The 144,179-nt window shown below is 40.4% G+C and overlaps 2 protein-coding genes and 1 pseudogene across 2 annotated transcripts; 1 reads left to right on the top strand and 2 right to left on the bottom strand.

The window, feature by feature from the left end:
• Positions 1 to 36,263: 36,263 nt before the first annotated feature.
• Positions 36,264 to 75,235, bottom strand: LOC139462285 (BRD4-interacting chromatin-remodeling complex-associated protein-like; annotated as a pseudogene).
• Positions 75,236 to 75,989: 754 nt separating this feature from the next.
• Positions 75,990 to 97,071, top strand: LOC139462286 (peroxisomal leader peptide-processing protease-like). The gene is made up of 10 exons (XM_071243901.1): positions 75,990 to 76,095; positions 82,265 to 83,073; positions 84,395 to 84,555; positions 89,795 to 89,941; positions 91,117 to 91,266; positions 92,084 to 92,205; positions 92,708 to 92,796; positions 93,515 to 93,609; positions 94,689 to 94,769; positions 96,479 to 97,071. The coding sequence occupies exons 2-10, from the start codon at positions 82,280 to 82,282 to the stop codon at positions 96,505 to 96,507; spliced, it is 1,668 nt and encodes a 555-aa protein (XP_071100002.1). The 5' UTR covers positions 75,990 to 76,095; positions 82,265 to 82,279; the 3' UTR covers positions 96,508 to 97,071.
• Positions 97,072 to 103,977: 6,906 nt separating this feature from the next.
• LOC139462284 (NAD-dependent deacetylase sir2A-like) lies at positions 103,978 to 126,681 on the bottom strand. The gene is made up of 10 exons (XM_071243900.1): positions 126,564 to 126,681; positions 121,172 to 121,364; positions 120,067 to 120,204; positions 119,278 to 119,513; positions 118,114 to 118,214; positions 117,808 to 117,858; positions 116,420 to 116,536; positions 115,232 to 115,352; positions 114,002 to 114,099; positions 103,978 to 105,320 (listed from the first exon to the last, which is right to left on the bottom strand). The coding sequence occupies exons 1-10, from the start codon at positions 126,604 to 126,606 to the stop codon at positions 104,430 to 104,432; spliced, it is 1,989 nt and encodes a 662-aa protein (XP_071100001.1). The 5' UTR covers positions 126,607 to 126,681; the 3' UTR covers positions 103,978 to 104,429.
• Positions 126,682 to 144,179: the final 17,498 nt, after the last annotated feature.

Raw genomic sequence — 144,179 nt, 5'->3', positions numbered from 1 at the left:
ACCACTGTTACGGGTGTTAGGAATGGAGCCATTTTGTGGAGTAAATCACTCGACGGAGACCGCCTCCGAGGTCTAGTGGTAGAGCGTCCGCCCGGAGAGCGGAAGGTCCGGGGTTCCATCCCCGGCCGCGTCATACCAAAAGACGTGAAAAGATGGTACTTGTTGTTACCCTGTCTGGCGCTCGGCATTAAGGGGTTAAAGCAAGGACTGGTCGGTTCGGAGTCAGTATACTGTGTCTGAGTGGGGTATTCATGTTAAACTGTGGCATGGTATCTCAGTGGGCTAGCACTATAAATCGGCATCAGTCCGGTCTAGTACAAACAGCCACACACACACACGTGCATGTACGTCACTATATAAGTGCAATAATCTTGGACGCGACGTTAAACTCAATTTCACCTCACCTCACTCGACGGAGGCTGTGTCCTTTTTGGCTTGATTTCGTGTTGTGTGTTTTTGTGTGTGCCATGTTACAGTCAATCATGGCGTAATAGAGTGCCTGTCTGTAACAACAAATCATTCTGACGTATATCCATAATTTCCTGTTTCAAATATATTTCCAAATAATCTCTTTTGATACAGGTTATAATACCACGGGGAAAAATATAACACGCCTGAAGTCTCTTGTCTAATTAAAGAGTATCACTTTATCATGTGGGGTACATTTACAGCCTAATAAATGGACCGCACGCAGTACATGTCAGGGGATTGTGTGCTGCACGTGCATTCCATGCAAAACGTGATAATTGGCAGAGCCTTAAGCAAGATTGAAAACATGCACAGGTTTGCCGTGCGTTATTTTTGTCGCAACTGTCACACGTTCTCACATGATGTGAGGGACAGGATTCGCGCATCGGCAAAAACTGACTTGGGTTGATGCAGCAATCATGTTATAACGGTCACCTGATGTTTCATTATTTCTAAATAACGTCTAAAACGATTGAGTCTTTCAAACGTGATGATATATTTCTCGTCACAGTTGGTATTTGGGAAACACGTATTTAATGTGTGTCATTACAATGTGTGAAGCCCATTTCTGGTGTCCCCCGCCGTGATATTGTTGGAATATTGCTAAAGGCGGCGTTAAACCATACTCACTCACCCACTCACTAATGTGTGTCATATACCGACCATTATTGACAGTCTATTTCCAACACTTCGGGCGAAGTGCTATCGACGATTATTATTATAGGCGTATGTCTAATGGAAAGTAGTATACAGAAACTCGTGTATTTTACTGGTAAACACTTACATTAGTTCAAATAACGTATATACATTTACAATGTAATGCATTGAATAATACATTACTGTATGTGAATCAGATCGAATACACCACGTGGGAATTCCGGGGCAGTATTGTCCCATTATACCATGTACTACCATGTAACTTAAATATAATTGGTATGATCTTCATAGATTGTTTGTTTGTTTGTTTGTTTGTTTGTTGTTTAACGCCGCACTCAGCAATATTCCAGCCATATGACGACGGTCTGTAAATAATCGTGTCTGGACCAGACAATCCACGTAATTGGGATCGATGACATGCATCAACCAAGTCAGCGAGCTTGACCACCCGATCCCGTTAGTCGCCTTTTACGACAAGCATAGTCGCCGTTTACGGCAGGTTTGGGTTGTTGAAGACCTATTCCCCCCCGGATCTTCACGGGTCGACCTTCATAGAAAAGCATACCCATGAAGATCCGTGGTAGAATAGGTCTTCAGCAGCCCATACTTGCCGTAAACGGCGACTATGCTTGTCGTAAGAGGCGACTAACGGGATCGGGTGGTCAAGCTCTCTGACTTGGTTGATGCATGTCATTGTATCCCAACTGTGTGGATCGATGCTCATGATGTCAATCACTGGATTGTCTGATCCAGACTCGAATTTTTACAGATATAGCTGAAACATTGCTGAGTGCGGCGTTAAACAACAAACAAACAAATCATAGAAACGTTATCTGTCTGTCTGTTATGTACGCTGCCGGATGCACGGATGGCCCAGTCATCTGAGGCGCCGCACTTCGCTGTGCAGAGTTGCATCCCTTCGGCACACCAGGAACCTATGAACGTGGGTTCGAATCTTGATCCGCACCGATTATGTTTCTGAACCATACCCTGCATCACTTTGGGCTTTTCTCCCACGTTAAGCTTACACGCCATGATATAACTGGAATACTGTTCAAAGCGACGTTAAGCCCAACTCGCAAATAATACATATAAGCATGACATAAAAATGTACGAAAAGTGTACCTATCTGATACACAGTGTGTGTGTGTGTGTGTTTGTGTGTGTGAGAGAGAGAGAGAGAGAGAGAGAGAGAGAGAGAGCGAGAGAGAGGGGGAGAGAGAGAGAGAAATAGTAAACATAAATCTCATACTTAAGTACAGTTCGCATTAAGCTGTGTTCATTGGTTAAAGTCACGCTTAATCTCGTAACTCACAAACATGAAGGGCAAAAACCAATATGGCGGCTTGCAGTAACCACGGACGCTTTAGCCAAGCAAGAATTTGGCGTTATCAATTGGCTTTGTCATTCCAGGGGTGAGACAATTGAGTTGATTATCTACACACAATACTTGATGACATACACCTGCTCTCTGGCTTTTGTTAGTGTTGCTGGGTATGGGAGCAATTACACACGGAGCAAGTATCCCCGTGTAATCTGGTCCGTGGGATAAAATTACACAGGGAACAATTTCCATGTCACCGCGGGTATTTTCACCTCGAGGGGATTAAAATAGGTGTCGAAAGACAGCAGAGCGCTAATCTGGTATTAAGGCCACCACTCCGGGGGTAAAATACCTGCCGAAATGGACAGGTGGGGGAAACGAGAGGACGGACGGACTGAAATTCACACCAGGTGACGGAGGTAGTTTCGACAGGTGTGTCGAGACGGGGAAAGGGTAGAACTAGTGATTAGTTGTCTAATTACAGTAAAGACGGTTCAGTTGAAACAGTAACTTGTTGATTTGACGTTGAACCCAAACAAAGCATTCACTGGTATACTATACGCCTACAGTAGTTCTTCAAAAGGTGGGACTGACCACTGTCGTCTTTGTGTACATTCATATATTTTAGTAAAAAAATGCGAATTACGGATTTCATTCTTCAACCTGTTTTGTTCGGTTTGATGAAAGAAGAAACATTAGCATTGAAGGTTCGATTAACTTATTTTCATAAATTCGTGACGAAATAATGTCGTCGTTATTGTGTTTTCAGAATTCGGGTGGCGCCATGACAATATGTTTAAAATAATGCAATAATATCCTGGTATCACTATTTGCTTTACTCGTTTATTGTTTTTTTATTTACTTATAACCCTGTGGCTTCCACAATACATGTTTTACTTGTGTAATACACATAGGGCTGTGTATATGATGATCAGTAGTGGTGGAAATAGGACAGTAGCCACTAGTAGCCACTAGTAGCCACAAGTACTAGCACATAGAAGTAGCGGTCGATGTAGGTGTGTGAGTAGTAGTAGTAGTAGTAGTAGTATAGTAGTAGATGAAGAAGAAGCAGTAGTAGTGGTAGTAGTGAAATCAGCAACATCAGTAGTAGTTTGTTGTTTAACACCGCACTCGGCAATATTCCAGCTTTATGACGGCGGTCTGTAAATAATCGAGTCTGGACCAGACAATCCAGTGATTGATATCAACATCAGTAGTAGTAGTAGTAGTGGTGTTGGTGGTGGTAGTAGTAGTAGTAGTAGTAGTAGACTAGTAGTAGTGAGTGGGTGAGTTAAAATTTAACGTCGCATCGTGATTATTTCAGCCATTATAGCGACATTAGTCGTGGTAGTGGTAGTAGTGGTGGTAGAGGTAGTAGTAGTGGTAGTGATAGTAGTGGTAGTGGTTGTAGATGTAGTGGTAGTTGTAGTAGTGGTAGTAGTAGTGGTGGTAGTGGTAGTATTGGTGGTAGTAGTAGTAGTAGTAGTAGTAATAGTGGTAGTAGTTGTAGTGATAGTAATAGTAGTGGTAGTGGTAGTGGTGGTGGTGGTGATAGTGGTAGCAGAATAGAAAATAGCATAGCCGCTATCCACCCGCCATATGCTGACAAGTGAAGTAGCCACCAGACAAATCTTAGGTCAGCATTGTGTCCAGCCACCCGCCAAACGGAAGACGAGACTAGTGACCATGCCGCCGCACGCGCGTGCTGACCAGATAGACAGTAGACGATGACCCGTGATTACAGCCAATTGAAACGCAGCACACCATTCGGTCGTGGAGAATGTTTTACAAGAACCATATGTCTCTGGCAAAAAACACATTAGGCTAAATTTAGGTGCAATAACGATCATAAAAAAGAGTATGCTTCTTTTTCTACGATAATGGTAATTCCCGTTGACTAAGTAGCTCTTTAGGCGCTTTTGGAATCAACGGAGCGTCGCAAACTAGAAGAATACACCAATTTTCTTTGTATTGTGTATAAAAGTTACTATTACAAATCCGTAATCCGCTTCGTTAGTCAGGTGGGCTTTTACAAGCAACCGTGGGCCGTGACGACCTTACTCTCAGGTGAGGGCGGCAACTTCAAAGAATGCTCGGCAGGTGGGCAAGGTGAAAGTGACAGTGTGCTTTCAAGTACCCCTCGACAATGGGGGCGGGGAAAATGGGTTTTAAGGTTGGAAGGGGGGATAATTAGTGCACGACTATGTCCACCTACTGTAATTTGGTCAGTCGGCTTTATCTCATAGGGTTGTTCGGTCACGTGTGTAGTCAATAAAAATATTGTCAAAAAAGATTTGAAAGTGGGAGATCGCGAGTCAAGTTCGTAAATGGGTCATCTATTCAGGCCACTCAGGAAGTATGCGTGGTGTGCTCGTATTCAATTTGAGTGTCAAATATTAACAATATATTTTTGGAATATTTATTCAGAAAGCAGAAATGGTGTGTCTGCGCCGTACTCATTATTCAAAGACAATTTCACCAACATAATGACCGTTGACTAAGATCTGTTTCATTATCATTCATAGCTTTCATCTGTTGTTTGGGGATACAAGGACGTGTCTCAGTAACTTCAGCTGTGAACATGTTTTAGAAACATTCAGATCGAACTCTGTCAAAGCGGACACCACATTACCCGTAACATTTTCCCGTGATTCTTTAAGCTATTGCCAACCAAATAAAACAAAGCGCTTGTTATCGGAATAATTATAAATGTGATCAACCTGGAAAATTATAAAACAAGCCAAAGATAAGTAATCAAATGCATGTAACATTTTGCCTTGATTCTTTAAGCTATTGCCAACCAAATAAAACAAAGCTCTCGTTATAAAAATGGAATTATTCTTAGCAGCCCAAAATACAAACGTATTTTAAGATAGTTATTTTTTAATTTACTTTTTGACATCCATGGCAATATGGAGGAAGTTTGATCAGCTTGAAGGGACTTAGTATCCCGTGCTTCACATCTGCATAATTTTCTGACAAGTTTAAGAAAGGTCCCGTAACGCTAATTGTGATGCGATGGTCAGTTTCATATTGAATTATCACAAGGTGATCTGATGTTAAAATTAGTTGAGGTGACATTCATCCTCAATTATCCAGAGCATTATATTTCCATTCTATTACAATAAATACCCTTCAGCCATTTGCTGTAATAGCTTCGCTTTGAGTCCGAATAGAATGGCAGGGCACTAAAATAGCCATCAAATCAAATTACTCTCATGAGCGAGAGACATTCTCTGCTGAGTTAGACACCGGAGAGATAGGAATGATGACGTCATTTTATGATGACGTCACTTCCGAAACGAAGCTTCGAATGGGCCTAGGACCCACAAAGCGACGGTAAGGCAACATCAGTCGTAAGTATGGAGTTACAATCACCTTAGCCCTAGAAAAGATATGAATACCCAATGCTATTTAGAATGTGGTCAAATGAAACAAATGTTATATTTGAGATAACACTTGGCACTCAATCCTCAAAGTTCTAGGGGGGCACGGGTGGCCCCGTCGTCTAAGGCGCCGCAATTCGCTGTGCAGAGTGGCGGCCCTTGGACACGCCAGAAACCTATGATTGTGGGTTCGAATCCCGGTTCGCCCCGATTATGTTTCTAGGTTTGTCAGCACCATACCCGTGCTCGTGAGTTTCACCGAAGTGGTAAACGTCTGAGTCCTGCATCACTTCGGGCTTTCCTCCCACATTAAGCTGACACGCCGTGATATAACTGGAATACTGTTAAAAGCGGCGTTAAACCCAACTCACTCACTCACTCACTCAAAGTTCTAGAATCTGCACTTATTACAAAGAAAGTGTTATCACCATTGTAACATTTGTTACGCTAGTTTTGTGGGACGGACCCTAGGGCATTTATTGAATTACACTCTGGATAATCTGGGATGGGGGACATTTGGAAAAACAATTTAACCGAAGCACATTTGCTTTGATTGTTTCCAGTTGCATTTGAAATGTTGATTAAACCATTAGATGACTGCCGGCTAGAAAAGGGAAACAATGGGAAATAAGTTTTTAGTGTCACGGGTACTAGGGCACATTCTGGCTCTTAAAACCCAACATGCGACAACGTACGCGTAAATTTGTTTCACACACAAAAAAATGTTTTGGTATTTTTTAGGGTAATTGTACTCTGTTGTACAACGACAAAACGACAAGCGTTCTATACCGTTGACGTTATACGCATATATTAACTTCAATTTAGTCACATATGTGTCTTTTAAAATTTGGATCATATATTTTTTTTGTGGCTTTTTGAAAATCATTTCAACCTTATTGGAATAACCTTTTTCGCGAAACAACTACTGTAGCATGAAGTTTTAAAAGAACGGGTTAGCCAAAAGCATACCATGTGTTAAAACGATCACATTTCAACGAAAGATGTCACAATCGCCAACCGTTGCATTACGGGTGTAGGACCACGAGTTCAGCTTCAAACAAATTATGTATTCAGAAAGTAAATATGACTGAAAGCTGAAGAATAATATAGTTTGGGGGCAGTGGCAAGGGTTGCGCTTGACAGCAGAGCGCTGGGGTTGGCCCAGCCGCCATTGTAGCCGTCGACATTGTTGGTAATAACGGCACGCGCGGTTTCAATAGCGGCCTCGCGTGGCTCCGTCAAAGCACGTGCCCTCTCCCAGCTCACGGGAGGACGTTTGGTACATATGAATAGCACTGCATCCTCTCAATTAGATTTGTGACAATTAGCCATGCGAGTGGGTAGCTCACCCCCACACCTTTACTTGGGCACCTGTGGCAGGACAGTTGATCACAGCACAGGTAAAACCTTTCAAGGCAGATTCGGCCGCCTGCAAGCCTCGTCCTCGCATTTTCTCATTTGACATCAGTAACCCTTGGGGGTTAGTAGTCCCATTGACAGTTCTTATTATGCATCGCTCGTGGATCTAAGGGTTAAGCAATGCTTGGTTCATAGTTGTCGGAAATTGGCCCAAATTTGATTGAAGCGAGAGCCGCACGCCCAAATGGACACTGCGCATGACGGATGGCCTTTGTGATTGTGTTGACGCGTGTCCGATTTGGGAAGCTGTCAAAACGGTGCCGTGTTGTGGAGATTTTCTGAAATGGCCATTTATGTTCATATACAATAGCTTGGGCAGATAGTTAAAGGTGGTATCTTTTGTCCACTCGCGAGGAACCGTATGATCCCACCCAAATACACCCCGCGACCTCCGCATAGACACGGTGTAAAGTAATACACTTAAATCATAAATCTAATCTAGCTCTATCTCCGTTGTGGTTGTGCATTAATGGAGTCAGTCGGCTGAATCGGCCACGTTTCAGCAGCATCGGCTTTGTCAAGTTTGACACTGATTGAAACTGGGATTTCAGAGAAGGGAGTTTTCAAATCGTAAAATAATTGTATCGTTGACAAGGATAAAGTCATTAAAAGACGCGTGTGTAAGAAGAAAATGATTTCCACAGTCAGATTGAATGGTCCCGGGAACGTGTCAGAAGTAACGATAAACACTTCTTTAAACAAAGGATGTATGTATGTATGTATGTATGTATGTATGTATGTATGTATGTATGTATGTATGTATGTATGTATGTATGTATGTAGCGATATTAATTATATAAAATATACAAAATTAATATGTATATATATTATTGTTATTATTATTATCTTTATCTCTGACTCGCACAGAGAGACAGAGAGAGAGAGAGAGAGAGAGAAAGAAAGAGAGAGAGAGAGAATATCAATGCTTATTAAATTAAATTATATGTCTTAAACATCCTTTCGAAGATGTCGCCATACCCATTTCTTCAACAAATAACGTTACGATGCAGATATCAAGATTGATATGTGCTCTTTGTTTCCCAGTATATAGATACATCGATTCGAGATGGCAGGGTTAACATGGAGCCCATATCGGTAAAAACAACAGACAGGTTAGATAAAGGTGAATTTCTTTGTCCTGCTGTTTGTTTTTAAATAAAGCTTCTTAGACCAGTTTATCGAATACTACACGAGAAAGGAATCATCGTGCTTGTCTCCCTTTCCTTTACACATGGTAGGTTGGTTGGTTTGTTGTTTTACGCCGCACTCAGCAATATTCCAACTATATGGCGGCGGTCTGTAAATAATCGAGTCTAGGCCAGACTCCAGTGATTAATATCATGAGCATCGATCCACGCAATTGGGATCGATGACATGTATAAGACTGATAATCTCTCAAGAAGACGTGCCTGTAAAGTGTTGTATGACGGTTGTATGACGGTGTCTGACTGATCCCATGTTTACAAGGGGTGTGTGTGACTGATCCCATGTAAGGTGTCTGACGGGCCCAATGTTTCCAAGAAGGTATCTGACGGGCCCAATGTTTCCAAGAAGGTGTCTGACGGGTCCCATGTTTCCAAGAAGGTGTCTGACGGGTCCCATGTTTCCAAGAAGGTATCTGACGGACCCAATGTTTCCAAGAAGGTATCTGACGGGCCCAATGTTTCCAAGAAGGTGTCTGACGCGTCCCATGTTTCCAAGAAGGTGTCTGACGGGTCCCATGTTTTCAAGAAGGTATCTGACATTCCTATGTTTCCAAGAAGGTGTCTGACGGGTCCCATGTTTACAAAAAGGGTGTCTGACTGGTCCCATGTTTAAAGAAGGTATCTGACATTCCTATGTTTACAAGAAGGTATCTGACATTCCTATGTTTACAAGAAGGTATCTGACGGGTCCCATGTTTACAAAATGGGTGTCTGACGGGTTCCATGTTTAAAGAAGGTATCTGACATTCCTATGTTTACAAGAACGTATCTGACTGGTCCCATGTTTACAAAATGGGTGTCTGACGGGTTCCATGTTTAAAGAAGGTATCTGACATTCCTATGTTTACAAGAAGGTATCTGACTGGTCCCATGTTTACAAAAAGGGTGTCTGACGGGTCCCATGTTTATAAAAAGGGTGTCTGACTGGTCCCATGTTTCCAAGAAGGTATCTGACTGGTCCCATGTTTACAAAAAGGGTGTTTCACTGGTCCCATGTTTCCAAGAAGGTATCTGACGGGCCCAATGTTTCCAAGAAGGTATCTGACGGGTCCCATGTTTCCAAGAAGGTATCTGACATTCCTATGTTTACAAGAAGGTGTTTCACTGGTCCCATGTTTCCAAGAAGGTATCTGACATTCCTATGTTTACAAGAAGGCGTTTCACTGGTCCCATGTTTACAAGAAGGTATCTGACATTCCTATGTTTCCAAGACGGTGTCTGACTGGTCCCATGTTTACAAAAAGGGTGTCTGACAGGTCCCATGTTTATAAAAAGGGTGTCTGACTGGTCCCATGTTTTCAAGAAGGTATCTGACATTCCTATGTTTCCAAGAAGGTATCTGACATTCCTATGTTTCCAAGAAGGTATCTGACATTCCTATGTTTCCGAGAAGGTGTCTGACTGGTCCCATGTTTACAAAAAGGGTGTCTGACGGGTCCCATGTTTTCAAGAAGGTATCTGACATTCCTGTGTTTCCAAGAAGGTATCTGACTGGTCCCATGTTTACAAAAAGGGTGTCTGACGGGTCCCATGTTTATAAAAAGGGTGTCTGACTGGTCCCATGTTTACAAAAAGGGTGTCTGACGGGTCCCATGTTTATAAAAAGGGTGTCTGACGGGTCCCATGTTTACAAAAAGGGTGTCTGACTGGTCCCATGTTTCCAAGAAGGTGTCTGACATTCCTATGGTTCCAAGAAGGTATCTGACTGGTTCCTTTTTAACAAAAAGGGTGTCTGACGGGTCCCATGTTTATAAAAAGGGTGTCTGACGGGTCCTATGTTTACAAGAAGGTATCTGACTGGTCCCATGTTTAAAGAAGGTATCTGACATTCCTATGTTTCCAAGAAGGTATCTGACTGGTCCCATGTTTACAAAAAGGGTGTCTGACGGGTCCCATGTTTATAAAAAGGATGTCTGACGGGTCCCATGTTTAAAGAAGGTATCTGACATTCCTATGTTTCCAAGAAGGTGTCTGACGGGTCCCATGTTTATAAAAAGGGTGTCTGACGGGTCCCATGTTTTCAAGAAGGTATCTGACATTCCTATGTTTCCAAGAAGGTGTCTGACGGGTCCCATGTTTATAAAAAGGGTGTCTGACTGGTCCCATGTTTTCAAGAAGTTATCTGACATTCCTATGTTTACAAGAAGGCATCTGACTGGTCCCATGTTTACAAAAAGGGTGTCTGACGGGTCCCATGTTTCCAAGAAGGTATCTGACTGGTCCCATGTTTTCAAGAAGGTATCTGACATTCCTATGGTTCCAAGAAGGTATCTGACTGGTTCCTTTTTAACAAAAAGGGTGTCTGACGGGTCCCATGTTTATAAAAAGGGTGTCTGACGGGTCCTATGTTTACAAGAAGGTATCTGACTGGTCCCATGTTTAAAGAAGGTATCTGACATTCCTATGTTTCCAAGAAGGTATCTGACTGGTCCCATGTTTACAAAAAGGGTGTCTGACGGGTCCCATGTTTATAAAAAGGATGTCTGACGGGTCCCATGTTTAAAGAAGGTATCTGACATTCCTATGTTTCCAAGAAGGTGTCTGACGGGTCCCATGTTTATAAAAAGGGTGTCTGACGGGTCCCATGTTTTCAAGAAGGTATCTGACATTCCTATGTTTCCAAGAAGGTGTCTGACGGGTCCCATGTTTATAAAAAGGGTGTCTGACTGGTCCCATGTTTTCAAGAAGTTATCTGACATTCCTATGTTTACAAGAAGGCATCTGACTGGTCCCATGTTTACAAAAAGGGTGTCTGACGGGTCCCATGTTTCCAAGAAGGTATCTGACTGGTCCCATGTTTTCAAGAAGGTATCTGACATTCCTATGGTTCCAAGAAGGTATCTGACTGGTTCCTTTTTAACAAAAAGGGTGTCTGACGGGTCCCATGTTTATAAAAAGGGTGTCTGACGGGTCCTATGTTTACAAGAAGGTATCTGACTGGTCCCATGTTTAAAGAAGGTATCTGACATTCCTATGTTTCCAAGAAGGTATCTGACTGGTCCCATGTTTACAAAAAGGGTGTCTGACGGGTCCCATGTTTATAAAAAGGATGTCTGACGGGTCCCATGTTTAAAGAAGGTATCTGACATTCCTATGTTTCCAAGAAGGGTGTCTGACTGGTCAACTGTTGACAAGAAGGGTGTACGACGGGTACCATGTTTACAAGAAGAGTGTATGACGGGTACCATGTTTACAAGAAGGGTGTATGACGGGTCCCATGTTTCCAAGAAGGGTGTATGACGGTTCCCATGTTTATAAAAAGGATGTCTGACGGGTCCCATGTTTTCAAGAAGGTATCTGACATTCCTATGTTTCCAAGAAGGTGTCTGACGGGTCCCATGTTTCCAAGAAGGGTGTATGACGGGTCCCATGTTTATAAAAAGGATGTCTGACGGGTCCCATGTTTTCAAGAAGGTATCTGACATTCCTATGTTTCCAAGAAGGTGTCTGACTGGTCCCATGTTTATAAAAAGGGTGTCTGACGGGTCCCATGTTTTCAAGAAGGTATCTGACATTCCTATGTTTCCGAGAAGGTGTCTGACGGGTCCCATGTTTATAAAAAGGGTGTCTGACTGGTCCCATGTTTTCAAGAAGGTATCTGACATTCCTATGTTTACAAGAAGGTGTTTCACTGGTCCCATGTTTACAAGAAGGTATCTGACATTCCTATGTTTCCAAGACGGTGTCTGACTGGTCCCATGTTTACAAAAAGGGTGTGTGACATTCCTATGTTTCCAAGAAGGTATCTGACATTCCTATGTTTCCAAGAAGGTATCTGACTGGTCCCATGTTTTCAAGAAGGTATCTGACATTCCTATGTTTCCAAGAAGGGTGTCTGACTGGTCAACTGTTGACAAGAAGGGTGTACGACGGGTACCATGTTTACAAGAAGAGTGTATGACGAGTACCATGTTTACAAGAAGGGTGTATGACGGGTCCCATGTTTCCATGAAGGGTGTTTGACGGGTACCATATTTACAAGAAGGTGTCTGACATTCTGTTTATTAGAAAGGCGCCCGTGACTATAACACGGGATGTCTGGTTCAACGTGGAAAGAAGAGTTGTCCCGTTTTTACAACAATTTGCTCATGACTGGCATCACTTGATTGTCTGGTCCAGAGTCCATTGCTTACTTACTTACTTACTTTGGAGATTTAACGTGCGCTTTCCGACTGATGCGTATTTCGCACACGGGCCCGGCCAGGCCATTTAATGTGTTTCCGAAAGGGGCGAGGGTGGTCTGTGCAACCCAAGAGGGGGCTTTAGGGGTTGCTTATATAGAATTTGGGAATTTTGAGATTTGGAATAGATGCTGATGGGGTTGGGGAGGAGAACTAAGGGAGCTGGGTATGGTGGATGATTGTTTGTTTATGTGATTTTGATTTGGTAGGTTATTATGGTTTTAGATGCGTTTTATTAGTTCCGTTTTTATTAAGAATACGCCTAAGGCCTTGAAGTTTTCTAGTTTATTTTGTGGGTTTAGTATTGCTTCTAGAGTGAGAGCCTTGTTTAGATTGAGGATGGTTTGTAATGCGGTTCGATGTGTTAGGTAGTGTGTGCAGTGGATGAGTGCGTGTTCTGGGGTTTCTGGTTGTTTGCAGTGTGGGCAGTTACCTGTAGTGTGTTTTTTAAATTTTTTTAGGTGGTTATTTAGGTTGGTGTGTCCTGTTTGGAGTTTAGTGATTACTCTGTCGATTTTTTTTGATGGATGGAGAATTTTTGGTTTGGTTAGTGGTTTGCTGAGCACTCTTTTGATTTTGCTATTTGAGTTTAGATATAGGTTATGCCATTTTTTTGTGATTTTTTGTTTGTTTACACTTTTAATTTCTGATTTTGAGATGGGTAAGTTTAAGCTTATTTCTGGGATTTTAAGGGATAGTTTAGCTGCTTTATCGGCGTTTTCATTACCGTATATTCCTACGTGGGCGGGTATCCACAAGAAGGTTATTTGTTTGCCTGCTTTTGTTAGGTCGTTGGAGCTTTTAAGTATTTGATTTATTAATTTAGGTCGGTTTTTGGTATTTTTGTTTTGGAGGGCTTGTAGTCCACTTAGGGAGTCAGTAAGTATTAGGATTTTTTGGTTGTATTAGGAGTCCATTGCTTACAGACCGCAGTCATATAGGTGGCATATTGCTCAGTACGGCGTTAAACAACAAACCAGCACATACAACAATTAGCCTGATATCCAGGTACGTTGAACCCTGATAATTCTTGGAGAAGTTTTGTTTAAGCGACGGCGTTACTGCGCCAAAGACGTCCCGCCATGATTATAATCTGTCCCTCAAAAATTTAAAATTTAACTTTACGAATGACTGAATGTATACATCTTAACTTACAGCCACAAGCCAGACAAATGCAAAAAATCAAAGCATATTATTCACTTGCAGACCCATAGAGACCACCCTTCTCTAAAACCACGCCAACACCACCCCACCCCCACCCCCACCCCTCCCCTGTCATCTACAACCCCAACACCCACACCATCCTTTTATAAACTTGAAAGTTACTGGTCGCAGTTTGTCCTTTTATTTTTTATAAGCACCATCAATACTATCAGTCTCGTTATCTACATCCTGATCATTTTCGAAAACACTACAATTTTTTACGCCTGAAAAAAACCCCACTTCAAATGACAGACACTTTAATCCTGTGCCACCTTCAATAATGTCTGTTAACCGCCTCGGAAGGAATCCTTTTCCTCCCGGCAATCGGTGTTAATTTATAGCCCCGTTAATCTTTTGCATGGAAGATTAATGCTTGTGGATTAAGGTAGTGACTTTCCGTCAAGTTGTATCTACGACTGTTCATTCAATAAACATTAGGATTCGCTAATAAGACGTGTCAATACGGCCATCGATCAGCTGATATCGCGAGACCATCACATTTCGGTTAGGAAGTGTACAAGTTTGAGGTGAGGATCAAATATGGGGTAACGGGATCGAATTTCTGCCAAACGGAACCCCTCAACATATTGCCTTATCTAATCAGCACTACTCGTGCGGGAGAATTGAAATCACTTGACAAATACTTTATCAATACAAATTACAATTACATTAACTGCTAGGCATACTCTTCGCTGACCACCTATCAATCAGACGCATAGATTATGAAGGGGGAGGGTGTTAGGGGGAAATCAGGGTATATGGGGTATAGATTATTGGCCTCAGAACGTTACACGCTCAATGGTGTCGTACCTCTTCAGGGTCAATAAAACAATGGGACTTATGACACGTTTAACCTGACGTCCACTAACACTGTGCAACATGTCGTTAAGGGCCATGATATCTGCTTCATCGGCCCATACCGAGCATTATTCTTTGAGTCTCCATAGATTCTCATTTCAAATTATTCATTTTCTTAAACAGACAAAGGACAAGGTAGGTGAAGGCACTTTTGGCCCAGGGGATCTACTTGCTTTTTTAAATTACTAAAAACGATTAGAAATTGCTGTGCCTGTTATCAGACGTGTTCACAGAAATGAGAACTGGGCGTAATTTCAGCACATGCATATTTGGGATTTATACCAACACATTAACATATATATTAAGGCTACATTGTGTCAAAAAGCCTATTTGAGTAGTTTTCATGAAGCATTAATTAATTATTTGAACATGAGCAAGTTTTTTACCTAAACTGATTTTCTCAGATGTAAATAAAGCAGTACAAACACAAGGTGAAAATTTTATGTCGGGACACAGGCCTCTCATGGTTAGGGCTTCTCCTTAAGCTGGAAAATCGCCCTTCTTCACTCAATATATCCCTTCTTGGAAACGCCAAACGTTAAAATTTGACATTTCCAGTGGTCCAACAAGAACCCTTATCCTCGTCCTTCAACGGATGAATCACGTGATTGACGCCCGTAGGAAATTCAAACACATCAAAACACGAATGATTCAAATAATGGAATGTACGTGAAACCGTTCAAGGTACAAAAATGAAATAATATTTTAAGAAGTAAATAAAAGGTGTCAAAGTGAGGTCAAAAGCATTCATCCCGCAAATGTCGGTGTTAAAATAAATTTGCTTCTGAAAGAGGCCGTAAGGCTTATTAACAAAAACGTTGAACGCACAAACATGGACACGTAGAGACCGCGCTGCGACAACATATTATGTGAGATGAAATTGTTTGGTTTAACACAAGCCTACACAATAACAGCCTAAAAATTATTATCATGCATCGACACTTACGCGGGATGCTCAAATATGAAAAGTGAAGCTGAAGGTGAATTAGCGGCGTATGTGTGCTGAAGTCGTTTCGTGCGACGTCAATGTGAAAGAATAAAAAGTGTTAGAAATAAATTACAACAAAAGATGTGTGTACCCCGGACTCCTCCCTCCTACCCCACCCAACCACGCCCTTCCACCCACGCAGAGTTGAATTCTGTGGGTGCGGGTGAAACGGTAGTTGTTGTATGAAAGCACTACTAATTAAAGATATGCTCCACGATCCCTTCAAAGACGCAATATTACAATTTTAAACCAGACCCGAGTCTCTTTTAACCGTTTGTTACGACGAAAAATCTAAATACGCGTAAAATATTTTTAAATTATAATCCCCGGCCAATTTGTAGCATATTTCAAGTATATCTAATAATTCAATTTTATTAATATATATATTTGTTTATATATTCTCTTATTGCTGTTATGTTTTGTGTGTCAGTATGACTTGTCTGTCTTTAGTATGTTGAGATATGGCTTTGAATTTTATTTTAAATGTATGTTTATTTCTATCTGAATTCTTGAATTTTGGCTCTGATAAAAATCATTTGTTTTTGTCCGAAAACGCAAAACATGTGTTTAAACCGTCAGCTAAATGGGAAAATACTGAAACCTGTTTGGCCTATACTGATACAGTAGTTTTTCATCATGTTCATTTTTAATAGTGTCGTGTTTGGATTTTTCTTTTCATATATTTGGATTAACTTCACTTCGCCTTAATCATCGTGATGCATTTGGACAAGGGTAGATAACTCTTGTTTACAGTTGTTATGCCATCTTCATGAAACATATCTGTTGCGTGGATTTGTAGGGAGAATGTCAATTTGTAATTGCATCGATATACAGTTTCAAAGAATAGAGTCACTTCGACATGGCGTTTTCATGTCTACATTGAACCATTACAATTGATGGACTGGACAAATACATATGCTGTAGATATTCAACTTTATCACAACAAAAAGTTTATGTGTATTCTTATGGATTAATCCCCAAAATAGACAAACAAACATTCTGAACGACTCATAAAAACAAAAATATTGTTTTCACAAACATTTACATTCGTGTTAAAGAATATCTATATATACTCATGAAACACTTACATTTTACTTCACAAACATGATTATTAAATAAATACTACAGGGAGTAATATAATACACAATGAAAAACATTATCCGAACTGCAAACTGAGTCGCTATCCTAAAGCTTTATGCGCAAATACTCGTTGAAGAACAGTGTTCATTTAGAAGAAAATTAATCATAAATATAACAAAACATTCATTAAACATTTGATGAATGAAACATCTATAAAAACGTATTAAGCAGGATAATAACTATTTGTCAACATGTTTTCGAGGATGCGAAATGAGAAACGAATCTCTACGAGTCATGCTGAGCACATAAGATTACAACCATATCCGGAAATTCGTTAAACATGAACTGAACCGTTATTGCTTGAAGAAATCAAAGATCGTTGTCGACCAGGAAACATTAACGATCATTTCGATATATAATTGAGGTCGTTAGAGTTAGTGTTTTTGCTTAAGGCGTCTTTAATGAACGCAGGGATATATTTATGGGGGTTGCGGACAAACTAAGATTTCTGATAAAGAAAAATAATACGAGAAAAAATCGTTGGAGCGAGTTAATGATTTGTCTAAGGGTGCAACACTCTCTCTGTACTTGAACAGATAATCATTTGTATTTGGGGAACATGTTTATGAAATAATCGCCTGAGCACAGCAAATCTTAATCACGCCGTGGGCTGTGTTTGGGGATTAATCGGATTTAATTTGCGTGGATGTCAAAAGAAGCGACCTTGCTTTTCATGAAACCGAAGAAGGCAGATTTATGGAACAATGGGGTAAGGTTTCATGAACTGCCACATGTGCCGATACAATCTTGTTGACTGATGTTAGTTAAAAAAATACAAAGTCTGAGTGTGTTAAACAACAAACAAACAAACAAAATAAGACAAAGTTAAAACAAATGTAAGACAAATGTTACACCCTCACGGTAATACGGCTGTTGGTTAAGTGAATACTTTTTTTCTTTGTTATTTAAAGGCACCATTATGTCAAGTGAGGAAAATCGTCTTTTTATGATTGTGACAATGTATTATATAAACATAAAAAATGAACGCCAGAAAAAAGATTCCATTGGGCGTATTAGGCAGAATAGCGGCGAAGGTTATATGAATGGATCACTGAAAATCACTGATGATACCGGGTGTTAGCGAAAAAGACCCCACAGCAATCATAATCAGAGAGCCAATTTGCACTCATTCATGTAATGTTGGAAATAATATGTAACATTTCGGGTTGGAATCGACTCTGATACAATACTCCACCCAATACCACCCCCACATTACCCCCCTCACCAACCAACAGACACCTAGACCACACCCTACAACCATGCACCCTACAGATTTCAACATTAGACAGACTGTGTTTAGGTATCGGACTGAGGGGTGTCCCAGCTCTGCTTGTGCAGCAGAGTCTTCTCTTTAGGACCTGAAACTTTGTTTCCTAAATGATCCCCAAATGGATTCAAATTTGTTCTTGTATGACAGTATTGTGTGATAAATCTTATACCATTGCATACAGAAAAAACCTTATAATATATAATGTAATATAAAACTTCAACGCCAGAGAGTAACCAGTCTCGATTAACTGCCCAAACTGATTCCATTAAGCGTAAAAGGCAAAATCGTGGTGAAAATTACTAAAAGGATCATGAAAATCAGTGATGTACATTACATAAGGTAAAAAAAACCTCATATCATTGCGTACAGCAAAACATGTTGAGTGGTATACTACCATTCAGAATGTATAAAGTTAAAACATCATAACATAAAATGAAATGTTAATTTTAAACTTGAATTCAAAAGGAACACGTCTATTAGCATTAAATTTTATGAAGTTAAGTTTAAACTTGAAATACGCATACAGTATATAACATATCATGAAAGTTTTAAATACAGATGGTAGAAAGTTAATCTCATTAGTGATGATCAATTTAATGTTTTAAAATTTAATTCTGAAAATACGAATTTACCATAATCACATACAATGTTATGTTTATACTTTAACTGAGATGTTCCATAGCTAATACCATAACACATTTACTTATAAGTTTTAAACTTTAATTCAGAAGAACACAATTAATGTTCATATTGATTATAACTTAAACTCAGAAGGTAACCATTTAAAATAACCACACATAATATAATGGAAGTTTTAACTACATTTCAGAAGGAACAAACTTAATATATTACTTCAGATAAAATGTTAAGCTTTAAACATAAATTCGGAAGGTACGTGTTAATTCTTGAACTATATGGTAGGGTAGGGTATTTCCTATGTGAAGTGTTGTGATGCCACACTGTACTCTGCAGTACGGGGCAATATGGGGCGTATGGATTTCCTCGCGAAGTCGGTGGAGTGTTGCCACGCCATATGTTGTTGTTCCACAAAAGGTATATTGACGTTGTATCTTTGATCGTATGCTTATGAATGTTAGCCTAGAAATTTATATATTTCCAATAATGAGATTGTGTTGCACACAGTTTGAATTCATAAACAAAAGTCGATAATTCCAGAAATCAAGCGCGTGTAACACTCTTTGTAGATAGTTTCGCAGGATAGTCAGCCTTGGAACGATTTTACATTGAGATAGCCATGTGTCCGTGAGATGTTCACTGAGTGTAAATCTCACACACACACATGTGTTGAATGAAGGTGCTTTCGTATAGAATCTTTCATTAAACTCATCCTATTAATTTGTTTAGAAGTTTCTTTTTAAAAATTGGTCTGTTTTCTTCTTATGCTTTGACAAAGTTAACGTCCAATGAAGGTTCCAAACTATCCCTTATTTCGAAAGCCAATATTTCCACAATGCTAAACTAAGGTTAGGCATTTGTCTATATACATAACAGAAATATATACAAAGTGCATGCAGAACATTTCATACGTGCAAATACATACAAACATCAGTAATAATGACAAATCGTATTCGTCAACAATATCGATCGTTCTAATCAGATAATCTCCCATTGATTAACGATGTAGTTTAAATGTAGGTCCGCAAGTAAGGACGCTCACATTTCTTCAGAGCCGCGCGATTTACGAATTGATTTCTGTAATTTCAAAATCAATCATTAATGATTGAAATAAAAGAAGCTTTTCATTACAGAAAAGCGGTATTTACAAGACTTTGTTTTTTTCGATTTATGTATATAGTGTGTATAAATTCTATTTCGATTTTCCAATTCAGCTAATAATTAAACTTGTGCTTATTCTCGTATCATCTCAAATATATTCAATTATTAATTAAACTTCACTATATATACATATGTGTTAAATAAATAAACTCAATCGTATTGTAGCATGTTCCGTGTCACTCTTGAATGGGATCTGTGCCATTTAAATGTTTACATTAAATACTGATTTCATTGTCAGGCAGGGATATTGACAGGTGATTAAAAACCAACACGAAATGTCACCCGCATATTGACAGGTTTACATTTCATTTTATGTCAAACTTGACATCAATTATTGACTAACCTTGAAATATATTCTGATATCCATATCACAAAGTGAACACAATCACACACAGTCGTGTAGACAATGAATCTCATATTTAACACAGGGTAGATATTGCTCGCTTGCACGTATCTGAAGCTCGTGCTTGTGAAATTGACAGTATAAGCTGAGAAATTAAAGAAACATTTCACGTGCGTGTGAGTGTTCGGTTGAAGGTTTGTTCCCTCAGTTGCGAGTTTAAAATAGTTTGAATGATTGTTATCTCTCACAAGTAATTTCTGGTAACTTTATTTCTATAATATACTTACACACTAAGAGAAGCATTCAAACACATCGGTATGAAACAAACAGTAAATGAATGTGACGTTGAATGATGATGTTGAGAAAAAGAAAGCGGTGAAATGGACAAAGTGTTTATCAAAATGGAATAATTTAGTAGGTTAAACGTGTCGAGATTTTGGAAATATGATATAAGAATATGCTTATTATTTAGACTTTTTCAAGACTCGAAATGCTCTTTCAATGCCGGTAGATGTTGAAATATATCCCTATCTGCTTTTTCAAAAAGAATAGTTGCAAGATGTATTCTCAAAATTTGACAAACTTTAAAAAGACACTCAAGACCCGTCTCTTCAAGAGAGCCTTGACTAGCTCAATCGTGGTCTAAGGGCATTGTATCAGCTGTTCATGTTGGAAATGCGCTATGCAAATTCTTAATTTTATTTAATCTAATTTAATATAGAAGATGACCCTGACGAAAGATAAGTGTTGCTTTTTTAATCAAACTGATTCATTACAGACACAAAGGTTATCTCAGCGCTGTTTTCCTTTGGTTTGCGATACAAATTCCTGTCATGGTGCCGTATATGATACCTAAACGACACGATGTTGAACCGTCAGTGGTTGTTGTAACAAAACAATTATTATGCTAATGCTGACCTTTAAAAATGTCATGTCTGAGTTTCATCCAATATAAACCAAAGATTGGAATTGTCTAGAATTGTCTGGGAGTGTTCGGAATTGTTTGGAAAGAGAAACATACACAGTTAAACGTTTCATTCTCCAAATATCCAATATTTTATGACACAGTTCATAGGAAGACTTTTTAAATTTTCATGATGTTGTATTGTTGAACAGTAACAAAAGTGAAATGATTTAACGACAAGAAAACTTAATATTTAAAAAAAAGTTTAAAATGTTATTACAAAGTACAGCGTGGCACACACACAATACTATATATTTAACTATGAAATATTAATTTCATAATTACATCACACTGCAATACAATGTCGAATTAAAACAAACGAAATGTAGTCATATTCAATGGACGTTTTACTTATCAAATATAGGAATTCGTGACCAAATATTAATATCAATATTGCGACAAGAAAAAAAACACCTGGCAAACAAAAGTATACATGTACACTTAAAATTTTTGACTAAAAAAATACAAACTTTATCAAAACGTTATTAGGCTGTAAAAAGCCGTCCAAAACACAACTAAGAGGCTCCTATCAAACACATCACCATCCAATTACAATTTTTTTGTGTTTCATCTTTAGCCACCATCAAACATAGGTGGTATACTTTCTTTTGCCCGACAGTTTACTATGGTTATATAAGAACACCTAAACTTTCTTGAGGTTTAATTGAATCTAAAGGATCGTACCAGAATGAACCCATTTTTGTACAGAATCTTTAACAAGTGATGCAATCAACTGTGTAGGATGTGTTAGGAGCGAACAATAAAATATCGGCGCGAGTAATGAAGGCTATCCATAGCCACGGTGGCAACAGATATAACCCGAGCCAGAACCACCACGTCGATAGATGGAAGCATATGGAATTGATTCTTAACAGGGTTTGTGGTTTGCCGATATTTGAAGGATATTCCTGCAATGATCCCCAATATGTCAAGGTCTTCTCTGTTTCAGCTTGGTGTATATTTGAAATTTTGAAAAGGCGTCATATGGACACGCTGTTGTTTATTAATGCTGTGCTGAGCACACAAACTGCGTCAAATTAATAGATGTATTTGATGACAAAATTGCTCCACCAGTAAAAATTCATGAAACGTATCTTTGTGTCTATGCGACAGCAGTATTGGTGATGAAAAACCCTCGATGTAATGGTATAGAACATATTGACGTACATTTTATATTAAAATAGGCCCATTTAATACAAAAGCGTTATTATATTAAACAGTTATTTTCTATTATAGAAAATATTCCTTGATACATCTGAACGATATAAAAAATGACAAGGTTAATCCTCTACTGTTAATCCTCCACCTCCTATATATATTCTGTACTACGTCCCTCATTCAGTCTTGCTTGACAACGGTATAAAAAAAATTAGAATTGCACTAGCACGATTTAGATGTTCCTCTCACAACCTGTATATAGAGACTGGTAGATATAATCACACTGATAGGAGAGACAGAATACGCACATTGTGTAACACAAATTCAATTGAAGATGAGTTTCACTTTCTCCTGGTATGTCAAGCTTACAAACATTTACGTGATAAATATTTGCCATCTTTCTACTCTGTACACCCGAATGTCCATAAGTTTGTAGATCTTTTAACTTCATCTAATGATACTATGGTATGTAACCTGTCAACTTATGTTTAAGCCGCGATGTCATATAGAAACGGAATTGTTACTTAACAACCACGTCACCATGTAAATACGCATTGTACTATAGGCCTGTGGCCTTTTAAGTACTGAATAAAACTGATTGACTGACAACGGTATAAGGATCTATACCGAAACGTCTCTTTTGACAGAATTAAAGAAGTGGTTATCCATAAAATTGTCTACCTTGTCATCCGTCAACTTCGAAGTAATGCCTATCAAACAAACAAAAAAATATAAAAAATAATATTTTTGAATTAAAATATATGTGAATTCTCAATGTCATTAATTTATCCGTGTTAACTAAGAAGAAAATATACACCGGTCATTTTATGCGTACAGAATATAATGACATATTTGGGGAGACATGTGACAAAGTTATATGTATTATTAAAAGTTAAATTATAAACGAAATTCTCCATTTGAATCCTACCCCGCTAAAATCAGGGAGACAATTTAAGACTTCCTGTTAAAACGTACGCTGTGTATATACGTTTAAGGTTTTTCATAAATCGAATAAAGATGCCTTCGATGAGATGCTCTACACATGCATTCTCCCACAGACATAACAATCTATAAGCATATATGTTCTAATGTGAAAAAACCTATTCAAATAGCTTGATCAGATCTTGCATCACTTGATTTAGACATGCACCCCCGTTTAATGTCCCTTTTAAACTACAATGCTATATTCCGCACCACTGGTCATCAGTGTTAGGTTGATAAACAAATTTGGAAAGAAAATCACTTAAGATTGGCGAGAAAATCGTGGAAGCAAACAGTGGTTCAAACTTAAAGAAAACATATTTATCTCCTAAAATTCGGCTCTTAATAGTGTCAATCCTAGGGCTTGTGTCGGCTTGAGGGGAATTACAAGCCGTGTTTCAGGCCTCGTCAACATCGATACCAAGAAACACCGACATTGATTTTAGATTTGAAGATTCCCTGTCGTGTCGATAACACACAGGGTAATACTAGCGTACATAGAGAGGGTCGCTGGTCGTACGTGGCAGTGGTAGCAAGACTCGTCGCAATGTGGGGATAGGGGGAGGGGGGGGGGGGGGGGGGGGGTGGTGGTGGCGGTGTCAGGCGGATGCATGATTAATAAACCATTTTATTTCTTGAGGTTGAGGTGCATTAGGTAGCGTATGGTACAGGACGATAGATTTGTGTGGGGTGAGGGTCCGAGTGAGGGTGGGGGTCTCATGACGTGTTTGCCTGGTGTTATATTAAAGGGAGTTTGACATCCCCCGACCGATTCTCTCTTAATCCTACGTCACTTTTTTGGTTAGATATTGAAAATTCTTACTTTACTCTAGTATGCAGCCTTTGTTTTCGCGCTTCTATATAACGCCGGTGTCTACCACAAACATGGTCAGACTACGTGATTCATATTGTTCTTTCTGTTTGGAAGAACACACAAAAACAAAATGAATACAATTCACGGTTTCACTCTAACGAACGGTAGTACAAGCACACAGTAGACCGGTATGGTAGAGAGGCACATTATCAAGCCGACAATGATGCCTAACCATATAGCCTCGACCCACTGATGACTGGACTGCAATGACAGCCGTCAAGTTGTAATTGTCACCGCTTCAGACTATAGCGAGAGATTGGGAAGAGGTGTAGAGCGGCGGTCAGGAGGACGTCATGATGATGATGATGATGATGATGACGAAAATGGTTCCATGATGATGATGACGACAATGGTTCCATGATGATGATGATGATGATGACAATGGTTCCATGATGATGATGATGATGATGACAATGGTTCCATGAGGATGATGATGATGATGATGATGATGATGATGACAATGGTTCCATGATGATAATGATGATGACAATGGTTCCATGATGATGATGATGATGATGACAATGGTTCCATGATGATGATGATGATGACAATGGTTCCATGATGATGATGATGATGATGATGATGATGATGATGTTTTGGAGAGGCGGGGTGCAGCATGAAATGGTGTGTAGTAATATATACAAAGGGAAGGACAATATTTCAAGGGAAGAAAGGGGATGGTAAAAGAGGTATATATTTGTCACTGGTGGGTTTTGTGATTCCACGGGCTGGGTAGGTTGGTGTAATTTGGGGCGTTTTGTATAGACTTCAGGTAAAATAAGCAGATCTCCCGACCATACAGTAAAGACATGAGGCAGCCAAAGCACGACTTGATACATTATAGCACATAGACCCTACATTGTGCCAAGGATGAAATACATGTACGTCATTTCCAAGAAGGAAATACGTCATTTCCAAGAATTAAATATGTTATTTCCAAGAAGGAAATACGTTATTTAAGCATACAAGTAAAAGAGCTTACTGAGCATATTTTATTTTACTTTACTTCATTGTTTTATACTTCAATAAATAGAAGAAAAAAACAGCAAAAGACTAAGATCGGAAAAGCAAAACTAATATAGCTTTGAATATGACCAACATACTATACAGTTATCGAATATTATATGGATACATTGCACAAATATATTATAGCCACATTATCGGGTTATGGCGACCGGCGCATCTAAAACCCCAATCAAAGTTGAATAAAATTTCCATATCACTCTGTCACATAAAATCTGACAATTTTAGGGGAACGTTGACAACACGTTTATCAACGCAGATTAACATCAATTGCGCGGAGGAGTGAAACCTGGCGATATGTTTGATAATCTCCATAACTGAAATCAATACGTCAACCCTTGATGTGTTGTCAGATCATTGATTGTGATGTTTATTTACAAATGAGCAATGATTTTAAAGTCAATAGCCACATGACTCAAGCTTAACATCTGTCTACAAGGACAGATGAAATTCTACAAACGTACATGTGGATAACAGTCGCATGCATAGTCGCTCAGTCATGGTGAACTACACACCGCTGACCACGCTTTACTGGCACGTGTGTGTATTCATCCATGAAGAAACTCAGTATGATATACGATAAACCTATGTTGTTTACCCCATCGATTCATAAACTGTGAAGGTTTACGATTTTGTTATCTAACGACAGATGGAAAATGGATATTTAGCTGTTTAAACGCGTGGAAAGGTGGATTTCGCGAAAGAAAATGAACACAGTATATCTAGTTTGCTCAACTGAAGTTCGTCATAGCAATTTGTTCAGCATTCAAGGGGGACTAAGTAAGGATAAGATATATGGATGAACAACTTCTTTATTACAATTAGGAGGGACGTTTCTGCGTAGGTTCTAACACCGTTATCAAGAAAGTGAATGCTTGATAACGGAGTACGAACCGACACCGAAACATCCCTCCTAATTGTAATAAAGAAGTTGTTCATCCATATATCTTTTCCTTACTTAGTACTCCAACTTCTAAATGCCTCTCAAAGAAGTTATTCAAGGAGAACGCTATTTAGAGAATATGAAATTCGCTTTGAGAAACAAAAATGCTTCACTACGCGATTCACACGACTCAAAATGCAACAGGTATACATATATATAAACAGGGTAGTTCTTGACAACAAGGAATGACGACATTTTGAAGATCATGGTGAACCGGAAGTGAAGTGGGTCGGATAATGTTCAAATGGACTTCTGGTTTTACGTTTCACGTCTTTGATCATGTCGACATGACACTTGGTTGAACATGTTTGTCAAACAAACAGTCTACATTGGTTGGATCCTAACCTGCCTTCTCATTACACATTCTGTTGGTAAAATCAAATGAGTGTTTAACAAATAATATGCACGACATGAAAGAAAACATTAATATTAATATAACCACATTTTTCTTTCTGTCATACCGTCTTTCTATCTTCCATGCAGTCTTCACGTCACGTGTGTTGATATTAATTTACTTCTAACCGTGGTTTGTGTATCGGAACCAGTGGAAGCAAGATATCTTACAAAAATCAAAATATCTAAGAAATAAAACTTGACGTATTCAAAATCATATTGCAGCACAGACAAATGTATTAACACTAGAAAATAATAATAATAATAATGATAATAATAATAATAAAAATAATAATAATAATAATTCCATTAAACATTGTATTAATTCTAAAAGTTGACACAACTATGCACAGGTAACACAGACACTCGCTCATTTATCACTGACGGGGGTCGCAGTCGGCGAGATGAAAGGCTCTACCTGTGTCTATATGAGTGGGAGGGGTGGGTACGCTACCTGGGAAATGGGGAAAGTAGGGGGAACGCTGAGACACAGGTGACCGTGTACAGAAACGGGGTCCCCAGTCCAACACCCTATTCACAACTACCGGCGAATCTGCTAGTGCTGTACACTAGTGTACCATAGCGAAGATACAATTTGTTAAATTAACTTGTCACTTTCAAAGTAGCTACTCAATAACTATTCGTTTTGGGATTTGATTTCCCACGTGCAAATCATGAGTCTCAGTCGAAAGGTTGGCTAAAGTCACAACCCGTCTCTGTGAATAGAAAACAGGTTTGTCAGGAGGTGCTGAAAGATTATAAAAACGCTCCCCTCAATTGATGAAAAAATATAACTATTTATATCATTACCATTAACAGTGTTATTATTATTATTGTTGTAGATGCATACACCGTTATCAAGCTGGTTGTTGTTGTTTATTCTTTCGCACGTTATTTCTTTAAAGAAGAATTTCACCTTTGTTTATTTCATTTTTAATGACTAATATCGTGTTTATCGTTATTATCATCATTATTACTGTCAAGCGGATTCCCTTTAAAAGAGGAGCGAATATAATTACTGTATTTTTAATTAGTAGCAGTATCATGTTTGTTAGCATCATCATCAACATCATCATCATCAACAACAACATCATCATCATCATCATGATCAACAACATCATCATCATCATGATCATCAACATCAGCATCAGCATCATCAACAACATCATCATCATCATCATCAACAACATCATCATCAACATCATCATCATCATCATCATCAACAACATCAACAGCAACAACATCATCATCATCAACATCATCATCATCATCATTGCTGTCACGTCATCATAAAAACTCGTTATGGGCCAGTATACATCATGTATACTCCCAACCTTGTCAAAAATGTAGTTTTATTGACGTAACCTTGGGATTAATATTACATATGGCCCTGACGTTATCGTAAAATGTAAATAAACCTCTTTCCTTTATCGCCAAAACTAAATACCGCGTGAATAAATAAAACAAGTGAAAAGGGAGTATTTGAAGCGAGTCGCGACAAGAGCAAACTCCGCTCGCCAGAACAAAATCAGATGACATGGAGTTCATAAGTTGGCGCGTGCCACAATCTTTGAAAGCTGGGTGGGGGTCGAGTATAGGGAGGGTAGGGTAGTGAGAGAAAGCAGTTTCTCTTCTTCCGAGCATGCCTGTCATTTCTGTCAGCTTTCAGTCCGATTCACCCTAAAGCGTTTAGACGTGAATCCTTTCTTTGCCCCCCTGTGTCGCCAGTTAGCCATTGTATATTTCAATGAAAGAAAACTCAGTCTTAAGTGTTTAACCAGCACTGATCTTTGAGACTTTCCTCCCGGCCCAAACTTTTCATTCGTAGAAACTGATTGAGCTCAGTGTAAATACAATTTCACCGGCCTTTCTTCGAGAATATCGCAAACATATTACAGGTGATATTAGACGAGAAGTTCTTTGTCGATGATCCTTTCCTTCAGCACGTTTATCCCGGGGAGGCAGTCTACACCTAATTCATTTTTTCACAAGTTGAGATCAGCTCGAGGGTGGATGAGGTCAGAGATATGAGATCTGCCCGAACCATTAAATGAGTTAATTGTCGGCCTTACTTCATTCTAATTGAATATTGATTGTTTGTGTTCGAGAAATTGCGCTCAAGCATGCGAAGTCTGCTGAGATATGAATGTAGTTATTAGGAAGAAAGTGTTGAAAAACCGCAGGGATCACATTTACAGCATATGCCTATTTTCGTACAACCCTCCCCGAAGTTTAGAGCGAGCGGTTCAAAGTAAAAATCCTTTTCATGTCCCTTACTCTATCTACAGTTAATTGTGTGGTAAATATTTTCTGTCGGTTAAAAATAATATAACGTCTTAATATTTAGCAAATATTATTCTCATAGTTTGATATATTTGGCCAAATAACCTAGCCAAACAATGGAGTACTTTTTTTAAGTTTTGCCATTGAAAAAGTGGGCTCCATATTTTTTATATACATATATATATAATTAAATACTGGTAACAGTTCAACTATAATTCGTCCTCATTATTTTGTGTTAGACACGTGTATGAAAATTTGTCTAATAATAAGTTTTTAAATAACGTTGTGAAGGTTTATGAATATCTTAACATATTTTAGTGCAACTATTTCATGCATCTATAGATTCACCGTTCTCTATTCTATTTCGTTTCAATTTTATTTCTATTTAAGGAATATTCTTAATATTTCTAACGCAGTTGAAATGGTATTTTTGCAGAGTGTTGATTCAAGAATAGAAATGTCCCGTAGCAAGCTGTCGCTCGGGGACAACGTGCAGATGAAATACCCCCCGGTAACATATGGAATTCAACAAACAAATTTTCGTTTCGGAATTGTTAATCCTACTTTTGTGCACTCGTAGAAAATGCTGCACGTGACTGTGAATACGCTAAGAATCGCAGGGCTCAGCCTAACCTAGTGCTCCGTGGTAACAGAACTTCAAACCAGCTGTATTAAATATCATCCATTTACGTGAAAATTTCCCAAATTATATATTTACTTTAGTTTTATCAATTTCCAATGAAGTATTTTACTGTTTGCACGAAGTTTGAATAAATATATGAACGTGCTTATTGGAATTTCTGAAAAATTATTAAATGTTAACATCGGTAATTATTTAAGTAACAAAGATTGCTTTGGGGGAAAAATGCTGTTTACATGTGGGTCTTACGTTCCAGGTATTCGTGGTATTTAATTTAATTTAATTAGTTGTAATACATATATTGTTTTCAATCTCAACCTTGTTTGTCTGATGAAAAAGCAAGGAGATCGAACGAGAATTGCGCATTCTTCAACGCTGGATACATTCGGACATATATCATAAAAACTAAAGTAAAAAAGACATATGTATCGGGCATTAATATTCGTGTCTCGTTTTGTAGTTTGTGTTAGTTAGTTAGCATATTGATATCTAACTAACGTTAGTCATCTATTAACTTTTGGGCAACAGTATAATATCACACATCACGCTTTTTAAAGCAAATCTCAGATTATATTTCACTTTCAATCTGCAATCTGATTTCGTTTCAATTCCGTGATAAAATTTGATGAAACTGACGTGTAAAGCAGGAACAACTAACTCAGCTGTCCATAGTGATAATCCGGCCCCAAACCCCCAAATCTCTCTCTATTTGTCTTCCTGGCTATCAAAATTACGCGCCTCGCACCGTCGGATAGTGAAAGTTGGGTTAGAAGCGCGCCTTCTCATCTGGGAGGACAAACGGCAAATTGAGTTGGAAACTTGATTTGATTTGATTCCGATTCTCCCAAGATTCACAGAAAAACTCCAGTCGCGTGCTGAAAGAAATTCCCGTCCGTAAGAGAAGGTGACGCGACGGGGCTCCATCTCCCTGCACGCGACGGTCACGCGCAAACCGACCGATTAATTTCGTCTTCATCGGTGAGAAATCCGTATCTTGAAATAACCTCAGATTAACTTTCAGTTTCCAACAAGGGAGAGAAAATTTTATTAAGCATGCAAACCCAAATATTTTTGTTTTCCTGGGACGATCGCCGTGCAACATCTTGGCCGACAGAGGCAACATTACAAGCGAAAAGTTTGTGTGATGTCGGCAGCGCTGGATGCAATATGTCTCTTTGTTTGAAACAGCTGGTTGAGATTAAACTCTGTTCAATAGCCTCGTCAAGGAGACTGGGCTAAGATGAAAAATCGTCTCGTAAAATAGCCACACCAATGCTTTCATCTCTTAGCTTTAATTGGATCATAAGAATTCTTACTCATTTAGCTCAGCCGACTTTATAACGGCTCGGAAAAATGAAAGACGTCGTATTTTGACAATTGTTCCCTATTTTCGACAATTAATCGGGGTGAACTTTAAAGTGTTTTCTTTCTCTCTCCGTCACTAGAATTTTCTCTCAGTCAATTACAATTTCCATATGATGGTTTTCACTAAAATGAATTAATTGACCTTTACATCGGTTAAAAGAGACACAGTTAGTGCTTACGGTTGAAAGCCCCTTTTATGCCAAATGAATTGGACTTTGTAGTCGTGAAGGAGTAACTAATTTGGTGTTTTCACCCGTTGTAAAAAATGGCGAATTGTTGGGACGCTGTGTTATTGAAGGGTCAGTGAGTTTATTTTACGGGGCAGATGAACACGGAGGTATTACAGCACACACTTTTCGGTTTAACGCTAACCCTGAAATGTGTAATATTAAAGTTGGATTTGTTCAACTCCCCTAAATCCATATGGCAAATAAAGTTGATAGGCAGATATTTAAAAAAACAAAATTTGAAATGAGTTTCGATTTCCAAATCTTTCAAAAAGCAAGGAACCCAACCACCTAACAAAAACAAAAAGTACATATTAGCAGATTTGGATAAAAACAATATGTGTACAAACAACGCATATATATATGCACGATGACGTGTACATATACACTGTTGTAACGAGTTGTTAAATTTGTGGCGAGTCTGGTTGGTATCAACTAGCATAGCGAGCGTCCAACGCAAGGCCATGATGAAAAATGCTACAGATTAATAAGTGACGTATACATAACATAAGTACATGCTTTAGGGGGACTATGGGGATATTTTAAAAAAATACCCGTGTAAAGAAGATCGTATTCCGCAGAAAAAGACGATAATGTTTGAAAGTATCTTTTCACCCAAAATGAACGAGATACTATATGAAATGAGTATATGTGAATATGAACGTACCAATAATGTGAAGATGTGCAGAATTAGCCCCCGGGGCTACATCGCCATATCGTCACGCGGGCTGTGTAATTCCAGCTTCTTTCATTTGCTCACTAAAAATGTTTGTATAGTACGGAGTCTGCCTGCGTTTGTCGCGAGCAGTCTGGTCGGGCAAATACTTTATTCGATCTCACAAGGATGGAGAATATTGAACAAGAAAAACGTCGAAGTTTCAAGCGCGACTGCCGGGCCTCCACCATACAACACATCGAATTCCCTTAACGACGAGGTGACACGAGAAATGTACGACTCAAGGGAGGAAACTCTTTTCAAATTGCAATCTGTTGCCAAGTTATTGTCAGTTAGCTCCCTTTAATGGATTTTTTTCCTTTAAAAATTTATACTGATGATTGACTCATATCGGAGCTGGAGTGGATAAGGGAATTTTTATTTGTCCTTCGAAATCTTTGTTTATTTTTTTTAAATAACTGTTTACGTGTTTATGTTTTCCCAATTATCCTTAAACAAAGAAACCGTGGAAATTAAGAAATTCTAAAAACATACTGACGCTAACAACGTCAATATTGTTTGTCAAATTTGTCAAGAGATACTTGAATGTTTAAAAAACGATTAAGCTACACGAATAAACAAAATAGAGATGTAAACAAAATAAGAGTCAACAATGTATGTTTCTTCTGGCATCCTCTAACGGTAACTTTGATATCCGCCGAATGTTTTGTCTTTAATTATGGAAACGACGAAACTTCTCACTACACGTCAACACAGCTATATATATATAGCGGTAAATAGTATCCAACCGATGGCTACCATCTAGTCCTACCGGGTACCCTTTAACTGCCGAGTGAACAGGGGCATATACAGTAGACTACGTTTATAACGAAGACGCTTATAACGAACTGGCCGATATAACGAATTTATTTTTTAGTCCCGGCCATTTGTTGCATATATGCTGTATATATGCTTATAACGAACTACGGTTATTACGAACCAGAATAAGCGCCCCCTTTGAGTTCGTTATAACCGTAGTTTACTGTATCGAACAAAGTCTCCTGCCTAAGGCGACACCACAATCACGTAAAGTGTCTTTCATTGATGGGCAGACCGTGGTCTAGTGGTAGAGTGTCGGGGTTCGATCCCCGGCCGTGTTATACCTAAAGACGTTAAACAATTGTACTTGTTGTTACCTTGCCTGGTACTCGACAGGCATTAAGGGGTCAAAACAAGGACTGGTCGGCTCGGAGTCAGAATACTGTGTTTGGGTTGGGTATTCATGTCTAACTGCGGAATGGTATCTCAGGGCTAGCACTAGAAAATCGGCATTAAACCAGACTAGTACAAGCAGCCACACACACAGGTACATGAAGATCGCTATAAAAGTGAAATAATCTTGAATCCGACGTTTTACCCCATTTCACTATTATGGGACAGGACCGAAGCCCTTGACACTCTGAGGAGTCACTCATCCACATGCAATCCCCGACCTTCGTTACTTAACTTCTATGACTCAGTTAAAAGGTGTGTGTGTGCCTGCGTGCGTGCGTGCGTGCAATAGCAAATACATACGTAGTACAGAATATTCAGAAATAAAATAAGAAATATTTTATGTAAAAGAATTAAATACAGAATATTTTTACTTTAACGATATTCTGAATTGAAAATAATAACACCTGGAACACTGCGACCTGAGATCCTGGCAAAACTAAGGGAGGAAACTCTATGGTGACTGTCGTGTAGTGACATTGGTAATAATATGTTAGCATATATATCGAAGTAATGCTACCTGGAGCGCTTGCTATGGCCTTCACAATCTGCACCTACATCCGAACCCCTATGTATCGAATGCGTCGAATTCCCGGTTGTGTGGAACTCACAGTCCGGTCCTTGCTGTCAGATAGTAATTAGATCGAGTTGGATTCGTCGAAACACGGATAAGATGAACTATTTCTCTCGTCCCCAAGTAGTTCGAGACAACAGGGTTCGATGTGTATGGATAATAACCTGGCTGTTTCGTGTGACGAGCCATTCAGGCGTGTGGTAGCTTTTTCTATCACCTTTAATTTTGCACTTTCATTGTTTGTAATAGTCGTTATCCAGTTTTTACAGTTTCATAAAAGCATCCAGTCATTGTTACAAAGGCATAAACAATATGTTTTTCACCTGTTAATCACATTGACAACACACCGTTGGGTGCGGTGGGGTAGTCTAGTGATTAAAGCGTTCGCTCGTCATGCCGAAGACCCGGGTTTGATTCCCGACTTGGGTACAATGAGTGAAGCTCATATCTGGTGTTCCCCGCTGTGATATTGTTGGAAAAGTGCTGAAAGCGGCATAAAACAATACTCATTCACTCAGAGTGTTGGTTTATGTTCAAGTCTGACAGCCTTCGAATCTGGAGACCCTTTTTATAATGAGGTTGTACAGTTGTGGAGGTTTCTCCATGTTGAAGAGTAAGGGTGAATGCATAGCTGTCAACTCCTGGATGTCTAAATGAGTGAGAAGCCAGGGTGCAGGGGCTGCAGGCCACGCTGGGTCCAGCCCTAAGCCCTGGAGATGGGAGCAAAGAGCCCCCCCCCCCCCCCCCCCCCCCCCCCGGCCGTAAACTGGTTTTGAATGACCATTTTAATGCCCTTAGAGAGCATGTATTCTGAAATAACAACAAGTAATTGCGCGAAAGGGGAAAGAATGAACCCAGTCTCGCCGTGTTGCTTGCAATCGAAAGATAAAATATTTTTATCTACATTTTATATGAATGCGTGTGCGCGTGACATAGGTGATAAATGCGCGAGACTCACGCGAGATGCGTGAGAGTTGACAGGTATGTGAGTGTGAACTTTGCTGTATCAGTTTATCTTACATTCTTTTCTTCTCTTCACATCCGAGGGGACATGGATGGCCCAGTCTCATAAAGCCCCGCAATTCGCCAGAAACCTATGATTTTTAGGTTCGAATCCCGATTCGCCTCGATTATGTTTCTAGGTTTGTCAGGACCATACCCGTGCTCGTGGGTTTCATCAAAGTGGCAAACGTCTGAGACCTGCATCACTTCGGGCTTTCCTCCTAACACGCCGCGATCTGAATGGAGATAACTCTACACTGGATAACCGAGGATAGCCAGACTCCCGAATTCAAAGATTTTCTGAAATATGTGGTGAATCATTACAGAGTGGTAAATAACTTGTTGTAATATTTAGTTAAGGTGAACTTAGAATTGTTTTTCAGCAACCCATGCTTGCAGTAACAGGCGACAAGCAATATTCCAGCTATATGACGGTGGTCTGAAAATAATCGAGTCTGGACCACACAATCCAGTGATTGATATCATGAGCAACGATCTACGTATTGGGATACGATGGCATGTATCAACCAAGTCAACCAAGGTCTCAGAGCTGACTAGTAATTGTTTCATCCCTTTATGCAGAGTAACAAGTACCATGACGCGGTCATGTTTTCGAACCACCAACCTCCCGCTCTCTGGACAAACGCTTTACCTACAAGACCAAGAAGGCAGTCAATTTTTACTCTGAAGCGCTCGTAAAATATATCGAAAAGTGGATGCACTTGTTGGGGGTTGTTTTTATTGTTTCGCTAATGTAGTCAGCTTTCGGTTTCTGTATTGTTTTTTAAGTCCACTTTACGAAAGAATAAACTACTGCTTCAACGAGATCAACAAGGAGGTTAGATCATTGTGCAATTAATCATTAATTGTTAGAAAATTGTAAACTTTCATTTTTTTTATTGAGAATGCAAACATGTTTTCAAATCTGAGCGAGTCAAGATCATCCCACTTTGAACAGTATTTCAGTTATATCACAACTGAAACTATTGTACTGGTGAATTAGTAATCGTGAACATCGGGCAATTTTGACTTGTTGGTGATACTTCTGTTTGGTAAAAGTGATAGTCTGAAGACACTGCTGCCTTGAAAACATACAACCAGGATTCGAATCCTTGGGCGTGAGAGTTGGGTTGGGTTGAAGGGGGGGGGGGTGGGGGGGGGGGGGGGGGGGGGGGGGGGTGAAATGGGGTTTAACGTCGCGTCCAAGATTATTGCACTTTATAGTAACCACGTGTGAGAATGTGGCTGCTTGTACTTGTGCGGACTGATGCCGATTTTATAGCGCTAGCTCACTAAGAAACTATGCCGCAGTATACTGACTGACATGCCAACCAGTCCTTGTTTTATCCCTAATGCCGAACGCCAGGCAGGGTAACAAGTACCTTATTTCAACGTCGTTTGGTATGACGCGTCCGGGGATCGAACCCCGACATTCCGCACTCCGTGTGGACGCTCTACTACTCGACCACAGAGCCGGTCATGTTGGTTTAAGGCTACTTTGGACTGTATTACAGATATATTGGTTACCAAACACTTGTATGGTGTTTACAATGCCATGACCATAATAAGCACAAATCTTGGATCCTTGCATGACAAAGGGAGGAAACTCTGGACAGCAAAACGGGTGACGACCAACAGGGACAACTTAAAATAATCACAAACACAACATCTACTGTCATAGATATTTTAGTTGTACAAATAAGGCTTACACAAAATATAAATACATGTATGAACATTGTCATCATCGTATGAGCTGGACGCTACTTTACAAGTACATGCATTAAACCTGCCAATAGTGGGAGTCATCACAACATAGAATCATTTACAATGTTCCCTAGAGGGAGTTAAAAATTTATACTCTACACAAATGTATACCTCTCATCACTACACAAATGACACAGATGCTATCAAATCAAAGGCAGAAATAAATATACAAAATGATATGCAAACGCAAAAAATGTTTCCTCATGAAAACCGAACTCTCGCATTGATGAACTGTCAAGTGAACACGTTTTGGCCACTCACACGGGCTACCTCGCGGAATGAGAATAAAATAGATACTGAGGCCTACTACTGCACAGTACTTACACCCAGACAGCTTCGGTGTCTTCCCCAGTCTGAGCCAAGAAGATCCGAGTCTCGAGCAGAGCTAAGAAGATCTGAGTCTCAATAACATCCGAATCTCGGGACGATGAGAGTCTCAAGAAGACCCAAGAAGATCCGAATCTCAGGGAGACCCGAATGTAGGGAGGGTGATCATGATGAGAAGGGTACAGCTTGTGTTTCCTGTTCAAGTTTAGTCAGTGACTACCATATCCTATGTAACTCCTCTGACCATGGTTTAAGCTATCACTGTAGAAAGACAAATATCCAGATACAAATAGTTCAGCCTAAATAATCACCATGGCTAAATAAAGGACCGTACGGTTACTTAGCTTATCCTTGAAAACCTAGCCACAAGATTCACAAACACAGAGGAACAGTTTCATCTGAAAAAACAAAGTGGAACAGTGGAACATCTGTTTCACCTCGTCAGTAACCAGCTGTCCCAAGTACACTTCAGAGTGTATGTCAAGCCACTTTTTTTCTGATGCAATGGAATACAGTAATCAGATGTTCTTCCATCACCAAACCATTATGGCTATGGTAAAAGGGGGCTGTGGTGCCTAGTGGTTAAAGTGTTGACTCGTGGACCGAAGACCAGGGTTCGATTCTCCACATGGGTAGAATGTGTGAAGCCCATTTCTGGTGTCTCCACTGTGATAATGCTGGAATACTGCTAAAAGCAGCATAAAACCCTAATCACTCATGCTATGGTAAACCAAAACGCTCATGTTTCCTATCTTGGAGTTAATAGAACCTCATATTTCTTTTTCACATGGGAATAATGCCTCAAAAACCATCAATGAAAAAACACCATCAAAGGAGAGTTGCATTGAAAACTGTCTACCATGACACTTCTTGGAAAAGAATTTTAAATTTTCAAAATCATTTCTTTCCCACACACAATAACAATCTCTTAATGCAGACAATCAATTTCATTGTGACACTGATATTTAACAGAGCTAATGAAAAATAAACTATATGACAAATATTATTGCATCATTAAAGATAGAGATTGGAGCGTTTTTGCTGAAAAAATATACAACCATCTTTAGATACATATAATAGGAAGTGATGTTGAAAAAATAGCCATATCAGGTAAATTTCATCTTCTGTCAAAACCTGTCAAACCCTCCCTGCATAGGTATTTCCAAGCCCTACATAACACAGCATGGTTTCTGTTAACACCAGGACCTCAATAGGCATCAACAAAGGGAACAAGTGAGTGAGTTGGGTTTAACGTCGCTTTAAACAGTATTCCAGTTATGTCACAGCCTGTCAGCTTAATGTGGGAGGAAAGCCTGAAGTGATGCAGGTTTCAGATGTTCACCACTTTGGTGAAACCCAAGAGCACGGGTATGGTGCTGCCAAACCATGAAATAGTGCAATACAGTGCATCATATAAATCACTCAAAAGAAGTTAAAGAACACGGAATCTTTCCTATTACATATTAACTATAGTCATATGAAAAAATCTGTTCTTTAACTTCTTTTGAGTTTTATATATCATCACTCAAAATTGGTTCCTGTCAAACTTTTTCTTCCTCTTCTATTTCTTCCTACAATGGTCAGTGTTCTTAAACACTTGTTCATCCAAACTGTAGATGGGACGTAATTCAAGCAAAGAAAACTATTTTCACCGGAGATTTGACCATTAAAGTACTAGATCTTGGCTTATAGACACAACGTTCATCAACTCCTTTATTCGTATACATGTCCTTAAATAATCAGCGACTAAGAGAAATTTATTTTCATTCACAGGCAGTGGAGTGCTCTTCATGATAGCATACTATTTCTGCTTTTAGTTGAAAAAACAGCTTCCTTGTTAATAAACTTCTTAAAACATAATAGGCTGCCTGCCTACTTGCAGCTATGTTCCAACTTCAAGACGAATTGCTTTTGAAGCAATTGTTTTTATTTTTCTGCCTAATTTGCAAACTAAAGGGAGATAACTCAACACAGCTTGAACACACAGCTACAAATGACATTTCTCACAAAGAAACAAAATGAGCATTTCAAGTAAAAGGTTTCATGTGTCAATTTCATGTTTCATGAGACAATATCTTCACAATTTGACTAATTAGCAATAACTAAGGTCATGTGTTCTATCAAATACTAACATTATACTCGCCCCTCGTCTACATCTTCCCAAGGCAAGCCTGTCAAATAGCATACATCAAAAGCCTGGTTTCTACCCTTGACACATCAAGGCCACTTTTCTTGGCTCGACCACCCTGGCACCACCTTGCATATATCATGAGTTGTGCCCCTTGTAATGAAAACGTGGTATTCAATCAGACCGATGTTCTAATCTCGTATAGCTTTATAAAGATGGTGACTACCATAGGTGACAACCCAAGCCGATCAGACAATGAAAACATCGCGATTTCATCCCGGACACAAACACATAGGCAATTGTTGGGGGTTTAAAAGATGAAAAAAATATATTCCAGCGGTAAATCACTTTCATACAAAGCTGTGGATGTTGATTTTGTGAAATGTTCTCTGATTAGACTATCGATATGTGCGATAGTCCAATCATATTTAGCACAGGAAAGTGGGCTTGATGTGGCTAGAGTGGAAACAAGACTTTGATCAAAAGGCGAGAGGATGCTCTTGCCTCGGGAAGATGCCGCCTCCAGTGAAAATTGATGTCTTATTGCACATGGTTGCCAGCGTTAGTTAAATAAACTAAATGAAATATGATGACTGAGACGAAGATTGGTTTCCAATCAAATTTAAAAAACTCAAATGCAAACCAAACCTACAGTTGGATTCAACTTATATGGTGAACCGTGATCTCATAATTAAGTCTAGTTTGTAGCATCTAGAAACGAAACATTGTTGAATAACAAGTGGTTCTTTTCTTTTCAAAGAAACTAAATTAATTTATTTTATTTCAGAAAAGTAACAGAATAGAAGGTAACCATGGTAACATATCTAAAACTTAGAATGAAATATTTCCTAAACTTACTAACAAAACTATGCCATGAAATTTCTCTAAGTATGGTAAGTCTCTCGTTTGGGATCTGTATAAACACGTTTTATGTGCTCATGGCACATAAATTTGAATGAAATGGAATATTTTCTCTTGGTTTAAGTAGCTAGGATTGTGTTTTGGTGGCAGGGTGTCTGAATACCATCATCTTGGGAATTACTGCTTCATGAATGCCCATAATCAGTGTTAATACTCACTAATTCATGTTTTACTGTAACCTTCGACCAAATAAAAAAAATAGGGGTTAGTCTAATATCAGTGTCTAATGTTTTGTTTCATTTGTTCAACATCGCACCTGGCAATATTTCAGCAATATGACGACAGTTGGTTGTAGACCCTAAGTTCAGGGATAATAAGCAAAACCCTCTAGTGATATATGTACCTCCAAACGAAACATTCAGTGTATTATTTAACTCGAGTAAATCAGACTGAAACGCTTTGGGACATAAAATAATGTTTTCAAATAATCTGAAATACCATTCGATCACATTATTTTATAACATTACGGCTTCAGATACCTTCATTTTCTAGGACACTGACCGATTGTCACCCAAAATGTTCAAGGACCGAAAGAGGTATTTTATTCAAATTTGGTCGTGATGCAAAAAAATATTTTATCAAGACTTTACAAAAGCGCGAACATGTCCGGCTGCCATTTGTCTCAATCATTGCAAATTATTTCTTACGTCCTATTCAATTTCTTCAGCCATTTTAGTCTTTAATTTTAATTCTGGTATTAATTCTGGTATTAATTCTGGTTTTAATTCTAGTATTAATTCTCATGAAGCTGCAATTCCTGTGATGCTTCAGACGAAATACCCCTGCCGCCCATGTCCGACACAGAGCTCTAGAAGGTAGCACCGCTTCACATTAATATACTCTGCACAGCAGCATCAAGATCATCCTCCATGGAAGTCTCTCCACCGTCCTTGTCCCCGGAGCCGGACTCCTCAGGCTTGTCTTCAGACTCCCCACCCCCCTCCTCCCCATAGTATTCACTCTCATCCTGACTGGTGTCCGTCACCTCCGTCAGCTGATTGTCATAGAAACTAGTCATACTACCCCGACTGGTCCATGAAGTCTGCCACCGCTGCTGGATCCTCAACCTGGTTTAAACTCAGAATGCTATCAATAGCACTCTGCATTTGAGCATTCATCATATGGTTCTGAGGGTCGTTTCCATCAGATTCGAAAGAAGCATCCAGTTCCATTCCGTCGGACTGGTTGTTTTCGTCCTGGGAATTACTGGGTCCACTTTCTGGGGAAAACATCATTTCATTTTGGGGGAGATCTTTGCTACTGAGAACATCTGCATTTGACCCGAGATCCTTCTCGGAAGATATCGTGGATAAATCGGCCACATTACCATCACTACTTACATCATCGAAGTCCATAATGCTGGATACAGCATTATCTATTTCCTCAATGTTTCCGTGGGGGGCAGCAGTATGGGGGCGGGGGGCGGCCGTGAAGGCCAAACCATCATCATCACTATCATACACATCATGGGCAGCAGCGGCAGCAGCAGCAACAGCAGCAACAGCAGCAATGGGACTGGATGCCACATTCAGTTGATTGGTCCTGTTGTTACCCAAGTCCATTTGATGATGAAACCCGTCATCAGCCGTAATACTACTAAATGCAGTCCGAGCAGGTTCCGACACCGTTGACACAGATGCAGACTGCGAGCACAGATTTCCCGTCAGTGCTTCAGGAAAATCAAAACTGCTGGGATCAAAGTCTTCCGATATTTGAGATGCGAACTCCCCTAAAACTGTTCCCCCGGAATCCAGAGGTTTCTGGATGGGGGACAGCACACTGGGGTAGTCCCCGGAAACGTCTGTAATGCTGATATCACTGTAGTGTGGCTGATGCACTTCGAGCCGGGAGTCCCCCGACACAGCAGATGCAACAGGAGAACCCTTCACCTTCAGTAACGGATCATCCCCAGAATGATGGAATGCCTGAAGTCGTTCCTCCCCACCAGGTTCACTCACACAACTCTGGGCTAGCTGAGCCTGGAAGCTGGGCTCACGTAATCCAGCCTGTAAGTCTGTCGTGTCAAGATCACTGCTGGCATTAGCACTCGACAGCTCTCGACTGAGCACATTCCCACTCTCGTCCCCCCGTTCCCCGGACATATTCAAGTCGTCTCTCTCGTCTGCATAATGGTCGGACTGGAATTCATTTATATACAGAGATTCTCCCTTCACCACACCCTTCGGAGGCGTCTCTTCAGGAGTAATCTGACCATACCGCGGACTCGGCGGTTCCGTTTTCACAGGAGTTTTTGTTTTGAGACTGCTGGTAAAACCACGCCCATCGTTCCTGATCACTAACTTAACTTTGCCGGGGGGTACGATGGGTGATGATTTGACCGACATCCTCTCGGATTCTGTGGAGGCAGAGCTTTGATGTAAGGACTCGGACATGTCGTGATCACTATACTCTGACTCAGTAAAAGTCTCGGACTTGACAGCAGACGTATCTAGAGCACTTGTTTCTGCAGCACTGTCCTCTTCCTTCTTCTCCTTCTTTAAGTACTTGGTCGGCATCGGCACAAAGGAATCTGCAACACACAACATTCTGTCACCATTCTCATCTGGTACACATGATGTAACAGGACTTACCGTATTCGACGTAATAAGCGCCCAGGGAGATATCAAAATTAGAAATAGGGGGCTCTTATTAGAATATTATTTTGGTGAAAGATAAATTTCGTGATTTATGCTCACGGCCTGACTGTTTATATACGACAGATATATTTTTCCAGAATTTATTGCCCATAATTAAGGGTGCATATAACATACAAGTGTGTATTATACACGAATAAATAAGTCTTGCGTACATTGATTAATCGGAAGGGGTGCTAATTGGGATTGTTCACTTGCCAATATATTAGAAAATATCGCCGTGGGCGCTTACTAGAACGGGGCGCTTATTATGTCGAATACGGTATTATCAATCTATTTTGAAAATTCACATCTTATCAACAGAAAGTTCACAGAAACCCATTGACGCACAATGTATACAACTCAAAGGTAGGGATGAGAATGGATATCTTGCTTTTCAGCTGAAATGTCTTTTCAATGGAGCATGGTCCATAATTTAAGGTGAGGTGAAATTGGGCTTAAAGTCGCGTCCAAGATTATTGCTGCAATATTGCACTTATATAGCGACGTGCATGTACGTGTGTGTGTTTGTGTGGCTGGTTGTACTAGTCTGGACTGATGCCGATTTATAGTGCTAGCTCACTGAGATACCATGCCGCAGTTTTACATGAATACCCCGCTCAGACACAGTATACTGACTCCAAGCTGACCAGTCCTTGTTTTAGCCCCTTAATGCCGAGCGCCAGACAGGGTAACAACAAGAACCATCTTTTAACGTCTTTTGGTATGAAGCGGCCAGGGATCGAACCCCGAACCTTCCGCTCTCCGGGCGGACGCTCTACCACTAGACCACGGAGGTAGTCCCATAATTTAAGGGGTGTTTATAGGAAGTTCATGAGAATTTGTGTTCACTAAAATTTGCGGATCCGCAGAAGATTTTCCTCCCTGAATTACACGATTCTTTCATATTACTATAGTCAAGCTGTCATTCTTTAACATCTTTTGTGTAGTATACTTGCAGCAAAAGGGCATGAACCTGTTGATTAGTCCATAATGCAACTAAAGCCCATGTCAAGTCAAAATTCTTTCAGTCTTAAAAACTTACCTCACACCAATCCATACATTAACACTAAAACATGCTGAAAATGACGTGAAGGGACAAGTTTGGGCTGCTAGACTTATACACAGAGCTCCAAACAACTTTTGGAACAATTGAGTTTTTACTCTAGGGTTTCTATTTAATAGGGTTATTACATTTTTCATTGGGTAACCAATATTTTTTCACTCATCTATTCATGACTCTATTGGTTTTGAAAATTTTAAGATTTAAAAATAATGTAAATAAATGTTCTAAATATATAGGCTTGACTCGGAAACAAAATTATCTCGTAGTTTTGTATTACGGAAATTAGCTCCTTTGTACACGTTGCACCCATGGTAAAAAGCTTCCTTGGGTATTTACACATGCTCTTTTAATACATTTGAGTTTTTAATTTAAAGCATGCGTTTCTGTATTAAAGAAGTTGGGTTTTGAATATTTTTGATGGGTATTTTACGCAAATACGCTGCTTATATGTATACGTTTGAGCATACACTGCCGCTTTTACAAAGCAGGGTCACAAATTAATTTTCATGTTCACTAGTCCGCAATATTGAACTGCTAAATGGTAACTGCGGAAGTCAACAAGGAAATGTCACATGTCCTTCCCTGAACTTCACAAGTCTCAGACAAGAGGGCCTATGATAGTTCCAAATCCTTTCAGATATTTTTCTCTCAAATGCCCAGGATCACAAAAGTCTTCTCAAGAGCTGTATATCATTCATGCATGTATATGTAATGTGCGGAATGTTTTTTGTTAATTTTTTTCCATGAATAATCTTAACACTGAATTATTCTAGAAAGCTGGCAGATGATTGTGTCAAAGAACCCACGCAGCCAACATTTAGATTGGTCAGTCAACTTGGCTCAAGGTTCACCCAACGCCATCTTCCATGGAGGTATCCTTATCTCAAAGCAGAGAGGTATCGTATCATTAGGGCTGGGACGATACACCAACTGTGCGATCCGATACGTATCATGATACCTTGCTTACCATCCGATACATCATGATACTTGTATGTGCTTGTATCTGTAGTACGTAACCCATATGTTTCATAGACAGGATGTTCAAATACCTGGCACACTGATGATTTACAGTTGTCAGTGTCGAGAATGGCACAATGGATGTTAATATTTACTTTTTCAATACTAATTTTCACTACTAATTAGTGTTCGGTGTTAACATTTATTAAAGAATACATTTAAGGTAAGAATCGATACTTTTTACTAAGTGTGCAACTGTGATCAATACTTGAAGTGAAATATCGCGATCCGCCATGCATCGGTGTATCGTCCAACCACTATGTATCATAGTAAGAGATCTGATCTTAATGAGCTTCAAGAGTAACAGGCACAAAAGCTACTGTGGCTATGGTTCATAGACCTGTTTCTGTTTGTATGTTTGTGTTTAACGCCAATCAGCAATATTCCAGCCATATGACAACCGAATAAAAAAGAATCGAGACTGGACCAGACAATCCTGTGATTGACACTGTGAGCATTGAGGACAGGCAATCAACCAGATCAATGAGCATGACCACTTGATCCACTTAGTCTCTTACGACCAGTATCGGTGGGTGTGGGCCTGTTGTTACCCTAACAGTACATGCGGTGTGTATAGCACGTAGATACACAGCATAACTCCAGACATTCAGTTGAAAAGACAACATCTACTACAACCAAGCCAATTTTAAATATTCCAGCAATGTCCCGGTGAGGTAGGATATCATACAATATTGCAATCATGATGTATCAGGAATTTTGTTTAATGTCAATGATGCACTGATTCAAATTTTTTAACATTGATACTAAATTAATAATTCAACGCCACAGAGATGATTACATTAGAAAAGTTTATATCCCCAGCTAATTACTGTCAAAGAATATATGTCAAGCAGTGTTGCAAAGTCTCTAGCCAGGTCTTCCTACAGCGTCTACAGAATGAAGGCCATTTTGTAAAGATAGCATGTCCTGTGTCAACCTATTAGCTTCACATACACACATAACGAGGAGAATGGAGGTAATTTTGTAAAGAAAAGATTCAGACAGGTATGGAACACTAAAATTCATAGCCTTTTCAAGGCTGCCAACTGTCATTTTCAAGGCTTTTTTAGTTGGGTTCATAGCCTATAGTCTGTCAATATCTGATTAAATCCAGCATACCATATATATGTCTTAGTTGCAAGACGTAAAAAGCAACATGAACATCACACAATTTTGAAGTAGATTTATTTTTCATGCATCAAAAAAATAAATTAAGTCTGTCCAGAATTCTTCTTTGGTCTTTGGCACATTAATCTATCACTGTGATAAATCTCACTTAAAAGTCATTGGTACATATTTTTGTGTGCTTTAATACTTTGATAAACAAGTACTGAACATGTCATTTTGTACAAATTCAAGGCTTTCAAGCTATATTGGTGATTTTCAAGGCTTTTCAAGATTGACACTAAAAAATCAAGACTTTTGAAGTGGGATCTTAAAATTCAAGACTTTTTTAAACCTGTACGAACCCTGAAAGATAGTATGTCCTGCATCACATGATTAGTCTTACACATCACACATAAAGAGGAGAATGGAGGCCATTTTGAAAAGATAGCTAGTTTTGTGTCACGTGAACAGATAGCATCGTGGGAGATCTCGCGGAGCAGAATATAAACAAAAAAGCGACTGCCCGTACCTGGATCAGCCTTGATGACATCTTTCTCCTTTTTGATGACAGCTGTGAGATCTTGATTGAGCATGCGCTGGATCATTACCATCTCCGCAGACGGTCGGTCCCTCTGTAAACACAACGTCCTCGTTAGCTGACGATCAGTGCAACATGTCCTACACAAGGAACAGACAACTCACCTCAAAATATTCATTTGCTTTTTTGTGACCACTTTGGTTTAGTAATGTTAAGACAATGTTGACTTCCGGCACAAGAGTTCAACACGAGGCTAACTGAGCTCTTGGGATCTGACTTCATTCAGTGAGTGAGTGAGTGAGTTGGGTTTAAAGCCGCTTTTAACAGTATTCCAGTCATATCGTGGCTTGTCAGCTAAATGTGGGAGGAAAGCCCGAAGTGATGCAGGTTTCAGATGTTTACGACTATGGTGAAACCCACGAGCACGGGTATGGTGCTGACAAACCTAGAAACATATTGGGGGCAAACCGGTATTCGAACCCACAGTCATAGTCACGCAACTCTGGAAAGCGAATCGCGGCGCCTTAGACGACTGGGCCACCCGTGCCCCCTGACTTCATTCAACGATGCAACATCTTCACAAAATACTACCATACTACCCAACATTTGCTAAGGACCACATCTTTGACTAAAGAGGACTGTTTTGGTCCTTAGCAACTGTTGAGTAGTATATGCGAGTGAGGAAGTTGCCATGCCAATATATAATTTTAGTTTTCTGAGGAACTGAACCAGCAAATAATAACCCTCTTGCCACAAGCCATTTGTAACTTTTACTAGCTACAGTGGGATGGTGTCAGTCCCTGGGGCGGTTCCTTGGCCACTCCCACCTCGCCACTCCAATACCTACAGCTAACCTCAAACAAGCACCCAATTGGCTACAACTACAGTTCTTTGCCTACAGCCTTCCTAAGTATAGCATGGGGCAATGCCTTTCTAGAGTAGCCATACACCCCTACCAACAGACCACACCCCTCTACCAGCTGACCACACCCTCTACCAACAGCCAACCCCACCCTTCTCTGTACACTACTCTACCTACAGACCACACCCCTCTACCAGCTGACCACAACCTGTACCAACAGCCAACCTCTTTTCAACAGCAGGCCACACCCACCCTTCTTGGTACAGCTAAACCCCTCTACCAGCTGACCACACCCATCTACCAACAGCCAACCTCTATTCAGCAGCAGGCTACACCCCTCTACCAACAGACCACACCCCTCTACCAGCTGACCACAACCTCTACCAACAGCCAACCTCTTTTCAACAGCAGGCCACACCCACCCTTCTTTGTACAGCTAAACCCCTCTACCAGCTGACCACAACCTCTACCAACAGCCAACCTCTTTTCAACAGCAGGCCACACCCACCCTTCTTGGTACAGCTAAACCCCTCTACCAGCTGACCACACCCCTCTACCAACAGCCAACCGCTATTCAGCAGCAGGCCACACCCACCCTTCTCTGTACACCCATCTACCAACAGACCACACCCATCTACCTACAGACCACACCCATCTACCAACAGACCACACCCCTCTACCAACAGCCAATCTCTATTCAGCAGCAGGACACACCCACCCTTCTCTGTACACCCATCTACCAACAGACCACACCCATCTACCAACAGACCACACCCCTCTACCAACAGCCAATCTCTATTCAGCAGCAGGACACACCCACCATGCTCTGTACACCCATCTACCTACCATGCTCTCCTCCAGGAGCAGTAGTCTGTATTTGTTCATCATCGTATGACTTCGTTTCAACAGGTCTTCAGACACTGTATCAAACACATTCTCCGCTGCAAGGGCAAACAGACGTTACACACCACACATGATGATCACAACAGAGAAACATCAATGAATATCCCATAAATCATTGACACATAAATTTGAAAATTGAAGAAATCAATGAGGACTAAAGACACATTTCAGCAATGAGTTATCTCCCTTGGACCAGTTTTGTATCTGTAAATATATCAAGACAGTTGTCTCTACTTATTGTTTTAAAATTCAAATAATAAATATGTGTTGATGACATACATTTAAGCAACACAAATGAATTTTACTTACATAATATTTCTAATAATGCAACTGATGAGAGTTCAAATTGTCATGGCCCGCACTGTAGGATATGGTGAGTATTTCAATATTTTGAGCATTTTTCCAACCATCCTGCTGCCATTTTGAGTCAATAAAGATAAAGAAACTCAGTCCTTGATGGTTTGAATACAATTTCTTAACACTTCGGAGACAGTTATGAAACATGAGTGCAAATCAATCTGAATCGTTACCTTTCTTGAATGCATCCTGCTTTGGCCCATGGTGCTGAAAGACATGATATCGCAGCAACCTTCGACATGCCTCCTTGTAGTCTTTGAATGGAGACTTGGTGTCTGGATTGACAGCATGTTGTTGGTCCTTGCCTAACTGCTGGTGAATACTGCTGTCAAGACAACATATCATCAGTACATGTTAGGAGAATAACAACATATCAAACTATCGAGGTATTAATCATTTGCCCTATGATTGTACAAAATCAATAGGTATCTAAATAAACTGATGATATTTATGTTTGTGTGCATAACAATCAATAGTTTCAATAGTCACAAATAGTTATAAATAAATCATAAATTATGCATCTGAAAACGAGAAATTCAAACCTGTCGTGTATTGATTAGCAAGGATTACGACAACCTCAGATAAGAGTTACTTCCCTTTGGTTTGAGATTAGGCCAACTTTGACATTACACTGATGAGTATAATTATCAAGCCATAAAATTAGTTCAATACTATTGCAATAGTGGGTGAGTGAGTGAGTGAGTTGGTTTTAATGCCGCTTTTAACAGTATTCCAGTTATATGTCAGCTTAATGTGGGAGGAAAGCCCAAAGTGATGCAGGTCTCAGACGTTTACCACTTCGGTGAAACCCACAAGTACGGATTTGGTGCTGACAAACCTAGAAACATTTGATCCCCAAAACACTTGCCTTCGAATAGGTGTACTTATATTTTCCATCATGAAACTTTCCATGTGCTTATCGGGTTGGAACCATTGAGAGAGTACAGTGTTTTGGCCAATAAGATATATTTACCCATCCGGTTTCAAGTCCAATAAGTACATTAACATACTGTTACATGATATAAAATGTAAGTACTCGTATTTAAGTCAATATCAAAGTCGTTTATAGGGAGCAGCAGAGAGTTATGGTTATCACAACTACCTATACTTATGACAGTCATAGTGCTAGGATCGGGATGTAGAAGAGGGCCTGGACGCCAGGGGGCACCTGTTGCACTGTCCTATACTTACAGTGTTCCCTTGGATGCATCGGAGGGGGCGGGCCTCTTCGTGGGGCGGTTGGGTGTGCTGGTCTGAACAGCATCCACCCCAACTTTGATCTGGTTGATGCCCTTGTCTATTTGCTGCAAAAAAAGATGGCGTTCTGTAAATAATGAATGACCGGACAATCCAGTGATCGACATTATGAGAATTGATTTACGCAGTTGGGATACGATGACATGCATTAACAAAGTCAGCAAACCTGACCACTGATCTCATAAGTCACCTTTTAAGGGAAGCCTGGGTTGCTGAAGACCTATTCTACCCCTGATCTTCATGGGTCGCCTGTACAGTGAGGGGTATTTTGCTCAGTGGGTTCGATGGGTTCTACGTACCTGTTGGGTTGGTGGGTTGGTTGGTGGGCTACGTACCTGAACAGGATGGGTATTTTGCCTGGTGGAATGTGAATGGGTGAATGGGTGAATGAGTTCTATGTGTCTGTATAGTGTTGAATAATGCCTTTGATGGCTGGGTGGATGGTTGAGAGGGTTCTACATACCTGAACAGGATGGGTATTTTGCCTGGTGGAATGTGGATGGGTGAATTAGCTCTATGTGTCTGTATAGTGTTGAGTGTTGCCTTTGATGGGTGGGTGGATGGTTGAGTGGGTTCTACATACCTGTACAGTGATGGGGATTTTGCCTGGCGGAATGTGGATTGGTGAACGAGTTCTATGTGTCTGTATAGTGTTGAGTGTTGCCTTTGATGGGTGGGTGGATGGTTGAGTGGGTTCTACATACCTGAACAGGATGGGTATTTTGCCTGGCAGAATGTGGATGGGTGAACGAGTTCTATGTGTCTGTATAGTGTTGAGTGTTGCCTTTGATGGGTGGGTGGATGGTTGAGTGGGTTCTACATACCTGTACAGTGATGGGGATTTTGCCTGGTGGGTTTGCTACAAGCAGTTGTGGCTTGGTCTGCGGTGATGTTGTTCGGATCACCTGAATCTGCTGGTGTATATGCTGTTGCTGTTGCTGCTGCAGCTTGACCAGGGTGTGCTGCTGTTGCTTGAGGAACATCTCCTGCTGTTCCATCGTCATGCGCCCCAGGTGCTGCTGCAACTTCTCCTTCTGCTGCGAGGTCAGGTTCAACGTCAGCATCTGGTTGGCTATCTGTGTCGGGAGAACATGGCTGGTGTCAGGGGAGTCCGCAACAGAATCACATGAAAACAGCAAGACGGTGCAAGGGGAGCACAGAAACACAGAATAGCAGGACAGTGTGTCTGTATACTAAAGATGTTATTATCCATAATAATACTCCCTGATCTGAGTGAGTGAGTGAGTGAGTTTAACGCCACACTCAGCAATATTCCAGCTATATGACGGCGGTCTGAAAATTATCGAGTCTGGATCAGACAATCCAGTGATTGACATCATGAGCATCCATCCACACCATTGGGATCGATGACATGTATCAACCAAGTCAGCGAGCCTGACCACCCAATTAGTTGCCTCTTACGACAAGCTTAATCGCCTTTTCCAGCAAGCATGGGTTGCTGAAGACCTATCAGTATAACACTAGTAGTAGGTCCCCCAACAGTGAGAATCTGCTGCATAGCAAAAGTATGACATGGGGTCAGACTTTTTAAAACTTGGTTTAGAATCTGCCGAGTCCAAAAAATAAAATGTGTAAAAAATTGAAAAGCAGTGGTTTGTTTATTCCACAGGCCAGAAATAAGAAAAATGTTTAAAAGTAATAAAACAGAACCAAATCATTCACTGTAGCTATAAACACAGAAAACTACAGTTATAACGAACTCAAAGGGACGACTAATTTTATTTGTTATAACCGTAATCCGTTATACCAAATGTACGGAATACATACAGCAAATGGAGAGGGCCAAAAAATAGTTTGTTATATCCGTCAGTTCGTTATAAGCGTGTTCGTTATAAAAGTAGTTAAATGTATAAATAAATTATTTAAAATATAATAATAATATAATTAGCCAGCATAAACAAACATATTTGAAACTATTATTTTTTTGTTCTTAATATTTTGGCCAAATATCTGCAATCCCCCCCCTCCCAATACAATTCTGGCCCGACTACCAGTGATCAGCTGACTTACCTTTATCTGTGTTGGCAGTGACGGGGTGGCAGATATTGGCATTTTCCCTGGAGGCGGCGTCCTGATGACCGTCGTGCCCGCAGGTACTGCAGGTCTTGTGGGCGTGGCGGTGGTGACAGGGGAGCTCTGAATCTGAATCACCTGGGTTGTCCCCCCCGGTGCCATCTTGATAGTCTTGGTCGGTGACCCATGTTTTATCACGGTCTGCAAATACTGTGGTTGGCCTGTTTGAGCAACAGTTGTAATCATCTGCGTTGCTGGTGCAGTGACTGTGGTCTGCTGGGGCACTGCTAACTGGATCACTCCAGTTCCGCCTGCCTGAGACTGGACAACAATACCCGGTTGGCTGACGAGGGACTGCAACGAAATCGGCTGTGTACCTGGCTCAGTCTTTATCTGAGTTGCAGCAGTCGCAACGACAACTTGAGGTTGAGCTATTGGTGGCTGCCCCACCATTGGCTGGGCAGTCAATGAAGCCTGAACTAAAGGCTTGATAGGTTTCGGGGACACAGTACCAGCATTTTGCTGGGAAGTCTGAATAACACTGGAGGGGTATGAATCCTTTAGACACTGCTGAAGATTACCTAGTTTCTGTATTTGGTCTTGGGTAAGATTTGGCTGATTCAACAGTTTGTTAATTTCTAGCTGCACCCTCTGCAGTTTGAGCGGGTCGGTATTGCTGGTCTGAAAAGCTGTCCCCTGGGGAGCCAGGGTTACATTGGGTGGTCCGGACTTGATCACCTGGGGCTGGATCTTTATTTGTGAGGCTGTGGATGGGGTCGATATGATGCCTACAGAGCTCTTAGACTGTACTGAGGACACTATCTGTGATCCAGATAGTGTATTTGCTAGCGTGAGCTGAGCGGGGACCTGTACCATGGCCTGGGTTACAGTCGTGGTGACAGCGGTGGGTGTGGACTGAGCTGTGTGGATGCCTGCAGCGTTGGATGCCGTTGCTATGAACTGTGATATGGGGATCTGGATCTTTTGAAAGTTCTGGGCCAGCTGCTGAGGAGAGCCCTTCACTTGACCATCAGGGTTAACTTGACTCTTGGACTTCTTCGACTTACTCTTGCTGGTCGTAGTCACTGTAGGGTTTTCAGACACACTATTTGAACTTTTTGGCTCCTGGCCTTGCTTAATCTGAGTATTAATAACCTGACTAAGGCCGGATGAGATCAAAGCTTTTGACACAATGTTTGTAGATTGATTGATGCTTGACACATTCACAGTCTGTGGCTGAGTGCCAAGCTGAGTATGAGCTGGTTGCACGATATACTGACTGCCATTCTGTTGAAGCTGAATCCCCTGCACCCCTGGCATAGAGCCCACAGTGCTTGTTGCCAGCCCTTGGATCTGTTGTAGGTTGAGGTTCTGCCCTGACAGAAGGTTCAAACTCTGGCCCGCCAGGTTGAGGGTGACTCCCTGGGAAGTGGGATGGGAGCCCTGCCCCCCCACCAGCTTCACCTGCTGGGGCTGGGCCCCGCCAGGGAGCACCTGCTGATACTGCACGCTCTGTGATGTGGCCTGGTTGAGGATTTGCTGGGAGATCTGTGAAGCAGCCTGGAGGGAGGCCCCTTGAAGGTTGGCCTGACCGGCTTGGCTCCCTTGGATTTGGATGAGATTTGGATGAGGTACTGTTCTAAATATGATATTCTGAGGTTGCCCTTGAGCAGGATGTGGTGCTCTCTGAATCAGTATTTGTTGTCCCTGAGCACCACCAATGTTCACTAAACTAATATTGGGCGGCACAACACTGGCAGGTTTGTCCTGGCCTGGCTGGGGGGCCAGCCGTATCACATTCCCCACCCCCACATTTCCTGGTGTGTTCTGAAGCACTGCCGTCCCCCCACCCTGCATGAGTTGCTGCCCCTGAAGCACCTGCTGATGCACTGCACCCAGGTTGATCTGATGGCCCCCTAGTTGTTGGTTGGGGATGAGTATGCTCTTCCCCCCGGGGGTCTGAATGATGGTGCCCTGCAGACTGACTTGATTGCCTTGGAGGCCTACAGTGTTCTGTACTGTCACAGGCAAACCCTGGATGTTGCTCTGAATCTGTCCCGTGGGCTGTTGGCCCACCTGCTGAGAGTTGCCGCACAGCACGTGAGTGGCCACGTTCAGATTGACAACATTAGGGTTTTGGATGACGGCGTTCTGGGTGTGGACGATGTTGTGGGCGTGGCCCGAGAGGACGGCCTGGCCGGGGATAATACTGGCATTCTGACTAGGATTCGGAATGATGCTTTGGATTGGTACTGTGTTCGTGATCTGAACCTGGGGCTGGGATTGTGGTGTGGCGAGATGGAGGATGTTCGGGGACGGACTGGAGGAGAGGGCCTGCTGAATGTTGGGTTGGTTCGGTGTGATGGACCGACTGATATGTGGCGAACATGAGGGGGCGGGGCTCTGGCTGGGGGTGAGGGAACGACTGATGGCAGGGGAGGGGACTGAGAACTGCTGGGTGGGGGCGGGGCTGGATCCGGGGGTGGGCTGAAACTGGAGCTGTCCATTTGCATCAGCCTTCACTACAAAGTGCTGGGTGCCCGGTGTAATACTGAAACACAAAATACCACATGTCTGCAGGTCAATATGTTGAACACAAATCATATATTCACTCATAAAGAATGTCTACATTTCCCTCGATATCACCAGGTGCTCATGGTTCTGAAATATGGTTATTTATACAAATGAGATTTTGGTGCAAATCAACGACAACCTACCATATGATTCAACATGGATTTCGAGTGCTTTTTTAAGCTAAGAGAGTTGGAGCTGGTGATATCACTTCCGAAACAGATCTATGGTGGCAAAAGGGTCCAGAGTATATATCATAATAACATGGAGACATAATGTTGTCTTGACACCAAGCCTGACCACCCGCTCCCGTCAGTCGCCTCTTATGGCAAGCATGGGTTGCTGAAGACCTGTTCTACCCCCGATCTTCACGGGTCCCTTTTTAGTGAAAACCACGAGCTTATGTATAGTGCTGACAAACCAAGAAAAATAATCAGGTCGAACCCAGATTCAAACCCACAATCATAGCTTCCTGGTGTGCCCAAGGACCACAACCCTCTCAGACGACGGGGCCACCTGTGTCTCAGAGTGAGTGAGTGAGTTGGGTTTAAAGCCGCTTTTAACAGTATTCCAGTTACTTCCCTTTGGTTTGAGATTTATCCAACTTTGACATTACACTGATGAGTATAAGTATCAAGCCATAAAATTAGTTCAATACTATTGCAATAGTGGGTGAGTGAGTGAGTGAGTTGATTTTAAAGCCGATTTTAACATTATTCCAGTTATATGTCAGCTTAATGTGGGAGGAAAATCCGAAGTGATGCAGGTCTCAGACATTTACCACTTTGGTGAAACCCACGAGCATGGGTATGGTGCTGACAAACCTAGAAACAATGTGCCTCAGAGGATGAACAAGGCAGGAAATCATGTCCTAAATATTCCAGCACAACACTCACCCCTGTATGATGTTGGAGGACTTGTGGAGGATCTGTTGTGATGCCAGGGTAGTAGGGAGCTGTTGAATGACCCCTCCCGCCGTGACGACCACCTGTGCCACCTGAGGAAGCGGGGTAGTTGTGGACGCCTGCGTCTCGACGACCGATGATGCAGGGCTGGTGCTTGGCAGGGAGCCTGCTGTTGCTGGCGAACGCTCCGACCCCCCCTCGAGGGAGTACGGGGTGCTGGCGGAGGATATGAAGTCATCTGCCCAATCAAAGGCAGAGGATGCACAGTCCACGTCCGAGATGTTCGGGACCTGGAGGAAAAACAGATGAACACAATATCATATCTAGCACTACTATATGGTAAATGTGGCAGTTCACTAAAACACTGCATGTGCAGTTCCTTAAGTTACTGCATTGAGCAAAAATATGTCAAACATCAATGATTTTTTAAAAATTCCAAACTGGTACATGAATCATTGTTTTGTTCAAAATCAAATACACTGCTCTATTTTTTATCATGGGATAATTTTATCTCTAATTGACACAAAACATCCTCTCATACTACATCAAGCGTATATTTAAATAAGTCGGACATAACCGATTATTCCTATCCAAAGTTGAGTAGCATATCAGTAATAATATGCATGATTTCCATAGGCTTGCAACAAACAATTTTTATTCCTACATGATTTTTATTATATGAAAACACACTCAGCTATCAATCTCCATTACCCTTCAAGAAGGCTATTTCAGGTGAATTTGAGAATCGTCAGAAATAGTCAAAACCTGAATCTTGTCTGGAAGAAAAGTAAACAGTAAATGTATTTGTAGAATTTTGCATGAAAATACCCAAAAGTGTAATAGTGATTCTGTGTGAAATACTTACACCATTGTTCTCTTCAAAGAAATCGCTCAGTAAGTTAGTATCTCTGTAACAAAAAATAAAAATGTCAAAGTTTGATGACTAGACTCATCAACATGATCATGATGAGTTTCAAGACAAGTTACATTACAAGAAATTTGGTTGGTTTGTTTGTTGTTTAACGCCGCACTCAGCAATATTCCAGCTATATGATGGCGGTTTGTAAATAATCGAGTCTGGACAAGACAATCCAGTGATTAATATCATGAGCATCAATCCACGCAATTGGGATCGATGAGATGCACCCGATCCCGTTAGTCGCCTTTTATGACAAGCATAGTCACCTTTTAAGGCAAGCATGGGCGGCTGAAGACCTATTCTACCCCGGAATCTTCACGGGTCATTTCAAGAAAGACAATCCATAAACTTATCATCGTTTCAAAAACAGAAAATCAATTAACCCTAACCTTAGTTTGAATAAATAGCAAGTCTTCCAATCCATGAGTCGTATTAAAAAAGTACAAAATTACTGAGTGTAGTGTGTGACAAAAACTTTTGAGACTACTGGCATGGACATGGCTCTCTTGGCATCATTTTCAGTAGAATTTAGGTGTTATATGGACTATTATTAGTTAAGCATATTAGAACAAAAATAATTTTACTAGACTTGGATTTGGGACTAGTGGCCAAAGTCGTCGACTGTGAGTGATCTTCAAAACATAAATAACATCAGCACAGATGTAATTATTCTGATTTTCAGGTGCAAACATGTCTAATGTCTTTCTCCAGATTAGTAGTCATTCATCTAATCAGCGTTAGAAATTAGAACTAGTCCTTTTAGTCCTGGCCAAACGTTTAGTTACCGTAAGGACTAGTAGAAATTTGACACAAGGGTTTTGCTGTATGTTAATATTATAAGGACTAATGGTCTAAAACTATTGTTTCTTTCACTGCTAATCTTGAATTTTATCATGCACAGAAGTTCATACCAATTTAAGATTTATGAGAAACAATAAGATAGCTATGTGATAAATTGCAATAACAATGAAGAAAAAGCGTGGTTTATCTCCTGACAAAACATTGTTTATCGTACAATAATTTTTTAGTTTGAAGTTTACACAATATACAGCTTTTCCATTCGAAGAGAGGCCTGGTCACATGACTGTGAAACTGACGTTCATAAGCGTATTAACGACACAATTTGACATTCTTACATTTTTCACGAGACTGTATAGTCTTGAAATGATGTAAACACTGACGGACTACCTTCACATTCCACTCTGACCTTCATACAGTTTGGCCTGCGCTCTATGAAGGTTCATACTCCAATGAACTGTCACAATGTGAAATTCAATTCTTAAATAAAACACTGCAGGGAGAATAAACCATTTGGGGACAAACAACTCCCACTCATCATTTATTTCATAATTCCTGTTATCATGTATGTCCTAAGCATCAAACCACTGCAGCAGCTGTGTAGAGGTGAAAATGGCAACTTACATGTTGACATCAAGCATTGACTGGCCATTATCCATCTCAGAGGGAACTACAAAACAAGAGTGAATGAGTGAGTTTCATTTAATGCTGCTTCGAGTGAGTGAGCGAGTGAGTGAGCAGGCATGGTTTCATGCTGCTTTTAGCAATCTTTCAGCAATATCATGGCGGGGGACACAAGAAATGGGCTTCACTCATTGAATCCATGTTGGGAATCGAACCCAGGTCTTTGGCGTGATGAGCAAACGCTTTAACCACTAGGCTATCGTGGACCAGACAATCCAGTGATTTACATCACGAGAATCAATCCACACAATTGGGATACAATGACATACATCAACCAAATCATTGAGCCTGACCACCCGATCCTTTTAGTCGCCTCTTTCGACAATCATAGTCGCCTTTTACGGCAAGCATGGGTTGCTGAAGACCTATTCTACCCCGGATCTTCACAGGTAACACATTTACTTGTTTAAGATGTACTTACACATCTGTTTAAGTGGTTCCAATGTGGTGTTTCCCCCAGGGCCTTCTCTTCCTCATTTTCCTTACTTGGTTTGGTCATTCTGAAAACATTACAAAGTATTAGGAAACGGAAAAAATTGCAAATACTTTTTAACATGCATAGAATATTAAACATGATAAATAATGATGAATATTTTCCAAGACAATTCTCAATGTTGACGCCTGACTGATAACTTTCTTTTCGCCAAGATGACACTTTTGTGATATTTTGGGCCCTGTTCCACAATGGGATCTTAGGGCTACATGTTATTAAAAGAGCTAATATCGCTTGAGGAACAGGCCCAGTTTGTAAAGTATGACTCTATATCATCGTTTTATCGGTAAATCTCGTAATCCACACCCCTTGTCAACTGTTTACCTATGCAAATCGGAGCATGATATTGCATCGCTTGATTGAATACAGGACTCGTTGCGGTATGTCACGGCTACTCGTAAGCATACACATTAACTTTTTTATGATAGTATTTGGAATGAATACACAATGTCATTTAGAAAGTGGTCAAATGTAACAAATGTAAAGTTAAGTGTGCTGGCGATTAGGTGCCTCACTCTGGCAAGTGTGGGTTTGATTCCCGGACGGCACTCAACCAAAAAAAGTACGAGAATCTGTACAAGAATCTGTACTTTACTAAGAAAGTGTTATCCCAATTATAACATTTGTTACATTTGACCACTTTTTAAATGGCATTGTGTTTACACAAAATAGCCATAACACAATAACAGAATTGCCCTCCCTTGAGTTGCTAATGAAAGGTACTTTGTTTACTGAACATGGTAAAGAAAATCAACAGCGATCAATCCTAACTGATGTGTCATAAAAGTTGAACAAAGGAGAAGATTTTGCATATGACATATTTAATAGGTTAGTAAGCGTGCGCCATTACGAACCATCATAAATTACCTATCACGATAATATAGCATACCACCCTACTAAGTAAAGATCTGCCCTTCACATTCTAGACATAAAAAAAATACATATGAACACTCCGTATTAGTTATTTCCTGTAACCTACTATCTCAAAATGTACAAAATCTTTACCTGATGAAATTAAAATACTGGTGAAAAAATAATCATGGAAATATGATTTCCGAAATGTGGGCTTGTTTTGCACAAGAAATACCTCGATCAAAGTTTACCTTGACCTACAAAACTAGGGGCCCAGAGGACCCCAAATAATTAACTTGAAGGGTCCTTACGAAAGTATTAGAGTACTGTAAAGTAATGAAATGACGTAGTGTACTGTACAGCAAGATTTGATCATTACTTTAACAACAGGAACTATATATTTCTTGTCAGGAAAAGGCACAATAAATATTATTGTGACCCTCAAGATGCAGCCTATTTTTTCTGTGTCCATTTTATACATCATGTACATTTGTGCATATATGCATGCATATTTCTGCGTCGTGTAACACTGTTTAAACACATGTAATAGGCCCAATTCAGCAATAATTACACTCATTGATCTTTCCTTTCTTTAAAGGCAACTTCTTTCCTCCTGCCTCCATGAGACGGAGGGGGGAAATAAGTCCGCAAAACATGCAAATTGGTCTGGCCTAAACAAATATGCAGTCAGATCACATGATGATGGTGAAAATTATCTTGTCGCCTAATCTGATAATGGTATGTACGTTATCACAGCTGTTAACTGATAAAGGTCGGCTCAGCTGTTAATTAGTGACTGATTATCTCAGCTCCTAATTGATAAGGGAGTACACAGCTGGTTACTGATAATTGTATGTATAGCTGTACATTAAAACAGCCATCTTTGCTGTTTATTGATGGCATGCATTTTCACCACTACGAAAAGGCTGGAATATTGGCAGTTTGCTGACTGTGCCTTTCCTGCCAACCGAATTGACATTATTATGCATTTTCATTATAAAACCCACACTTTATGATAATTATAGAACAGCGTTAGAAATTGGCACAAGTCCTACAGTCCTTGCCAAACTGCCCAATAGTTAAGGTATCCCAAGGTCTAGTTGAAATTGGCCATTATTAAGGGTTTTGCTATATGTTTTCATCAAAAGGACTAGTGGACAAAACGGTTAGTTTCTAACCCTGTAGAATATAGTAGCTGAAAGGGTAGGCCTTTAATCAATTTTTAGATTTTCATTCCCAGCTGACTGACTACCAAACATCCCCCCTTAAATTATTATATTTCAATATTTCCTTTCTTTCATTTCTCATAACTCCTTTCATTTCATTTCTGGATTTGGATATTGTTGGAATAATGCTTAATGCCGCATAAAACCACACTTATTGACTCACATGTTTGTTTGCTTGTTTGTTTGTTGTTTAACCCCGCACTCAGCAATATTCCAGCTATAAGATGCGGTCTGTAAATAATCAAGTCCGGAACAGACAATCCAGTTATTGACATCATGAGCATCGATCCATGCAATTGGGATACGATGACATGCATCAACAAAGTCAGCGAGCCTGACCACCCGATCCCGATAGTTGCCTCTTACGACAAGTATAGTCGAAAAATTGCTGAACATCTCTAGTAACCTGGATCTTCACGGGTCTCACTCACATCTGTCAACAGTTAATGTACACCAGTTCCTTGATAATTTTCTTGAAAAAAACCCCCCAAAACACAGCTGCGCCACATTTCCGAAAAATTTGGACAAAAAATCAATAATTAATATATTGTGGCCTTTGGTTAGGGATTGTAAAACAAGATGGAATTCCCTGTGCTTCCCTTAATGCCCTGGATCAAAAACCAGTTTCGCTCTGATCATGACAGTTGGTTTGTCTGCCTGAACATGCAGCAACCAGCCTCCTATATCCCAGTTATCATGTCATCCACCTGGTTCAGAAGTTTCCACAATATATATAAACTGGGCATTACCGTCGCTCGGTAAATAAATATGTACTGATGTGATACAGCCATCTGTTGCCTGATACCTGAGCAACAATGACCATGCATTGACTGCTGCAGCAACCAGTTACACCAGACACCTTCATCTAAAGAATCGGTCACTGAGCTTGTCTACAGCATGACCTGGTATGTCATCACCGGCCACTGAGCTTGTCTACAGCATGACCTGGTATGTCATCACCGGCCACTGAGCTTGTCTACAGCATGACCTTGTATGTCATCACCGGCCACTGAGCTTGTCTACAGCATGACCTGGTATGTCATCACCGGCCACTGAGCTTGTCTACAGCATGACCTGGTATGTCATCACTGGCCACTGAGCTCGTCTACAGCATGGCCTGTTATGTCATCACCGGCCACTGAGCTTGTCTACAGCATCACCTGGTATGTCATCACTGGCCACTGAGCTCGTCTACAGCATGGCCTGGTATGTCATCACCGGCCACTGAGCTTGTCTACAGCATGACCTGGTATGTTATCACCGGCCACTGAGCTTGTCTACAGCATGACCTGGTATGTCATCACCGGCCACTGAGCTTGTCTACAGCATGACCTGGTATGTCATCACCGGCCACTGAGCTTGTCTACAGCATGACCTGGTATGTCATCACCGGCCACTGAGCTCGTCTACAGCATGACCTGGTATGTTATCACCGGCCACTGAGCTTGTCTACAGTATGACCTGGTATGTCATCACCGGCCACTGAGCTTGTCTACAGCATGACCTGGTATGTCATCACCGGCCACTGAGCTTGTCTACAGCATGACCTGGTATGTCATCACCGGCCACTGAGCTCGTCTACAGCATGACCTGGTATGTTATCACCGGCCACTGAGCTTGTCTACAGTATGACCTGGTATGTCATCACCGGCCACTGAGCTTGTCTACAGCATGACCTGGTATGTCATCACCGGCCACTGAGCTTGTCTACAGCATGACCTGGTATGTTATCACTGGCCACTGAGCTTGTCTACAGTATGACCTGGTATGTCATCACCGGCCACTGAGCTTGTCTACAGCATGACCTGGTATGTCATCACCGGCCACTGAGCTTGTCTACAGCATGACCTGGTATGTCATCACCGGCCACTGAGCTTGTCTACAGCATGACCTGGTATGTCATCACCGGCCACTGAGCTTGTCTACAGCATGACCTGGTATGTCATCACCGGCCACTGAGCTTGTCTACAGCATGACCTGGTATGTCATCACCGGCCACTGAGCTTGTCTACAGCATGACCTGGTATGTCATCACCGGCCACTGAGCTTGTCTACAGTATGACCTGGTATGTCATCACCGGCCACTGAGCTGGTCTACAGCATGACCTGGTATGTTATCACCGGCCACTGAGCTTGTCTACAGTATGACCTGGTATGTTATCACTGGCCACTGAGCTTGTCTACAGCATGACCTGGTATGTTATCACCGGCCACTGAGCTTGTCTACAGCATGACCTGGTATGTCATCACCGGCCACTGAGCTTGTCTACAGCATGACCTGGTATGTTATCACTGGCCACTGAGCTTGTCTACAGCATGACCTGGTATGTTATCACCGGCCACTGAGCTTGTCTACAGCATGACCTGGTATGTCATCACCGGCCACTGAGCTTGTCTACAGCATGACCTGGTATGTCATCACCGGCCACTGAGCTTGTCTACAGCATGACCTGGTATGTCATCACCGGCCAATGAGCTCGTCTACATTATGACCTGGTATGTTATCACCGGCCACTGAGCTTGCACATAACATAATCCAGAAATCCCACATTCCATGTCACACAGAACACCCCCATCCTCAGGGCAGGCTGTGGCCTGGTTTCCTGATTTATACAGGTTCAGATATAGTTGTTGATTTGTTAGTGCAAGCTGGAGGGACGACTTTAGCTAAATCCCTGTCATATGTTCTTGACAACTTATCTCTCGACAGACACAATTCTAATATATCAATGCAAACTACTGATGCTCTGATTATTCACAACTGGACTTTTAAGTGCTACAACGTATGTAAATTTGCAGTAACCGCTTATATATATTACTCTTATAAGGTAAGGATTGCCCAATTCTTTCATGTTACAAAAGTTAATCTGTCACGGCACTCAAATATTTCATATTACAGATCAGCTAAAGTAATATAAAAGATTCGGGGGTTTATGTCATGACAGATCAGCTATTGTAATATAATTGGCTGGTTGGTTTGTTGTTTAATGCTGCACTCAGCAATATTCAAGCTATATGACGGCGTCTGTAAATAATCTAGTCTGGATCAGACAATCCAGTGATTGATATTATGAGCATCGATCTACTCAATTGGGATCAATGACATGTATCAACCAAGTCAGCGAGCCTAGTAATATGAAAGATTCAGGGATTCATGTCATGACAGATTAACAATAGTAATATGAAAGATTCAGGGGTTCATGTCATGACAGATTAACAATAGTAATATGAAAGATTCAGGGGTTCATGTCATGACAGATTAACAATAGTATTATGAAAGAATCGGGGGTTCATGTCATGACAGATTAACAATAGTAATATGAAAGAATCGGGTGATCTTGAACTTCTGAGCAGGACACCAGAGTGACTTGTTGGAACAAACTGATTAATATTTAACAGCATTGCTCTTGGATGATGGTAAACTCGCAGCCAACTGGCAACATGCTATCCCCACTACTGTCCCAAAAATCGCTTTACAGTTCAAAGTCCTATCTCTAGCATTCCAGTCTCCCCTCCATATCTTCAAGCTCTCACTACGGAGTATAAACCTTCAAGATTCTTCGTTCAACTGACAAGTCCCTCCTTACAGTACCTCCTACAAGTAATTGACCTTTGGAGCCAGCTCTTCTCTTCATTCTGCTGCAGTTATGGAACTCTCTCCCCCTACACCTCCGATGCGCCCTTTCATTAACCACCTTTAAATCCCAACTAAAGACCCACCTATTTGAGCAATAATGTATTTAGTGTTTTTGTTGTTGTTTAACATCACACTCAGCGATATTCCAGCTATATGATGGCAGTCTGTAAATAATCAAGTTTGGAACAGACAATCCAGTGATTGACATCTTGAGCATGGATCCACGCAATTGGGATAGATGACATGCATCAACGAAGTCAGCAAGCCTGGGCCTTTTTTCTAAACCGGATCTTTATGGGTATTCCACAATATTGACATTTATTGATTGTGTATTTGTATGGGCTTAGGGCATGCCCACCAGGGGTTGAGTTACCATGCTTTACAATAAATTTACTATACAATATACAATTATCACACTAGGGTTTGAATTTCCTTGTGTTACAGTGTCAATCGAAGAATGGTAAAGACACAGTTAAAATAAGTTCCTGGTGCCTGAAGAGCACATCCTGAATTTAAAAAAAATAAAAAATGCCTTGTATACATAGTGATAAATATAGTTAGTAATCTGGCTAATATGTAAATTGAAAAGGACTGTAACAATGGTGGTTGAAAGATACACCGATGCATCGGTGGATCGCGATATTTTTCTTCTTGATAAAAGTATCGATCACAGTCGCACCTTAAGTAAAAAAATATTGATTCAAACAATGTTTACTTTAATGGCTGTTACACCGAACTTTAATTAGTATTGAAAATTCGCACTTAAAAAGTAAATATTTTCACCCGTTTCATCATACTTGACACTGCCAACTGCAAACAGTCAATGTGCCAGGTACTTGACCATCCTGTCTATGAAAAAGATGGCTTACACCCTACAGATAAGAGCACATACAAGTATCGTGATACGTAACGGATCGTGAACAAGGTATCGTGATACATATCAGATCGCATAGTTAGTGCATCATCCAAGCCCTAGTGCAGACGATGCTTGAATCGTCAGTTTGTGATATAATGATACGCTATTAATAGAACAGGAAGTGATGGAGTTACCTCCTGTAAGCATGGCGGAACATGAGGACAGCGGTAACAGTGGATGCCCCCTACTATTGAACTACTGCATTTAATAACCATCCCTTCATTTAAAAGAAGTGTTTAAAATGTCGTCGTTAAAGTTTTTGATATAATAATAAATACATGTATGAATCAAGAGGTTCTGGAGTGATTCCAACACCTACTATTTGTTTTGGTGTATCGTGAAACTAGTGGTATCGTCAGTCCGTATCATAATACATATTATATTGCAAGATCTTGAGTGATACTCAGCTCTAAAAATGAGCTCACAATATACACCGTAATGAGTATGATTCATAATGTAAATATGAGTATATAGAAACTGAAAAGGATGACACCAATCTCGATGAGGAAGGAGGCAAACCCTCTAAACCCTCTAAAATAGAATATGGTGAAAAGAAATTCACTGAGTTCGGAGATGGATAAACAGCATTCTTTTCGTTGACACACTTAAATTCCAAAGGGCGCACCTACACCTTTTTGTGAGTGCCCTGTGGCACACTAGGAAGAAAACACATTTATATCCTGCATCATGAATATGTACAGCCACAGGCTCTACCCAGCTGGTGGAATATTGTACAGGCAGGTAATAACAAACATATTTCCCAGGTGTCCACAATGTCCTGACAACTAATGAAATTCATCTGTGTGCTTTAATCTGGGCATTGATCCAGGCAACTAAACAAAGGGCCAGTGGTGAGAAGAGAGAGAAATCACTATTTTGTCCAAAATTGGGTTATTTCCTAAAGTTCTTATTTTTCCTAAATTTAGAGGTGATTTAGCATTTTACTTTGACATTGCAATGGAATAATTTAGAACTATGCCTTAAAACCTCTTCCAATTTAATTGACGTTATCAGTGAAATACAGGGTATCTCAACAAGGCCATGAAACTAGTCATTAGTTATATATATTAATATTTTTATGGTTTTACGCTGCTTTTAGCAATTTCCAGCAATATCACGGCAAGAGGGGACACCAGAAATGGGCTTCACACATTGTACCCTGTCTGGAATCAAACCCGGGTCATCGGCGTGACGAGCAAACGCTTTAACCACTAGGCTACCCGACCGCCCCTATATGTTAATATGGATTGGGATATTTATAATTAAAATTGTGAATTTTTTCAAGAAATTTGCCGCAGATTTGGGGGCTGAACATCAGCTAATGAGCAGGGATTTACCTGGATCTATCTGTTATCGAGACTTCAGAACTCTCAGAAATAATATTAGGAATCCAAGGCATGGACATAAAGTCAATTTAAAGAATTTCTTACCAGAATAGAAATGTCAGTATTGTTTATACTTGTAGATGTTGTATAATATTTGTTATTCAAACCTGCACCTTTAATGTTCTTAGTCATTGAGGATTACCATCAACGGATGTTCAATAGTCCTCAGCACAATTAAGTTGTCTAGGGCTAGCAGAATAGCATGAATTTCAAGGACACTGACTGGTCACATGACTACTTCCAGCAGCTCTGTGGGCAATACCTTAATCAATACTAGTGCAACCCACACAGAATAGGTATCTTGGAAATGCACCCTTCACATCACAAACATCAAAAAGTTCCTTATCTCCATATCACTGCACATTAATGTGCTGTATTGTTGCCTCACTTCAGTGTAGGTTCAATATGAATCAGCTACAGGTGAGGTGAGGTGAGGTGAAATGGGGTTTAATGTCGTGTCCAAGATTATTGCACTTACATAACGACATGCATGTACGTGTGTGTGTTTGTGTGGCTGCTTGTACTAGTTCGGACTGATGCCGATTTACTGAGATACCATGGCGCAGTTTAACATGAATACCCCACTCAGACACAGTATACTGACTCTGAGCCGACCAGTCCTTGTTTTACCCAGAAACGGTAACAACAAGTACCATATTTAACGTCTTTTGGTATGACGCGGTCGGGGATCGAACCCCGGACCTTCCGCTCTCCGGGCGGACGCTCTACCGCTTGACCAAGGAGGCGGTCAGAATCAGCTACAGGATTTTCATTTTATCAGTACAGAGTTCAATGGCAATTATTATCACATGGTCAATCAGTGATTACAGCCCTAACATGTCGGTCTACCTCAAATTTCATTCTTCCCACGCGAGTGAATGATTGATTGATTGATGGTTTTACGCTGATTTTGGCAATTCCAGCAACACCACGGCGGGACACCAGCAATGGGTTTCACACATTGTAGGGATTCAAACACATGCCTTCGGAGTGACCAGGATGCTTAAACCAATAGGCCACCCTACCGCCCGCTGTTCGCAAGTACCTAAGGACAAAGAAAACAACTACCTCTATCACCTATTTTCCTTACTTGAAGAAAAATACATCATGGCCTTAGTCAATATCAAACATTCTGGCTTCAGTGTGAATCACTGGTTGATAAAAGTGGAAAAACTCTGAACTTGCCACTTTTTTCAACTTGTGTTGATACATTTGATATCAAAGACACAAGGGTGAGATTTTATTTATCATCCAACATCATTCTTCCAACTTTTTCAGTTTGTAGACAGTAATAAGCAGTGTCTTAGTGCTAACAGCTTCATTAGCAGAGCCATTAGTGATGCCATTTGACTGTCGTCATGGTAACCAATGACATCACAATGGTCTATACAAAGCATTGTGATGCAATTTCATTGCAGCGATATCTACAATGTAGATATCGCTTGATCTCATCCAAGCCATATCTCCCTGGGAGCCAGTTTGGGATGATAAAAAGAAATAGACACCAAGAACCCTATTTTGATAAATTGGACTGAAAATCAAAGGAATAAATTATTGTGGCCTTGTCAGTATTTATCACATAACAAACGCATACTGACATACTGACATGCGACCCTAGTTAACTGTTCACACACAGTCTGACTGCCTAAGGTAAACAATGACAGACATGGGAAGGTTGCCACCTAGCCAATGTAACAACTATCAACACTGCAGTGACTGACATTTCATAACACGCAATACTGAACAAGCTGCAGACATTATGTCTTCCCTGTGAGTTACAAAGTCATTTCCAACCATTGCTACTGGGGGATTGCAACCATTTGACATTTAGAAGGTACTCTACTCAACAGTGCCATACCTACATTAATCACATGAGAGGAGTAACACCTGCCCTCTTTAGTCCTGCTGTAAACCAGGGCTCGATTTAGCTATTAAAACATGCATCAGTGCAACCTATAGTTGAAAAGTGCAACGTAATATTTATGTCTACATGCACCAAATGCATGTGATTTTTATTTTAGGTTTTTGTCTGACAAAACCTTGCTTGTCCACACAGCATTGATATTTGATCACACTGAGTACCTCGAAGCTTTACTTGCCATACTATCCACAAGTGGTGGGAAGATACACCAATGCATCGGTGGAACACGATATTTTTCTTCTCCATACAAGTATCGATCACAGTCACACACTAAGTAGACAATATCGATTCTGACCTTAAATGTTTGATTTAAAAACTGTTCCTCTAAACACTTATCAGTAGTGCAATTAAAAGTTAAAACTTAAATACTTTCATTTGTTGTGCCTTACTTGACACTGCCAAATGGAGATCATCAGTGTGTCAGGTATTTGGCCATCCTCTCTATGAAAAAGATGGCTTACACAACACAGATAAGCGCACATACAAGTATCGTGATACACATCGGATCGTGAGTAAGGTATCGTGATATGTATTGGATCGCACGGTTGGTGTATCGTCCCAGCCTTAATATTTATGTCAACATGCACCAACTGCATGTGATTTTTATTTTAAACATTTGTCTGACTAAACCAGACACAGCATCGATCTTTGATCACATCCAGTAGCTCTAAGCTTTATCCGCCTTAGTTTTCACCTTTTGTGATCTTCAGAGATCTCAGATTTTATTTATTAAGACTAATTTATGCATCCATGTACTAACTGACAGACAGACAAATAGGTTTATTTGCATTAAAGGCCATGTGACCAATAGTACAAAACCTTTTACATCATAATTTGAGTTACCACATGAAGATATACAGACTCAAATTAACAAAATAACCTTTCTTAAAAGATGTGTTAAGAACTTGGTAAATGGCAATAATACATTCATATCTGACGAAGTACAAAGGCTTTTAAGTGAATAATGCTGCTTATTTGACAATTTAGGTAATAACAGTTTACGCTCATCTTCATAATGTTTACGGACATATACAACATGAATTTCATCTTCAATTGCGTTGCAATGTTCACACAGAACATTATCATCGGTCAATGTTGATACACCCCTTCGAAGATGCTGCACACCCAAAGGATTACAGCCAATTCTAAACTTTGTTAACAGACGTTTGTACTCCCAGGGCATTTGAAGAGATAAATATTTTTCACAATCTAACAATGATTTCTGGGCCTTGTAAAAGGTTAATACATTTGAGTCTAAGGAGGCATGCCATGTACTAACTTTGAAAGAATCATGGGGTCAGGGTGCAACCTGGTTTCATCTGTGCAACTAGCTTTTCATGTCAACATGCACCTGGTGCAACTTAAATCAAGTTCCTTATATCGAGCTCTGGTAAACCCGGCATCATCAAAACTGGATTAACTGGATTATACAGACTGGAGATAAGAGCAACAGTCAGGAAATATATAATTCTGAACCACTTCGCAATGCTTCAATTTTGCTAAAAATTAGAACTGAATAAAACTGACAGAAAACGTAAAAATAGTAAACATTTTTGTCTCGTTCAAGCAGAAATAGCTACAAACTCTGTACCAGGCATATAGGTTTCCACTTGTCATCTTGATCAGTCTAAATAAACACCAACTAATTCCAGAGGCTGTGTCAACTAAACAAATTCAACTATGGCTAGTTGATGTTCATTGGGGTTAGTACATGTTTCTAACTACTACTAGCCTACCTGGCACCAAACAAGCTTCTGACCATAGGACGAGGCAGGTAGATGTCGTGTCGGGCCGATAGTTACAAATTTATACTGATCCTCAACTAACATCTAGTCTTTGAAATGAACATATCGTACAGAAAAAAACAGTTGTTCAATTATCTTAATAAAAATATAATAAAAGGGAGCCCAGTGACTCTCTTCATTTTCAGACTGCAGTAATCTAGACTTGCCAAACATTATAGACTTGCATGGGCTGTATTTGATATATATTTGTATCAGGGTCTGTAAGACAGACTATATTGGTCCTGCCCAAATGTCTTGATGGGTTTAAAATTTATTTCAAACACTGGTTCAAGCACATAATGATGAAGCCCCACATATGTTTGAAGGCTAAAATCAGGGTTCTGGAATAAAAATTGACAACCCATTTAAAACAATTAACTAAAGCCATACTGATTCACACAATATCTTCGCCAAATTCAAAAGTTCCTATTTAATTTTGCCATGGTACTAGGAAGGAGATAAATACACTGTGTTTCCAATACAGATCTATGTTACCTGCAGATTTAACCTCACTAAATTAATTTGAAACCTCATGCTGCGCATTGGATTCCAAATTCAGTTTCGATCGACAGGTAACCTAGCTCTAAATTGAAATCAGTATGTCTATTTCTTAAATTAAATCTTGGCTACATACCCTAACTGGATTAATTTCTAACGTTCTATGGCAACACATGCCGTTCTGTTAACTGGTTGTTCTGAACTGGCAACAGCAAAAACATGTTTTGAAATATTTTTCTATACACTACATGCACCATATCACTCACAACTGATGAAGCACTGTTGCATAAATCATGAAATAACGTGAGCCATACAGAGCCTGAACAATATCTGCATGTTCAAATATACATGAAACTAGTCATGAAAGGCACACATGGACAGATAATGTATCAATAAAAATGTGGCGCTTTTGGTTCAGCTATTAAATGTTAACTGATATTACTTTAACTGAGGAAGTCAGGTAACCTTTCAAGACGCCGACTTGTTGCTAATAAACAGATGTTGCATCAACAATGACTTCTCTTTCCAGAAAAACAAGTTACCAGCATTGGATATGCCTTGTTGCACAACAGAACAGCTTCTCCGAGATGAAAAGCCTGATAACGCTAGTACTGGTATCTGAATATATGTCTAAAATAAGCCATGTTTTGGTTCATGTAACCCTTGTTCAGTATGAGTGGATGGGTATTTCACCATCTCCAGCAATAGTTGAGTGAACCATGTTCACAGTGTAAGAGGGCCTGGTGTAGTGGCCTGTAACGACCTGTACCACAAACACTACTATACACTGTCTGACAGTCACAGGGCCTGGTGCAGTGGCCTGGTGCTGTGGCCTGTAACACAAACACTACTATACACTGTCTGACAGTCACAGGGCCTGGTGCAGTGGCCTGTAACACAAACGCTACTATACACTGACTGACTGTCACAGGCCTAGCACAAACACTGTTATACACTGTCTGACAGTCACAGGGCCTGGTGCTGTGGCCTGTAACGGTCTGTAACACAAACACTACTATACACTGTCTGACAGTCACAGGGCCTGGTGTAGTGGCCTGTAGCACAAACAAAAAGCTCTACACTGACTGACTGTCACAGGGCCAGGTGCAGTGGCCTGGTGCAGTGGCCTGTAACACAAACACTGCTCTACACTGACTGTCACAGGGCCTGGTGTAGTGGCCTGTAACGGCCTGTAACACAAACACTGCTCTACACTGACTGACTGTCACAGGGCCTGGTGTAGTGGCCTGTAACGGCCTGTAACACAAACACTGCTCTACACTGTCTGACTGTCACAGAGCCTGGTGTAGTGGCCTGTAACACAAACACTGCTCTACACTGACTGTCACAAGGCCTGGTGTAGTGGCCTGTAACACAAACACTACTATACACTGTCTGAGTCACAGGGCCTGGTGTAGTGGCCTGTAACACAAACACTGCTCTACACTGTCTGAGTCACAGGGCCTGGTGTAGTGGCCTGTAACACAAACACTGCTCTACACTGACTGACTGTCACAGGCCTAGCACAAACACTGTTATACACTGTCTGACAGTCACAGGGCCTGGTGCTGTGGCCTGTAACGGTCTGTAACACAAACACTACTATACACTGTCTGACAGTCACAGGGCCTGGTGTAGTGGCCTGTAGCACAAACAAAAAGCTCTACACTGACTGACTGTCTGTCACAGGGCCAGGTGCAGTGGCCTGTAACACAAACACTGCTCTACACTGACTGTCACAGGGCCTGGTGTAGTGGCCTGTAACGGCCTGTAACACAAACACTGCTCTACACTGACTGACTGTCACAGGGCCTGGTGTAGTGGCCTGTAACGGCCTGTAACACAAACACTGCTCTACACTGTCTGACTGTCACAGAGCCTGGTGTAGTGGCCTGTAACACAAACACTGCTCTACACTGACTGTCACAAGGCCTGGTGTAGTGGCCTGTAACACAAACACTACTATACACTGTCTGAGTCACAGGGCCTGGTGTAGTGGCCTGTAACACAAACACTGCTCTACACTGTCTGAGTCACAGGGCCTGGTGTAGTGGCCTGTAACACAAACACTACTATACACTGAGTCACAGGGCCTGGTGCAGTTGCCTGTAACGGCCTGTAACACAAACACTACTATACACTGTCTGAGTCACAGGGCCTGGTGTAGTGGCCTGTAACGGCCTGTAGCACAAACACTACTATACACTGTCTGAGTCACAGGGCCTGGTGTAGTGGCCTGTAGCACAAACACACACAATGCTCTACATTGTCTGATTGTCACAGGGCCTAGCACAAACACTGTTATACACTGTCTGACAGTCACAGGGCCTCATACAGTGGCCTGTAGCACAAACACTGCTATACATTCTTATGGCAAGCATGAAACATCGGATGTTATTGTGCACAGGATCAAGTATCATATGAAATACTTCAATTAACATACATGTACTTCCACGTGGTGACAACTAGGGACCAGAGCTATCAAATGCCACAATACAGCCTGCACCAAACACTTGTGAATTTACTAGCTCGAACTTTGCTCTTTGCATTACATGGACTTTTATTAGCTGATCTTACTATACTCAGACTTCGGACTAGATACTTAAGTCACAGACTGCTATTATATCTGATATATTTTAGAAATTGCGCAGATATCAAGTAAGGTTGTCAAAGAGAAGTGAAATTAGAAATATATTTTGCTGCACTTGGGCAGCAGTTTGTTTGTTGTTTAATGACATACTCAGCAATATTCCAGCTATATGATGACAGCCTGTAAACAATCGAGTCTGGACCAGACAATCCAGTGATCTATATTGTGAGCAACAGTTAAGAAGCACACACAGAAGTCACATATAGTAAATCAACCTGCTTAATATATGAGGCCACCGAGGAAGTGAGTTGGGTTTAACATGTTTAATGATGCTTTAAACAGTATTCAAGTTACATCACAGCATGTCAGCTTGATGTGGGAGGAAAGCCCGAAGTGATACAGGTCTCGAACCTTTACCACTTTGGCGACACGCCTGGAAACATAATCGGGGCAAACCGGTGTATGAACCCGCAATCATAAGTTTATGGCATACCCAAAGGATGCGCCTTAAGACGACAGGGCCACTCGTGCCCCTTTTGAAGCCAGTCATACATATTCTTTGCAAAATGTAAACTCGACAAACACAATGATATTAAAAGAATGAACAGGCTTAAAGACAGTATGATGAACAAACTAATGTTGGGGATTCAGAAACAGAAAGGGCCTATGAAACAGAAGGGGCCAAACTAGATCGTAGTGAAATGACATTCAGAGATTGACATTGATTTAAAGTATTCTTGCTGGCACACTTAAATTCAAAAGGAATTCATACACATAATAATGAGTGCCCTGTGGCTACGGATGGCTGAAAAGATTGATAATCAGAAATATCCTCGATGGTAAGAAACATTAACGATTATCGACATAAAAATTGTGTCATCGATAACTTACATAAACTTTTGCGATGAAATAAAGTTTAACAGACTTGTTATTGTTAACCATGACAATTGCCAAAGACAGAAAGTAACTGTTTTTGTTATCCTAAATGTCCACAAAGTAATCTATCCATAAATGTGTCACCACTCACCAGTGGCGTGAAATATGTTTATTTCTTTTGGACTTTATTTTGCATATTTGCTCAAAGTTACCTTTCCGATACTTACCAAAGATTTATCAATATTAAGTTAACAATTATCTATCTCTATGATCTATATCGATAGCCAGCCCGACCTGTGGCACACTTGAGAGAAAAAATATTAATATCCTTGATATATACAACAGGAAAATTAGCTCATGGTGAAATGACATGCAGAGACTTTGAAGGTGGCTGTCAAGTATTCACTTGTTGGCAATATATTAACTTTTATAAGGCTTATTACTTCTCAGTGTATACAAACAAACAGAGTAGAGATAAACAAGCATCAAAGGACACAAAGTCATGAATAACATTCCCATACAATCAGCACATAGTTCTCCCAGGAACACAGCTGACTGCCAGTTTGTACTGGCATGTTCCAAACTGACTGACTTAATGGTGGTCTTTACTTAACATTTACCAGATATATCAGTTTTAATGTTACATTTCAAAAGGAAGTCTCATAATTTGAACAAATGTAAAAGAGGATCAATTACCAAATGAATTTAGAGGTGATATAAATACTAATACATGGTGGATAGTAATCCTTTGAAACATGTTTCCAAAAACCTTTTTATATTTGAATACCTTGCTCAGCTAACTAGAAAAACAGTTTTTGTTCACATGTAACTACAGTGCAATGTATCACAACAATCCTAACCCAATTAACACCCTCTTCAAATATATCAACATGTCTTAAGCAATATCCTCATTTTGTTGGCTTGGAACAATCTAGAACACTACTGTAACAGATAATGGCTAGATTCGTCTCCTCAGGTCTACGTACTCCATCCCTCAACAACTTGGGATTAGATCTGCAATATTCTGGCTCCATGAAGCCTCCACAGACCCATTTCCATAGCTCGACACATGAATTACAACCCAAGCTGACCTACGGTCTTATTTCCAAGACTATATATAATACAACAATCTTAATGATATCATATTAGTGTGCAGCCTCATATTAAATTAATGTTGATGTAGGTCACCCTAAGCGTGTTGCGATTGTTAATAGCCAACGTGTATCAGGACATCTTGTTCTGGCTTCTGTTGGACATTTTATTTTGAAAATCAACCTCACTAAACACGATATATATGGTGGAATGTAAGGGCTCATAGGTATTGTTTTCTTATTGATGTTCCTTTAGAGTTCATTTCATTGCTTGAGTATAACAAATCTATCAAACGTTCATTGTGTTAGTCATAGATCGAACGTTTCCCTACAAATAATGCCGATGGGAACATGGCTGCCCGCTATTGCTTCCATGGCATGAATTGCGCAGGTAAATTTGAAATCGGAAAAACTACATGTGGTAAACCTCACACCAGGTAGGTACAGCGTGTAAGAAAACTATCTATCGTGAACAACAAATGGTCTGCTAACCCAAATCCACTGAGGATGAAACGTGTCCCCTGACAAGTTGCTCATTACAGGCCCGGAGCGCTGACGAACCAGCCGTCAGACATTTCGATATTTCATGATCAAGTCGGAATAAACTTGACAAATCGTGTTTTTCACGATGAACGCGAAGCAGGAAACAGCTCTCAAAATATATTTGACACTGTGACTGCTGTCAGACAGGGGCTAAAACTCGCGATCAAGTCAGGGTCAAAAGGAATTTTCTCCATGGTGGATGTGTCAAACCTCTGGTTAGCCACAATGTCTGAAGTTTTGGCTCGCGATCTTATTCACCACTGACCTCGTACGAGAGAATGCATTGGTGCATCGGATAGAATAAACGATAAGCTTTCCGGCGATACTACTCTTGCTAGGAGATCTGAACTAGTATTTGGAGATCTACAGGGCCTAAATCAGCCTTTTGAAGTATTTTAGCCTATGAACCCCTGCCTTTCCCCGCAAATTTTATCAGCGAAATAATATTCAGAAAACACTCACCGTCATGTAACGTGCCAATGATTAACGGGGTTTACAATTTGCATGCCAGGGGCAGAATTAACCTTTGACCTATTGACATGCGAAAGTTTGGGAACGATTTACAAAGTCTGTAATGGGTTTATAGGTGTGAAAAGTTGATGGGATGGTACATAAGTATGAATACTACATGTCTGCATAAGGACTTCACGCAAGTCTTCTTTGTTTTTGTGTTAATTGTAAGTAAACTCTCAGCCTTTGTGTACGCAAAATCCTCTGACGTCACACCGCGTGACCTCGTACCGGGAGCAAATGACAATGCAAATAGCCATTTATAGCAGTCGAGGGTGGACAAGTAACGTAGGACACACCTCATCTAGACAGCTGTTGAAAGCCTTTTAGGTGTCCACGGAAGGAATGTTAGTTATTCTGAAGACAACGTTTAATGCTTCCAGTCACATGTAGGAAATATTATATTTTGTTGAAATGCTGACAGGTGCCCGTCGATACACACATTTTGCTTACGTTTTACACACGGAAGTAAACATTGTGACACGTGCACTGTGTTGTTATTTTTGCCATATCGGACGTGATAACAGTTTGTACTTTAAACAATTTCACATTTCCAAATAAATCATCTCGAAAATGCTTGTCTAAGTAAAGTATTATCAATCTTTGTAAATTCTTTTAGTCACGAAGTGTTTCTTGTGTGAGAAACATCCACAATGCGACAAATAAACGTACGTGTGAGTGAATACGCCCCCCTCACCAAACAAGCATAGACGTGATCTAGTTATCAAAGCGAACACTAGTAGTCACACAGTAGGTACAAAACACTTGTAACGTAGATTTTTAATAAGTTCTATATCGAAAACGTATGTTAATCTTTAGTTTTAGCAGAACGTGAAGTATGTTGCAATTAGAGATGGTTTCCAAGAGTTGACCATACTTCACAACACCGCCTTATTTCTACGTATGCGATTTCCCCCTCAACGTGTTTTGTTTTTTACAATACATAATATCCTTAAAATTGTGTGCACGTTGGTTTAAATATTCACAGAATGTCAATAGGTTTTTTGTATTTTTTAAATTATTAACGACATAACAGACTGAATGACTTGCATGAAGAAATGTAATTGCATAATTTCAACACAGTGTGTCAGATATGCGTATTTCTTGTGTCAGGGTGCACTTGTTATCCCTAAGAACCATGGCTCTTATATTCTCTTAAGGGCAATTGCCTATATCCATTACTATGACTCTTCTTTCAAAAGGTAAATTGTTCTGAATATATTATTTATAATGGCATTTTAGGAATGGCCGAAGCAGTATAATGTTTCATTTAATATTATAACAGCAATTATGTATTTCACTTCTTGGGAGATTATATATTCATTTAATGATTCTGTCATCCTTACAGTTATGTTAAACGTTTGTATGAAGATGTGTGTATTATAGTGTGTCTCAGAAGATGTGTGTATTTTAAGGTGTCTCTGCCTAGCATTTTCCAGATAATTTGACACTTTGCATCAGAAGTTGTGATGGCAGATTCTACGCTTTGAAGATCAAATAGTGTTATTTCATATCTTCTGAGAACACGTTTCTCTTAATTTCCAAGAACGCTTATCATTGCACATACTCACATAATATGATAAAATTGAGTGATGAAAGTCTCCCACTGAACCCTGAACATGCAATCTATGATAATGTTGATAAATGTAATAATTCAAATAGCCATGTGGGTCTGCATCCCACAAGATGTAAATTGTTTGGATCCAATCTCAATTTATATAACTGCTTCATGACATCACCTGAAATCAAGATTTTCTGTATGGCTGCCATTAAAATGTATTTTGTCAAGATTGTTAACTGGAAATGAAAGTACGTAGAGGTAGTGCAGAGTAACCGGTGGATAAGGTATGTTAAGCACCCTTTTTAACCCACTGTTGTGAAATGTTGACAGAAATTATGTCGCAGTACATTAAAAAATTTCAGACTAAATCACTGTTGGTGCCCCCATGGATATGTGGAAAATTACTCTAGAATACGTACACTTCAAAGTGAAAAATAGATTTTAAACCTGACTCTTATCATCTGAAACACATTGGACGTACTGTTTTGAAATGTTTTGATGATGTGTTAACATTGTACAGAATCCGTGTTTAAGTGAAGTATATTTACAGTTAGAAAGTTTTGAAATATCTTGCATGAAAGCTATCTACACAGATGTATCTAGGTCTGCTCTGATACTGATATTTGGCCCCAAGTCAGCAGTAAATATCAGTAAAATTAAAAAAATAGAATTAAATATTTCCCAATACATGCTGTTAGTGTTATGACTAATGTTATATCTTTATGAAAGTGACTTGTACTTCACTGGTAAAGGCCCTATAAAGAGGAAGAGGCTAAAATGCTTACTTTTACATTGTTGCATTGAATACAAGGTTATACTGCAATTTGAAAATATTTCTGAATTTAGGAAAATAAGAACTGAAAACAAACTCCCAGTTTTGAACAAAATATCAAATTTTGTCTCAATTTGCCTGCTATTAGCACTGAGTTTGGAATCCTAGATCCCCCATTCCCTGATCAAAATTAAGTCAGTCTCAATATGTGCTAACTCTTCATGTCTGACTTGTTATTTGACACCTACTGGTAATGTTTTTGAGGATGTTGATATGCATTAAAGGAAGGTCAAGGTCACTTATTTAAAATATGCTTAATGATGACCTTATTCAATAGAGCTTGCATATGTCATCATAATGATCAGTGGGAAATATAAATATACAGACCACTGTCATACAGTTCTGAGTGTGGTATTCAACAACAAACAAACTCATTTTCCACCATGGTTTGCTTTCACAACAAATTTAGATAACATGACACTAAAAAATAACCATCCAATAAATATTACACTTGTGAGAGAAATACTGTGCATAGTTAGTGATAGAGAGATTGAAAGTGAATATTTAATGGACAACATGTCTAGGGTGTTTATCATAATAAAATGGAGATATAGTTCCTGGACAGTCAAAGATGAGGTCCCAGGTCTTAATTTAGTTGTATAAGACGTGCGCCAAGCAATCTAGTATTGAAAATGTAACCTTAGCACCACATGCATGTCCTTATCTTTCAAATATGCCTAACCCTTACGTAGCAGGGTTTTTGAACACATTCAATACTTTTACCATTCTACATAAATAATGCCTGTGTTATGTATAACTTATGATGCTTTCTTGGGCTTGACATCAAACTGAAGGTACTCCAAGATCAAGTACACGTTTCAATTTTCATAAATGTATGGTATCAGGGTGCAACCTGTTTTATTTTTTTGTCTGGTTCAACCTGTTTTCGTCTGGTGCAACTAGGAATTCATGTCAACATGCACCTGGTGCAAGTTAAATCAAGTTTCTTATATCGAGCCCTGGGTCCCCAGTACCTGGTGTTTGTGTTGGGAGCCAACTAATCAAGTAGTCGGCCTCTGTGACTTGCCCTGTGGGACTGTGGTTTACAATCGGAAGTGATGTTGACTTTGTTATCAAGGCAGCTACAGACTTTTCTGTGTCAATGTTGTTCTGCATTGGGCATGTGTGTGGTCATCTGTGGCCTGAGTTGGTCAAGGCGAAATGGTTAATGATACATGTTTCGGGACCCGTGAAGATTCCGGGGTAGAATAGGTCTTCAGCAACCGATGCTTGCCGTTAAAGGTGACTATGCTTGTCGTAAAAGGGGACTAACGGGATCGGGTGGTCAGGCTCGCTGACTTGGTTGATGTATGTCATCGATCCCAATTGCGTGGAACGATGCTCATTATGTCAATCACTGGATTGTCTGGTCCAGACTCGATTATTTACAGACCGCCGTCATATAGCTGGAATATTGCTGAGTGAGGCGTTAAACAACAAACCAACCAACCAACCAACCAACATGTTTCTGATGGGAGAGTTTTGGGGCATTCAGGGTTGATTGGCTGTACATGGATTTACATGCTTTTGTTTCTTCATGTTATGTAAGACTGCCTCCGTGGCCTAGTGGTAGAGTGTCCGCCCAGAGAGTGGAAGGTCCGGGGTTTGATCCCCGGCTGCGTCATACCAAAAGACATTAAAAGATGGTACTTGTTGTTACCCTGTCTGGCGCTCGGCATTAAGGGACTAAAACAAGGACTGGTCGGCTTGGAGTCAGTATACTGTGTCTGAGTGGGGTATTCATGTTAAACTGCGGCATGGTATCTCAGTGTGCTAGCACTATAAATCGGTACAGTCCAGACTAGTACAAGCAGCCACACAAACATATACACGTACATGCACATTGCTATATAAGTGCAATAATCTTGGACGCAATGTTCAACCCGATTTCACCTCACCTCATGTTATGTAAAAAACACCTTCACGTTTAAATTCATTGGCCTTTATCCTGGGGATGTCATGATATTTGCCTACATCACATATTAAATATCAGTGAGTGTGTGAGTTGGGTTTAACGCCGCTTTTAACAGTATTCCAGTTATATCGCAGCGTGTCGGCTTCATGTGGGAGGAAAGCCCGAAGTGATGCAGGTCTCAGACGTTTACCATTCGGTGAAACCCACGAGCACGGGTATGGTGCCTTAGACGACTGAGCCACCCATGCCCCCTATTAAATATCAAATAAAATATCATGATTCTTAAGTCATGGTTCGACCGCCTCCGTGGTCCTGTGGTAGAGCGTCCGCCCGGGGAGCGGAAGGTCCAGGGTTCGATCCCGGGCCGCGTCATACAAAAAGACGTTAAAAGATTGTACTTGTTGTTACCCTGTCTGGCGCTCGGCATTAAGGGGCTAAAACAAGGACTGGTAGGCTCGGAGTCAGTATACTGTGTCTGAGTGGGGTATTCATGTTAAACTGCGGCATGGTATCTCAGTGAGCTAGCACTATAAATCGGCATCAGTCCGGACTAGTACAAGCAGCCACACACACACATACACGTGCATGCACGTCGCTATATAAGTGCAATAATCTTGGACGCGACGTTAAACCCAATTTCACCTCACTTAAGTCATGATTCTTAATATCCGCTTGTTTATCATGGAATACTCCATGCTCCATCTGGCCTGACTGACAAGTGGTTATTACAACTACTTTATGTTGAACTTGCATGGACCACCTCATTGGTCTAGTGGAAAGAGTGTCTGCCTGGAGAGGGTGAGATCGATGGTTCGATTCCCTGTCCATCATCATGCTAAAAGTTGTTAGAATTGGTACTTGTTATTACCCTGCCTGGCGTTGGGCATTAATGGGTTAAAACAACGATTGGTTGGCATGGAGTCCATATACTGTGTCTGAGTGGGGTATTCATGTAAAAACATGGTATCTGAGTGTGCTAGCACTATATAACTGGCATTATTCCGGACCATTGCAAGCAGCCAGACACATATTGTGCATCCATGTCACTACGTAGGTGCAATGATCTTGAATGAATGTCAAGTCCCATTTCACCTCACGTTACGCAATTACAGGCTGCCATGACATTGCTGGAACATTGCTGACTGCATTGTATACAAACCGTCACTCGCTCTCACAATTCCACTAGGGGGCACGGGTGGCTGATAAATGATCCTGATTCTTCTCATTAAAATAATACCTCTCTACGTGAAGATCTCAGCACACCTCCATAGGAAGCCTATGGAGTGAACTCTGAGCAAACTTTGACTGCCCAGTCTGAAAGATGGATGCACAGGTTCTTGAACCAATCAGATATCAGCTTTCCAAAATGATTTGGCACAATTTTTTACCACCTTGATTATGAAAACTCCACCATTATACACACTCAATAGTACACTATGGTGCGAAACGAGGGCTTGTCGTAAGAGGCGACTAACAGGATTGGGTGGTCAGGCTCGCTGACTTGGTTAAAGCATGTCATCGATCCCAAATGCATAGATTGATGCTCATGATATTATTTACTGGATTGTCTGGTCCAGACTCGATTATTTACAGACTGCCGTCATATAGCTGGAATATTGCATCAACCAAGTCAGCGAGCCTGACCACCCGATCCCGTTAGTCTCCTCTTATGACAAGTATGGGTTGCTAAAGACCTATTCTACCCCGGATCTTCAGGGGTATAGTATAGTGTGTAGGGTGTTCATGTATAACTGTGGCATAGTACATTTGTATCTCATCTAGGCCTGTGAAGATCCGGGGTAGAATAGGTCTTCAGCAACCCATGCTTGCTGTAAAAGGCGACTATATGCTTGTCGTAAGAGGCGACTAACAGGATCGGGTGGTCAGACTCGCTGTCTTGGTTGATGCATGTCATCGATCCCAATTGCATGGATCGATGCTCATGTTATCAATCACTGGATTGTCTGGTCCAGACTCGATTATTTACAGACCGCCGTCATATAGCTGGAATATTGCTGAGTGCGGCGTTAAACAACAAACAAAACCCCAAAAACCAAAACATTTGTATCTCGCCTTGTGAGGGGAATCTGAATGAATGGTCATTGTTATCAGCGTTTCTATTCAAATCAGACCCAAAACAAAGCTTTGGTAGAGATTGGTCCGTGGTATTTGTCACAATAGAACAGAGATTTACTCTGGATCATCGAGGATAACACGAAGGACATAACATTGGCTGTTTATGTATTGCAGGTCTAGCTGACCACAATGGAGGACACCGTCCGAGCCTGTGTGTTGACCGCTAAGTCTCCAACCTGTCAAACTGAAGGCACTGGATGTGGCGTTATTATTGACACTCGCCATGGTTACGTCATCGCCCACTCAGCAGTTCTGGCACCGTTTCTTCTCAATAAGCCGGAGATTCTCAGAGAACTGGAATCATGTTCCAAACAACAGACCAACCTTTCTGGTATCTTAAATGTCAACATTGAGGTTATTTTGGAAACACTTAAACATACCTCCCAAACAGCGGACTATTCTTTGAAGAACTATAAAACAGCTTTAGTAAATACAAACATTCACGAAAAATGCCCTAAACAAACAATCCACACTGCAAAATTACGGTCCGTGTTTAAGTGTTCAAGGTTCGAACAGGCGATGAAACAGTTAATGCCGGAAGGGAACTGGAAATTTGCTGACAGTTCTAAAGACTCCGGGTCCACGTCAAGTCCAAATGTGCCAAAAGATGAATCTGTAGACAGAGAGGACGAGCAGGTCTACAAATTATTGCCTTATTTTGTTTTGGTCCAGCTGAAGCGGTGGAATAGTTATAATTCAGTCATGAGAGTATGTTCAACCCAGTGCTGTCGGATCGGGGAACCCGTGGAGCTCCTCGCAACACCTTTTGCAAACCTGTTTCCAGAAATAATGCTGAATTCTGTAAGCAAGGGGATCATCAGCAACCTTGCAGGGAGAAATCATTGTTTAATTTTGTCTGATGCTCGCTGTATCCCAGGTTCTGAGGGAGGGCCGCTGTGTACCCTTGGAGGCGATGACTCAAGGTAATAATACCTAGACAAATTTGGTCTCAGAAATAAAACATTATTTTACAAAATAAATGCACAATAAATCCCCCTAACCCAAGTTGTTTGCGTACACCTTGCATGACAAGTATATAAACCTTCTGGTAAGCCAGGATGAGTTAAGTGGTGTGTCCTGACAACCAACTCAGTATGACTATGTATGAGGTTTGCCCACTGCCGCTTACCATTGTGAAGAAAGGGGTAGCGGGTGATCCGCAACGAGTAGTAAGATGGATATGTGCTTCATCTGTCTCTACTTACGTGTTCTAGTGGCCAGTTCAATAGCACACACCGACAGTAAGTAGTGATGGGAGGAACCTGATGACTCTGAAAATTGTGACAGCAAGTTTGCATAGAAAACTTTAATTGAGAATTATCCTGACAATTTATTTGCAGCGCATGATAAGATGGAAATTAGAAATCACCTGAAACAGCCAAGCAGAATTATATTTAAATACCCAAAAGACCAGTCCCAAGGGAGTAAACGCTGTACAGTAAACTACGTTTATAACAAACTCAAAGGGACCACTAATTTTGGTTTGTTATAACTGTAGTTCCTTATAAGCATTAATACAGCAAACGGGGTCACGGGTGGCCATGTCATGTAAAGCACCGTGATTCACTGTGCAGAGTTGCGTCCCTTGGGCATGCCAGAAACCTATGATTGTGGGTTCAAATCCCGGTCCGCCCCGATTATGTTTCTAGGTTTGTCAGCACCATACCCGTGCTCGTGGGTTTCACCGAAGTGGTAAACGTCCGAGACCAACATCACTTCGGGCTTTCCTCCCACATTAAGCTGACACGCCGCGATATAACTGGAATACTGTTAAAAGTGGCGTTAAACCAAACTCACTCACTCACTAATACAGCAAATGGCCAGGACAAAGAAATTAAGTTTGCTATAGCCATCACTTTTAAGAGTGTTCATTATAAACGTAATTTACCATATTGTATACCCAAAGAAAACTATCAATTCTCAGTGTGAATGTTAACGTGGGTCAATACTCAATGGCTTTAAACATTGTCTGGAGCCCTGGTCTCCCTAGCTGTCTACCTGTAAACCTATAGGAGAGATTCCTAACTAAATGCCTTTGGCAGGCAAATTGGAAATAATTGTGATATTGTTCAAAAATGGATTTTTTTTCAGTTCCATTTTTTGTAAATTTCTTAGGAATTGGGAAATTTTTCATTCAAATTAGTAATGTTTACTGACATTTGCTGCTGACTTGAGGCCGAATGTCTAAATTAATCCCTGCTACAGATGACAATATGTTCCAGGTTGTAATTTCTTCCATTCCAGACATTTGAGCGGTATAGTTGTATCGTCAATGTGTTGGAAGAATGGGGAGTGGATCGGCTTTTCCTTGGCTTGCTCAATACATGAAGTACTAGGCAGCATTCCACGCTTGAACAAACTAGTCGACTATGACGTTGAGTTGAGGAAGAGGCAGCAAGGTTCAGGTTTGTGAATATTGATGTCCGACCATGTGAATATTGATGTCCGACCATGTGAATATTGATGTCTGATCATGTGAATATTGATGTCCGACCATGTGAATATTGATGTCTGACCATGTGAATATTGATGTCCGACCATGTGAATATTGATGTCTGACCATGTGAATATTGATGTCCGACTATGTGAATATTGATGTCCGACCATGTGAATATTGATGTCTGACCATGTGAATATTGATGTCCGACCATGTGAATATTGATGTCTGACCATGTGAATATTGATGTCCGACTATGTGAATATTGATGTCTGACCATGTGAATATTGATGTCCGACCATGTGAATATTGATGTCCAACCATGTGAACTAATGATTTGACAGTACAAGTGTACACATTTGAAAAAGTAAACATATTTTTGTATCAATTTTTGTAAATGGATATTAGATACATAGAACCATTTACAAAATGCACTTTAAGGCCAGGTGAATTATATTTCTGTTTCTGAGATTTTTATCCCAATATACCAGGGTCAAGACGAGGAAAAAATAATATTACGAACTGGTCTTCAGCAACCCATGCTTGTCTTACGAGACAACAAATGGGATCAAGTGGTCTGGTTTACTGACTTAGTAGATGCATGCTATCATGTCCCAATTACCGGTACATCGATTGATGCACATGATGTCAATCACTGGATTGTCTGGTCCAGGCTCTATTATTTACAGACTGCCGTCATATTGCTGGCATATTGCTGAGTGCGGCGTGAAACAACAAACATTAAAAAAACTATTACCATATTTTCTTGTGAGTCATACACACCTCCTTTTTGAGGTATTGTTTTACGGGGCAAAGTGTTTTCTGTTTGCTCCTGGTGAAGTCTGCGTGAACATAAGAGAGAACAAACACAGTCAAAATGTCAGTGTAACTGTAAAGTGAGAGATCTGGTAAACAAGTCATCAAATTGGTCTGGTCTAATTAAAAAATATGCAATGTTTGAATTGTATATGATTTCAAGAGATTTTGCTGGTTGTGTAAACGTCACATTTTTTTGCGTTATGTTCCGAGTGTAATGTAAGAATCAATTTCCAGTGTTAAGCAGACTACAGCGATGTATGACACAGCGTGGAGTTCATTCAGTACGTGTGTTTGTTAATGTGTCGCGTTGACTCGAATCATGCACTGTAGTCCTCCTGCAAACCTTTCTCCTTGCTGGCTCAAACTGTTTGACTCGAAGTACCCTTGCATGATCCTGCTTGTGTTGGGGTGAAGTGGGGTTTTACCTTGCGTTGGGAGTTTTTGCACTTGTAAAGCCATGTGAGTTAGTGAGTATGGTTTTACGCCGATTTTAGCAATATTCCAGCAATATCACGGCGGGGGACACCAAAAATGGGCTTCACACATTGTACCCATGTCAGGAATCGAACCCGTGTCTTCGGCATGACGAGCGAACGCCATAACCACTAGGTTACCCGACCGCCCCTAAAGCCATGTGAACATACATGTGTGTGTATGTGGCTGCTTTTACTAGTCCAGACCTAGGTGGTTTTATAGTGCTAGTTCACTGAGATACCAGGTCATTTCCATAGTCTAGTGGTAGAGCATCTGCCTGGAGAGTGGAAGGTCTGGGGTTTGATCCCAGCCGTGTCGTACCAAAAGATGTTAAAAGGTGGTACTTGTTGTTACCCTGCCCAAACTAGGAATGGCTGGCTCGGTGTCAGTATCCTGCCTCTGAGTGGGGTATTCATGTTAAACTGCGGAATGGTATCTCAGTGGGCTAGCACTATAAAATCAGCATTAGTCCGGACTAGTACAAGCAGCCACACACACATACACATGCATGCACGTCGCTATGTAAATGCAACAATCTTGAATGCGACGTCAAACCCATGCCATGCCACAGTTTAAAATGGATACTTTAATACTTCACTCAGACACAGTATGCTGACTTAGTGCCGACCAGTTGTTGTTTTATCCCCGTTAATGCCAAGTGCCAGGCAAGGTAACAACAAGTACCATCTTTTAGTGTCTTTATAGTGTTAGTTCACTGAGATAACAGACCTTCTCCGTGGTCTAGTGGTACCAGACCGTCTCTGCGGTCTAGTGGTAGAGTGGGGTGTAGAGCAGAAGGTCTGAGGTTCGATCCCTGGCCATGCCATACTAAAAGAAGATAAAAGATGGTATTGTTGTTACTCTGCCTGGTGCTCGGCATTAAGAGGCTAAAACAGAGCCAGATTCGGAGTCAGTGTACTGTGTCTGAGTGGGGAAGTGGGGTTTAATATTGCGTTTAAAATCTTTTGGCATGATGCGACCAGTGGTTCAAACCATCGACCTTCCGCTCTCAAACATTCCATGGAGTGACAGACCATGGAGTGACAGACCATGGAGTGCTTTGTAGTTGTGACATTGCCAGCCTATTAATGGCATGTTCACTGTTTGCCAAACACATTAACGTAATCCATGAATAGAGTAGACTTAGCATAAGCCTAAGCCTAGGGATTTTGCATAAGGCCTGCTGTATGTATAATCAATGGTGGCTTGCTGACTTACTGTTGACACACAACTAGAAATAATTTCTCTGTAAATAATCTGCAAATTATTGGGGCATGCATCGCAAATATACTCCAACAATACAACACAAGATACGTCTACAAAAGTATCAGTTTATGTTTTAATTCCGCATCAATATTTCAAAAAGGATTTTTTCCAAAGTATAGCAATAACTCCCCCAATAACTAATCGGGATAATGTTCAGTACTGGAAAATAAGTACAAATACCATCAGAAAAGGCATAAATGAACCAGTCATGTGAGTTGATTATAAACTGGTTGAAAGCAACTACCTTTACTTGGACAGGACATATTGAATATAGAATTTCATGTACACAGTGCAGTATTCAAATATTCATTGTGTGTAATTATTAGGTCGAGTTAGTGCACGTTGGCAATATACTTTTACATTTTTTACATCTCCTCTGAAACAACAATACACGTAGCTGAGACACTGAAGCGGTTATTCTATTTTCATTTAGGCAAAAATAAAAGATCACATATGGAATTTTGGGGGTGTTGTCAAGAAAAATTGCAATTAGCATCAGTTCTAACAATCTATCTCTGTTAAATGATGTCCAAAAAAATTTAAAACTAAGAAAAAAAACATATTAACTGAAATACAAGTACTTATTTTTTTTTACCTCAGTGATTTTGTCCTTGATATCCATTTTGACATGATACCAATGCTCTATAGATTTCTGAACTTTTAACACTTACAAAAACATAAACATATTTTAATAAGGTCAATTAATACTTTGGGACTTGTTTTTCGCTTCACCGATGGTCGTCACACTAAAAGTTGTCAAGGAGATCACACATTTCATTATATCAGTACACTGTCGCAATTGTAGTATATCTATCTTCTTGAGTGAATGCTACCCATAAATATCTGGGTTAGAATTGGTCTTCAGCAATCCATGCTTGCTGTAGGGGGCGACTAGGCTTGTCGTTAGAGGCGACTAACGGAATCGGGTGGTCAGGCTCAGTGACTTGCTTGATGCATGTCATCATATCCCAGTTGCATAGATTGATGCTCAAGATATCAATCACTGGATTGTCTCATCCAGATTTGATTATTACAGTCTGCGGTCATATTGCAACAAACGAAGAAACTTGTTTTGGGCTTAATGTGAAGATTTAGACAATTGCAGGTTGAATGTGTTTTTTTATGATTTTTTTGTTTGTCCGTGTTAGATGCTGGTGTAGAATTGGTCCCAGTAACCTGCGCTTGTGGTAAGAGTCACATGGCTCAGGTAGTGAGACTATGTGACTTGACAGGAGAATGCATGACCCAGTGGTCTAATTTGTTGTGGAGAGTTGCTTCCCTTGGGAACACCGGAGACCTATGATGTGGGTTCAGATCCTGGTTCGCTCTGATTTTGTTTAGGGGGAGGTCGGGTAGCCTAGTGGTTAAAGCGTTCGCTCGCCACGCCGAAGTCCCGGGTTCGATTCCCGACATGGGTACAATGTGTGAAGCCTATTTCTGGTGTCCCCCACCGCAAGTTGCTGGAATATTGCTAAAAGCGGCGTAAAACCAAACTCACTCACTCACTCACTCTGATATTGTCTCTAGGTTTGTGGGTTTCCACGAAGTGGTAAATGTAAATGTCTTCAGACCAGGATCACTTCATCGTTTCCTCCCACATCAAGATTCGAGATGTATTGGAATACTGTTCAACATGTTGTTAAACCCAACTCTCTCACTAAACAAACTAAATCACTAAACGAACGAATGACTGGATGGATGGATGGATGGATGGATGGATGGCCTGACATGTTGTTCATGCCTGACATGGCCTGACATGTTATTTACAGGCTTACATGACATAGATGAAACAGGGATTATGGTGTTATCTATCGTCTTTTTGTCAAGCTACATAAAAGCTTTGTGAGCTTATGTTGTTCTATGAATGCGAACTCATTTATCTTTTATATTATGTCAGCTACACACTGACTGAGCCCCATGGGGAGTCTGGGTCAGACAAGGTCCCCAGCCACGTAGGCTTGTTACACGAGGCGACTAAAATACATCAAGTGCTCAGGCTTGGTGGCATGGTTGATTGTCTCGTACCCTGATGATTCATAAGATGAATCTCTTGTTTCACTGTACCGCCTCCGTGGTCTAGTGGTAGAGCGTCCGCCCGGAGAGCGAAAGGTCCAGGGTTTGATCCCCGGCCGTGTCACACCAAAAGATATTAAAGATGGTACTTGTTGTTACCCTGTCTGGCGCTCGGCATTAAAGGGCTAAAACAAGGACTGGTCGGCTCGGAGTCAGTATACTGTGTCTTAGTAAGGTATTCATGTTAAACTGCAGCATGGTATCCCAGTGGGCTAGCATTATAAATCGGCATCAGTCCGGACTAGTACAAGCAGTTACACAAACACGTACATGCACGTCGCTATATAAGTGCAATAATCTTGGACACGACATTAAACCCAATTTCACCTCACCTCACCTTGCTTCACTGTTCTAGAATGACATATTACAGGTCGAATATTGGCTTGAATAGTGCTGACTCCAGGGTTTAACTATCAAACTATAACTGAATTGGGGGATCAATATACTTCATCAGGAATTACAATGCTTATAGATAACAAATTACAAATCTTTGAAATATTATGATTCGTTATAAGAGACATAAATTCAAACAATACAAAACATTCACCCTAATGGTCATTATTTTTCCTTGATAGGAATGATGAAAAATATGTCCTTGACCCTGGAACAAGTTCCCCTGCTGAAGGTCGGACCTTCTTGGGGTTCAGGGGTCATACTTGGTCAAGGCCGGGGATTGGTCATCACGTGTTCACACGTCATCAAGGATTCCCAGAAACATCCAGGTAACTTCATGTGTACTCGGAACACCCTCTGCACTTAGGGGAATACACGGAATTACATAAAGCAGTCTTATTTGGTCCTAACACAGATGTACCTCCCATGCTTTTAACATGTACTTACAATAGTTGTATCCCTGAGATGACTTTGTGTAAGTAGGACCTGGTCTCCCTTCCATAAAAATGGTCTTAGCAGAACAACTGTTGAGTATGGGAGTTACGATCATCTTAGCACTATGTCACAAGTCCAAAGTATGCAAGTTGAGTGAGTGGGTGAGTATGGTTTTACGCCGCTTTTAGCAATATTCCAGCAATATCACAGCGGGGAACACCAGAAATGGGCTTCACACATTGTACCCATGTCGGGAATCGAACCCGGGTCATCAGTGTGATGACTGAATGCTTTAACCACTAGGCTACCCGACCGCCCCAGTTTGCACGTTGAAATCGTCTTGGCAAAACGTTTGCAAGTTACATTCGTCTTAAAGCTACAACTGTTGAAAGTGAGTGTCAACTGTAATAAGTCAATATTAAAGTATGGAAGTTACGATCGTCCTAGCTTCACAACTATCATAAGTCAATATCAAAGTATGGAAGTTACATTTGCCTACTGGAATGGGTCCCTGATTAGGTATTTTTTACGGGTCTAAAAATATAAATTACCAAAACAGAAAAATTGAAATGTCACCCACAAACTCCTGACATTTTACAAGTGTACCCAATTTATTGAAATGTAAAACTGAAAATGAATACTGGATACAATGATGTGGATTGGTCAGTCTGCAACTGTGTTCACAACCAAGCACCTGTTAAATACACAAGGGTTGTGTTTGTGAGTATTGTGGTCAAAATGAAAAACGACCCTCGTATTTACATTCCATTTCAAACTGCTCTTCTCTGTGAATGAATATACATGATAATTTGTAATTACTTTTGTAAAGGTCATCACATAACATTTAAATATTTTTTAAACAAATGAGGTCCATCTTTGGCCAAATCTACACAGGTACTATTTAAATCTTCGAAGAAAAAGAGGAGTTGGGAGTTTTTTGCTTCTTAAAAATCACAACATGATAATCTGGTACAAAAAAGAACATGTTACTTTTATTGTTGGGCATATTCCAAATTTCTTATTTCTTAATATAATTTCTATAATCTGATGTATTGATTAATTGTTGCAGTCCAGCTGCGGTCAGCACCACACAGCCTACTGCAGCAGTGTCAGGTTCTGTACAAGAGTCCCACAGGGACACAGTTTGACCTGGCCCTTCTCTCATGCACCGGACTGGAAGCACACAAGAGTTGTCCCCCCTTAGCTTATCCAACAGAAGGTAGATTCATGTAGTTTTCTGTCAGTCCTACGTACCGAGCATTCAAAAACACCTCATATCATCCCAGCCAGGATATATCCTACTATATACTACTCAAAAGAAGTTAAAGAACACCCAATTCTTTCCTATTATTATAGGTAATCTGTCATGGCATAACATATGAATTATGGTAATATGAAAAAAATGGGTGTTCTTTACTATATGGTATATGGCTCTTTTCCCCCTAGTTTCTTGATGACTGCAATGATTTCCAATATTGATCCGGCAATGAGTCGCCTGTTAGTTTAAGTGTTCATTCGTGATGCCGAACGTCCAAGTTCGATTCCTTGGTACATTGTGTGAAGCTCACGTCTGATGTCCCTGGCTGGAATATTGCTAAAGGTGGTATAATACCATAGTTCCCCTCCTGCCTGACTGTACGTGACTGATACTTGAGTATACACAGTCCAAAGTGAAAATATTTCTGGACTGGCAACTTTTAAACCTCCTTGACTGGCAATATGGTAGACTTGGTCGTATGGCTGTCTGGCTGCAATTTATTTTTAAGAACTGGAAAGTTACGGGGGTATTCCCTTCCTTAAAACACATCCCTACTCTTACACTTTGACACAAATTCTAAAGAGTTGTGAACTATGCATTGTACAGATCAGTTCGCGATGGAGCTTGGCATCAAACTGTGGATATTTCAAGATTATGTGCAAGTTTCAATTTTCATAAATCTTCAGTATCAGGGTGCAACCTGGTTTTGTCTGGTGCAACTAGGTTTTCATGTCAGAGCTACAGAGCCGTGTACTATGATTGCTTTTCTTATTTGAAGGGTCTAGAGTTTATGTTGTGGGCCATGCTTCGTTTGGTGAAGAGCTTGACCTTCACCCTTCTGTGACCTCTGGCGTTATATCCAAGGTGGTCAAGGTGAACAATATTCCAGTCATGATTCAGGTGAGATTCACAAATTAATCTCCTCAAATAATTTACTTTATTTGAAATGTGTCCAAAAACATATTGCTTAAACAACTGTAAAACAATGTTACCTGTAGTTTGCTGGTGTTTGTCTGCTTGGGGCTGTCTTCTGATGACTGCATTTGATTTTCAGTCTGTCTGTCTTTAATGCCTGACTGTCTGTTTGTGACAGTGTGTTGATTGCTGTCTGTGGTTGACTGTCTAATAGTTTGTTTGTGACTGTCTGTTTGTGACTATCTACTGGTAACTGTCTGATGGTAACTATCTGTTGGTAACTGTCTGATGGTAACTGTCTGACTGTTTTTGACTCTGTACTGGTGACTGCCTGAATGTCTGCTCGCTGTCTGTTGGTAACTGTCTGACTGTTTGTTAGTGACCGTCTGCAGCTCACTGTCTGTCTGTTCATGACTGCCTGCTGGTAACTCTAATTATTGGTGACTATAGACTGTTGGTGACTGTAGACTGATGGCGCCTGTTTCAGACAACATGTGCCGTCCACCCAGGTGCGAGCGGTGGGTCAGTCGTGGATGGCCAGGGACGTCTCCTGGGAATCGTCGTCTGTAATGCCAAGTATGTTGTCTGGCTTAATTGATAAAATTATGTGTTTTCATATTGGAAAGTATGATAAAAGAATTGTAAACATGTACTGTAATCTTGACAACATTTTGTATATTAAACTCTCTATACATTAACTAGAACTTTGTTTAGGAAATCTGATCTGAAATCAAAGTCTGTAAAAAAAGATCTTTTACTTTGATATGATATTTCTGCTTGAAGATCTGTCGACACGGCTGTAGGAGTTTGTAACATGTGAAATTCCCAATCAGCCAATCAGCATCAAGCCTTCCAAATTCTCGTAATGAGAGAAAGCAGCAATCAGACAAGCATGTCAGATTTCTGTATCACAAAAAGCAATATGACCTGCAAGTTCTAAATGAAAAACATAAATCAGTTCCATTAAGTTGTGGATATTTATACACCCTGCTGTTTCTGGGTACTATGGCAGCTACACCCAAAATGGTGTACTGTCGGGGATGTTATGTTCTGTGGTGGAATTCTTTTTCCACAATTAAAATTTCTGCATTGAGGTAAAAACTGAAGCAGAATCTTATTGGGTGAAGTACCCATGCATCCTTCATTTTGATTGGTCAGTCAAAGTCTTCAGAGTTCACCTATGTGACCCTCTACGGAGGTGTCCTCAGATCTTCAGACAGGGAGGTGTCCCCAAGTAAAACTGAATGTGATAGACCCCAAGATTGACCTGTGGCACACTTGTGTATTGATACAGGGACACGGACACAGGTGCGAGTTTCCCCCATGTCAACATGTGTGTACCCCTCATCACTGTGTGGCCGGTGCTAAAAGAATATATACAGTCTGGTGGTAGGTCATAACATTACTCATAACTGTTTGTTTGTTTTTAACGCTTCACTCAGCAATTTTCCAGTTGTGTGACGGGGGTCTGTAAATAATCAAGTCTGGACCAGCCAATCCAGTGATTGATAGCATGAGCATCGAGCCATGCAATTGAGATATGATGACGTGTAGCAACCAAGTCAGTGAGCCTGACCACCCGATCCCGTTAGTCACCTCTTACGATTTTACCCCGGATCTTCCACGAGTTTCTCATAATTAGGGGTGGGCGATATAACTTGTATACCGGTATATTGCAGTATATCTGTCAGCTGTCCAACCCTTGTGTATCAATATTTTCCAATACAGTCACAGAAGAATTAGTATATAATTAGATTAATTATACCTACTATCTTGAGGCATTGGATGGACTGGGTTCCTATCTAAACCATGTAAACAGCACACGCTGTTTGCAGTAACATTCCATAACGATGACATAATTAGTCTTGTGTATCCATACTACCCTTCTCGCAATCTGAATTCTGGATTATTGAATGAGGAAGTACCATTTGAACATTTGAATTTGTGTCCCAATACATATTGCAATACCGTATTCGACGTAATAAGCGCCCAGGGCGCTCTCAAAATTAGGAATAGGGGTCTCTTATTAGAATATTATTTTGGTGAAAAAAACAGTGTTGAAAGATAAATTTCATGGTTTATGCTGACAGTCTGAAATGTTTATGTACGACAGATATATTTTTCCGGGAATTAAATTCCCCATAATTTAGGGTGCATACAACACATGAGTGTGTATTATACGCGAATAAATAAGTCTTGTGTACATTGATCAATTGGAAAAGGTGCTTATTTGGATTGTTCACTAGCCAATGTATTAGCAAATATCGCCATGGGCACTTATTAGAGCAGGGCGCTTTTTATGTCGAATACTGTATGAATCGCACAAACAGCTCTCATAATTGCGATATCAAACCCAGGGTTTGGTGCAAAGGTCTTTGAATACCATGATAGAGTACTATCAGTTCCATCGAGTTGCAGAATTTGTTGTTCCTCACAAACATAATGAGGAGTTATTTCATATTTTTCAGACACTAATGTTTTGAAATACCTCAACTTGAAGAATGCAGTCATCGACCGACTTTGGACTCTGGGGACGCCAGCAGCATCAGGTGAGACCCCAGATCTTGCATCACAAAGTGTCGCTTCATTCCTGTCTTGTGCATCTTCTTGAGGCAAGGGAGTTAACTGAATATAAAAGTCCAGTTTCAACCCTTGCCAATCTAGGCTTCAATTTCATGGCTCGATCATAGCACAACCAGTGGCCGTTACGAGTTACGTCCCCTGTATGTCCCTCCCTTTAACAAATACAAATACACCTCTCATATCACTTGAATTTGCTTCAAACAAAAAGGGGGTGCCCAGTCAAAACAATCTGATCGATGATCAAAACCTATATTGTTGTAAAACGGGTCTTGCCTTGTGAATTCATCAAATCACTTGAGGACCTTCATTAAGGACATGAAAAGATTCTGAAAATATCTGTCGACGCCCATTTGGGGGAACACATGCTTTCCAGAGCCTGCAGTTAATTGAAATGTCATCGGAACCAGATTTCTATTTCCTTATGTGATTTGTATTACACTGTGAAGAAAATTCAAGTTATATGTGAGGTGGAATCTGAATGGTCAATGAGAGGGACATAGAAGGGACATAACTCGTAATAGCCACTGGTGGCGCTTTGATCGCGCCAAGTCATTCCAGCCTAGTTTGGCACGGGTGGAAACTGGACTTATAGAGTCAGTTAACCTCAGCATGTTGGTTGTAAGAGGTGACTAAATGGATTGTGTTGGTTGGTTGGTTGGTTGGTTGGTTGGTTGGTTTGTTGTTTAATGCCGCACTCAGCAATATTCCAGCTATAAGATGGCGGTCTGTAAATAATTGAGTCTGGACCAGACCAGTGATAGATATTATGATCATCAATCCACGCAATTGGGATCGATGACATGCTTCAACCAAGTCAGTAAGCCTGACCACCAGATCCCGTTAGTTGCCTCTTACCACAAGCATATTCGCCTTTTACGGCAAGCATGGGTTGCTGAAGACCGATTCTACCCTGGATCTTCATGGGTCTAAATGGATCGTGTGGTCAGACTCAGTGACTTGGTTCATTGCTTGTCAACATACCCTAATGGAGTTTGATTTTGCTCATAATGTCAATCACTGGATTGTTTTGTCCAGACTTGATTATTTACACGCTGCCATCATGTAGCTGGATTATTGCTGAGTGCAGCATTAAACAACAAACCTTTTCTCAAAGAATCTATACAATTGTGTTGACTGGACATTCTGGTACCACCAAGACCAATATGTATCAGTGCATGTTTACATTTAATCTGAAGTCTACTGCGGGGCATGGGTGGCCCAGTCGTCTAAGGCGCCACGATTCGCTGTGCGTAGTTGCGTCCCTTAGGCACGCCAGAAACCCATGATCGGGGTTCGAATCCCGGTTCGCTCTGATTATGTTTCTAGGTTTGTCAGCACCATACCCGTGCTAGTGGGTTTCACCGAAGTGGTAAACGTCTGAGATCTGCATCACTTTGGGCTTTCCTCCCACATTAAGCTGACACGCTGTAATATGACTGGAATACTGTTAAAAGCGGCGTTAAACTCAACTGACTCACACTGAAGTCTACTGCAAATGATCAAAGTAACATGACATAGTTGTATTCATGTGACAAGGCAGTCAGAAAATAGTTTGTGAGAATCGGTTATTCATGTATAATTCTTCAATGCTCAGTCATCAAACAATAATACCATTCAATATGAATTTGTGGACAAAATATTTACTTGTGTCAAAAGATGCTTCCTTTGTTTTCAGATGCCTGTTTAGCAACAAGCCATTTATGAGAATAAATTTCACCAAGGCATGAAGAGTTGTCCCCCTTAGTAGAATCAGCACGGCACAGATGTTCAACAATATGGCTGTCAGTTGCTCTTTTGATGAATCAAACATCATTTATGATTTTCACAGTTATTGTTACAAGTATTTTTCTAATATCACTTGCTCCAGAAGCTGAGAATTACTTTGTTTACTTTTGAAGAATTACAAATGTTGGGGAATGTCTGTCTGGATCAACCAAACAGAACATGCCATTCATAAATGTATGAGCTTACATCAGTAGCTAGGTATTATTAAACTTTCTGGACAAGTTAAGGAGTTAATTATGATGACCAGTTCAAATTTGATTTAGCTTATAAATATAACAGGGGACATGCTATTTTGATTTGATTTTATTCTCTCCAGCATGAATCAAAGCAGTGCATTGTATGGTGATGGCCAATAAGCAGAAACATGTCAGATTTCATAGTGAATGTGAATTATCAAGTGTTCAAGTATATATGCCTATTTGTTATTTAAATTAATCAGTATTTTTATGATTAACTGGTACATATATAGGTGATGAGTTTTTAAGGTTTGGTTCTATCACAGGAGACCTGGAACTATATACAGATGCTATGTTTATAGTCATATATATGCATACAGACAAAATTTGTTTGGGTAACATCAAGATGATTATTCCTTAGCTTGTTTATACATGTTTTATCATGAACTCATGATATATATATTATATTGTTGTATACAATCTGTGATAAAATTATTTTCACAATGTCTTTTTCCTTATTTCTTCATCCTTTTTTCTTTATACTGCTTGACACTGAGGAGAGCTTCAAGTAGCATACACAACACCTGTTCTAGTTTTTATCCCCTGCCCAACAAAGTTGGCGGGGGATATAGAAACAGGCTCCGTCTGCCCGTCCGTCACGGAGCATAACTCAGAAACTATTCAATATTTTTTATGAAACTTTGCAGGTCTGTCAAGTACATGCTGAACTGGTACCTTTTGCTATTTAGAAATTTTAGAATTTTTTAGTTTTTACATTTCCATGCCAACAAGATGGACTTGATTCCAAACTCTTCTCTTTTTTACAATTTCCATGACAAGTTCCACCTCAGTTAAAAAAAAGGTTAGGGTTTGTTTAGATTTAATTATGTCATAAATTCTGCAACGGGTGGGGGATATAGCCACGTTAGCGGCAAACTCTTGTTATTTCTTTTACTGGTTATGTCGACTTTATCCTTGTGTTTCAGTGTGTATCACTGTATCCAAAAAAAGACAGCCATGGGTAAGAACAGGACCTGTTGTGGTGGTAAGAGGCCACTTAATAGATCAGTGGGTGGGATTGGTTGATAGGTTTTTGGAAACAGATGGAATATTGGTAAGGAGACCAAAAAATGGGGTTTAACATCGCGTCCAAGATTATTGCACTTTTATAGAGACGTGTGTGTGCGTGTGCGTGTGCGTGTGCGTGTGCACTAGTCCAGACTGATGCTGATTTATAGTGCTAGCCCACTCAGATACCATGCTGCAGTTTAACATGAATACCCCACTCAGACACAGTATACTGACTCCGAGCTGACCAGTCCTTGTTTCAGCCCCTTAATGCTGAGCACAAGACAAGGTAACAACAAGTACCATCTTTTAATGTCTTTTGGTATGATGAGGCAGGGGATCAAACCCCGGACCTTCCGCTCTCCGGGCGGACGGTCTACCACTAGACGAGGCATTTGATTGATTGTTGATTTCTAGCTGATGAGGATGTCTGTGCTATATTCTGAAAAAAAGCTTTGTAATGGTAGCTAAATGGTCCAGAGTATATATCATAGAATGGAGATGATAGTTAAGGATGCAGCCATAAAAAGCCAAGTGAGATTTCAGTAACAACAAAAAGCAACAAATCTAGTTAGACTGGCATCACTGATGATGCAGCATGTTTATTTCCATTCTAAATGTTACTATTAGTATAAGCCCAAGCATTCAGATAAAGCTATAAATGCCACAGCACCTTGGTCTATACATCAGTTATATCGCCCCTGTATGTGATAATAAGTGAATGACAAACTGAGGGGACACTTTTCTATTTTACAGTTTACAGATTGGACAAATCAGACCCCCAAAAAAGAAGACAAACATTTTTGTTTAGTTTCATTTGCTTGGCCTCTCAATCTTTTTGAATTATCAAATAAAAAAGGTACTTGAATTTTGCAAGATTTTGTAATTGTCAGTATCAACTACTTAAATAGTTATTAATTATATATAGTCACTGACCACTGCAAGATTTTCATAGAACAAAGCCTTTGAACAGTATTAGTATTTTTCCCCAATTAACCAACTCACAAAAACAACGTACCGGTATGCCACAAAAAATTTGACGGTATTGAACTAAGTAATCATTAGCGAGTATTTTGATTTGTCAGTAAAATCTGTAAACCGTAAAATGTACAGTGTGGCCTGAATAGGGTACTGATGATATAGATACCTTGGATGAAAAGATGAAAATGATCCAGCATAAACTTCAATATATCCATGGATGACTTTAAGGCACATATTCAAAATTAGTCTCCAGTGTTTCATATTTTAACAAATAAACTCCAAATTGTTCAGGAAATCAATAGATATGGTCGATAGGCCATGAGTAAAACAAAAGTTCCCCTTCATAATAAAGGTCATCGAAAGCATGAAGATATTTTTAAAGGTAATCAACAATTTTTCGATCTTGTCTGGTTAAACATCTGTATTTAAGTTAATAATAGCTCAATAGAGTTTCATCTGGGTTAGCTGTCTGCAATTTGAACATATCTGATAATATTTATACAAACTTTAAAATTTGAATTTCATCAACGTCCCTTCTCCTACCTTGACCACTTAGATCAATTGACAATTGACGAAAGTGTCAAAAACCTGAAATAGGTACCGCTGACCCTTCCTTACTCATGAATGAGTGTTTTCAGATAAAAGTAACTGGATGCACACAATATCCCACATTCCACTCCCATACCTAGCACTAGGGGTAAGAACAAAACCATTCCCTCACTCCCTCCAATAATACCATCGAAGTACGTCAGTACTCACAGTACATACACAATGGAAGCAGAACACGTAAGACATGATTGATAATACTAGAAATATCACATTGGAAATGTACAAACATTTTTAGAATCTATACAATTAATTTTTTTTCATAAAAAACTTGAAAAAAAATATGTAGTTTTTATATTACAAAAAAGATACAATTGGAGATACTCAGCTATACATATACATGTAATTCACTATATAAATAAGGTAAAAATGTAACATACATGTCCTTTACGAAATATGGACTCTACAAATATGGGTTGGTAGGTATTTTTGTTTTGTTTTATTAAATATATATTTTGATAATGTGTAACTCAGATGACTTGCTTAGAACTGATGGTCAAAATATCTACAGCTACGATATGTGGAAATATCCATGTTTTATTTCAAAATGTTAAATATGGTTTTCTTGATGGGTGTTTCCAGCTGTGATAAAAAGATTTGGGTCACAAATTAACGAATGGGTGGGTCGGTTACCTGAAACAATAGTATTTATGGTGGCCTATAATAAGTCATAAACATTTTAATATTGAAAAATATACTAATTTCTTTTTTAATTTATACAACCACATTATTAACCAGTCCCATGTTTGAAAAGTGATATTTCAAGGGACTGTGTTTCCAACAATATCTGAGCAAAAACATACCACTTCTTTTGCATGAAATATTCTAATACTGCATCTGTAAATGCATTTTGTCAAAGACTAGAGTTTGTCATGGTGAAAACTACTTCAACATTGAACATCTATAAACAAATCCTGGTGACATCTGAAAGGGGTTGGGTGTGATAGGGGTCTTCTTTGGCCCACAAGATATGCAGAATTTGAGGAATTTAGGAAACCTTTATTAGTCAGTGTGAATTGTATTTAATGCCGCTTTTAACAGTATTCCAGTCATATCACGGCGTGTCAGCTTAATGTGGGACGAAAGCCCAAAGTGATGCAGGTCTTAGACGTCTACCGTTTTGGTGAAACCCACGAGCACGCGTGTGGTGCTGACAAATCAAGACACATAGTCAGGGCGAACTGGGATTAAAACCCACAATCATAGGTTTCTGGCATGCCCAAGGGACGCAACTCTGCACAGCAAATCACGGCGCCTTAGACGACTGGGCCACCCGTGCCCCCTAGTCAGTGTGAAAACTATCAAATGTGAGTGAGTGAGTTTGGTTTTATGCCGCTTTTAGCAATATTCCAGCAATATCACGGCGGGGGACACCAGAAATGGGCTTCACACATTATACCCATGTAGGGATTCGAACCCGGGTCTTCGGCGTGACGAGCTAACGCTTTAACCACTAGGCTAGCCGTCCGCCCCCTATCAAATGTGAATGAATGAAAATAAGATCTTTTCAACCATTGCACACTCAGGACTCTCAAGACAACACTAAACACATAGGTAAGGTTAGAATGGGTCAAAAAGGCTGATTGTGGAGTTTTTCAGGAATTGTTCTTCTAATACACAATGTATATGAGCAAGTCTTTGACCCAAGCAAATTTTTAAAGGACATGTAGATAAAAACAGTATAGATCTATTGTAACAATCCTGGGTCACAGATTTGGTCGCAATTAGATATTAATTTGAAGTTCGAAAACCCCTGTCTTTCACTTATTTTAGCCATACTTAAGCATTTGATAATTTCACAAGTCACAAATAGGACATGTGTAATGATATATAAAGGTTGTCAACCATTTCAGCATGTCTGATAATTTGTATACCAATATTTTAAGATTTTTATAACATTGACAATTTTAGTGGGCCAAATAGGATGCTTATCCTAACTCATCCTTTCTTAGATCCCTTAGATTATTACAGGAATTTGTCAGAGATTAAAATTGTCAACATACATCCTTTAATTGTTGTTGGTAGTATGACCAAAGTAATTGAGATTTCCATACATATGAATAAATTTTTATCTATCCAGTAGAATATCAATTGCTAAAAACATTTACTGAAAAACAGCTATAATTTAGATTGGATACATCCTTTGTATTTAACATAATCTAATTTAGTGTAAGCAAATTTACTTCTGACCAAGGCATTACATTTATCAAATAAACTGATTACCGTATTCGACGTAATAAGCGCCCCGCTCTAATAAGCGCCCACGGCGATATTTTTCAATATATCGGCTAGTGAACAATCCAAATTAGCACCCTTCCGACTGATCAATGTACACAATTCGTGTACATTTATTCGTGTATAATACGCACTCGTGTGTTATATGCACCCTTAATTACGGGCAATTAAACTCTGGAAAAATATATCTGTCGTGTATAATACGCACAGACTTTTCTTTTGTCTCATTTCAGGCTGTATCATTTACGATCTTTCGACTCTTTCACCAAAATTATATTCTAATAAGAGCCCCCTATTTCTAATTTTGAGAGCGCCCTGGGCGCTTATTACGTCGAATACGGTATTAGTTTTTCATCCCTAAGACACATTGTTAAAAGTTTTTTGTTTTGTTTTTTAAATCAAAATTAAAATGCCTGTTGCCTCATATTTTTTAACATTTTGGATGAAAATATACAAATGAATTTATTCAGGCCTTATGAAAATTAAGGTTTGTTTTGTTTTTTCATTAATCCTGTAAAAAAAACAACTCTTATGAAGATGGTTGCTTGACACAACTGAACAAAACTTGATTTTAACAAAATGAAATGCCTTGAAAATTGGGGAAGAGCAAGCAAAATTCTCAAAAACAATTTCTCCCTTTAACACAGGCATGAAATACAAGCACAGGTTAGTCACCTTGGCACCATCATGGCATAAGAACAAAATAAATTCAAGGGAAAGACTATTGCTGCACACTCCCCAATTATCCAGTGTATAGAATCTCCATTTGTTATGATAGGGAGCCACCATAGCTTGGGAGTCCAGTTTGATTGACAGATTCCACAACATAGGTGTCCAATCAAATGACACTGTTCCTTCATGATTGACACAAGTGGCTAGTACTTGACTCCTCTTGTTGTTGCTCAAACATCACCGGAACACCTTGCAGTAAACGACACCCTCTTAATAGTCAGGAAAACATCTTTTCCAGCTAAAATTTAATTCATAACAGTTTTCTGACTTAACAAAACCAATGATTGGTTGTAGAATTCAAGCCCACGAGCAAGATAAACCCTGAAAAAAAATGGTAATCAGAGAGATAAAGATGGTGGCATCACTTCCAAAATGAAGCTCTGGTGGCAAAAGGGTGCAGTGTTTATTATAACAGACTGGGGATATTATACCCTGGATGACTGGGGATGGGTAAGGCTTCTTGCCTTGTATTTGGCATGACATGGAAACACAGTGGCTATTATACAGCCAGGATCATAAAATATTCGCAGTCAACTCAAACAATTCTCACAAATTACAGCAACAAAATGGGAAACAGTTTCAACACAAATTGGTTAATGGACACCAGAACAGGGTTCCGAGGTTTGAGCTAAATAATTCAGGTTGCGACAAATTGAAGAAGCCTAAATAAGGAACATGTTTGGACTGTGCCAAAACCTTTGAGCCCACTAACCCAGACTATTGTCAACAGTTTCAATATCTTTTAATGAATTCAATAGATAATAGAAATATTACTAGATGCGGGCATTAGACCAGTGGCTCAAATAGCAATGTGCACTGTAATATACCTTTACCTAGTTTACCTATTCATCATCATATTTTCTTCTCCATATTTGTGTTTGTTTGTTTTTTTGTTGTTTAACGCCGCACTCAGCAATATTCCAGCTATATGACAGTGGTCTGTAAAAAATGAAATCTGGACCAGACTATTCAGTCATTGACATCATGAGCATCAATCAACGCAATTGGGATACGATGACATGCATCAACCAAGTCAGCGAGCCTGACCACCCGATCCCGCTAGTTTCCTCTTATGACAAGCATAGTCACCTTTTACGGCAAGCTTGGGTTGCTGAAGACCTATTCTACCCTGGATGTTCACAGGTCCATATTTGTGACTGCTATGAGGGATGGAGAGTAATGCTGCATGAGCAAATGGAACAAAAACAGAAATATCTTTACTTATGACTATCAGTTATATTCATAGATATTTCTATACTACTGCTGAAAGTATCAATAATTTTTTAACTGACCTCGAGTCCGATATTCAAAGCTCCTGTCTTGTCATACTGTTGTACCACTATATAAATATTTTAACAAGCTAAGTGTATTATGGCCCAGAGGAGGTATGAGAAACATGTCAACCAAATCTACTCATAATCAGGAACTTGTGGACATGATTTGTGTATTTTCTTCTCTTTGATGTTTTTAATTACATATTTACATTAACCAGTAAGACCGATCACAACTTCATGAAATATTCAGTGTATCATGGTATACACAACACTATGAACAGTTATCTGGCCAACTTGCGATTATTATTTTGTTCTTTTGTCAAAGCTATTTTCTTAAATAAGAGGTATTTGAACAGTAATTTCCCATACAGTGGAGTACTGCAAAGCTTTGCATTAGCCTTGCCTCTTCCTCCCTATTGGACCTGTTATTAGTGTCATACAAGCCAGCTCTACAAAACCACATTAGTTCATGTAACAATATTAGCAGGAATGTAAATTTTTTACGTCCAATTTGGGAACATTTGCTCCCATTTGTTGTAGACTTTGGCCAAATATCTGCCTCTGAGTAGGTCTAGACAACTCCCTGATACCACCAGCCCACTGTGCCTCAGCCCCATAGTTACCAGTAACCAGCCCTACTAAGACCCCTATGGTATCACCTCCTTTCTGGGAGGAGTGCTACACCTACAGTTAGTCTGTATACAAGACACTACGGTATCACAGTGAAAATGAAAGGCTAATTGCTAAAGCTGTTGCTTATCATCTGGAATCATCTGGAATCATCTGAATCGTCAGAAGAAGTGTCGCTTGAACTATCCAAACTTTGGTTTGCGTAGGACAGAATGCGTGCATCACGAACAGATTTCTGAATCTGGTGTCGATACGTCAACCGAGGGATCTCGGCAGACCCCGCTCGAAACAAAGTCTTTTTTCTATCAATATTTATCCGCTGTTGGGCAGCCCTTGGTTTAGAAGATGGCTGAATGGGAGGCCTGTTGTACACCTGTCGAGTAGTAACGCCGTTTGACGGTTTGCGCAGTGCTTCCTTTGAACTTGTCCTCTGGGAAACTAGATTTGTTGAGTTGGGAGTAATTCTCTTGTTTTTTTCACCGACCTTCCCATCATTAATACTCGAAGATTCAGAAGATGGGGTTGGGGTCTGGTCTCTTTGATGAGACCCACGAGTTCTAGGTCTATTCGAGTCAGGTACAGACCGTAAAGATAAAGAACTACGTCTATCAGGTATATCCCTCTTTCTAGACTCAGTTGGTTTTAATTTTGCTTGTGAGCGGGTCGTAACACCACTGTCATTTTTTACACTTGGCTTCATCCATGCTCCTTGAGTTGGTTTCCTATTCGTAACCTGTGCGTTCCCCTTCGACAGGGTTGTACCAAATTTTCGAGTTGGTGGGTCCGTTTTGATCCCTCTAAATCTTGTGTTGTTTCGGTGTCCGTTGCCCAAGCCAGACTTCTTCTGAGGTTTGTCATCATCTGATGAATCACTTTCGGTTGTGGAAGACACACTGTCGCTGCTGGAGAAGTAGAAGTTGGCACGGAACAAATCCAGGCGAGCTTTCTGCCGCCAGATGCTGGCATAAGGCTGGTCGGGTTTACTGGTCGGACTTGGCTTCGTCTTCACTGGGGCTGTGACAGGGTTGCCCTGAAACACACAAGATTATTACATTTAGATAGCAAATAGTTTCCTCCATCACCCATGGATACATATGGCAGCTTTGTGGTGTAGTCGCTATTTGTAAGAAGGTAATCAAGGCTTGGTTCCTGTGAGGGGGACAGTTAATGCTGAGACCGAGCACTTAGCCTATGTAATGTCACACACACTGCAATGTTTTTTGCTTGACATGCGAAACATTGTAACATTGTCTGCTCTTCACATAATAATAAAAATAATAATAATAATAAGTGCATTTATATTGTGCCAGATTCCATTCACAAAGTGGATGCTCATAGCACTACACTATTATTACACCGGTCATTGGATCAGTGAGCACACGATTTTCATTCTTAGCTCCCTTGGGGGCATACAACCAAAGCTGCCTGTGAGGCGCTAGAAGGTTAACAACCACATTACCATCTCATCCTACCGGGTACCCACTCACTGCTGGGTGAACAGAGGCACATTTCGAACAAAGTCACTTGGCCAAGGAGACACCACATGTGGTACATGTGCTTCAGTGTGGGGCAGGACCGAAGCCCTAGAAACTCTCAGGAGTCAAGCTGCTGAAAGTGGTCACCCACCCAACTACTCTCCAAAACCGACGTTGCTTAACTTCACCTGATTTGTGATCTGTGCGCTGTGCACAGGACCACGCGCCACCACATAGCTAGATGGAGGGCAAAATGGACACTACTACACCACATAGCAGCCTCATGTTTTCACAGGTAATGGAGGCTGTCAGTCAAACCCATGAAGTGTTGACGATGGATAGCTCTAAACAGTTCAAATCAGAGAGCTATAGCAGTTATGTACATTGATTTCCAACCATTTCATGCAATGTTAAACCTCATTGTTACATTATTCAGGGATAGGGAATTATTCTGAGTTGTAAAAACAGCAAATTGTAAACAGTGTTACTGCATTTTACAAAGCACCATAGCAAAGCTATAATCATGAAAATGAAAACACTAATCATTTTATTGTTAAGCAAAATCAAGGAACACAAATTTTTTTCATGAATCAAAAGAAATTTTGTCATACATTTTCATGTTCAGAGTGAAAATCTGATCAAATAAATGCTCAGTGTCATAACATAATATTCAGGTTTAATTTCATTGTTTTAGCTGATATATTTAGCTGATACAGATATTTGAATCCTGGACTTATTTTTAATTTCAAATTAATGATCACACAGATCAAATGGATGTAAATAGATATGAATAGATATGAATAGATATGAATAGATATGAACAGACGTTAATAGACATGAATAGATAAGGAGGGAAGTCACGGCAAACCATGTGGTTTACATCCAAACTCTTTCATGCTCTTATAATGACCATTCCTCTCTCGGTAGGGTGTTAGTAGCATACAAGAAGACGTGGTCAGTTCAAACAATCTCATTAAATCAGATCTGTGTAGTCACTACCACTTCACCCCAGATCTGAGAACATTTCATTACAGGTCAGGTCAAAACGACCTCATGCAAACTTCGACTGACAAATGAAATGTTGTCAACATTAGCACATCAGACAGCAGATTGAGTTTTTTGGTCCTAGTCCAAAAAATGGTGACTTTCATTTCAGACAACGCTTTGATAAATATATCGACAAAGTTCTCGATTCAAACTTTGAAAACTGAACAAATGAAATTTCTGGAATGTCTAACAGATGGCCGAGATTGTATGGGAGTGCTTCCCCAAGGCAATGGAAAGTCTCTTCCGTTTAAAATGTTTATCCCATTGAAGTGAGAGATGGACGACACCAGCATTTGGAATCGGTCATACAGCCTTCAGAATGCCATGTGTTAACCTTTTCAAGGTTGCATAATCAGAAAACACATTCAAACTTTTTCTTTCGCAATGCTGTAAGTGACACTCTGATTGGTTGGATGAAAGGTCCTACAGACGTTACCTGCAATGGAATGTCTTCAGATCTTTGTGCAGCGGCAGTAAGCACTAAGATCTGATTGTAATGAGATTGTCAGTTTAACCAGCTCAACATGCATGTCAGTGGCAGATACAAGTTTGATATACACCTGTACCATTGTATTAACTGATACACCATGCAATATAAGGGAATACACAGGTGCCGTTACCACACACTTGTGCCAGTATTAGGATGACATGATGACACAGAACTGGCATATATCATGACAATCAGTCAAAGACAACCATAACGGACATAACATGTAGAATATGGTATTTGTTGTGTTGAGATATTATAGCAAAGATGATGATTTTTGACATGTTACTAGAGGTCAATGGTGGACAAACTATTAGTCTCTGCAAATATATAATTTGGAAGGAAACAAGTACCTACATTTAAATTGAAAAGGAGCCCCCGTAATTTGGGAGTAGAATATCTAGACTTGCTTCATTTAGGGAAGGAAAAATATAATGGCTTTGTGAGAGTCTATGGTTGATGGGCACAGTTTCTGACAACACTTCTTTAATACATGGACAAAAACTATTCATTATTTAATCATTTAGGCAACAAGTACTCAATTATTTGGTTTTAATTTTGGACCAAAGACCTTTTTTTTTTTTTTGTAATTTGTCCAAATGCTCTTTGATGGATAAGAAAAATAAAAAATACAACTAGTTTGACAAATAGTACCTCATACAACCTGTTAAATAATCAATAAGCAGCATTGTATCCTATGTAGTCTGTGACCACTGAATGTTTGTTTGTTTGTTGTTTAATGCCGCACTCAGCAAAATTCCAGCTATATGACGGCGGTCTGTATAAAATCAAATCTGGACCAGACAATCCAGTGATTGACATCATGAGCATCGATTGCCGCAATTGGGATACGATGACATGCATCAACCAAGTCAGCGAGCCTGACCACCCAATCCCGTTAGTTGCCTCTTACGACAAGCATGGGTTGCTGAAGACCTATTCTACCCCGGATCGTCACGGGTCGCCACTGAATGTATTTGCTTGTTATTTGTAACTCCTCAGCAAATCTTTGGTGGTACATTCTAAAACTAAATTCGACCTTTGAACCAGTATCATGATATATGCCTGTGCTGATACATCATACATCAGTGCCGCTATCATGACAGACACTCGAGGGACCATGCATTGTACATCTAGGTGTATCGATACACTGCGACTGACCCAGCATTCAGTCACCGAGCTGGTCCCTCCATGCAAAGACGCCACGTTCAAATTACAGTACGACTGAAAATCAAGATCCTACATTTGTCAGTGTTAGTGAATATTTTCATAAATGATTAAACAAATGTTAAGCTTAAATGACGGTTGTTAGACATGATTTCAATATTTTACAATTATGAATAGACATCGCCAATATTAAGATATTTGAACATGAGCAGTCTTTGACGTAGGCTGATTTCCTTAGATGTAGGTGGTTAAAATTAAGCTTGGGTCACAGATTTACTCATAGTTTCTCCGGAAGTTTGAAAATTACTACTTTTCAATCATTTAACTCATTCTGTCCTAAGCTATATGAACAGCTGACAACATGACATTCTAAATAGAACAAACAGTTATGTGTAACAGGCAATGTGCAATATTTTCCATTCTCATTCTATAGTTTCCTGAATACATTCTCAAGGTGAGGTGAACTTGGGTTTAACGTCGCATCCAAGATTATTGCACTTATATAGCGACGTGCATGCACGTGTGTGTGTGTGTGTGTGTGTGTGTGTGTGTGTGTGTGTGTGTGTGACACAGACACAGTATACTGACTCCAAGCCGACCAGTCCTTGTTTTAGCCCCTTAATGCCGAGCGCCAGACAGGGTAACAACAAGTACCATCTTTTAACATCTTTTGGTATGACGCGGCCGGGGATCGAACCCCGGACTTTCCGCTCTCCGGGCGGACGCTCTATCACTAGACCACGGAGGCGGTCTGAATACATTCTCAATTTGTAGTGTCTAGGACACAACTCTTTGCATCTGGTAAGGGAAGGGTGAGAGATGTGAGGTCATTGGCCTAGCTGTTATTGAGCTTCATCAATTCACATAACATCCCGGATGTTGACATGAAAGCAATGCTGACTGAAAGTTACAGTCACTGATGGCTGACAAGAGTAGAGATAGAGAGTGTGTGAGTGAGTGAGCTGGGTTTAATGCCCGTTGAACAGTATTTCAGTTAGGTCACAGCATGTCAGCTTTAGCGAACCTCAGGAGCACAGTGAGTGAGTGAATGAGTGAGTTTGGTTTAACGTCGCTTTTAACAGTATTCCAGTTATATCACGGCATGTCAGCTTAATGTGGGAGGAAAGCCCGAAGTGATGCAGGTCTCAGACGTAACCGATGAGCACAGGTATGGTGCTGACAAACCTAGAAACATAATCGGGGCGAACCGGGATTCGAACCCACAATCATAGGTTTCTGGCGTGTCTAAGGGCATATCTGTACAGTAAATTGAGGCGTCTGAGACAACTGGCCCACCCATGTCCACGCGAGAGAGGCCCGTCCAACACAAAGTGAGTGAGTGAGTGAGTGAATTTTGTTCCTCATCATTGTCAGCAGTATTCCAGCTACCGTATATGACCAGTATTTCACAGCAGCTTGTGAACCAGTGATTGAAAGCATGAACCATCAGTACACAATGACCTGTAATAAGGTCACCCAGTCTAACCATCCCATTGACAAGATAGATAAATAGGCAGTGAACCAGGTTTGTTGTTTCAGAATATCAGAAACTGAACTGAGGATCTGAACCCAAGCATGAAGCATGATATGTGAAGAGCAGTGGGTAATATTTATGTCAGTCCCAGATGAATTCTGTGATAAAGTAATAAAACTCTTGAATAAAATCATCAGAATTCTGCAGTAAAAACATAACCATTCCCTCCTTGTGCATCTCTTGCCTTCAGACATTTCAGGTTTGGTTAACAATTGAACTTTTTTACACCACAAGAACGTTTAAAAGTGAGAACTATATATTTCAAATTTACGTTTGTAGGATTCATATTTCATATGTTAAATATTTGGGTATCAGTGGAGTGCAAAATTTGATTAGAAAAGCTGGAAAAGAATTGTGTGATTTTTCTGCAATTCTGCAATAAGTCACATTTTCTGCAAATCTTTCCATGAATTGCAGAATTGCAGAATTCGTCTGGGACTGATATGTATATGAACCGTTACCAGAATCCATTGAAAAATAAAAACAAGAAAAAACCTTCAAAACCACAAAGCAATTAACATTACTAAATTATCAGCACTTAGCTTCTTGCTCCAAACAAAAGCAGTAGCCAGATTCCAATCAGTAGCAATTATCAATCAGATTTCAAAACTGTTCACTATTTTATCATTAAGAAAAATGACTTTGAAATAAGACTTTATAATTGTACCAGGAAGAACTGCAAGTAGATTACCTCTGGGAAATGATGTTCATCGCAGTCAGTAATATTCAAGTTATACTACCATGTATTCGATCGAGTCAGACTGACAGATTTGGTTGCCAGCACCAGCACCAGCCACAATGCACACCGACAGGTTGACACATGATCAGACTGGTCCTACACTGTAGCCAACCAATCCACAACAAGAACAGGGTGTCCCCATATTGATGGAGAAAGTAAGGGTTGATTTAACTGCTGGCCCATTGGCCCGTGGCAAGTTAAAATTACAAAGGGCTTGCTGAAACGTAAAGTAGATGGCCCCCCACTCCCGACCAAACACCTTGGATGCACGGGCAATAACAGCATTGACAATGGAAGCAGTCGTGGTGGTGATGGAGGCAATTGTGACAATGGAGACAGTGGCAGATTGTGAAGCAATGGTTGATGCTGAGGAGGGATGGATGAATGCAGGTTTGAATACAATCTATCATATCAGAAAAACAATCATTTTCTCATTGAATTTGTATAGGCAAAAAAGTGATAGCCTGTTTTATGTATCTTTCTTTAAAAACATAAATCTTACATACGACATGCTACATATAAACTGTTCTATTTGTTTTATAGAATCCTGCAAAATATTATTATGAAATCCATTAATCCTTTAAAAACAGTCAACCAAGTCACGAAATCTCACCACCAGACCCATTCTGTCGCCTCTTACAACAAGCAAAGGTTGCTGGGGACTTATTCTACCCAGATTATCGACATTTACTAGTGGTGGTTAGTGCTGACAAACCAAGAATCATAATCAGGGTGAATCGGAACCTGCAATCATAGGATTCTGGCACAGCTAAGGGATGCAACTCTGCAGCGCAAATTGAAGCAGCTGAATGACTTGCAGAGCTCCAGATAAGCTTTTGGTGTTGTGGGTATTTTACCCATGCATTTTAAAATCATTGGGTATCAGTAATTCTATCTGTGTATTCAAATTTCTGTTACCCACTAGTTTTTACACATGTGGGTATTTAAGTTAAATATTTAAAAACACTACTCATCTAGTCCCTGCAAACTGGTGTCGTGTGGGTTTGAGAGCTTTATAGGACTTAAAAATACCACGATACTTCCGCACGAAAGTGTGTTGGCAAATGATCATGATGTGACTGTCATCGTGGAGTTTGGCAAGGTTGACGGAATGCCCGTTTATAATTTCAAAATAAGTTTTGCTAATCGAATACGCAGGGTTACTTCACAATATTTTGATGATACGCACAAATATTATTTTTGTAGCGTATCTGTAATGTTCGTTGCGTATTTGATACGCTTGGATTATATTTTACTGCGTATTTCTGCATTTCTGATGCGTATTTCACGCAGATACGCAGCTTATCTGGAGCTCTGACTTGGCACTCAATAGATAAAACAATGTTTAGTTTGCTTTATTCATTCAAATTTCCTTGTCAGAATTACTACAGTCAAATAGAGAACAATGTATCATTTTATCATGTTGGATTTGACAGTGATCAAATGAGTCAATTATACATGCTTAAAGGTGAACTATGAACTATTTATCACAGTGAAATAAACATGATGAAATGTCTTATTTTAACATGCTTGAGTGCATGGAATATGTGTACTGTTCTCTCATGCTTCAGTGAATTGACAAATATTGTTATGAGATGGGATTGTAAAAATCCAAAAGATTATTTCATAATGTGTGATTTCACCATGCTTGACTGAGCTATTCCCATGACATTTTACCATGCTTGACTATTATCTAACATACGACATGCTTGACAGTCACCATATTATTCCAAGAATTTTACAAATACCTGAACTACACATACTCTGAAAAGAAAAACAGAAATAAATCGATAAACTTCAATGAGAGAAAAAAGATCCATGGACCATATTAAACGGGTTTGTATAGGGTCCTCCATCATATGCCGATGTGGTGTAGTTGTGATGCACATCTATTTTCTGTCCAGTAATGAAAAGAGGCTGTGTATAATCACTTTAGTCAAATGAGTTCTGCAACAGAACCCTACCATTGCCTTAAGCTGAAGCAAGGTGTGGAGTGGAGGTTGGTTGATTGGTTTGTTGTTTAACGGCACACTCAGCAATATTCCAGTTATATAATGGCGGTCTGTAAATGGCCAAGTCTGGACCAGACAATCCAGTGATTAATATCATGAGCATCGATCCGCGCAATTGGGATCGATGACAAGCATCAACCAAGTCAGCGAGCCTGACCTCCCGATCCCGTTAGTCGCCTCTTACGACAAGCATCTTCACAGGTTTGAAGGCTGCGAGTCTGTGACACTTGTTGCACAAGCGATATTGCCGTTCGAGCTATGGCGGGCCAGTGGTGCTCTCTTGCTTGAATCAGACTCGCATGACATGTTGGCCACAAATAGTGATACACAGCACAGCAGCAGTTTGTATTCATTGCTGATGGAGGAGCGTTGTTATACAAACCCAAGATGAACTGACGATGATAGAGAGAGGTGAGCTGAAATAGCCCACTGAGATACCATGCCGCAGTTTAACATGAATACCCCACTCAGACACAGCATACGGACTCCAAGCCAACCAGTCCTTGTTTCAGCCCCTTAATGCCGAGAGCCAGGCAGGGTAACAACAAGTTCCATCTTTTAATGTCATTTGGTATGACATGGCCAGGGATCGAACCACGAACCTCTGGGCGGACACTGTACCACAAGACCACGGAGGCAGTCTGACGATGATAGAAGCAACAAGGCCATGTCCCTGGACCATGGTGAATTATGCTCTTACAGGAAGGTGATCAGACCTGGACCATGGAAACCAGTGGTCGATGGAGTAAACAACACTGTGCTATACTCATCAGCCATAAGAATGTCAACTAGCCATGAAATATCGTTTCTTTCTTTGTTATTTCACTGAATCATAAACCTTTATCACAGTTATTTGTTGTCTTAACATATCATATTTGGCATGGAGATTCAGGAAATATCCTTAAAAATGAGCACAATTTTCAATGTTATCTGAATAGAAAAAGTTCAATAATCCAAATTAACAAATAAAGTGTTGTATTCAGAAATGTGGTCAGAATTTAGTAATCTGCATCTGTAACAATTATTCACACGACAATGAAATAACATGGCCAGCTGTGGGTTTCATTGTGAGACACACATTAAAACAACAGCTGATGCCTAACACACATTTAAAAACAATTTATTATCAAAATAAACATAACAAATTGTTATCCTCACAATTCTATCGGAAAGTTGATGATATCAACATCTTGCCACAGAAAGTGGTGTAGGATACAGTTAGTAGGAGTAGGAGTAGAGGCATGACTTACTATTCTGAACTCTCCCTCACTCTCGGTAATGAGGTCCGCCATCTCTGTCTTCCAGTTCATCATCCCAGCAAACTTCTGCATCACCTCCAGGAGGTCCCCTGAAACAACAGTCAGGTCACTTATACAGCAACAAGTCAGGTGCCATATACAGCAACAAGTTAGGTCCCATATACAGCAACAAGTCAGGTCCCCTGTAACAACAGTCAGGTCACTATTACAACAGTAGTCAGGTCCCACGTAACAACAGTCAGGTCACTTATACAGCAACAAGTCAGGTCACTGCAACAACAGTCAGATCACTTATACAGCAACAACAGTCAGGTCACTTATACAACCACAACAGTCAGGTCACTTATACAGTAACAAGTCAGGTCATATGTACAGCAACAAGTCAGGTCACATGTACAGCAACAAGTCAGGTCACATGTACAGCAACAAGTCAGGTCCCCTGTAACAACAGTCAGGTCACATGTACAGCTACAAGTCAGATCATATGTACAGCAACAAGTCAGGTCATATGTACAGCAACAAGTCAGGTCACATGTACAGCAACAAGTCAGGTCACATGTACAGCAACAAGTCAGGTCACATATACAGCAACAAGTCAGGTCACATGTACAGCAACAAGTCAGGTCACATGTACAGCAACAAGTCAGGTCACATGTACAGCAACAAGTCAGGTCACATGTACAGCAACAAGTCAGGTCACATGTACAGCAACAAGTCAGGTCACATATACAGCAACAAGTCAGGTCACATGTACAGCAACAAGTCAGGTCACATGTACAGCAACAAGTCGGGTCACATATACAGCAACAAGTCAGGTCACATGTACAGCAACAAGTCAGGTCACATGTACAGCAACAAGTCAGGTCACATATACAGCAACAAGTCAGGTCACATGTACAGCAACAAGTCAGGTCACATGTACAGCAACAAGTCAGGTCACATATACAGCAACAAGTCAGGTCACATGTACAGCAACAAGTCAGGTCACATGTACAGCAACAAGTCAGGTCACATATACAGCAACAAGTCGGGTCACATGTACAGCAACAAGTCAGGTCACATATACAGCAACTACAGTCAGGTCACATATACAGCAATTACAGTCAGGTCACATGTACAGCAACAACAGTCAGGTCACATAAACACTGCAACAGGTCAGGTCATTTCCATCGATCTCCATCACAGCCCATCCATCGATACAATCCTCCATCATTTACCCACCTTCAGCCACAATGTCTTTACTGCGTTTGTTGTGACGGAAAGGTCCAACTGCATTCCTGTTAAACAGGATGCGTGGTATATTCCATCTGACATTGTCAATAATACCAGCAAATGGCTGAACCTGAAACATAAGTATGAACAGCTGAGGATGTGTGTTTGCCTGACTGCCGAGTCACTGTGCAAACAGAACTGACATGTAAGAATTACCTAGTTCCAAAGACAACAGACAATTATCACAGATAGGAAGCGATGAAGCCAGGATCATCAACCAAAAATCAAGTTGTCAAAGATATCAAACAAAAGGGGAATTATATAGTGCTTCAACATTTCTTAAACTATGAAGTCACTGCATTTCAACAACCCCGTAGGGTTTCCGGACTCAAATTTGTACCAAGCAACTGGTCATAAGGGTCAACTTAATGGATTGGGTGGTCAGACTCGGTGTCTGTTTATTTAGCTTACAACAAGCAACAGTTTTTTGTTTAACACCACACTCAGCAATATTCCAGCTGTATGACTGAGAATATGAACAAGAACCACACCGTTGGGTACCAGACATGCAATCAACCAAGTCACTGAGTCTGACAACCTGATCGATTAGCCATCCCCTACAACCAGCATAGGTTGTGAGGAACATTTCTAACCCGGATTCACCACAGGGAATGACAAGCAGGAAGTCCTGAAGACGTATTCTGCACCAGGAGTCAAACACTTGTGTAGACTGGGCAGATGGCCATGGAGTACATCAGTGCGTCGGATTAACGAGACTGATTGATGAGTGATTTCAGCAATGTGTTACAAATAAGTTGTGTCGGAGTCAGAATGTGAGGCTGTCGGATTATTGAGTCTAAATAGCACTGATTTAATCAGTTCCCATCATAATTGTGGGATAAAGTTGGTTGGTTGGTTGGTTTGTTGTTTTACGCCGCACTCAGCAATATTCCAGCTATATGAAGGCGGTCTGTAAATAATCGAGTCTGGACCAGATAATCCAGGGATTGATATCATGAGCATCGATCCACGCAATTTGGATCAATGACATTCTTCAAACAAGGCAGTGTTAGTCGCCTTTAACGGCAAGCATGGGTTGCTGAAGACCTATTCTACCCCGGATCTTCACGGGTCTGTGGGATAAAGCCGACTGTGGGATTAACGTGACTTGACTACATCATGTTGACAGTGAGTTACCTCCAGTGACGTCCCCATCACCAGTACCATGTCTGTCTGCAGCATGTCCTTCAGGTAGTAGTAGAAGCGTTTCGACAACTCCTCTCCGAAAAAGACGATATCTGGTTTTATCATTCCCTTAAACAGTCAAGAAAATGGTGTCAAGATATCTTCAAAAGTTACAGAATATATACGATTCTAAACTCAGATCCACAACTATCACAACTCTCTAGTTACAGACTTACATCTGTCCTCACACTACGAACACTTTGTGGATCAGGACCCGGATCCTTAAACTTAAATTATTTCTAAATTTGTGTTTAAAACAGTTTTAAAGTGATACATGTACAGAGGTAAATCTTGTCAGGAAACATATCTATCAGGATGACTGCTATAGATAACATTATGTATATACTACTCAAAAGAAGTTAAAGATCACCCTGTTTTTTTTCATATTACTATAGTTAATCGAATTGGGTGTTCTTTCACTTCTTTTGAGTAGTATACATGCAAAGAACATTACTAAGAAACATAGAGTTGTTAATCTGTATGATTTCTCAAGGAAAGTTGGTTGGTTGGTTTGTTGTTTAACGCCGCACTCAGCAATATTCCAGCTATATGACGGTGGTCTGTAAATAATCATGTCTGAACCAGACAATCCAGTGATTGATATCATGAGCATCGATCCACGCAATTGGGATCGATGACATGCATCAAGTCAGCGAGCCTGACCACCCGATCCCGTTAGTCACCTTTTACAACAAGCATAGTCACCTTTTACAGCAAGCATGAGTTGCTGAAGACTTTTACTACCCTGGGATCTTCACGGGTCTCACAAGGAAAGGTATCGTCCAGATTAACAACATTTTACAGTACTGACTTTAGATTTTATATGAGAAGAGATAGTTCTTATATATTATAATAGCTAAAATGGATAGAAATATCATTAAACCACCCACATGTTATCAGAAATGAGCGGGCCACTGTAACTTGATAATGCCCTCATATTGCTTGATGACGGACCATTATCACGCCCGTTGTTAGGTGACGTCATAGGATAGGGATAGCTGATGTCACATTGAATAGTGATGTCATCTGGTTTGTTCTATGATGTTTCCATATTTGTAAAAGTGGGTCAGTGACTTTCGTGTTGATTGCAGTAAATGTTTCAAAACAGATATTGTTGTTTCTTTTTTTTTTTATAACAAATTCCATCTATTTTAGCTATAATATCGGTAATGCTATTTTTCAGGGCATTATCATTTGCAGAAACCCTCGGTCTTTCCAACTGCCCTCCTTCGTCTGACAGTTAATAAAAGACCTCGGGCTTCTGCAAATGATAATGCCCTAAAAAATAGCGCTACCCTTATGATATAATTAACAGATATATCGATTCACATGATACTTACTGGGCAGCCACTTCGTTTACATCTCGGAATCTTGTCATCAAATATTTTGTCCTGGAAAAGCAGAAATATGAAGTGAGTGAGTGAGTGAATAGGAGTGATGAAGCTTCATAAGAGCTGGACCAGTGACGCTCACTCTCCAGGGAGAACTGGTCCAAAGCACACCTCGTCATTAGAGCTGACTAAAGAGGTAAGGGTGGTCAGCGCCCCATCATTGCATGTCAGCATTTACAGGTCATAAAACAACAATCATCCACTCCTTTTGAAAATGTTTTTTAGGACACTCTCTCTATTGAAGTCATCTCCCACCTTGATGTCATCTCCCTTGTATTTCTGGCTGCAGATGATACACGTTGCCGTGGCGAATGTTCCGTGAGCTTCCACCAGTTTGGTCGGTGGAATACCAGCCACTGAAACATAAAACAAGAGTCTTCTAGTGAAGCATCTCTGGTCTGGAAACAGATTGAACCATAGCTGCCACCCGAAACTGTTTCAATGAGTGAGATTTTGTTTTCACAGGGGTGGCAGGGGCCACAGGTCAGAACCAGATCTATTTATAACTCAAGGTGCCCTACTTCGTGTGTGAACTTTGTGTAAATCCTAACATTTCTTGGCATAAAACCAATGTCTACAGCAGAGGTCTGCAAGGCTGTGACACATGTTGAACAGCCTTGCTTGACAACGGTATAAGGATATATACCAAAACATCGCCAGAAATTAAAAAAGTTGTTATCCATAAATTGTGTCCATACTTAGACATCTTGAACAGGTCACATGAGAAACTGCTGTTCTTGCATTTATAATCTGGGCCCTGTTCCACAAATCCTAACTCCTTCGTCGGACAATTAATAGAAGACTCCAGAGTGCCACTCCACTCAGACACAGTATACTGACTCCGAGCCGACCAGTCCTTGTTTTAGCCCCTTGATGCCGAGTGCCAGACAGGGTAACAACAAGTACCATCTTTTAATGTCTTTTGGTATGATGCAGCCGGGGATCAAACCCCCGATCATCCACTCTACTATTAGACCACAGAGGCAGGCTACTTTAAGATAGTCGCACGATAGTTGTAGCACTAAGATCATCTGTAGAAACGGGACCCTGAACTCTACGTGGTCGGACCTGCCACCAGGCATTTGATGGTTTGTTGGTTAAAAATAGCGATTTGACAGCAAAAAACCTGCATGCATTCACGGTTGATAGAGGATCATACTGTATATAGACATGTGAAGTACTGACCATAGATGGTTCTTTTGTTGTTTAACGCCGCACTCAGCAATATTCCAGTTATATGATGGTGGTCTGTATATAATCGAGTCTGGACCAGACAATCCTGTGATTGATATCATGAGCATCAATCCACGCAAATGGAATCAATGACATGCTTCAACGAAGTCAGCGAGCCTGCTTATATTGGATCAGTTGATACATTCATCTAAAAAAAACTCCCACAGCTTAATGAAAAAAACTCACATCGCTCCAAGCCATCAATATTCTGTGTGTACATGCGGAGCAACATCCCTTTGTCGTGCAGGAGTCGGGCAAAGTAGTGGATGTAGTTGGGGCGGTACTTCCGTGAGGGGTACAGCTCCTTGGCAAGAGTGAAGAATGGTCGTGGGTTGTGGTGGAAGTAGTCGATGTCGAATATGGCCTCTGGATAAGGAATCTTGTATTGCTGGAGGTTGTCATAGAGACCTGTTCCTGGGGTTCTGAAACGAAAGAGTGGGGCGATGATCACTGAGTAATTTGATGGCCTCAGGCCAGCAAACCAATGGGCGATGGTGTGAGCATTTACTTATGTGACATTGTACAATTATTTAGTAAATCAGACAGGTTGAGTCATCTGTCTACAAGCATAGATAAAATAATGAATTGATAGATAAAACAAACTTGTTGATTGGTCCCAGCCATTTGCTGTATATAACTATGGTTCCCTTTCAATTGGTTATAACCATAGTTTACTGTATTCCTGCTTGGATGTACATGCCATGTAGTTGAGAAACGAGAGGATGAACAAAATACAAAGTATCCATAACAATACAATGACAGGGGCACTATACTTTCTACTATTAGAACTTGTTGTTTTAGTTCATCTCTTGAAACGCAGAAACCTGTTAGGCTGGTTTGAATGCTTTGAGCACTTTTGCTGAGAATGTAGAAGCCAGGAAGCTGTTTGACTCACTCCTCGGATCGTCACGGATCGTCATGCAGAAGGTATCACATCAGGGTAAAAGATCTGATTTCCATGATGACGCCCCCTACCTGAAGTCTGGTATTCCGCTTGGTGTACTGATGCCAGCTCCGGCCACGATCACCACATTTTTCACCTGTTGGTTTCGTATCACCTCTGCGACATCGGAGAGGTTTCGTATTGTCGTTTTGCCACTGCAGAATCCTCGTCTGGAATACAAACATTCATCAACTACTCAAAGACATGGTACATATTTAAGAATGAATTATCTTTACGATGACTTTTCAATGTAACAAGGTCACAGGTCAAAGGTGGAGAGCAAATTCCTAGGTAAATCCCAGATCACAGATCAAGGACCAAGACCCAGGTCAAGGACAAGACCACAGGTCACAGGTCAAGGACAAAGTCCCAGATCACAGATCAAGGACCAAGTCCCAAGTCCCAGGTCAAGGACAAGACCTCAGGTCACAGGTCAAGGACAAAGTCCCAGATCACAGATCAAGGAGCAAGTCCCATGTCACAGGTCAAGGACAAGACCACAGATCACAGGTCAAGGACACAATCCCAGACCTTGTTTTGTGTGTCACAAAGCTCACATTGACTTGAAACTGAACACTTTGATCACATACTAAAGAGACAGAAAAAAAAGAGAAAAAGAGGAGTCATTCAACGACTTGCATTGGATGAAGGTTCAACAAATAATGTCTAACAATTTCTTATGGCACTTAAAGTTCAGCCCAATATTTTTCATTACCCCGGTACACACTAAAGTAGTAAATGTATGGCCAAAAGAAACTCCAGTAATAATAACAAGAGTTTGCCACTAACATGGCTATATCCCCCGCCCCTGTTGCAGAATTCATGACATAATTAAATCTAAACAAACCCAAACCTTTTTTAACTTGTCATGGAAATTGTAAAAAAAAGAAGAATTTGGAACCTAAGTCCATCTTGTTGCCATGGAAATGTAAAAAATATAAATTTCTAAAATTTCTAAATAGCAAAAGGCACCAGTTCAGCATGTACTTGACAGACCTGCACATTTTCATGAAAAAATATTGAACGGTTCCTGAGTTATGCTCAGGAAACGAAATGTGATGGACGGACGGAGCCCGTTTCTATATCCCCCATGAAATTTGTTGGGCGGGGGATAATAAGAAGAACATTCACCATTACCTTGGAGGTGGTGGCCTTGAAGTGGAGTCGTTCTGTTCCCTGAGACTGAGGTTTCTCATGCCACTGACTAGAGAAGTGTCGGACTGCGTCTTGTATATTGGGCTGCTCTTGGAGTTGAAGGCACGGATCTGAGCTTTCTTCTTCCCCATGGTGGAAGTTGTGGCGTTTGTTTTATCACCCACCACAGGCTTGCCTGTAAACAATGACATCAATATTCCAATTGAAGGCACTAATATTATGTTGCATTCAAGAGAAATACTTCATGTCGGAACTAATTTCAGTCTGCCCTTATGAATTTCAAACAAAGATCGGAAAGAACATGCATTATAAACACGACGAATATATCACTGATGCACCATGAATGAAATAATGACTTTGTAAGGGATGAAACGCAATGAATATTACTCTTCAGAGGCAGGTCCAGATTTGACAAAGGGGGTGCACACTACGAAAGTCTTGACAAAAACACAGGATAGGATGACATGTAAGGTGTCGGAAATAAGGGAGTAGGATTCACTACCATCTCATGATGTTACAAACAAGACAACTGTCCTCTACATACCATAAGAACAAGATTCATCAAGAGATTTTATATCCCCCCATTTGGTGCGATTTTGAAATGGAGTTTTGCTACTTATACCCCAAGTTCAGTGAAGAAAAAAATAATGCTGTTTTAAAAATCCCAAATCCAAATCCCAGTTCTGCTTCGAAAAAAACCCACTACCCTCATTTTCAGTGTAAGTCCAACTTGGAATTGTGAATACATAAAATATAAAATATATACACACACACACCCCTTTGTTCCCAAACCATATTTCATAAGATTCCTGAGTATAAAACCACAAAGAGATCTAGTCACAGCAACCAAGGCAGTTAGACACTACAAGTAGAGCAGCACACAGCTTCAATTTGGCAGCTATGTTAGACACTACAAGTAGAGCAGCACACAGCTTCAATTTGGCAGCTACGTTAGACACTACAAGTAGAGCAGCACACAGCTTCAATTTGGCAGCTACGTTAGACACTACAAGTAGAGCAGCACACAGCTTCAATTTGGCAGCTATGTTAGACACTACAAGTAGAGCAGCACACAGCTTCAATTTGGCAGCTACGTTAGACACTACAAGTAGAGCAGCACACAGCTTCAATTTGGCAGCTATGTTAGACACTACAAGTACAGCAGCACACAGCTTCAATTTGGCACTTATGTTATACCCTACATGTATTGCAGCCTCTACAAGCTGACAGTCGATCAAGCTTACGCTGGATCGTGATTGTCTAGTATGGCTACATCCAACACCATCTTGACTTTCAACAGTTTTGATAGATGTAAAACAATGAAAAATATTTGTATAATCTCAACCATTAGATCATTCTTTAAGTCAGAACAGATTCTGAAGTTCACATCAACACTAGACAGTGATAAGGGCTGAGACCCTCAAGTCTCCAAAATGTTCTACTGAACCGAGGATTTCTAGTAGGGATTTGTGTATGTGTTAGAACCGCCTCTGTGGTGTTGTGGATAGAGTGTATGCCTGGAGAGGGGAAGGATGGTGGTTCGTTCCTCTTGCCAAATAACACCAAGATGCTAAAATGAGTGAGTGAGTGAGTTGGGTTTAACGCTGCTTTTAACAGTATTCCAGTCATATCGTGGCGTGTCAGCGTAATGTGGGAGGAAAGCCCGAAGTGATGCAGATTTCAGGTGTTTACCACTTTGGTGAAACCCATGAGCACGGGTATAGTGCTGACAAACCTAGAAACATAATCAGGGCGAACCGGGATTCGAACCCACAATAATAGGTTTCTGGCATGCCCAAGGGACGCACAGTGAATCGTGGCGCCTTAGACGACTGGGCCCCCCCAAGATGCTAAAAGATGGTACTTGTTATAACAAGGACTGGTCGGCTCGGAGTCAGTACACTGTGTCTGAGTGGGGTATTCATGTTAAACTGTGGCATGGTATCTCAGTGGGCTAGCACTATAAAACCAGCATAAGTCTGGATGAGCAGCCACATACACATGTAAATAAGTAAATAAGTGTAACAATCTTGATTGTATGTTTGTTTTGTTTGGTGTTGTTTAACACCACACACAGCAATATTCCAGCAATATGACAGTGGTCTGTAAATAATCAAGACAGACAATACAGTGACTGACATCATGAACATCAATCCACGCAACTGGGATACATGACATGCATCTACCAAGTCAGCAAGTCTGACCACCCGATCCTCTTAGTCGCCTTTACAGGAAGCAGACCTATCTTGAAATCATGGAACCACCTTTCACCCACCACTTCACTGGATGTGTTAGGTTTAACACCATAGTGTGAGAATATCTGGACAAGTTGAAGGTAGTTAGTTATGCTCAGAATACTACTGCAATACTACAATGAATGTTGCAATTATTAAAAAACATGTAACAAATTCCATCTACAGCCAACAGAAAGTTTGAATGAACATGTGTACTGCATACCTAAAAAAAAAACACATTTTGTTTAGGTCCCCAGGTAACAAAACTGCTCCAAATGTTAAAAAAACAAATAAAGCTTCTAACAATTACATTTCAATTCCAACAAATAACTAAATGTCCATCATAGACTTCAGAATAAAACAATTCTAAAAGACATCCATAAACAACAGCATAGGCATAAAAAAGTGACAATGACACACACATCATGTTAAATCTCAAAATGTTTCACCTACCAGATGGACCTGAGCACCTTGAACATGATGCCATCATGTCAAACTCGGATCTCAATAGGGAAACTTACAACAGTATACATGATATTAACCAAGCCTACGCCCTGGATATCTGGTGTATCTTAAATAAACCATGACGAAGGCGACATTAATAATTCAAATACACACGTTGATTGTTTATCTGATACTTTCATCGGACAAGGCGATTGATTCTTAATTAATTGGAATGAGGCTCCGTGAAGGATTACTCACTTCCTCAACCACTAAATCGGGTGAGCGTTGATTGATGCTAGAATCCGAATGAATTCAATGATTTATTTAAACAACACCACCAAGACACTGACGTCTTGAAATTAACCTCAGTGAAAGGTCTCAATTTCTGTTTGCATTTCTTTATTCCTTTGTGGTTTCTTGCACTGTTTTTCTTGAGGAGTTGGGATTTGAGGAAAGGTTTAATCAGCGTGTTATGTCATTAGGTTCATGACTTAATCTGATCAACAATATCATGATGCTAATTAAGAATGGTCAGTTTGCTAAGTCACTCCCATCACATGCAGTGTTCTCAAGGTACTGCATGTGTCTGCAAATGATTAAATCGTCAATGATTTACAGTCACACAAGGTTATCTCAAAGCTATAATATACTTGTGTGAATGTTGTTCAACACAGTGACATTCCAGATATATCAAGGTGGCATTTTAATTATCCAGTCTAGACCGAGCACATCTCTGTCTGAATGTCTGAACAATGTTCCAAGCCAGTTGGGGACAATGACACGCAACCAGCCAAGTCACTGAGCATGACCATTCAATGCTAGGTAACCATGAAAGAATTTTAAAGGTCCTTGAGCCAATCAGATGTCAGTTTTGTAAAAGATTCAGCTTCATTTCTTTACAACCTCAATTAGAAAATGTTCGATTTTTACAAAAGAAAATCCACAGAATACAAGTATTCCTTTTGGGTGAAGATGTTATGGGGCTTGTAAACTGACAACAAAATAATGGTGTGGAATTCATTATTTACATTTGGAACTGGAAAGTTAAATTCATTTTCAAGATCAGAAATCAGATATGCTGGTCTGAATGCTTTGCTCACTTGTACTGAGATGTTAGAAGACTCAATGCCAACAAGCTCATTAGAAAGTTAATCTGAGGCGGCAACCTATGATGAGGTTGTCAAATCTTCATGCATAGAAGTTTTGTAAAATGTATGTTTTTAGTTTTAGAAAACATGCAAATTGTATCCTCTGGGGTTTACATATCTTCTTTCACAGTGCTCCTGATAGATGTTGTATCGGCATATCACATTGATAAAAACTAGTCAAATACACTTATTTTGATTGTACGGACTGATTGCAAAGTGTGTTAATGAATTTCCAACCAAATAGTCCTGCAAATTCACAGAGATAGTCAGCAAGTAGTCACACACACTTTGAACAAACCTGATAAACGATGTACTGGTGGGAAGGATAGGTAGAAAGCATTGTTAAATTACCATGTATATATAACTATTTTATCAGACCAGTATTAGTCAATTCTACAAATGAGCAGTAGTGCTCATAGTTTGAAAAATTATGTCTGATACTCGTCAGTTCTGCTAATGACCAGTACTGTACTCACATGGTTGAAAATTATCTGGAACACTGCATTCATAACAGTAAACCTTCACTAGACGAGGATGGTGACACAATCCAAGTTGTTTTTCAAGTCCCATTTGCTTTTGACAAATTTTAACTTTGATTAGTTTCCTATTCACATCAATTCTGAAATAATATTCACAGGGATAAAAGTAACATAGCACCGTTATCAAAAGCGTTGCATATGATCATCGAAATCACTTTATCCCACAATGGTTGTAATTTGCATAAGTGGTGAATGGAACACAAACATTTGTAAACAAAATACTGACAACTTATCTGAATTATGTATGATGTATTTTGATATTGTTTAATCATGATTTGATATCATACTATGACTTTTCAATATGTTTATTTTATATGTACAGCACCACTGAGCACGATGGATATTAGGTTAGGCGCTACATTAATTCATTATTACTAATATAATTACTACTATTATTATGATATAATTCATTATTGTTCCTTTTTTATTTATATTCTGATTTTTTTATTTTATATCAAATAGTTTGTGGTGAATCAAAAATACCTTCACAGGATAAATGAAGGAAATCACCATGGAAATTATTTTCATTAAGGACATGGAGGCGGCCATGGATAGCTGGTTTTCTGCAAGATTTAACTAGCCAGTGTGACAAGTCGTCTTCTACATTCCACTGGCCCCTTTAAACTTTCACTTGCCTGGGGCAACCGGGCTAACGTTAATTTCGGACACAAGATATGACTTTAACAGCAGTATTCTGTAATTGATTATCGATTAAACATTTATCTTGACTCGCGATATAGGCCTAGTTATCTATCGATCTGTAGGATCTGTGACTTGGTCAATTCTAGCCTAGTATTGATCACAAACGCGGCATTTTTACACATCGACACTCTGGTTTGCAAAGAGCGTGTCTGATGTGGCTATTACAGTTAATTGTTATCGAGTCACATATTACGCGAACAACCTGACAGCTATCAGTACAATCAGCTGATGAGACACTTGATTTATAAACTTAAAAAAAAGAACACTGCCCGTGACTGGGTAAGTTAATATGTAATAACAGCTTTACCTTTAGAGTTTGTTATTGTTGCCATTAGAATTCTTCTGAACATACTGCTCACTTGAAACAAATTCTGAATTCAATTCAGATGATGCATTCTTAAAGGTGTCATTTTAAATTTTGTAAAGTAAAATACCAACATCAAACCGGAAAGGACGCCATAGTTACTGATAAACTGTGGACTCCGTGGATGAAGAGTAGTACAAGGGAGAGCACTGTCGCCTGTCCTCAAAGAGGCCTTCGTAGGGTTGATTAAAGACGCGAATGTGACAGTCTTAATCTACATTGTCTGCTTAAGTCTCATATATATTTCTTAACATTTCAGAATGATTAATCTCGGAATAAATCCAAATAAAGGTGTACACATATGTTGATCATACAATGTATAACGTTGTTGGGATATATTTTTCGATATCGGGCAAGTTATTTCCCGTAGAAAAGGACAATCTTTAAAGATATGTTTGGCCAACAAGCTGTAATTAATTTTTGTCAGCTATGGCATGAAGGCTATTTAACTTCCATCTACGACTGAAGAACAAAGGGGAACAACTCCTGCGACATTCAAACAAACTCTCACCTTTTGAATGTTTTGGGTTTGTTTTTTCCATTCCACATTTCCGGATAACAAAGTTAACGATGTTTGGTTAAAGGATCAAGATTTAATTCGTGAACTTGTGTTTTATTTTGAAATATTTATTTGAATTTATTTATTGTACAAACATGTTTTGGACATAGAATTGTATGTATAGTCCTTCTTAGACTGCTTCCCAGTGGGTCTTATGAATTTTATAAATGAAGTTTGCAATTTTAGTCTGGAAACATACACCTGAACCAAACTGCTACCAACTAATAGTCCCCTTTCTGTACGAGTATCTCGCTCAGAGATTTTGCAGTGTTCATGCTGGTTCAAGGGTCAGTTCGCTCTCCAGCATTGAGGTCGAATCGCGGTTCGCCCTAAGTTCTAGCAGAGACAATCTTTTATGGTCTCTGGTTCTAGCTTAGTCAGCATCATACTAGTCCTGCACACTGACTGTGGAATATATTTATTTTATGAAGAACAAAAACAATCTAGATATGTATACAAAAGCAAGTCTAGCCGGCTGTAGCTAGCTCTATTCCACAAAATCAGCATCGGAGAAAATTATTTGTTGAATTTTAGAGTCGAGAAAGGTATTGTGTAATATAAGATTTCATAGACTAAATGTTAGTCTAGCACCAAACCCGCGAGTTTCACCCAAGTGGTAAACGTTTAAGACCTGCATCACTTTGGGCTTTCCTCCCACATTAAGCTGACACGCCGCGATATTACTGAAATACTATTGTCAAGGAGCGTTACAATTGCGTGAATCGATGCCCATGATGTTAATCACTGGATTGTGCGGCGTTAAACAACAAACCAACCAACCAAATCAAGTAGCGTTAAACCCAACTCACTCAATCCGGCTTGGGAGCCGTTCTCCTATTTGGACACGCCTCCTGATATGGAGGTGAGCTGAACTGGATTAAACTTTACCATAAGCCCTATAAATTAATATTGCAAACATATCGCGGTGATCTGTCAGTTTGGATGCAGTGGCGCACTTGTCTTCATGAACCAATACACCGATAGCCTCTCCGTGCTTAATCCAAACACAGCCGCCATTGTGACCCAAGGATCCACGTTTTATCGTCCCTTACATGCATGGAATAATGTCGAGGTATTCTGTCTCAGATTCTCCAGATGTAATATGAGAACGAAACGTACAGACACACGCATGAGTGAGTTTGATTTTATGCCGCTTTTAGCAATATTCCAGCAATATCACGGCGGGGGACACCAAAGATGGGCTTCACACATTGTACTCATGTGGGGAATCGAACCCGGGTTTTCGGCGTTACGAGCGAACGCTTCAATCCACTAGACTACCCGAAACGCGCATGAACATAAGACCTATAATTTATAATCCTTTGGTCACGGCAAGGCCAGTTAAAACATCACGGTTGTTTCAGTAACTTATAGATTTTAGTATTTAGTATTTAAGTAAAATATTTGAATGAACCAAATTGCATAATAAACAAGACGTGACCCGGTAGTGATCAGCTACAATCAGCAGTGATGACCAATTTCTTACTTTTTTATCTAAACTGGTTTGGTTCGCGCAACACGCTTAGCGCATTTACTCGTTTTAGTAGACAGTAGCCCAGTCACTATTTCCTCAATGCAGTTAAGACAAGGGTTATAGTAGGGGTTTTCTTATAAAAGAGATATTGCCATTAACGTGATGGTGTGACTGGGTGGTTTGCATGTTTAATCGTAGTTCTCAACCCTCTAATCTGTGTAGCCTGGCTCATGAATATTTAAAGGCGATCATTGCTACCATCTTCTTCGGGAACTGTCACGAATGAAAACAAAGCAAAACACTGACACGCAATCTAATTTTGAAGAGAGGCAAACTATTTGTCTTGCGGCGATTAAAGAAAATCAGGGTTTAGATTGTGTTATCATTATCTAAATGTGGAAAAAATCGTGTATTTGTTTCATACTTCTCAATTATGTAAATTTTATCTGAACGTGCACGAAATAAAAAAAAAGATAAATAAATACAAGAAGGAATAAATAAATATTTTAGTGGGTCTTCTTGATACAATTAATGAGCGACTAAACAAATGAGATAACTTGTAAAGGAATACATGCAGGAGGTGTATTATAATTGTTTTACTCTATCTTTTTTGTACATTACATTTTTTCATACTCTCCATTTGTTATCGACAGTTCACACGTGACACAAACATGCCCTTCAGTTTAATTTCATATGTTGTTTATCGTAAACATAGTGACTTTTTCAGTTTACAATTCAGTAACTGAGATATCGTTTGGGTTTTACGCCGCTTTTAGCAATACTCCAGCAACATCACGGTGAGGGGTCACCATAAATGGGCTTTACACATTGTGCCCATGTGGGGAATCGAACCCGGGCCTTTGGCGTGACGAGTGGACGCTTTAATCACGAGGCTATCCCACCGCACTTACAGAAAATGAGGGTAAATGACTGCGTGGATGGGTGTTTAGCAACCCCCACAGCCACAAATACGACGGGAGTATCTTTAGTTCCCTACATAATCTGTCTGACGGGCTCAAGCATAACCCTAGTGGCTAGGTGAGGTGAAATTGGGTTTAACGTCGCGTCCTAGATTATTGCACTTATATAGCGACGTGCATGTACGTGTGTGTGACTGCTTGTAGTAGTCCGGACTGATGCCGATTCATAGTGCTAGCTCAATGAGATATCATGCCGCAGTTTAATATGAGTGCCCCACTCAGTCGCTGTGTACTGACTCCGACCCGACCAGTCCTTGTTTTAGCCCCTTAATGCCGAGCGCCAGACATGGCAACAACAAGTACCATCTTTGAACGTCTTTTGGTATGACGCGGCCGGGGATCGAACCCTGGACCTTCCGCTCTCCGGGCGGACGCTCTACCACTAGAACACGGAGGCAGTCCCTAGTGGCTGGGAAGCCTACCCAGTATTACAATGATGATGATGATGATGATGATGATGATGATGATGACGACGACAATGCTGCTGCTGCTGCTGACGCTGGTGATCGTGCTGGCGATGAGGGCGACAAAGATACAAATGAAAAGGACGGCAAACCATACGAAGGACGATGATGACGAAAGATGATGGTGGTGATGATGATGCTGATGACGACGACGATGACGACGACGATGGTGCCGATCGATGATAATCATGCCCGTGATGAGGGCGACGGAGATACGAATTACAAGGACGGAAAACCACGCGGAGAACGATGATGACGTAAGATGTCTATTTCACAAGAAGGTGCTAGATCACCTCCACCCCCATCCCCCTTTAATGGTCCCCCCTAACAGGCTGCTGATACCCGTGACCAGCATGCGTGCACCGATCTATCCCCGTTGTTTACAAGACTGCAAACATTCGGATTCCGAAACACCGCTTGACCTTTTAGTCTGTATAGTATCCGGACTGAAAAGGCATTGCAAGGAGTGGGTAAAAGCAAATGGCAAACTCGATGCCACTTTTATGTTGGGAGAAGAGAGCACAACATACTCCTTGACTTGCTTCGGTGGCATTCCGCCGTTCACGTCGCCGTTAATCCGTGCACCATGTTGCTATATTCTAGTAGAGGTGTTTATTTGACTAGGCTTGGCAACATGGAGAAAATCGAGGGGCTTGGAGATTTTTAAACCTTTTTTCTTCGTTTCGCAAATTCCATTCTGCTTTTATTTTATAACTAGAAGGAATCTTGAGAACATATCAAATCTAATTGCTGTTATCGTCGCTCGTCTTTTCAACATTCCGTTTTTATTTATATCATGATATGATTATTTATATTAACTCCATGCACTGCGCTTACTAAGCATTCACCTGATGAAAGACCAAGAAGTAACCCTGAAACGTTGTGACAAAGAATAAAAACTGCTCTCCATAAAAATGTGTTATGTATTCATATTCTCCCGTCTAATTGCCTATCAAAGACTGGGATGTTCTTGTTGTCGGATATTGTTTCATTAGTCAGTCCGAGAGATAGCAAAACACTGAGGTAAGAATTAAGCATCTTCTTAAGTCGTTACCATTTCCCATCAAATATACCCTGAGCCTGTACCAGTTTCGCCTTAAGCACAGAGCCGGTAAAAAACGCGTATAATGTGGCTCTCAGTATTTGTTTGATAGTCATCGCTTGTAGTACAATTCTCGAGGCTAATCATTAAACCTCACTGTATCTCCTTAGCTAGACTCGATACAGTCGCTGTTTCCAGTGTGAAATTTATAAAATAATGTAAAAAATCCGATACACATTTTGATATTTTTTTTTTTTCAACACTCTTGAAGCATACTTTATTTTATTGTAAGCATACATTTTTATTTTAAGCAATATTTTTCGATAAAATCCCAGTATCTGCATCACGTGAGTAGTAAATATAGAATACTAAACTCGCTCCTGTGTAATATCAATTTTACGAAACGTTCTGGTATCTGACAAGCGAAAACGAAAGTAACTCTCAACCTAAAACATCGACTTAAAACTATCATTGAACTACGATCGCCTTGTGGAACAAGGGCCTGAACCACAAAGGTTATAAACACGTCACAATACCCTATGACGTAACTTGTGGAATTATGTTGCAAGGTCCACCGGTTAAACAATGCCATGTGACGTCAGCCCAGCAACAGGCTTGAAAAGCCTTGGGATGTTGGTAGTTTTCAATATTTGTTGAACATACAGCTGTGTGTTTATTAAACGGGTGATCTCTTCACGGGCGAGTAATGAATATTTATCATTTAACTAAAGCATTAATCCATGACATAAGCTTATGACATAAAAACATGTATGTCATACCCCAATGACATAAGTATGCAAATTAGATATGCAAATTAGATAACCGGAAGTGGGACTTTTTTCGACGGTGCACGTGAGTAGGTGTTTACAAACAACATGGATACCTTTGATGTTGGAGACAATGTTTTAATAGATCAAAGGGGAAGTGCTACAGTGATATCCGTGTTGACATGTATCACTACGCACGATCTATACGTAAGATTTCGACAAGTTGCTGATGTTAATGTTTAATGCAATTATTCCTTAATTGGGAAGCAAAAATGTGAAAATGATAAATAGAATTCATCACTCGTGTTTTTTAATATGGGAAATATCAACCTCGTCCCGTTAATCGGTATTTGCCTCGCCAAAGCCTCGGCAAATACCGATTAACTAAGACTCGGTTGATTTTTCCCATATTAAAAAACACTCGTGATGAATCCTCTATATATCACATTGAGCAGAACGAGGTATTTGAACATGTGGTGTGTTTCAGCAATTCTCAACGCCGATTGGTCAGTTATGACGACACATTGCTTCATTGTTAAGAACCATACGATGTGACGTCATACATTGTTTATGACGTCACAAATTGACATTACGTCATTTGTAATGGAAAGCTTTTCTGTTGCTTTGACATGGCGAAGATTATACACAGAAAAGCTTCTCTAATCTTGGAATTACAGATTATCTGTCCCTCCTGAATAGATGATGTAAGTAATTACACAATTGCTTTACTTGCCACCTATAATCCGTGATTGTCGTAGATAACTGTTCAGTTATTACATATTTTATTTACGAGGCTACTTGATGGATCTTGATGTATCAAACTCGCTATCTTTCGTTTACATATTATTTGAAATATACACGTTGCAAATATAGATATCTCAACACGGACTCGTTTTATTAGAAATTTATATTTACTCCACTGATAGCTGATGCCTAATTTGAACTCATTTCGATGGTGGTGAACAAATTATGTAAATTATGTAAATTACTCGATAAAAGAATATGTTTTAAAGTTTTCATTACGTATATCGTTTTGTTAACTTTTTCACCCAAAATGCTTCATAAAACACAACGTTAAAAGCACAGAAATGTGACCTGGAGGTCGTTAGCTTTCATCGGTGATGATAAAGTACACGAAGGCCGGTGGGAATCGAACCAAGGTTATGTGCGTGTAGAGCGAACACTGTACCCACCTGCCTATAAATAATACCGTCACGAACATAACCGATTATTGACAAGCTGGGAGATTAATGCATCCAGTCTGTCATGACGTTTAATGAACATGTCTATTCACCGCGCACTCCTGTCTCAATGGTATTAACTTACCACCAATGACTTCTGATGCCGACCGACATTTTATCTGATATGGTCTGTTTTCCGTTTTCTCTGTGTTAATCTAATCAATATGACATAAATACGGTAAATAAAAATGGACCTATCTTTGCAGTTATCGTTGCATTTAGATAAACTGCCGGGCAAAATAAAGCATACGCTTGAAAATAGGATTTGACCGAAAAAACACAAACGTTACTAGGCTGGAAACACTCGCCGAAACACTGCAAACTCAAGGTCCAAAACGCAACTCATTCATCACCACTCGCCCCTTTCCGTAACCTGCAAGAAGACTCGTTCCCACTATCGATGAATGTTATGTGCGAAAATACGACAAACCAATAAGAATGCGCGTATGATTTCAAGTTCTTCGTCAAAGAATCCCTCAGAAATAATTTTTGATTTTACATATGTCTTGCATTTAGAAATATACCAAAGACACAGTTAAATGTTTCCAATCATACTGTATAATTTCGCACGCCCCGATATGCTTTAAATTGTATCTAAAATATATATAATATATGGGGAAAATGTGTACCATTGCCCAACGAGTTGACAATTGTTTTAGGTATGCCCGTTTGCGCTAAGACGGAACCCGGTCGCAAAAATGGCCACGAGAGGGGCACGAGTAGTCTTTCGGCTTGTCCAGGAATAACACGAGTTGGTCACGAATGAAACACAACTGTGATACCGTATCAAATACACCCCTATCGAATAACCATTTTTTGTTGGTTTCATTTTAGTCACCATCAAACATGGGCATATATCTTCATTTGCCTGGCAGTTTATTCTTCCTCTCCCTGAAGGTAGGAAAGTGTAGAGGTTACTTAAATTTTCAAGCATATATTTCGCCATTTTGGTTTATAGAAAATTAAAACCGCGTAGCAGAGACCATATAATGTAATCATACATGCCAGGCCGTAGCACTGATGGTTAGTGATAAAGTGTTGGGGAGGGCCGTCCCTCTATTATATGGTCTCTGCACGTAGTTACAGAAACGAAAAATACAAACCATGTGCATAAAATGTTATTGGTATTTTTTTCAGCATTAATAGATATTTCAAAATGTCAACAAGGGCTGGAAGACCAGACTTTATTAAAGTCATAATTGCAGTCTTTTTGCGTGGTTACAAATTGTAAACTGTTTCTTTAGAAAAAATACTCTTGGAACCTTTCTTCTTTTTTCTGTTGCCGTAAATAGCTTATTATATTATTGACATTAAAATATTAAAAAAGTAGTAAATACATGACTGATTATTATGTATACTGGACCAATCTTCAGTCTGTACTCGGTGTTTGTCTAAATAGTACGTATAATGTATAAGTTATAATTATAATGTATAATGTTGAACAGTTTCCATCTTCTTTTTCTGTTAGCATGTCCAGAACCGTTTGTTTTTTAGTTCTGTGAAAATAAATCAAGCTTGTAAAGGTGTAGTATGACATTCTTTCACCCTTTGTGTTGTTTATCAGTGCATCCGAATAGCAAGGTAAGAACTCGTTGTTAGCCGACACAGGACATATCCATCGCACCACTTGTCGCGGACCACCCACTACCCCTTTCTTCACAATGGTTCACGCCATTGGGCGGATCATTTACATAGTCATACGGGGTTAATTGTCACAACTCAACTTATCCTTGCTTACCAGTATTGTTTGTTGTTCACGCCGAACTCAGCAATATTCCAGCTATGTGACTGCGGTCTGTAAATAATGGAGTCTGCACCAGACAAACCGATGATTGACATCACGATGATTGACATGCATCAACCAAGTCAGCGAGCCATGGCCGATCCCGATAAGCATGCAATGGGTTTCTGAAGATCAATTATAACAGGGATCTTCAACGGCCCATTTCGCTAATGAGCTTCCAGGTGAAATCAACATCCCTGCCATGTCAGTTTCGAATTGCACAACACTGAAAGCTGATAAACGTGCTACTAATGAAACATGTTTTACGGTAACACTGACGTCAGAGAGATATCAAAAACGTATTTGTGGAGCCGAGCGGATCTCCAGGTGTATTTTTCTCAGATATTCCGAGCTCGTTGACGCCACTCATGTCGATTACAGAGCACGTGCTTGATTGACGTGCAATTGCCACATGTGAAATAGACATCGGCCTTAATTCCACGGTGACAGTTTTTAACATGGCACATCTGCATGGAGATAAACAACTTTATTTTGGATCAGCCTGAAAATGTGTTTCCCAGGCTGAGTACCACAAGGATAAACATTTTAATCAGTAAACTTTTAAAATTTGCCGCATGATTTATTAATAGCATGTAGAAATTGATAGAAATAATTCTTTTCGTACATGGATAATTTTTTTAGATGCCATATGGACATCTATTAGTAAATCAGATGTTACGAGCAGTCATTGAAAAAAATCAGTAGTATTCGTAATATCTCTAATTCAGCTCGAGATAATTTCCATGAGGTACAAATAGTACCTCATGAACAGTCCTTGTAACAGACATAAATAAGAACATAATTTGTCTTTCGATAAATCAATAAACTCAAGCTAAGCTATTCTAGGGGGCGGGTATTTTGTATGGTGACTAAATATTTTTTCAGCCGCAGCTGCAAAACAGGATATTTAAAAAAAATAAAAATAACACCATGAGCCTAAATAATTTTTTTTAAAGAAAACACCATCTGATCCCATTAGTGTTGCTGAAGACCAATTCTAACTCGGATCTTCACAGGTCGAGGACATATTTCAGATAATAGATAACATATTCAATGGAATTCATGTAATGGAAATCCATATAGACGATATTCCAACCTACTGTTGGAACCAGGGAGTTCCTCTTTGGTACAGCCCTCGTGATCTCTGATAGTTTTACATCGTGATTGTGAAATACACACAGTCTGACTGCACTCTTCAAACATTTTTTTTTAATTCCCACCGGTGATAACTGTTTTCTTATATTTTTGATTTTGTGAAAATATAGGGTTAGAAGGATGAGAATGTTTTTCATATTTTGGCATTATTGTAAAATGTGACAGGAGTGTTAAAACTGTACAGGACTTACTCAAGAAGAAAGACGAGCTGCTAAATGAAGCTGTGACTAGTATTAGAACATTTTGCATGTGCCACGTCTCTGGGTCATTTGTGGGCACGGGTGACCCAGTCGCCTAAGTCGCCGCGATTCGCTGTGCAGAGTTGAGTCCCTTAGGCACGCCAGAAACCTATGATTGTGGGTTCGAATCTGTCTCAGACGCTATTACCCCATCGACGAATCTACACAAGAAGGCGATTGTCCAGTCATGATACGACAGAAATGATGCTTCATAATAGTAGCCGAAGTTCACTCTTGAAGTCGGTTAAGAGAAAGGATGGTTTGGTTACTTCATCATTGAAGCCAGTTACGATAGAAAGCATGACTTCAAACAAGGCTTCGGACACAATGCCGAATCGTTCAATTCCATTTCCAGGCAACAACAAAGGAGTCGGGTCAACGGTAGTCAGCAAAAGGATGACGTCATACAAATCACGTGGTGGATCGTCTATTCCTGACAACATCTTGAGTAAGACCAAAGAGCAGATAACTCGAGATGTACCACTGCCAACCACAAAACCAACGGACACAGGGGCATGTACAAAACATCGTTACTACGCAGAGGGGGGAAACGTCATTTTTTAGAGTGTATGACTTTGAAAAGAAATCTTTTACGAACCTCTTCAAAGTACCAAGCTCCTGGGATGAAATCATGGATCTTGCCATAGACTCTCCTCGAAGCATCATGTACGTGTTGACCTTGCCCGACACACCCTCGGTCAACTCAGTGTGTTCAGATGGAAGCAAAGTGACCGTCATCGCAGAAACAAACCAATTTGTTTTGGACCGGCAGAGAAATATCTTCATCTACACCAAGAAACAGAAAAGACGTGTCCTCATTAAAAGTATGGCCTTTGATACTCAAAAACATAGTGTCATCAAGCATGTTGAACGAAACTTTGAAGTCGAAAGACTTGCCTTGGACCCATTGGTAGCCATGTTGTATTGGAGTGACGGGAATGTGGTCATTGGGTGCAGCTATTTGAGAGCTAGCTGTAAATCTTATCGGATCTTTCGTCTTCGTCAAACAGAATTTACTTTCAGTTCCAATTTGAAAATGTTCTTGTATTGTGGCGGTGACTCGAGATACTTGTTCGGGAAGCCAATTAGCGGGAAGGGGAGGAAACGTTTGGGTAGATGTAAAAGCAGGACTTTTTGCATGTTGGGCGGAGAGATTAAGAATGTTGTATTTGTGCTATGTTCGTTTAATAACCTTGGTTGGATTAACTTTTTGGCTAAAACATCTCCTCCAAGAAAAAGAATCCCAGTACCTGGAAACACCGTCTATATAGGGTAAACCCTTCATCTTGACAGGGTCACGCCGAAGACCCGGGTTAGATTCCCGACATGGGTACAATGTGTGAAGCCCATTTCTGGTGTTCCCCGCCGCGATATTGCTGGAATATTGCTAAAAGCGGCGTAAAACCATATTCAGTCACTCACTTGACCGGGAAATCGGAGTAGAACTGTTTCCGTGTTATCTGTATCGCATTTACATTTAAAACAGGGTTGAGCCTCCTTGCCATCCGAGCATGTTCCATGTTGTATTACCGCAGTGATGTAGGTCTTCTTTAAGAACGTTAAGCGCTTGTCATACATATGGGCCACTTCAATATCGACTGTCTAGAGGCATCGAACAAGCTAGTCTCACTATAAATGATTATTTTGTAATAACTCTTGTAGTTTGTTAATGTATGTAGTACTGTCTGATTCTTTGTAAACCATGTTGGTAAAAAATAAACGAATGGAACGTATATTACTTTGTTTTGTACTGTACACTGAAACAATGATATTTCCTTGCTATTAACATCTTCCCGAGGCAAGGGAGTTAACTGACTAGAAAAGTCCAGTTTCCACCCTTGCCGAACGTGGCGGGAATTCCTAACGAGTCTGTGCATAGTCCAATCCAAGATATTTTTCCAAATCTTTTCACAGCTGTCAAGTGATGTGATGCATTTCACGAGGTAAGACCCGTTTTATTACAAAATAGGTCTTGATTATCGATCAAATCGTCTTGACTGGCGCCGTCATTTTTAAAGAAAATGCAAGTGATATGAGAGGTGGAACTCGTAATAGCCACAGGTGGCGCTAAGATCGAGCCACGAAATTAAAGTCTAGTTCGGCAAGGGTGGACACTTGACCCATAATGTCAGTTAATGCCCTTGCCTTATGGTTATTAACGAAGTGCGCCGATTGTGTGTGGGGTGGGGATAGACAGGGGCGTGGACATGTGGAGAGTTTATTGGGGTGGGGTGAGGTGGGCTGGCTAGACAGGGGCGTGGACTTGTGGAGAGTATATTGGGGTGGGGGTGGGGTGGTTAGATAGGAGCGTGGACTTGTGGAGAGTATATTGGGGTGGGGTGGTTAGACAGGAGCGTGGACTTGTGGAGAGTATATTGGGGTGGGGGTGGGGTGGTTAGACAGGAACGTGGACTTGTGGAGAGTATATTGGGGTGGGGTGGTTAGACAGGAGCGTGGACTTGTGGAGAGTATATTGGGTTGGGTTGGGGTGGTTAGACAGGAGCGTGGACTTGTGGAGAGTATATTGGGGTGGGGGTGGGGTGGTTAGACAGGAGCGTGGACTTGTGGAGAGTATATTGGGGTGGGGTGGTTAGACAGGAGCGTGGACTTGTGGAGAGTATATTGGGGTGGGGGTGGGGTGGTTAGACAGAAGCGTGGACTTGTGGAGAGTATATTGGGGTGGGGGTGGGGTGGTTAGACAGGAGCGTGGACTTGTGGAGAGTATATTGGGGTGGGGTGGTTAGACAGGAGCGTGGACTTGTGGAGAGTATATTGGGGTGGGGGTGGGGTGGTTAGACAGGAGCGTGGACTTGTGGAGAGTATATTGGGGTGGGGTGGTTAGACAGGAGCGTGGACTTGTGGAGAGTATATTGGGGTGGGGGTGGGGTGGTTAGACAGGAGCGTGGACTTGTGGAGAGTATATTGGGGTGGGGGTGGGGTGGTTAGACAGGAGCGTGGACATGTGGAGAGTATATTGGGGTTGGGTGGGGTGGTTAGACAGGAGCGTGGACTTGTGGAGAGTATATTGGGGGTGGGTGGGGTGGTTAAACAGGAGCGTGGACTTGTGGAGAGTATATTGGGGTGGGGTGGTTAAACATGAGCGTGGACATGTGGAGAGTATATTGGGGGTGGGTTGGGGTGGGGTGGTTAGACAGGGGCGTGGACATGCGGAGAGTATATTGGGGTTGGGTGGGGTGGTTAAACAGGGGCGTGGACATGTGGAGAGTATATTGGGGGTGGGGTGGGGTGGTTAAACAGGGGCGTGGACATGTGGAGAGTATATTGGGGGTGGGGTGGTTAGACAGGGGCGTGGACATGCGGAGAGTATATTGGGGTGTGTGTGGGGGGGTGGGGGGGGTGGGGTGGGGGGTTAGACAGGAGCGTGGACTTGTGGAGAGTATATTGGGGTGGGGTGGGGTGGTTAGACAGGGGCGTCGACATGTGGAGAGTATATTGGGGTGGGGTGGTTAGACAGGGACGTGGGCATGTGGAGAGGATAGACAAAAATAAGTCCACAGAGTAATGCGATAAAATACAGTTAAATTGACTGGGTGAGTGAAAATTAACGTTTACCAACAAACCAGGTATCGCGACGTATCTGGGATTCAAACCGGCACGTCTTAAAGACGAATATAAATATACGTAGATGTTTACGGAACTTCTCAAATACCAAAATCGATATTTGATTAGAAAACGTGATCATGAAACTTGTGAACAAAGGTTCATTACCGTTTAATTAATTATACAGCCACCAGCCATTCCCCTTTAACCCTTGACCCTTGACTTCATTCAGTGACATGTTCACAGATCATCAATATCACCTCCCTGGAACATACGTTCTGTGCCACTCAATGTTAAAACACACGGGATCAAGAACCAGCCGTTTACACATGTAACCAACCCGTCAACAACAATCTGCAACGTTGTTTCCTTTTTATTGTGGTAACATTAGGAAATCTGTTTCGAATATCGTTAGGTTTAGGATCTTGGCTTTCGAAAATAAGGTGGGGTGAGGTGAGGTGAGGTGAAATGGGGTTTAACATCGCGTCCAAGATTATTGCACTTATATCGCGACGTGCATGCACGTGTGTGTGTGTGTGTGTGTGTTTGTGTGGCTGCTTGTACTAGTCCGGACTGATGCCGATTTATAGTGCTAGCTCACTGAGATACCATGCCGCCGTTTAACATGAATATCCCACTCAGACACAGTATACTGACTCCGAGCCGACCAGTCCTTTAGTTTTAATGCCGAGCGCCAGACAAGGTAACAACAAGTACCATATTTTAACGTCTTTTGGTATGACGCGGCCGGGGATCGAACCCCGGACCTTCCGCCCTCCGGGCGGACGCTCTACCACAAGACCACGCAGGCGGTCTCGAAAATAAGTGATACTCGTGGTTGAAATGCAACATTGTCACAATACTGGACTTTCTGTTTATTGGGTTGGGGCTGTTTAGATGTATATCTAAGTGCCACCTCAACTGGTGAAACCAAACATTAACAATTCGCAATCTTAACATGGTGAGGGCACGCCGGAAACCTATGATAGTGGGTTCGAATCCCGGTCTCCTCGATCATGTTTCTAGGTTTGTCAGCACCATTCACGTGGTCTTGGGTATCACCTGTTTTATGGCAGTGTATTTTATTGATGAACAATGATTGTAACTGTGTTACATTGTTTCTGTTGAGATTCGGTATACGCTCATTGCATTGTGTTTGGACAGTGAGTAGTTGTCAGGAATGCAGTACTGTATAATGTAAGCAGTTGTCAGGAAGTTACTATATTTAGATGCTGGTATCATGTGTAAATTTCCGGATTACTGTCGATTGTGATAGAGTGTTATAGAAGCATATGGAATATTCTATGTTGTGGTGGGGGGCACGGGTAGCCCAGTGGTCTAAGGCGCCGCGATTCGCTGTGCAGAGTTGCGTCCCTTGGACACGCCAGAAACCTATGATTGTGGGTTCGAATCCCGGTTCGCCCCGATTATGTTTCTAGGTTTGTCAGCACCATACCCGTGCTCGTGGGTTTCACAGAAGCGGTAAACGTCTGAGACCTGCATCATTTCGGGCTTTCCTCCGTGATATAACTGGAATACTGTTAAAAGCGGCGTTAAACCCAACTCACTCACTCACTCACTCAAAAGTTACAGACAGCAGACAGAAGTACTTTAACTGTATCTGATAATTACATAATTACATCCCTTATCTGTTAATAAGTGTCTTTGGGAATTCTCGACTTTTTCCGTGATCATTAGGTTTCTCCATGGTGGTTGTGATCACTCGTAGGGATTCTGGACAAGAAAAAGGTCCCAACAACCTAAACCTGTCGTAAGATGCGACGAAACGGATTGGGGGGCCAGGTTCGGATTGGCTGATTGCAATGTCCTGGTATCCCAATTACGTGGATCGATCATGATGTTATTCACTGGGTTGTCTGGTTCAGTTGGAATATTGATGTGCGGCGTTAAACAACAAGCAAGCAAACAAACATGACAGTGACTGTAGGAATTTTACAAGAAATAGGAACCAGTGGGGACGTCGGGTAGAACAGGTCCACAGAAGTCCAGTGCTGGTCAAAGGGGCAGTGGGGTAGCTTTGTGGTTTTAGTTTCGCTTAGTCGACCCTTGTATGATTGCCTACTTGCGTAATTGGGTTCAAAGTGTGAAGCCCATGTCTGGGGTCTTCTACTGTAATGTTACTGGAATATTGCTAAAAGCAGCGTAAAACCAAACACACTCACCATGCTATCTGGGGTATACCGCACGGGATTTCCATGTAATAGGAATGGAACTTTGAACGTGCTCGTCAAGGTCACCGCAATTAACCATTGATATCAGGTGGCAGGTATCTTCCCACATGATAGTGACTTAAAAAAAGATGTTTTGCTAGAGAATTACTGTAAAATAATATGAATTGATAAATATTCTCATTGTATACTGCTCATAATAAGTCAGAGATATTGAAAGTGATGCCGTTATGCAAACCAATATATGAACAATCTTTTGTTTTGTTTGTGGTTTAACGCCGCATTCAGTAATATTCCAGCTAAATGAGGGTGGTCTGTAAATAACTAGTCACCTTTTACGACAAGCATAGTCGCCTTTTACAGCAAGCATGGGCTGCTGGAGGCCTATTCCATCCCGGATCTTCCCGGGTCTTGACTGTATCTAGTCGTATTTCCTCGCCAGCAGCAGGTATGTTGTTTAAAACATGACCGCCCTTTACTGAGCGTCATAACGTCCTGGGATAATAGACAGTCACCGCGGGATCCAAGTGAACACAATGATTTATCGATTAAGGGTTTAAAATAGATCTGAGTTTCTTCCAATGTCGAATACGTTGCTATTTTCTGCACTGCACTGTCATTGTCAGCTATATCTAGAGATGGGTGCTATGATGCTTTGATGCAGGAAATTAGTTCCTGTAGTGGACGGAATAGGCTGTCGAAAGGTAAATTCAGGCTATTGAGCTGGTTTGTAATCGACATTGGGACAGATATTAACTTTCAACGATCCCTGTGAGTGAGTGAGTTGGGTTTAACGCCGCTTTTAACAGTATTCCAGTTATATCACGGCGTGTCAGCTTACTGTGGGAGGAAAGCCCGAAATGATGCAGGTCTCAGACGTTTACCGCTTCTGTGAAACCCACGAGCACGGGTACTGTGCTGACAAACCTAGAAACATAATCGTGGCGAACCGGGATTCGAACCAACAAACCATAGGTTTCTGGCGTGCCCAAGGGACGCAACTCTGCACAGCGAATCGCGGCGTCTTAGAGGACTGGGCCAACCGTGCCCCCGAAACTTTGGAAACTTTGGTGTACATGTGTACATGTGATTCGTGTATCCGGACGATTTCCCTTAGAGAGGTTGCCTACATCATGCCGATGTGCCGGGTTCGTTTCTTCGCATGGGTACAAATGTGAAACCCATTCCTGGTGTCCCCCGCCGCTGGAATATAGCTAAAAGCGGCGTAAAACCATATACAATTCACTCACTTTGTCAGTTGCACTCAAACACGTCAATGGGAAGGTGCTCACAACTAAGTGTACTCGTATGTGTACAACATGTGTTGCACGTGATTAAATAGGTACAGGCGTGTCTGTAATATATCGAATCAGCCCTTGGGACAACGGTGCCGCGACTCCGAGAAGATTAACATTTGAGAGCCATTGGCATGAGACGCATTAATAAGTTCGCAGATGAAAAGGAAACTCCTGTTAAGCGCTCCATTGAGCTAACTGTCCTTTTTGCATTAAGTCCAATTTAAAAAAACCCGAAGGTGCCTACTTTATTAACAATATTTATTTTGATTGTTTTACAGTCATTAAGAAATGCTATACAACATCTGCTTGTTTTTTTAAAAACATTTCTTAATGATTTAAAGTAACAAGCAAATGGTTTAAACAGCATTTCTTAATGACTGTAGTATAATTAAAATAAATTTTGCAGATAAAGTAGGTATTTCCGTTTTTAAAAAGAAACAATTACCTCAATAGAGCGCCTAACAGTTCGCTCATCACTTTTTATCAGTAATACTTTTTAACTCGCTTCAGACGTCTGCAGAGCACATACGTAAAGAGACCTTTCTTACGCGTCAGAACCAGAGTGTCAAGCACGGTGTGCACCAGTTGATGTTGCGATCTTGTGACTCTAAATCTGACATCAGTCATGTTGATAACAATCCTAGCAGCAACTTTAACGCTTTCCTCTGGAACAAGGATTTCCGAATGGCGACGTGTGTCACGTTACACCATACCGGAGGCGACTACATATTCATCGACAAGAGTGAGTAATTGCAGATTGATTCCTTGTATCCTGACTTGTATTTCTGACACAAAATGTAAAATCGT

This window comes from Haliotis cracherodii, unplaced genomic scaffold, assembly GCF_022045235.1.
Source record: "Haliotis cracherodii isolate W230 unplaced genomic scaffold, xgHalCrac1.p SCAF_15, whole genome shotgun sequence".
Lineage (NCBI taxonomy): Eukaryota > Metazoa > Mollusca > Gastropoda > Lepetellida > Haliotidae > Haliotis > Haliotis cracherodii.
Note: the sequence above shows the minus strand (reverse complement) of the source record. Positions and strands in the feature narration are given on the sequence as shown.

Excerpts from the sequence above, each read along its gene's own strand:
- LOC139462284 (XM_071243900.1), bottom strand. The coding sequence starts at position 126,606 with ATGTTCAGAAGAATTCTAATGGCAACAATAACAAACTCTAAAG. Across the intron at positions 118,215-119,277 it reads TATTGATGGCTTGGAGCGAT|TGGCTGGTATTCCACCGACC; the intron begins GTGAGTTTTTTT and ends TTTATGTTTCAG. Across the intron at positions 114,100-115,231 it reads TAAAGACATTGTGGCTGAAG|GGGACCTCCTGGAGGTGATG; the intron begins GTGGGTAAATGA and ends CTGTTGTTTCAG.
- LOC139462286 (XM_071243901.1), top strand. The coding sequence starts at position 82,280 with ATGGAGGACACCGTCCGAGCCTGTGTGTTGACCGCTAAGTCTCCAACC. Across the intron at positions 83,074-84,394 it reads CTTGGAGGCGATGACTCAAG|ACATTTGAGCGGTATAGTTG; the intron begins GTAATAATACCT and ends CTTCCATTCCAG. Across the intron at positions 84,556-89,794 it reads GAAGAGGCAGCAAGGTTCAG|GAATGATGAAAAATATGTCC; the intron begins GTTTGTGAATAT and ends TTTCCTTGATAG.